The sequence below is a fragment of the Amblyraja radiata genome, chromosome 2 (assembly GCF_010909765.2).
Source record: "Amblyraja radiata isolate CabotCenter1 chromosome 2, sAmbRad1.1.pri, whole genome shotgun sequence".
Classification (NCBI taxonomy): domain Eukaryota; kingdom Metazoa; phylum Chordata; class Chondrichthyes; order Rajiformes; family Rajidae; genus Amblyraja; species Amblyraja radiata.
In genome coordinates this window covers 119,110,560-119,254,738 of record NC_045957.1, presented here as the reverse complement: position 1 = coordinate 119,254,738, position 144,179 = coordinate 119,110,560, and the positions used below count along the sequence as shown (strand labels likewise).

Genomic DNA, 144,179 nt, shown 5'->3' with positions numbered 1-144,179 from the left:
TGGTGAGCATGAATCTTTTCCTCAGGATTTATACCACATGATATATAAGGACTGGGTTAGATCCATTCCTATCAGAAGGCCATAGGCCGCTTAGATTTAAAGGTCTATTAAGGGTTTTGTTAAAATGCTCCTTCCCATCTCTCAACGTGATAATGAGAATGATTTATTGCCCCGCTCGTCCTTCGAAACTCTTGATTGTACTCGATAAAATGTGCAGCAAGAGTGTATATATATATATATATATATATATATATCTATATGTATATATATCACATCCCGAGGAGATGTACAGTCGTTACAGGTAACCGCCCTGCAGCACCTGGGGCTCGGCTGGACCCGGCGCCGCTCCAAGAGGCCGAGCATGTGGACCGGACGCGGCCTACAGTGGTGGAGGACACCACGGCTACGCTTGTCCAGGCCGACCCTGCAACGTCGCCATGACAATGGGCCTTCATGGGCAGGCCAAGAACCCTGCACTCACAACAACTGGGACTTGAAAATGGCTCCAAACTGGCGACTGTATATTTTCTGATACGCTCGTACTGTATCTGAGATGCTTATCTGAGGTGCATCTAAGGCCAAAAGTGATAGGAGCGGAATTGGGCCATTCGGCCCATCAAGTCTACTCCTCCATTCAATCACGGCAAATCTATCTCTCCCTCTCAACCCCATTCTCCTGCCTTCTCCCCATAACCCCTGAAGTGCTCATGTCTAGTGATCCTTGTACTGAACTGCATACAGAAATGAATTTCGCTGTACCTCAGTACACGTGGCAAACAAAGTACCATAGAACGTAAATAATCTACTACCACCAGGGAGGTCTCTTCAGTTACGTACAACGGCAACAGTTACACAGTTCACCACCCCGACCTAATATGAAACAAGGTGCCTCGACTCCTCGCCGCATCACTGCCTCACACTGTAAGCTCGCACTTACTCTGGGATATCCTTTTCCTTTCAGGAAGATATGCAATCCAGAAACTCGTGGCACAAACACTGGCAGAAACCGTAGACCATGAGGATGACGAGGCTGGAGGGGACCAGGCTGACGAAGATGATGCCCAGGGTGACTTTCTGGATCACCAGCAGGTAGACTCCCAGGGGCAGCGAGCTGAAGTACAGGAGGCCCAGCAGCCAGACCAGGATTCTGCCCACCGTCTGGCACAGGAGGGGCGTGCAGTTCCAAACGGCCCACTGCCGAGACACGGAGCCCATGGAGTCGAAGCTGGCGTTGTAGAACTCCACGGCCGGGGCCGAGCCCTGCGACTGCGGGGAATCCCTCTGGACCTCCATGATGGTGATCACGAGGCAGTTGGAGGAGGCGCGGGAGGGGCTCTGGAAGGAAGCCAGCCTCTTCGGGGACAGCAGCAGCTCCGACGGGTTGTCCAAGTTGGGCCTCCGGCTCCTCTCCCTGCAGGCCAGGGCGGCAACCACGTTGCTGTCGTCCGGGAGGCCGCCCACGTCCTCCAGTACGCTGGTCTCGTATCTGCAGAAGGGGCAGCTGATGATGCCCAGCGAGCAGTCGCCGAAGTCGACCATCTTGTGCAGGCATTTGGAGCACACCCTGTGGAAGCACTCCAGCAGCTTGGGCCTCCTGGTCTTCAGGTTGTACGGGTTGTAGCAGATCTTGCATTCCAGCTCCTCGGAGGTAAACAGCTGCCTCTCAGCGGCGGACACCTCCGCAGTCTGCTCACCCATGGCCGGGCAAGGATGCATCTCAGCGTGTGGGAAGGAACTGCAGACGCCGGTTTACACTGAAGATAGACACAAAATGCTGGAGCGACTCAGCGGGACCGGCAGCATCTCTGGTGAGAAGGAATGGGTGACGCTTCGGGTCGAGACCCTTCTTCGGACTGAGAGTCTTGGTTCTTGGTTTCTTGCTCCTCCAAAATATTCCAAATGGAATTTAAACTGGAGGTGGTGGAGGGACTGAGAGTCTTGGTTCTTGGTTTATTGGTCCTCCAAAATATTCCAAATTTAAACTGGTGGTGGTGGTGGTGGAGGGAGGACTTAGGCCAGAAAGGGTTTTTGGGAAGAAAGAGCTACCTTAAACGTAGTTGCATCTGGTTGGGTAACTATGGTAGGGTGAAGATTATTCCATGCTCTAATTGTGCGGGGGAAGAACGAATTGCTGTACACATCTGCCTTGGTAGCTGGAATCTCGAATTCAGGGGAGAGGGAGTCTAGAGACACGTAAGGGAGAGGTGTGAAAAGGGCAGATCAAAGCGGACGGTGATCAAGGGAGATGTAGAAAGGTCCATCGTTAGCTGAGGGGAAGGTGACAATGAGGCGTCCAATCAGTTAAATTAATCAGGTGGACAGTGAAACTAGTCGGAGAACTAGGGTGGGGGAGGGATGGAGAGAGTGGGAAAGCAAGGGTTACTTGGAAGTTGGAGAAGTCAATATTCATACCGCTGGGTTGTAAGCTGCCCAAGCGAAACATGAGATGAATGCCATGTAAACTCTTTGAACCATCCAGATAAAGGGCTGAAATTGGGCAATTCTTCAACTGCCGTCACGATATGCCAGAGATAAAGCAGGGCTGCTTTTCACGCTGAAAGTCCCAAGTGAGTAAATTGTCCGACTATCTGCAGAGAGAAAAAAAGGTTTGCATAATGTTACGTTGTACTGAAATATAACACCTGCTCAGAGTTTAGTACGTTCTAGGAGCTGAATTAGGCCATTCGGCCCACATGTGGCACAGCGGCGCAGCGGTGGAGTTGCTGCCTCGCAGCAAACAGAAACCCGGGTTCGATCCTGACCACGGGCGCTGCCTATACAGTGTTTCGGCGTTCTCCGTGACCCACGTGGGTTTTCTCCGGGTGCTCCGGTTTCCTCCCATAGTCCAAAAACGTACAGGTTTGTAGGCTAATCGGTTAAATTGTACGTTGTCCCTAGAATGTATAGGATAGTGTTATTGTATGGGGTAATTGCTGGTCGGCGTGGACTCGGTGGGCCGAAGGGCCTGTTTCCATTCTGTGTCTCTAAAAGTCTACTATGTCATTCAATCATGGCTGACCCCCCCCCCGCATTTGGCCCTCACCAGCGCTGCACCCTGGTTTTAGTGTGTGTTAAAAGTTTGTGTAAATGTTCTCCGGTTAGTTTTAAGTGGGGGGAGGGGGAGGGGGAAACTTTTTTTCCCTTTTTTTTACATTGTCGGTGATCCGATTAATTTTCGGGTCACATACTCCGGTTGCGCTGCGGCCTACCATTGATGGAGCTAGAGAGGCCTCCTCGGACTGACCTTGGGCCACACCGCGGGGCGTGGACTTACATTCGAGTCGATCCCTTGCCTGGGATCGCTCCAACCGCGGCCTGCGGACTTTACATCGGGAGCTCGCAGTCTCGGGAGAGGCCGTGGATGTCGGGAGCTCCAGCGTCGCGGAAGGTTCGACCAGCCCCGGCGCGGGGTTCGATCGTCCGGCGTGGGGGAGCTGACATCCCCCCGATGCAGGAGCTGTTCGCCTCGACGCGGAGGGCCTGCCTCCGGCTACGGGAGTCAAGATCGTCCCATCAACGGAGGGCTCCAGGCCCCCGACCGCGGGAGAGCAAAGATGAAGAACTTGAACTTTTTTTTCGCCTTTGATCACAGTGAGGAATGTGGAGGAGTCACTGTGGTGCATGTTTATGTTAAAATGTATTTTGTGTGTTCTGTTGCTTTTTATTTGTATGACTGACTTGGCAAATGAAATTCCTCGTATGTTACGAAACATACTTGGCTAATAAAGTATTATTGTGATTATTGTTTTTGTGATTGTGACCTTTCCTATCCATGTACCGGTCCCCATGTATTTTAAATGTTACCTCCTCTGGCAGCTCCATCCATACACCCACCTCCCTCTATGTTAAAATGTTCCTCGTGTGTTTTAGTTTTCGTTTCTTAGTTCGCACTGAGCCATTTTTAACATCAGGAAAGCTACGTGAGGATGTTATTCATTGATTATCGCTCAGTATTCAATACTATCATTCCAGACACTTTAATCAGCAAACTGCTTGACCTAGGCCTCTCCTCCCCCATCTGCACATGGATCAAAGACTTTCTCACAAACCGCCTACAGAGAGAGTTAAAACCGGCCCCCACATCTCCTCCTCCATCACACTAAGCACTGGCGCACCTCAAGGCTGTGTGCTGAGTCCACTCCGTTACTCCTTATACACCTATGACTGTACACCCGCCCTAACACCATTATTAAATTTGCTGACGACGCAACTGTTGTCGGGCTCATCTCAGGGGGGGGGACGAGTCAGCATACAGGGACGAGATGCAGCGACTGTCAGAGTGGTGTTCAGTAAGTAACCTGACACTGAACACAACCAAGACAAAGGAGCTAATACTGGAGGTACACAAAATTGCTGGGGAAACTCAGCGGGTGCAGCAGCATCTATGGTGCGAAGGAAATAGGCGACATTTCGGGCCGAAACCCTTCTTCAGGCTAATACTGGACTTCAGGAGGAAACGGGACGCTGACCTGGCCCCGCTCTGCATAAATGGGGCATGTGTGGAAAGGGGGCAGATTTTCAAATTCCTAGGAGCCCTCATATCCGAGGACCTCTGCTGGTCGGCCAACACCACTGCAACCGGCAAGCGAGCACAACAGAGCCTCCACATCCTGAGAGTGCTCAGGAGGCACTACACCGAGAAGACGTTGCTGGAGGCCTTCTACCGGGCGACCATTGAGAGCCTACTGACATATTGCATGTCAGTGTGGTTTGCAGGCTGCTCTGCTGCAGATAAGAAAGTGCTCCAGAGAGTGGGACAAACAGCAGAGAGAATCACCGGCTGCCCACTGCCATCTCTGGAGGATATTGCCACCTCCTGACTACGGGTGCTGCCTGTATGGAGTCAGTATGTTCTCCCTGTGGCTGTGAGGGTTTTCTCCGAGAACCTCGGTTTCCACCCACATTCTAAAGATATACAGGTTTGTAGGTTAATTGGCTTGGTATGAATGTAAATTGTCCCCAGTGTGTGTAGGATAGTGTTAGTGTGCACTGGTCGGTGCGGACTCGGTGGGCTAGGGACGATTTTTACATTACCGAAGATCTCAGAGAAAACCCACGCGATCATGGGGAGAACGTGCAAACTCCGCACAGACAGCACCCGTAATCGGGATCGAACCCGGGTCTCCAGCGCTGCCAACACTGTAAAGCAGCAAATTTACCACTGCGTCACCGTGCCGCCCTTAATGGGATTGTAAAGGAAGACCTAGAACAAAAACATTCTGCTGCACCTGGGAAACAAACACAGGAAACACATTTAGTGCAGAATTACAGCCACAGTTGGGATATTTTTCCCGGAAGGAACGGTTCACAGTTAGATTACACTTTAGATTTTAGAGACACAGGCCCTTCGGCCCACCGAGACCGTGCCGACCATCGATCCCCAACGACACTAACCCTATTACACAGTCTATATTATTACAACAGCTTTTAAACAAATGGGGAAATAGGTGGATAGGAAATGTTTAGGTGAATATAGGCCAAACGTGGGCAATTGGGCCTAGCTTAGATGGGGCATATTGGTCGGCATGGACAAGTTGGGCCGAAGTGCCTGTTTCCGTTGCTGTATAACTCTACGACTATGATATATGAAATACATGCAAAGACATGTATAATTTACATATATTACTAACAATATTGTAAATGTTACTACATAGTTTAATAAACTGAATATATTTCAGACTTGGTCTCAAGTCATTGTCACCATGTTTTAACCACATATTGGTCTCTTTGGATAAAAACTGCGCTTTGTGTACACCCAATTGTAAGAATGATTAATTGATCAAACGATACGGCATGGAAACAGGCCCTATAGTATCCCACTTTTGCATCCACTCCCTACACACTAGTGGCGATTTATGGAAGGCAATTAACCTACAAACCCGCAAGTCTTTGGGATGTGGGAGGAAATCGGAGCACCTGGAGAAAATGTTTAAGAAGGAACTGCAGATGCGGGAAAATTAAAGGTAGACAAAACATAGAAACATAGAAAATAGGTGCAGGAGGATGCCATTCGGCCCTTCGAGCCAGCACCACCATACATTGTGATCATGGCTGATTTGTGCTGGAGAAACTCAGAGGGGTGCGGCAGCACCTATGGAGCGAACAAAATAGGCAACGTTTCGGGCCAAAACCCTTCTTCAGACTGATGTAGGGTGGGGGGGGGGGGTGGGTGGCAGGGAGAAGAAAGGAGAAAGGAAGAGGAGGAGCCAGAGAGCTGAGGGAGAGCTGGGAAGGGGAGGAGACAGCAAGGGCTACTGGAAATTGGAGAAGTCAATGTTCATGCCGCTAGGGTGCAGGCTGCCCAAGCGGAATATGAGGTGCTGATCCTCCAATTTCCGGTGGTGCTCACTCTGTCCATGGAAGAGGCCCAGGACAGAAAGGTCGGATTCGGAATGGGAGGGGGAGTTGAAGTGCTGATCCACCGGGAGATCAGGTTGGTTATTGCGGACCGAGCAGAGGTGTTCGGCGAAACGATCGCCAAGCCTACGCTTGGTCTCACCGATGTAGATCAGCTGACATCTAGAGCAGCGGATGCAGTAGATGAGGTTGGAGGAGATGCAGGTGAACATCTGTCGCACCTGGAACGACTGTTTGGGTCCTTGAATGGAGTCGAGGGTGGAGGTAAAGCGACAAGTGTAGCATCTCTTGCGGTTGCAAGGGAAAGTGCCCGGGAAGGGGGTGGTACGGTAGGGAAGGAAATAATTGACCAGGGAGTTACGGAGGGAGCGGTCTTTGCGGAAAGCAGATGGGGGGGGGGGGGGGGGAGATGTGGCGAGTGGTGGGGTCACGTTGGAGGTGGCGAAAATGACGGAGGACTATTTGTTGTATGTGACGGCTGGTGAGGTGGAAGGTGAAACCTTCCTGGAGAAAACCCACATAGTCACAGGGGGAGTGTGTAAACCTCGCACAGACAGCATCCAAAGTCAGGATCGACGCTGGAACTTTGGCACTGTGAAACATCAACACTACCATCTGCGCCACTGTGCCGTCCCTAAGTGATACCCTCTTGAAATACTATCAGAATATTAGACTCTTGACCTTTGTCAGTGTCGACTTGGAGCTGAGGCGGCGGCGGCCCGAGTTCGGAGGTTTAGCCGCGGGCCAGTGGACGACATCGTCGGGAGCTCGCAGGTCACAGGTTGGTGACCTGTTTTCCGGAGCTCCCGCAACAACAGCTTCGTCCACTGGACTGGAGGGTGGCAGCTTCAACCACCCCGGGCCACGGAGTTTGAACCGGCCCGTTCGCGGAGCACGGTTGAGCCACGGCACTTACTTACCATCACCCGGTGGGGTCACAACATCGGAGGCCTGGATCGCCTCAGCGCAGAGGGAGAGCAAGGAGGGAAGAGACAAAGACTTTAAGACTTTTGCCTTCCATCACAGTGAGGAGGTGGCTGGTGAACTCACTGCGGTGGATGTTAAATTTGTGTTTATTGTGTGTTTAGTTATTTTATTATGTGTATGACTGCAAGGCAACAAAATTTCGTTCAGATCGAAAGGTCTGAATGACAATAAAGGATACTTTGACTTTGACTTTGACTTTGAGTTGGTCATGTCGGCAATATAGTTTAGTTTAGTTTTAGTTTTGTTTCGATTTACAGCGCGGAAACAGGCCCTTCGGCCCACCGAGTCCGCGCCGGCCAGCGATCATCCCGTACACTAGCACTATCCTCCACACTTGGGACAATTCGCAATATTTACTGAAGCCAATTGATCTACAACCCCACCAGTCTTTGGAGTGTGGGAGGGAACCAGATCACCCGGAGAAAACCCTCGCGGTCACAGGGAGAACGTACAAACTCCGTACAGACAGCACCCGTAGTCAGGATGGAACCATGGTCTCTGGCGCTGAGAGGCAGCAACTCTACTGAAGCACCACCGTGCTGCCCTATCTGTTAGTTCTTGCATACTTATTTTTTAATGCAGTAACAAGGTACAACTTTCCATACATACATACACGTCCCTTTGTGTGAAAATGTTACCCCTCAGATCCTTATTAAATCTTTTCCCCCTTCACCTTAAACCTATGTCCTCTGGTCCTTGATTCCCCTACTCTGAGCAAGAGACTCTGTGCATCTACCCGATCTATTCCTCTCATGATTTTGTACATTCTATAAGATCCTCCTGCACTCCAAGGAATAAGGTCCTGGCCTACTCAACCTCTCCCTATAGCTCACACCCTCTAGTCCTGGCAACATCCTCGTAAATCTTCTCTGAACCCTTTCAAGCTTGACCATATCTTTCCCATAACATGGTGCCCAGAACTGAACGCAATTCTCTAAATGCGGCCTCACCAATTGTGTCTTGTACAACTGCAACATGACCTCCCAACTTCAATACTCTGCCTTCAATTACTTCAATAAGTCTGAAGAAGGGTCTTAGGTACATACGCAGACAATAGGTGGAGGAGTAGGCCATTCGGCCCTTCGAGCCAGCACCGCCATTCACTGTGATCATGGCTGATCATCCACAATCAGTACCCCGTTCCTGCCTTCTCCCCATACCCCTTGATTCCGCTAGCCCTAGGAGCTCTATATAACTCTCTTTTGAATGCATCCAGTGAATCGGCCTCCACTGCCTTCTGAGGCAGAGAATTCCACAAATTCACAACTCTCTGGGTGAAAAGATTTTTCCTCATCTCAGTTCTAAATGGCCTACTCCTTATCCTTAAACTGTGGCCCCTGGCTCTGGAGTCCCCCAACATCGGGAACATGGTTCCTGCCTCTAGCGTGTCCAATCCCTTAATAATTTTATATGTTTCTACAAGATCCCCTCTCATTCTTCTAAATTCCAGTGAGTAGAAGCCCAGTCGCTCCATTGTTTAGTCATAAGACAGTCACGCCATCCCGGGAATTAACCTCGTGAACCTACGCTGCACTCCCTCAATAGCAACATCACCGATTCCTTCTGCTCAGAGATGATGCCTGTCCCGCTGAGTTACTCCAGCTTTTTGTGTCTGCCATACTCTGTCATTCTTCTTATCGAGTCCCCACACAAGATTAGAAGTGTGTTCAGCCGGAGCTGCATACAATGGTGTCTTCTCGACCCGAAACGTCGCCTATTCCTTCGCTCCATAGATCCTTCCTCACCCGCTGAGTTTCTCCAGCATTTTTGTCTACCTTCGATTTTTCCAGCATCTGCAATTGTTTCTCAAACATGGTGTCGCTTCTTGTCGCTTCATTGAGCCCAAATGACTAGCTTACCTGTCTATTTGACGGATGGACATTGGCCAAGATACCATGAGAATTCAATCTCCTTCTTCAGGTAACGCCATGGGATCTTTTACATTTGGCTCAGCAAGCAGATCGCTCCTTGATTCAACAGCTAATCTGAAAGATAACACCTTGCTTTCAAATGATACTGTGAGTCCCTGGTTGGGGCATGTGTTCAGTTCCTGGAGTGTAGCTCGGATGCTCGATCTTTTGACTCGGAGACGAGACGTTGTTGGCTGAACCCAGAAAAATAGTTCATCGTGACTGGGAAATAAACCTATGTCCTCTGGTTCTCGATTCCCCTGCTCTGAGCAAGAGACTCGAGTTTAGTTTATTGTCACGTGTACCGAGGTACAGTGAAAAGCTTTTTGTCACCTGCTAACCAGTCAGCAGAAAGACTATACAGCCATCCACAGTGTTCAGATATATGATAAAGGGAATAACGTTTAGTGCAAGATAAAGTCAAGTAAAGTCAATAGACAATAGACAATAGGTGCCGGAGGAGGCCATTCGGCCCTTCGAGCCAGCACCACCATTCAATGTGATCTTGGTTGATCATCCCCAATCAGTACCCCGTTCCTGCCTTCTACCCATATCCCCTGACTCCACTATCTTTAAGAGCCCTATCTAGCTCTCTCTTGAAAATATCCAGAGAACTGGCCTCCACCGCCCTCTGAGGCAGAGAATTCCACAGACTCACAACTCTCTGTGTGAAAAAGTGTTTCCGCATCTCCGTTCTAAATGGCTTACCCCTTATTCTTAAAGTCCATTTAAAGACAGTCCAAGGTTCTCCAGTAAGGTAGATAGTAGCTCAGCTCAGGACCACACTCTAGTTGTTGATAGGATTGTTGTTGCCCGATAAGAGCTGGTAAGAAACTGTCCCTGAATCTGAAGGTGTGCGTCTTCACACTTGTGTAACTCTTGCCTGATGGGAGAGGGGAGAAGAGGGAGTGAGACTGGTCCTTGATTATGCTGCTGGCCTTGCCGAGGTAGCGTGAGGTGTAGATGGAGTCAATGGAAGGGAGGGTGGTTTGTGTGACGGTCTGGGCTACGTCCACAATTCTCTGCCATTGCTGATGTTGTTGTGTTAGGTGTTGAGGTGTTACTTTCAGGGAGCTGAAGCAGATCCAAAGACAAACCCGTTTGTAGGTTAATTGGCTTGGTATAAGCGTAAATTGTCCCTAGTGTGTGCAGGGTAGCGTTAAGGTGTGGGGATCGTTGGTCGATGCGGACTCGGTGGGCCGAAGGGCCTGTTTCCCACTGTATCTCTAACTAAACTAAACAAGATCCATCTGTACTAAAATGCTGTTAAGAGTCTTGCCATTAACTGTACTGCTTTCCCTTACATTCCACCTCCCAAAGTGTAACACACACTTACGAACTTGCCATAGGTTTAGCAGGAGATTACCTTTCCTTGATGCTCCACATTTAATTTAATTTTAGAGATACAGCATGGAAACAGGCCCTTCGGCCCGTCGCGTTCATGCTGACCAGCAATCACCACTAGTTTTATCCAACACTCTTTGAACAATTCACAGAAGCCAATTAACCTACAAACCTGCACACCATTGGAGTGTGGGAGGAAACGTAAGCACCCGGAGATAACTCACGAGGTCACAGTGAAATCGTACAAACTCCCGTGCAGACGTCAGTGGAGTGTGGGAGGAAACCGAAGATCTCGGAGAAAACACTCGCAGGTCACAGCATCTGTGAGAGCCCTGGGACAATACCATCAAAGATCCTTATGAAAGATTCTGAGGATCATCTAGGAGGACAAACGCACCAACATCAGCGTTTTGGAGGAAGCCAACATGACCCGCAGCACCAACTTCGATGGACTGGCCAACCCACGTCTCCCTAAACAGATCCTGTACTCTTAAGGTCGGGGAGCCCCCGGCGGACAAACGCTTCAAGGACAACGTCAAGAACAGTCTGAAGAAATTCCACATCACATCGAGCAACTGGGAGCACATTGCACGGGACAGGCGCTCCTGGAGCAAATCCGTGCAGGAAGGAGCTGCACGTCACGAAACGGAACTACGCCGTGTGGCAGAGACAAAGCGACAGCACCGTAAGGAGACAGAGAGAGAGAGAGAGAAGGGGGTTCGACGACTGCCAACCACCGCCAGTCTCCACTGCCCACGTTGCACCAGGGTGTGTGGATCGTGGATCGGCCTCGGCAGACATCTATCTGCAGACCCACAAGTAGACAATCTTATGGAGAGGAGAGGACAGTCAGGATCCATCCTGGGTCTCCGGCGCTATGAGGCGGCAACTCTACCGCTGCGCCACCGTGCCGCCAAAAACCTCAGGTTTAGGTTTGTTATTGTCATGTGTCAGGTACAGTGGAGAGATTTGTTTTGCGTGCTGTTCATTCAGATCAGGTAATACTATACATAAATACAATCAAGTCAAACTCAAGCACAAAACATAGAGCAAAGGGGAAGATACAGAGTGCAGAATATTGTACCCACTAATTTTGTGCATCAGTTCCAAAGTCCAATGCCCGCACGGTGGCGCAGCGGTAGAATTCCAGAGAAAACAATGCAAGTTTGTCCATTTTACATGGAACACTTACAGATAATTCGCTCAGTTCGCAATAACCAACCTGATCTCCCGGTGGCTTAGCACTTCAACACCCCCTCCCATTCCAAATCCAACCTTTATGTCCTGGGCCTCCTCCATGGCCAGAGTGAGTCCCACCGTAAATTGGAGGAGCAGCACCTCATATTTCGCTTGGGTAGTTTACACCCCAGCGGTATGAACATTGACTTCTCCAATTTCAGGTGGTCCTTGCTTTCTCCCTCCTTCCCCTCCCCTCCCCAGCTCTCCCACAGCCCACTGTCTCCGCCTCTTCCTTCGACCCGAAACGCCACCCATTCCTTCGCTCCATAGATGCTGCCTCACCCGCTGAGTTCCTCCACCATTTTTGTCTACCTTCGATTGTTCCAGCATCGGCAGTTCCTTCTTAAACTTTCAGATAATTCCTCTCTAAGCCCCAGCACTAATTTGTCCAGGTTAATTATAGTTTCTGAAGCAGCACTCTTCGACTGTAGGCATGGCTTAGCTGTAGAGGGTGTGGGAATAAAAAAATCAGGTGTGATTTACAGCAGGAAGAAACAGAGGTTTGTAATTTCAGGGCTAATGAATCAGATCCATTCCAGTTTCTCCAACAGTGTGTGATGGAGCTATAAATAAATTAGTGTAAATTATCCGGCACGGTGGCGCAGCGGTAGAGCTGCTGCCTCACTGCGCCAGAGACCCAAGTTCAATCGTTGTCCGCATGCCTAATGCGTGGAGGAGGAGCCATCTTGGTGAACGGCTGCTAGCCAGCAGCCGTCCGTCTTAAATTCGTTTTTTTAAATAGTTTTTAGTGAGTCCTGTTTTTTTGTTTGTAGGGGATATGGTCTTTTAATGTGGGGGGGTAGGTGTTACTTTATTTCTAGGTCCCTGCCTGGTCGGTGTGGCAGCCTTTTTTCCGGGCTGCCCGTCGACCCGTCCTCGTGGCCTACCAGCGGGCTTGGAGCGCCGTTTCTTGGCGGGAACCACCCAGCACCTCGGCCTGGGTGGCGGCACAGCATTGGAGCGCTGGAGCGGAGCAGAGCGGAGCGGGCGATGCCTTGCCTGGGTCGCCGCGCTGGAGCTCTGGCGAGCTGGACCGCCGTGAGCAACATCTCCGGGCTGCGGGTTTGCGGAGCGGAGAGGCGGCGTGCGGAGAGACGGCGTGCGTAGAGGCGGGAAGGCGGCAGTGCGGAGAGCGGGCGCCGACTTTTTCATCTGGAGCCTGGGAGCGCCAAACCGGCGCGGCCTTGTCGGCTTCGGCAGCCGCGGGCTCCAACCAAGAAGCGGCCGTTCCAAGTGGCCCAGCCGCCGAAAGGACTCTCCCGACGCCGGGGCAAGACCACCCGGTGAGAACGGCCAGGGACATCGGGCCTCCGTACAGGCAATTGCGGTGGCCTCAATTGGCCTGACTTTGGGGTGATCATGGGGTGGGGACTGGACATTGTGCCTTCCTCCACAGTGCTATCCACTGTGGGGGGATGATTTTTTTGTCTAATTGTAGTCCTGTAGGTCTGTGTCCAAGATGGCTGCCGTGAAGAGAGAGTGGACGCTGGCGCGCTTTGGCTGCCGCTGCTCTCTTTTCACACTGTGTTTTTGATTTTCTGTTTTTGGATTGAATTCTGTTTTTAATTTGTGTCTCTGTGATGTCTTTAATTACTTGTTTTATTCCGATTATATGTTTTTATTCCGATTACTATGTAAGGTGTCCTTGAGATGTATGAAAGGCGCCCATTAAATAAAATTTATTATTATTATTATTATAATCCTGACTACAGGTGCTGTATGTGCAGAGTTTGTACCTTCTAAAGGGCCTGTCCCACTGTACGAGGTAATTCAAGAGTTCTCCCGAGTTTCCCCTGATTCGAACTCGGAGAATTACGGTAATAGCCGTTCGTAGGTACTCGGGGCTCTTGTGGACATTTTCCACAGTGCTGAAAAAACTTCACGAGTTACCGCATTTCCCGAGTACCTGCCGTTAGCATTACGAGCCGCCAGGAGACGTCCACGAGCTCCGACGTAGCCGCTCCGTACATCCTACGTACTTACCACGAGTTTTTTTTAAAACTCGGGAGAGCTCTTGAATTACCTCGTACAGTGGAACAGGGCCCTTTACTGTGACCGCGTGGGTTTTCTCCGGTTGCTCCGGTTTCCTCCCACACTCCAAAGATGTGCCGGATTGTAGACTAATTGGCTATGGTATAAAAAAAAATGTAAATTGTCCCTAGTGTGTGTAGGATGGTGTTAGTGTGCGGAGATCGCTGGTGGGCGTGGACTCAGATTCAGATTCAGATTCAACTTTATTGTCATTGTGCAGTGTACAGTACAGAGACAACGAAATGCAGTTAGCATCTCCCTAGAAGAGCGACATAAATATGAGCAATAAATATATCTATTTACGTGCATACAGTCATAGTATTTTTTTTTCCTGGTGGGAGGAGTGTCCGGGGGGGGGGGATTGGCAATCACCGAGGTACATTGTTGAGTAGTGTAACAGCCGTCGGGAAGAAGCTGTTCCTGGACCTGCTGGTCCGGCAACGGAGAGACCTGTAGCGCCTCCTGGATGGTAGGAGGGTAAACAGTCTGTGGTTGGGGTGAGAGCAGTCCTTGGCGATGCTGAGCACCCTTCGCAGACAACGCTTGCTTTGGACAGACTCAATGGAGGGGAGTGAGGAACCGGTGATGCGTTGGGCAATTTTCAACACCCTCTGCAGTGCTTTCCGGTCGGAGACAGAGCAGTTGCCATACCATACTGTGATACAGTTGGTAAGGATGAGTATAGAAGCTGGGATGTAATGTTAAAATTGTACAAGGCATTGGTGAGACCAAATCTGGAGTATGGTGTACAATTTTGGTCGCCCAATTATAGGAAGGATGTCAACAAAATAGAGAGAGTACAGAGGAGATTTACTAGAATGTTGCCTGGGTTTCAACAACTAAGTTACAGAGATAGGTTGAATAAGTTAGGTCTTTATTCTCTGGAGCGCAGAAGGTTAAGGGGGGACTTGATAGAGGTCTTTAAAATGATGAGAGGGATAGACAGAGTTGATGTGGACAAGCTTTTCCCTTTGAGAATAGGGAAGATTCAAACAAGAGGACATGACTTCAGAATTAAGGGACAGAAGTTTAGGGGTAACATGAGGGGGAACTTCTTTACTCAGAGAGTGGTAGCGGTGTGGAATGAGCTTCCAGTGGAAGTGGTGGAGGCAGGTTCGTTGGTATCATTTAAAAATAAATTGGATAGGCATATGGATGAGAAGGGAATGGAGGGTTATGGTATGAGTGCAGGCAGGTGGGACTAAGGGAAAAAAATTTTTTCGGCACGGACTTGTAGGGCCGAGATGGCCTGTTTCCGTGCTGTAATTGTTATATGGCTATTATATGGATGCTCTCGATGGTGCAACGGTAGAGGTTCACCAGGATCTGAGGAGACAGATGGACCTTCTTCAGTCTCCTCAGGAAGAAGAGACGCTGGTGAGCCTTCTTGACCAGAGTTGAGGTATTGTGGGTCCAAGAGAGGTCATCGGAGATGTTGACCCCCAGGAACCTGAAGCTGGAAACACGTTCCACCTCCGTCCCGTTGATGTGGATGGGGGTGTGCGTGCGGCCCCTAGACTTCCTGAAGTCTACAATGAGCTCCTTGGTCTTCTTGGAGTTAAGGGCCAGGTTGTTGTCAGCGCACCATGCTGCCAGGAGCTGGACCTCCTCCCTATAGGCCGACTCATCGTTGTTGCTGATGAGGCCAATCACCGTTGTATCATCTGCATACTTGATGATGGTGTTAGTACCATGTACAGGTGTGCAGTCATAGGTGAAGAGGGAGTAGAGGAGGGGGCTCAGTACACAGCCCTGTGGAACGCCGGTGTTCAGGGTGTGGGTTGAAGAGGTGTGCTTGTCTAACCTAACAGACTGGGGTCTGTTGGTTAGAAAGTCCAGTATCCAGTTGCAGAGGGAGGGGTCGATGCCCAGGTCACCGAGTTTGGTGATCAGTTTAGAGGGTATAATGGTGTTGAATGCTGAGCACTTGGTGATGATGGGAGTAAGTGCAACTGGGCGGAAGTCGTTGAGGCTTGCCACAGTGGAGTGTTTTGGCACCGGCATGATGGAGGTGGTTTTAAGGCACGTGGGCACAACTGCTTTGGCAAATGACAGGTTGAAGATGTCAGTCCAGACGTCTGTGAGCTGCGCAGCACAGGCCCTGAGCACGCGCCCGGGGATGCCGTCAGGGCCAGCAGCCTTACGTGCATTAGTCCTACTCAGTGCCACGTACACGTCGTAGGGGGTGAGTGTGAGGGGCTGGTGATCAGCAGGGAGCACCGCCTTGATGGCCGTCTCTAGATTGTCCCTGTCAAAGCGGCCATAGAAGTGGTTAAGCTCCTCAAGGAAGGAGGCGTCGCTGGATGTGTGGGTGGTGTTGGTGGGTCTATAGTCCGTGATGGCTTGGATGCCTTGCCACATGCGTCGGGGGTCGGAGTTGTTGTTGAAGTGCTCCTCAATCCTTAGCTTATAGCAGTGCTTGGCCTTCTTGATGCCTCTCTTCAGGTTAGCCCTGAAATGTAGGCTCGGGCATCGCCTGACCTGAAAGCGGTGTCCCGTGCTTTCAGCAATAGCCTGGCCTCGCTGCTCAGTGTTTCCGCCCTTTATCTCTAATGATTTGTCTAAAGTCCTGTCTGCAAGAATGGATCTTTCTCTTCTGTTCCAGGTAGAGTCATAGTTACAGAGTGATACCGTGTGGAAACAGGCCCTTCGGCCCAACTCACCCATACTGGCCAACAATGTCCCAGCTACCTTAGTCCCGCTTGCCTGTGCTTGGTCCATTACCCTCCAAATCCTGTCCTATCCATGTACCTGTCCAACTGTTTCTTAAATGATGGGATAGTCCCAGCCTCAACTACTTCCTCTGGCAGCTTGTTCCATACACCCGCCACCCTTTGTGTGAAAAAGTTACCCCTCGGATTCCTGTTAAATCTTTTCCCCTTCACCTTGAACCCATGTCCACTGGTCCTCGATTCCCCTACTCTGGTTAAAAGTCTCCGTGCATCTACCCAACCTATTAACCATATAACCATATAACAATTACAGCACGGAAACAGGCCATCTCGGCCCTACAAGTCCGTGCCGAACAACTTCTCAAAATTCCACTCATAATTTTGTATACCTCTATAAGATCTCCCCTCATCCTCCTGTGCTCGATGGAATAGAGACCCAGCCTACTCAACCTCTCCCTATAGCTCACACCCTCTAGTCCTGGCAACATCCTTGTAAATCTTCTCTGAACCCTTTCAAGCTTGACAATATCTTTCCCATAACATGGTGCCCAGAACTGAACACAATATTATAAATGCCGTCTCATCAACGTCTTATACAACTGCAACATGACCTCCCAACTTCTATGCTCAATACTCTGACTGATGAAGGCCAATGTGCCAAATGTCTTTTTGACCACCTTATCCACCTGCGATTCGACCTTCATATCCACCTGTATATTTTAGTGGGACTAAGAATAGATGATTTGCTGTGACTGATTGACATCTAATTTCACACTACAGCACAAACCACCTGGATCCTGTTTCAAGGCATGACAGGAGTAATACCCTGCAGACGATAATACTATTTCATTTAATAAACGCAAAGCAATTTGTGTTCACTTTTGCTTCTGAAGATTACTTTTCCGGTCACCTTGAATAACATAACACACATTTTTTTGGAAAGTGCGAGGAACATATTGCCAAGTATATGATCATATTAAGTTTTAATATGGAAGCGAGCGGGCAAGATCATCTCTGACCCCACTCACCCTGGCCACAAACTCTTTGAATCACTTCCCTCTGGAAGGCGACTCCGGACTGTCAAAGCTGCCACAGCCAGACATAAAAACAGCTTTTTTTCCACGAGTAGTTGCTCTACTCTATAACCAAAAATCTGTAGCCTCCTTTTGCTCTGGTATTTTACTTAATTAACATGTTTAATCAATAATCTTTTATTATTAATGTTTTATTATTATTAATGTTTAGTGTTTTCTGAGTCATTCGTAACTGTCACTGTTATGTCATGTTGTCACTTGCGGGCGGAGCACCAAGTCAAATTCCTTGGATGTGAATACTTGGCCAATAAACTTACTTACTTACAATAATTTATTTCTAAAATTATTACTTCAACATTGAAAATTGGAAATCCAGTGTTTATTCAATGAATTTACTCCTAAGATATATTAAAACCAACCAGATCCAAAAGCCAAATTCTGCAGATGCTGGAAATCGGAAACAAAAAACCAGGAAGAGTTAAAGTTATAGATTCATACTGGAGACACTCGTACTATCATTAATTGGACTTTCCTGGACTTCATTAGTTTAGGTAGACAAAAGTGCTGGAGAAAATCAGCGGGTGCGGCAGCATCTATGGAGCAAAGGAAATAGGCAACGTTTTGGCCCGAAATGTTGCCTATTTCCTTCGCTCCAGCACTTTTGTCTACCTAAACTAATGAAGTCCAGGAAAGTCCAATTAATGATAGTACGAGTGTCTCCAGTATGAATCTATAACTTTAACTCTTCCTGGTTTTTTGTTTCCGATTTCCAGCATCTGCAGAATTTTGGGACGACAGATGGCACAATGGGCTAAGTGTTCAGCTGGCGACCGGATGGTAGCCGGTTCGAATCCCGCTTGGAGTGCATACTGTCGTTGTGTCCTTGGGAAAGACACTTCACCCACCTTTGCCTGTGTGTGAATGTGTGTGAGTGATTGGTGGTGGTCGGAGGGGCCGTAGGCGCAGATTGGCAGCCACGCTTCCGTCAGTCTGCCCCAGGGCAGCTGTGGCTACAGAAGTAGCTTACCACCACCGAGTGTGACTGAGGAGTGAATGAATAATGCGATGTAAAGCGCCTTGAGTATTAGAAAGGCGCTATATAAATCCCATCCATTATTATTATTACCTTCGATTTTCCAGCATCTGCAGTTCCTTCTTGAACACCTTATTAGTTTAGTTTAGTTTAGAGATACAGCGCGGAAACAGGCCCTTCAGTCCACCAAGTACGCGCCGGCCAGCGATCCCCGCACACTTACACTATCCTGACCACATTAGCGACAATTAACTTTTATACCAAGCCAATTAACCTACAAAACTCTACGTCTTTGGAGTGTGGGAGGAAACCGGGTTACCCGGAGAAAATCCACGCAGGATACGGGGAGAACGTACAAACTCCGTACAGACAGCACCCGTAGTCAGGATCAAACCCGGGTCTCTGGCGCTGTGAAGCAGCAACTCTACCGCTGCGCCTCCGTGCCGCCATCTTGCACTAAACCCTTTATCCTGTATCTGTGCACTGTGGACGGCTCGATTGTAATCATGTATTGTCTTTCCATTGACTGGTTAGAACGCAACAAAAGCTTTTCACTGTACCTTGGTACATGTGTCAATAAACTAAAGTCAATAAACTTAACTAAACTAAACACTCATACAGCACGGAAACAGGCCCTTCAGCCTACCGTGTCCATGCCAACTAAGATGTCCCATCTAGGCTAGTCTCATTTACCCACGTTTAGCCCTTTTCCCGCGAAACCTTTCCTATCTATATTCATAAGTTCATAAGTGATTAGAACAGAATTACGCAATTTGGCCCATCAAGTCTACCCCGCCACTCAATCATGGCTGATCTATCTCTCCCTCCTAACCCCATTCTCCTGCCTTCTCCCTGTAACCCTTGACACCCGTACTAATTAAGAATCTACCTATCTCGACCTTAAAAATATCCATTGACGGCCTTCACAGCCTTCGGTGGCAATGAATTCCACAGATTCACCACCCTCTGACTAAATTCCTTCTCGTCTCCTTCCTAAAGGAATGTCCTCTTATTCTATGTCCTCTGGTTGTAGACTCTCCCACTGGTGGAAACATCCACCCCACATTCACTCTATGCAGGCCTCTCCTGTCCGAGTGTATTCTAAACGCTATTCTAGCACTGACTCAACTACCCCCACTGGCAGCTAGATCCAGATACCCTCCACAATTTCTTGCGGTCTTGGATGGAGCTGTTCCCAAACCATGCTGTGATGCATGCTGGTAAAATGCTTTCTATGGTACATAGGCTGCAGAAGTTGGTGAGAGTAGTCGGGGCCGTGCCGAACTTCCTAAGTCTTCCAAGGAAGTCGAGGCGTTGGTGTGCTTCATAGACAATAGACAATAGACAATAGGTGCAGGAGTAGGCCATTCGGCCCTTCGAGCCAGCACCGCCATTCAATGTGATCATGGCTGATCATTCTCAATCAGTACCCCATTCCTGCCTTCTCCCCATAGCTCCTGACTCTGCTATCTTTAAGAGCCCTATCAAGCTCTCTCTTGAAAGTATGCAGAGAACCGGCCTCCACCGCCCTCTGAGGCAGAGAATTTCACAGACTCACAACTCTCTGTGAGAAAAAGTGTTTCCTCGTCTCCGTTCTAAATGGCTTACCCCCTATTCTTAAACTGTGACCCCTGGTTCTGGACTCCCCCAACATCGGGAACTTGTTTCCTGCCTCTAGTGTGTCCAAACCTTTAACAATCTTATATGTTTCAATAAGATCCCCTCTCATCCTTTTAAACTCCAGAGTGTACAAGCCCAGGCGCTCCATTCTTTCAGCATATGACTGTCCCGCCATCCCGGGAATTAACCTTGTCAACCTATGCTGCCTCATACTCCCTCGATAGCAAGAATATCCTTCCTCAAATTAGGGGACCAAAACTGCACTCAATACACCATGTGTGGTCTCAGTAGGGCCCTGTACAACTGCAGAAGGACCTCTTTGCTCCAAAACTCGACTCCTCTTGCTACAAAGGCCAACATGCCATTCGCTTTCTTCACTGCCTGCTGTACCTGCATGCTTACTTTCGTAGACTGATGAACAAGGACCCCCAGATCCCGTTGTACTTCTTCTTTTCCCAACTTGACGCCATTTAGATAGCAATCTGCCTTCCTGTTTTTGATACCATAGTGGATAACCTCACATTTATCCACATTAAACTTCATCTGCCATGCATCTGGCCACTCCCCCAACCTGTCCAAGTCACCCTGCATTCTCATAGCATCCTCCTCACAGTTCACACTGCCACCCACCTTCTTGGCCATTGCTTCAATATGGCTAATCCAGGACAAATTGCTGGAGATATTTATTCCTAAGAATTTGAAGCTTTAACCATCTCTACTTCAGCACCGTCAATGTATACCGAGGTATGTGTACCGCTTCACTTCCTAAAAATTGGGTTGTAAGCCAAGCCATCCAAGCGGAATATGAAGTGCTGTTGCACCAGTTTACGTGTGGCCTCATTCTGGAAATGGAGGAGGCCCAGGACAGAAAGGTCAGTGTGGGAATGGGAAGGGGAATTAAAATGGTTGGCAACTGGGAGAACCAGTAGGCCTTGGGCCGAAGGGCCTGTTTCTACGCTGTGTTATTCTATAACTACTCAGCCAGTTAGGCAGTATCCATGGAGATAGAACCAAGAATATTTCGGATCGAAATGGTGTTAAATCATCGCATTGTACAGTACAGAATCAAGCCCTTCCACCCAACCCGTCCATGCCAACCAAGCTGCCCTATCTCAGCTCATCCCATTTGTGAAAATAGGCCCTTCGGCCCAACTTGCCCACACCGACCAACATGCCCCATCTACACTAGTCCCACCTCCCCACGATTTGTCCACAACCCTCTAAACCTTGTCCATTCATTTACCTTTCCAAGTTATTTTAAATACTTTATAGTACCTGCCTCGACTACATCCTCTGGAACGAGCTGCCGGAGGAGGTAGTTGAGGCAGGGACTATCGCAACGTTTAAGAAACATTTGGACAGGTACATGAATAAGGTAGGTATAGAGGGATGTGGGCCAAAGGCAGGCAGATAGAAACATAGAAACATAGAAAATAGGTGCAGGAGTAGGCCATTCGGCCCTTCGAGCCTGCACCGCCATTCAATATGATCATGGCTGATCATCCAACTCAGTATCCTGTACCTGCCTTCTCTCCATACCCCCTGATCCCTTTAGCCACAAGGGCCACATCTAACTCCCTCTTAAATATAGCCAATGAACTGGCCTCAACTACCTTCTGTGGCAGAGAATTCCACAGATTCACCACTCTCTGTGTAAAAAATGATTTTCTCATCTCGGTCCTAAATGACTTCCCTCTTATCCTTAAACTGTGACCCCTAGTTCTGGACTTCCCCAACATCGGGAACAATCTTCCTGCATCTAGCCTGTCCAACCCCTTAAGAATTTTGTAAGTAAGATCGGACTAGTGTAGATGGGGCATGCTGCCGGTGTGGGCAAGTTGGGCCGAAGGACCTGTTTCCACGCTGTATCACTCTGTGACTCATTTGTGAGGGGGTGGGGGGGGGACTGACAGTTCAGTTCAACTGCTAGCTGGATTTTTGAGTATCACAGCAATCTCTGAAAGAGCAAAACATTGTGAATCCAATATCTCAGTGTTTGAATGATAGGCAATTTCTGGGGACTGTTTTGGAACACATCAATCTCCCATTTCAGAAGACAGAAAATAACAAATTTCTATTTTCATGTTGCCTTCACAGCAGCTCTGCAAGGGATAGAAATCTATGAAGGAGACAATGGATAAAAACTAATTTAGGGCGGCACAGTGGCGCAGCGGTAGAGTTGCTCCCTCACAGCGCCAGAGACCTGGTTTCGATCCAGACTACGGGTGCTGTCTGTATGGAGTTTGTACGTTCTCCTTGTGACCGCGTGGGCTTTCTCTGGAAGCTCCGGTTTCCTCCCACACTCCAAAGACGTGCAGGTTTGTAGGTTAATTCGCTTCGGTAAGAATTGTAAATTGCCCCTAATGTGTGTAGGATAGTATTAGTGTACGGAGATCGCTGGTCGGTGTGGAATAAGTGGGCTGAAGGGCTTGTTTCCACGCTGCATCTCTAAAGCCTAAAGGATATGGGCCAAATGGGACAAGCCTCAATGAGGCATCTTGGTCAGCATGAAAGAGTTGGGCCGAAGGGCCTGTGTCCATGCTGTATGACTCTATCACCTAAGCGGCACATGTAGATCAGTGTCACTCATATTATGAGTCATACTTTGTGGCTCCACCCACTAGTTTTACAGAAAGCGCCTCTGCCCTTTCTCCCTCAGTCTTGAGTTACGTATTAAGATGAAGTTACCTATGCTGTAACGCTAATAAAGTCTTTGGATCTTAATCACTGTGAGTGTCCTAAGTTATTCCAGCAGCAGAAGCTCGATAGGACCACAGACAAGAAGAAGCTGGGTAGGCTGGGACTTTATCTCTTTAGGCTTTAGAAATATAATGCGGAACAGGCCCTTCGGCCCACCGAGTCCAGTTCGACCAGCGATCACTCTATACACACTGGTCTAAAGGGCCTGTCCCACTTTCACCACCTAATTCACGACCTTTTTTACTCGTGGACATTTTTCATCAGGCTAGAAAATACGCCTCGACCTACTTGATGCCACGAGTACCTACGACTAGCATCACGACCTACCTACGACCTCGTGACGACCATGCTGCGAGTCAAGGGCAAACTCGGCAGAGGTCGTGAATTAGGTTGTGAAAGTGGGACAAGCCCCTAAGATTGTTTAGTTCGGTTTAGAGATACAGCGCGGAAACAGGCCCTTCGGCCCAACGAGTCCGCGCCAGGTTTACAGGAATGATCCTGAAGAGATGATTGGGTTAACAAATGATGAGCGTTTGACGGCTGTGGGCGTACTGCTCGCTGGCGTTTAGAAGGATGTGCTTTCCAGCCACCCACCCACCCAGCGCCCTCTACACACTAATGTTCTGCATTCAATTCCTAATTTTGCTACCAATCACACGGTTTCATTGACCGTTGATTGCCCTTGCTGAGCACCTACACATTCCCTGATATTATCCCTTCACTCAAAGATGAATGTGCAAACATTTGCTACAGGATAGATGTGATGTGCATGACAACAACGACGGTGATGTGTACGATGAAATGCCAGCAAATCCTCGGACAGCGATATTTTTTGAAAATCATTAAGAGAGATTATTGGAGCAGTTGTAAGATGACGACAGCCATTAAAATAATCCATGGACGTTTACGATTATAAATAATATTAAAAACATTATATAATATTGTGTAATAATATAAAGGGGACAGCACAGTGGTGCAAAGTTAGATTTGCTGCTTTACAGCGTCAGAGGTCCGGGTTCGATCGTGACTGACTTGCTGGGCCGAGGGGAGTGGTTTCCGTGCTGTATCTCTAAACTACTTCCGGAGCATCGGATGCTTTGCGATGCATCACAGCACGGTTTGGGAGCAGCTTCATCCAAGACCTGAAGAAATTGCAGCGAATTGTGGACGCAGCCCAGACCATCACACAAATCAACCTCCCTTCTATTGGCTCCATTTGCACCACACGCTGCCTCGGCAAGGCCAGAGGCATAATCAAGGACCAGTCGCACCCTGGCCACTCCCTCTTCTCCCCGCTCCAATTAGGCAATAGGTATAAAAGTGTGAAAACGCACATCTCCAGATTCAGGGACAGTTTCAATTCAGTTGCTATCAGGCAACTGAACCATCCTACCAAGAACTAGACAATAGACAATAGGTGCAGTAGTAGGCCATTGGGCCCTTCGAGCCAGCACCGCTTTTCTCTGTGATCATGGCTGATCATTCACATTCAGTACCCCGTTCCTGCCTTCTCACCATATCCCTTGACTCCGCTATCTTTAAGAGCTCTATCTAACTCCCTTGAAATCATCCAGAAAATTGGCCTCCATTGCCTTATGAGGCAGAGATTTCCACAGATTCACAACTCTCTGGATGAAAAAGTTTTTCTTCATCTCCGTTCTAAATGGCCTACCCCTTATTCTTGAACTGTGGTCCCTAGTTCTGGACTCTCCCAAAATCAGGAACATGTTTCCTGCCTCTAGCGTGTCTAATCCCTTAATAATCTTATATGTTTCAATAAGATCTCCTCTCATCCTTCTAAATTCCAGAGTATACAAGCCCAGCCATTCCATTGTATCAACATATGACAGTGCCGCCAGAGCAGTCCTGAGCTACTATCTACCTCATTGGAGACCATTGGACTATCCTTGATCGGACTTTACTGGACTTTATCTTGCACTGAACATTATTCCCTTTATCCTGTATCTGTACACTGTGGACGGCTCGATTGTAATCACATATTGTCTGCCTGCTGACTGGTTAGCACACAACAAAAACTTTTCACTGTACCTTGGTACACGTGACAATAAACGAAACTAAACTCATCCTACATTCTAAAGACGTGCAGATTTGTAAGTTAACTGGCTTGTGTAAATTGTCCCTAGTGTGTAGGATAGTGCTAGTGTGCGGGGATCGCTGGTCGGTGTCGGGCTCGGTGGGCTGAAGGGCCTGTTTCCGTGCTGTATCTCCAAACTAAACTAATCTAAACTAAACTACACTAAATAGTTATAGAAACATGGAAACATAGAAATTAGGTGCAGGAGTAGGCCATTCGGCCCTTCGAGCCTGCACCGCCATTCAATATGATCATGGCTGATCATCCAACTCAGTATCCCGTACCTGCCTTCTCTCCATACCCTCTGATCCCTTTAGCCACAAGGGCCACATCTAACTCCCTTTTAAATATAGCCAATGAACTGGGTCAACTACCCTCTGTGGCAGAGAGTTCCAGAGATTCATCACTCTCTGTGTGAAAAAAGTTTTTCTCATCTCGGTTTTAAAGGATTTCCCCCTTATCCTTAAGCTGTGACCCCTTGTCCTGGACCTCCCCAACATCGGGAACAATCTTCCTGCATCTAGCCTGTCCAATCCCTTAAGAATTTTGTAAGTTTCTATAAGATCCCCTCTCAATCTCCTAAATTCTAGAGAGTACAAACCAAGTCTATCCAGTCTTGCTTCATAAGACAGTCCTGACATCCCAGGAATCAGTCTGGTGAACCTTCTCTGCACTCCCTCTATGGCAATAATGTCCTTCCTCAGATTTGGAGACCAAAACTGTATGCAATACTCCAGGTGTGGTCTCACCAAGACCCTGTACAACTGCAGTAGAACCTCCCTGCTCCTATACTCAAATCCTTTTGCTATGAAAGCTAACATACCATTCGCTTTCTTCACTGCCTGCTGCACCTGCATGCCTACTTTCAATGACTGGTGTACCATGACACCCAGGTCTCGCTGCATCTCCCCTTTTCCTAATCGGCCACCATTTATATAATAGTCTGCTTTCCTGTTTTTGCCACCAAAATGGATAACCTCACACTTATCCACATTATACTGCATCTGCCAAACATTTGCCCACTCACCCAGCCTATCCAAGTCACCTTGCAGTCTCCTAGCATCCTCCTCACAGCTAACACTGCTCCCCAGCTTAGTGTCATCCGCAAACTTGGAGATATTGCCTTCAATTCCCTCATCCAGATCATTAATATATATTGTAAATAGCTGGGGTCCCAGCACTGAGCCTTGCGGTACCCCACTAGTCACTGCCCGCCATTGTGAAAAGGAGCCGTTTACTCCTACTCTTTGCTCCCTGTTTGCCAGCCAGTTCTCTATCCACATCAATACTGAACCCCCAATGCCGTGTGCTTTAAGTTTGTATACTAATCTCTTATGTGGGACCTTGTCGAAAGCCTTCTGGAAGTCCAGATACACCACATCCACTGGTTCTCCCCTATCCACGCTACTAGTTACATCCTTGAAAAATTCTATAAGATTCGTCAGACATGATTTACCTTTCGTAAATCCATGCTGACTTTGTCCAATGATTTCACCACTTTCCAAATGTGCTGCTATCTCATCTTTAATAACTGATTCTAGCAGTTTCCCCACTACCGATGTTAGACTAACTGGTCTATAATTCCCCTTCTTAAAAAGTGGGGTTACGTTTGCTACCCGCCAATCCTCAGGAACTACTCCAGAATTTAAAGAGTTTTGAAAGATTATTACTAATGCATCCACTATTTCTGGAGCTACTTCCTTAAGTACTCTGGGATGCAGCCTATCTGGCCCTGGGGATTTATCGGCCTTTAATCCATTCAATTTACCCAACACCACTTCCCGACTAACCTGGATTTCACTCAATTCCTCCAACTCCCCTGCTATTTCCGGCATATTATTTATGTCTTCCTTAGTGAAGACGGAACCAAAGTAGTTATTCAATTGGTCCGCCATATCCTTGTTCCCCATGATCAAATCACCTGTTTCTGACTGCAAGGGACCTACATTTGTTTTAACTAATCTCTTTCTTTTCACATATCTATAAAAACTTTGGCAGTTAGTTTTTATGTTCCCTGCCAGTTTTCTTTCATAATCTATTTTTCCTTTCCTAATTAAGCCCTTTGTCCTCCTCTGCTGGTCTCTGAATTTCTCCCAGTCCTCTGGTATGCTGCTTTTTCTGGCTAATTTGTACGCATCATCCTTCGCTGTGATACTATCCCTGATTTCCCTTGTTATCCACGGAAGCACTACCTTCCCTGATTTATTCTTTTGCCAAACTGGGATGAACAATTTTTGTAGTTCATCCATGCAGTCTTTAAATGTCTTCCATTGCATATCCACCGTCAACCCTTTTAGAATTAATTGCCAGTCAATCTTGGCCCATTCACGTCTCATACCCTCAAAGTTACCTTTTTTTATGTTCAGAACCATTGTTTCTGAATTAACAATGTCACTCTCCATCCTAATGAAGAACTCAACCATATTATGGTCACTCTTGCCCAAGGGGGCACGTACAACAAGACTGCTAACTAACCCTTCCTCATTACACAATACCCAGTCTGAAATAGCCTGCTCTCTCGTTGGTTCCTCTACATGTTGATTTAGATAACTATCACGCATACATTCCGAGAAATCCTCTTCCTCAGCACCCCTGCCAATTTGATTCACCCAATCTATATGTAGATTGAAGTCACCCATTATAACTGTTTTGCCTTTGTCGCACGCATTTCTAATTTCCTGTTTGATACCATCTCCAACTTCACTACTACTGTTAGGTGGCCTGTACACAACACCCACCAGCGTTTTCTGCCCCTTAGTGTTTCGCAGCTCTACCCATACCGATTCCACATCCTCCAAACTAATGTCCTTCCTTTCCATTGCGTTAATCTCCTCTCTGACCAGCAATGCTACCCCACCTCCTTTTCCTTTCTCTCTATCCTTCCTGAATATTGAATATCCCTGGATGTTCAGCTCCCAGCCTTGGTCACCCTGGAGCCATGTCTCCGTGATCCCAACTATATCATAATCATTAATGGCTATCTGCACGTTCAACTCATCCACCTTATTACGAATACTCCTTGCATTGAGACACAAGGCTCTTACCCCTTATACAATTATGTTGAAAAGTGGCCCTTTTTGATTTTTGCCCTGGTTTTGTCTGCCTGCCACTTTTACTTTTCACCTTGCTACCTCTTGTTTCTACCCTCAATTTACACCCCCCTGCCTCTCTGCTCTTGTACCTATCCCCCTGCCACATTAGTTTAAATCCTCCCCGACAGCACTAGCAAACACTCCCCCAAGGACATTGGTTCCATTCCAGCCCAGGTGCAGACCGTCCTGTTTGTACTGGTCCCTTAGTTGGTGCCTTAATTTGAAATAACCTTTCTTATTTTTAATTCCAAAAATAACACTAAATTATGCCAAAGAATTTGTAATCCCAAAACACGACAAAAGAACATAGAGCATAGAAAGGTACAGCACAGGAACGGGCCCTTCAGCCAGCGTTGCATTTTGCTAGTACGAGTAAAGGTGTTGACTATTTTCTAAATGGGGAGAGGATTCAGAAGTGGTGCAAAGGGACTTGGGGATTTCTAACTATTAGAATGTTATCTTGTAATGGAAGTGCAGGATTCCCAAAAGGTTACTTTTGAAAGTTGAATCGGTATTGTTTCGAGAGGGCCAGAATATAAAAGCATGGATTTATTGCTGGGGCTCTATAAGGCGCTGGTCAGACCGCATGTGGAGAATTATGAGCCATTTTGGGCCCACATCTGAGGAAGGATGTGCTGGCGTTGGAGAGGGTCCAGAGGAGATTTACGAGAATGATCCCAGGAATGATTGGGATAAAGTATAATGAGCATTTGACGCCTTTGGGCCTGTACTGGCTGGTTTTTAGAAGGATTATTATCTGAATCGTGTCAGATTAGGAAAAGAGGAGGTGCAACGAGACCTGGGTGACATCAATCATTGAAAGTAAGCATGCAGGTACAGCAGAGTGAAGAAAGCAAATGGCATGTTGGCCTTCATAGAGAGTGGATTTGAGTATAGGAGCAAGGAGGTCCTTCTGCAGTTGTACAGGCCCTGGTGAGATCACACCTGGGAGTATTGTGTGCAGTTTTGGTCAGCCTAATTTGTGGTAGGACATTCTTGCTATTGAGGGAGTGCAATGCAGGTTCACCAGGGTAATTCCCGAGATGGTGGAACTGACATATTATGAAAGAATGGGCCGACTGGGCTTGTATTCACTGGGATTTAGAAGATGGGATCTTATAGAAACATATAATATTCTTAAGGGATTGGACAGGCTAGATACAGGAAAAATGTTCCCAATGTTGGGGGATTCCAGATCCAGGGGTCACAGTTTAAGAATAAAGGGTAGGCCATTTAGGACTGAGGAAAAACGTTTTCACCCAGAAAGTTGTGAATCATGGAATTCTCTGCCACAGAAGGCAGTGGAGGCCATTTCACTGGATGATTTCAAGAGCGAGTTAGATATAGCTCTTAAAGCTAACGGAATCAAGGGATGTGGGGAAAAAGCAGGAACGGGGTACTAATTTTGGATGATCAGCCATGATCATATTGAATAGCTGCGCTGGCTCGAAGGGCAGAATGGCCTACTCCAGGACCTATTTTCTATATTTCTATGATGAGGGGGGACCTCATTGAAACGTACCGAATAGTGAAAAGCCTGGATGTGGAGAGGATGTTTCCACTAGTGGGAGAGTCTAGGACTAGAGGGCCCAGCCTCAGAATAAAAGGACGTACCTTTAGAAAGGAGATGAGGAGGAATTTTTTCAGCCAAAGGGTGGTGAATCTGCGGAATTCATTCCAGAGATGGTTGTGGAGGGTATTTGTATTGTCATTGGGCATTTTTAAAGCGGAGATTGATAGGTTTTTGATTAGTACGGGTGTTGATGAGTTGCTGCCTTACAGCGCCAGAGACCCAGGTTCGATCCTGACCATCGGTGGTTTGTACGTTCTCCCCGTGACCTGCGTGGGTTTTCTCCGGATGCTCTGGTACCCTCCCATACTCCAAAGACATACAGATTTGTAGGCTAATTGGCTTGGTAAAATTGTAAAATTGTAAAATTGTCCCTAGTGTGTGTAGGATAATGTTAGTGTACGGGGTGATCGCTGGTTGGCACTGACTCGGTGGGCCGAAGGGCCTGTTTCCGCGCTGTATCTCTAAACTAAACTAAACTAATTATAGAACGAAGATAGGCACAACATGCTGGAGTAACTCGGAGGGACAGGCAGCATCTCTGAAGAGAAGGAATGGGTGATGTTTCGGGCCGAGACCCTTCTTCAGACTGAGAGTAAGGGGAGAGGGAGACACTGAAATATGGAAGGGCGAGGTGTGAAAAAGAGAGATCAGAGGGCACGGCGACTGAGGGAAATGTGGAATGGATCAATGTTAGCTGAGGGGAAGGTGACAACGAGCCATACATTCTCAAGTTCACGTTCACAAGTTATAGGAGTAGAATTAGGCCATTCGGCCCATCGAGACCACTCCGCCATTCAATCATGGCTGATCTCTGCCTTCTCCTCATAACCCTTGACACCCGTTCTAATCAAGAATTTGTCTATCTCTGCCTTAAAAATATCAACTGACTTGGCCTCCACAGCCTTCTGTGGCAATTAACTACCATCTGACTCAATAAGTTCCTCCTCACCTCCTTTCTAAAAGGGCGCCCTTTAATTCTGAGGGTTTGACCTCTGGTCCTAGACTTTCCCACCATTGGAAACATCCTCTCCACGTCCACCCTATCTTTGCCTTTCATTATTCTGTAAGTTTCAATGAGGTCCCCCCCCCCAACCTTCTAAACTCCAGCGAGTACAGGCCCAGTGCCGTCAAACGCTCATCATATGTTAACCCACTCATTGCTGGGATCATTCTCGTAAACCTCCTCTGGACCCTCTCCAGAGCCGGCACATCCTTCCTCAGACATGAGGCCTTCCATCACAGTGAGGAATGTGGAGGAGTCACTGTGGTGGATGTTTATGTTGAGATGTGTTTTGTGTGTTCCGTTACTTTTTAATTGTATGACTGACTTGGAAAAATGAAATTCCTCGTATATGTTGGAAAACATACTTGGCTAATCAAGTATTATTGTGATTGATTGTGATTGCGAAAACTGCTCACATTACTCCAAATGCGGCCTGACCAGAGCCTCAGCATTACAAAACGACAGCATTACAATTGTTATGACCAGTAAAAATCTAATCAGGAGGACAGTGAAACCTGTCAGAGCACCAGTCGACAGAGTCAGTGAGGGGATTCATTCTATACACTGCGTAGATGTAAGTGTTTTTTGAGTTTCCCATTTGTGTTTGTGCTGGCCTTACTACACTGTGTGCATGATTGATGTTCCCTAGATTAAAGGCGATTCCCCTGGCTTCAATTCCATCTGATAACTTTAGAAGGCCTTCTCACCTTACATCACAGGTTGAAGACTTCTTTTAAAACAGCTAATCACAATGACTAGCTCTTCTCAGCAATATTTACCGTAACTCACACCTGTGCTCTTTCAACGGTGGAAAAACCTTTTTCTATTAAAAAAGTACTTTTTATTGACATCTACAATGGATATTTTACAGAAGCCAGCAAACCTAAAACCTGCACGACAGCTCTGCCAAATGTAACTTTATGTAAGAAATGCACTTTCTAATGACATCTAGAATTCATATTTTCTGTGATATATTGTGTTACAAAATGTAGTTTAGTTAAGAAATACAGAGTGGAAACAGTCCCTTCGGCCCACTGTGTCCATGCCGGCCAGTGATCACCCGTGCACTAGTTCACTAGTGAGGGAGTTAGATGCGGCCCTTGTGGCTAAAGGGATCAGGCGGTATGGAGAGAAGGCAGGTACAGGATACTGAGTTGGATGATCAGCCATGATCATATTGAATGGCGGTGCAGGCTCGAAGGGCCGAATGGCCTACTCCTGCACCTATTTTCTATGTTTCTATGTTTCTGTCCCACACACGAGGGACGGTTTTACAGAAGCCAATTAACCAACTAACCTGCATGTCTTTGGGGTGTGAGAGGTAACCGGAGCACCTGGAGTAAACCCACCCGGTCTTAGGGAGAACGTACAAACTCCGTTCAGACAGCACCTACTCTGTTTTGAATTGAATTGAATTGAATTCCTTTATTGTCATTCAGACCTTACGGTCTGAACGAAATTTCGTGCCTGCAGTCATACATACAATAATACAATAATAAACACAAATTAACACCCACCACAGTGAGTCCTCCAAGCACCTCCTCACTGTGGTGGAGGCAAAAATCTTAGGGCTGCAGTCTCTTCCCTCCTCTTCTCCCTCTGCGCTGAGGCGATTCCCCACCGGGCGATGGCACAAACAGTCCGGCTCACCGAACCCCGCAAACGGGCCGGCTCAAACACCGCGGCCCGAGGTGGTCGAAGCTGCCGCCCTCCAGTCCAGTGGACACAGCCGCCGGCCCGCGGCTGAACCCCGGACTCAGGTCACCGCCGCCAGAACGCCGTCCCAGCCACCGGAGCACCGTTCCAGCCCCGAGCCGGATCGCCTTCACGTCAGCGCCGTTCCTCCCTCCAGCTGGGCCGCTCCGACGGGAGCGCCGTACCTCCCTTGGGATGGGCCGCTTCGATGTTGGCGCCACAGCCCCTCACGGGAGAGTCTCAGCCCCTCGCCAGGCCGCCCTCACGGGAGCGTCACAGCCCCTCACGGGAGCGCCGTTCCAGTCCCGAGCTGGGCCGCCCTCACGGGAGCGAGCCCAGGGTGAGTCCTGACTGGCTGCCTCCGGAGTCTCGAGGTCGCCAGCTCCGCCATTAGGCCTCAGCGCAGACGGAGGCAGAGAAGGGGGATACGACAAAAAAGTCGCATTCCCCCGAAGGGAGAGACAGCAAGCCCCGTTTCAACCCCCCCCTCCCCCACATAAACACAACCTAAAAACCAAAAACTTAACTAGACAAAACGGAAAAAAACAACACAAAAAAGTAAAGACAAACGGACTGCAGGCGAGCCGCAGCCGTTCACCAGCGCCGCCACTTCCGGACTTTTGAGAGGGAAAGATAGATCAGCCATGATTGAATGGCGGAGTAGACTTGATGGGCCGAATGGCCTAATTCTGCTCCTGGAACTTATGAACTTACAACCATCCTATAGCTTGAGGTTTAGGGTGCAGGAAGGAAGGGCAGATGCTGGGAAGATGGACACAAAGTGCTGGAGTTACTCAGCGGGTCAGGCAGCATCTCAAGAGGACACGGACATCTACGTAGAAAAGGAATGGGTGACATTATAAAAGAATAGTTGACGGTGATGAACATGAATCTGAAGAAGGGTTCCGACCCGAAATGTCACCTATCCCTTTTTCTCCAGAGGTGCTGCCTGTCCCGCTGAGTTACTCCAGTATTATGTGTCTATCGTAGGTTTAGGTTCAGGCTTATTATTGTCACCTGTGCCGAGGTACAGTGAAAAGCTGTGTTTGACATACTATCCAATGAAATCAGATAAGGACATACATAAATACAATCGGGTCAAACTCAAGTAAAAAAGATAAAGCAAAGAGGAAGAAACAGAGTGCAGAATATAGTTCTCAGCATTGTGGCGCACCAGTAACATAAACTCTGATTATTTTTCAACAATAATAAATTGATATTCAATACACCTTTGCAATTCTCCATCCCTATTTTCTTTCCATGGCACCCCTTCTCGAATAGGGGGATTTCCAAAATCCACAGTGCCGTTCCATTGGAGGTCCAATCTGTAGTCTATGGATTTAGCTTGGAGCTCTCAGTGGTGCCAGCATTAATCGCCAGCATTTGCTAAATGTGTTGGAAGGAACTGCAGATGCTTAAGGGGTTGGACAGGCTAGATGCAGGAAGATTGTTCTCGATGTTGGGGAAGTCCAGGACAAGGGGTCACAGCTTAAGGATAGAGGGGAAATCCTTTAGGACCGAGATGAGAAAAACATTTTTCACACAGAGAGTGGTGAATCTCTGGAACTCTCTGCCACAGAAGGTAGTTGAGGCCAGTTCATTGGCTATATTTAAGAGGGAGTTGGATGTGGCCCTTGTGGCTAAAGGGATCAGGGGGTATGGAGAGAAGGCAGGTACGGGATACTGAGTTGGATGATCAGCCATGATCATATTGAATGGTGGTGCAGGCTCGAAGGGCCGAATGGCCTACTCCAGCACCTATTTTCTATGTTTCTATGCTGTTTTAAACCGAAGATAGGCACAGAAATGCTGGAGTAACTCATCGGGACAGGCAGCATCTCCGGAGAGAAGGAACGGGTGACATTTCGGGTCGAGACCCTTCTTCAGCCTGAGTCAGGGGAGAGGGAGATATAGAGAGATAAGGGAGTGTACGGTGTGAAAACAAGACAAAGGCTCTGACCTCGTTTACATGTTATCGCTGTTTGCTTTGTTGTTACCTTCTCCCAGCTAACAATGATCTATTCTACATGTTCCTTGATCTCCACCCCCTTTGTCTCGTTCTCACACCTCACGCTTCCTTATCCCTGCCTCTCCCTCTCCCCTGACTCTCAGTCTGAAGAAGGGTCCCGACCCGAAACGTCACCCATTCCTTCTCTCCAGAGATGCTGCCTGTCCCGCTTAGTTACTCCAGCATTTTGTGTCATTACTCATTTTCCTCATTACTCAATACCCAGTCTAAAATAGCCTGCTCTCTCGTTGGTTCCTCTACATGTTGATTTAGATAACTATCACGCATACATTCCGAGAAATCCTCTTCCTCAGCACCCCTGCCAATTTGATTCACCCAATTTATATGTAGATTGAAGTCACCCATTATAACTGTTTTGCCTTTGTCGCACGCATTTCTAATTTCCTGTTTGATACCATCCCCAACTTCACTACTACTGTTAGGTGGCCTGTACACAACACCCACTAGCGTTTTCTGCCCCTTAGTGTTTCGCAGCTCTACCCATACCGATTCCACATCCTCCAAACTAATGTCCTTCCTTTCCATTGCGTTAATCTCCTCTCTGACCAGCAATGCTACCCCACCTCCTTTTCCTTTCTCTCTATCCTTCCTGAATATTGAATATCCCTGGATGTTCAGCTCCCAGCCTTGGTCACCCTGGAGCCATGTCTCCGTGATCCCAACTATATCATAATCATTAATGGCTATCTGCACGTTCAACTCATCCACCTTATTACGAATACTCCTTGCATTGAGACACAAGGCTCTTACCCCTTATACAATTATGTTGAAAAGTGGCCCTTTTTGATTTTTGCCCTGGTTTTGTCTGCCTGCCACTTTTACTTTTCACCTTGCTACCTCTTGTTTCTACCCTCAATTTACACCCCCCTGCCTCTCTGCTCTTGTACCTATCCCCCTGCCACATTAGTTTAAATCCTCCCCGACAGCACTAGCAAACACTCCCCCAAGGACATTGGTTCCATTCCAGCCCTGGTGCAGACCGTCCTGTTTGTACTGGTCCCTTAGTTGGTGCCTTAATTTGAAATAACCTTTCTTATTTTTAATTCCAAAAATAACACTAAATTATAGCAATGTTACAAAATTTTGAGATTTTAAAAATCAAGTCTGTAATTTATCCCATCAGATAAAGCATAAAAATAAGTTTAATTTGACACCTAATTCACTTTCATATCTCAAGTATTTAAAAAGTTATGGCCATTTTCATACTCGGAAATGAGCATCTTGTTCCCTATTGATTTTCTATGGACATAACAAAAAAGTTGTGATCGTGAACAGTCAAAAGCCCATAACTTTCTTAAAAATTAAGAGAACTGAATGAAATTTTCAGTTATCATAGATTGAAGCATTCTGAAACAAATATAAAATAATCTTACTTGGATGACCTGAAATTAAAGCATATAATTAGTTAGTTACCTAATTGTAGCTAATTTCAGACTTCAATTACTAGATCTAAACATCTATCTATTTCTTAATAAATGATTAACATTTTTAAATAGCCTAAATGTCCAAATAATATTCACAAATAATTCACAATAAAACATGATTTTTAAATCTCATTTACATTAATTTATAGGCCAAATGGAAGGAATTCAGTGTTCAATTGCTGTAAATAAATGCCCATTTAAATCAGCTTTCCAGTGGGTCCCTGTGGAACGCGCTGGTTTAGAACGTTCACATTGCGGTAGATTTGTGCCTCAAATGCCCAGAAAAATACTGCGCGATATAATGGGCCCAAATTGAGCTACTCGCAATATTAAATTTTGTATAAAAGGATCTTTAGAAGCCCTTTTGAATGTAAAAATATACAGCATACCTTCTGCTATTTTCTTTATGAGACCCTGCGGTTGATGACGGTCGCGGGTTTAAAGATTGATTTTTAAACTACTATAACTATTATTCAAGGCCTTTAAACCTAATAATAGCTTTTGCGACGGGGTCTTCCAGCGATTTTTCGTTAATAATTAACTAGGCTGAACATTTTCGATTGGAACAGCTTAGAGAAAATCGCGTTTTAAACCCGCCCCCTCTAAACGGCGCCAAAATCGCGCACAGCCTCAGCGGCAGATCTTCAACGACGCTTCAGGTAGGCTTTGCAACATACCTATAAATTATGCCAAAGAATTTGTAATCCCAAAACACGACAAAAGAACATAGAGCATAGAAAGGTACAGCACAGGAACGGGCCCTTCAGCCAGCGTTGCATTTTGCTAGTACGAGTAAAGGTGTTGACTATTTTCTAAATGGGGAGAGGATTCAGAAGTGGTGCAAAGGGACTTGGGGATTTCTAACTATTAGAATGTTATCTTGTAATGGAAGTGCAGGATTCCCAAAAGGTTACTTTTGAAAGTTGAATCGGTATTGTTTCGAGAGGGCCAGAATATAAAAGCATGGATTTATTGCTGGGGCTCTATAAGGCGCTGGTCAGACCGCATGTGGAGTATTATGAGCCATTTTGGGCCCACATCTGAGGAAGGATGTGCTGGCGTTGGAGAGGGTCCAGAGGAGATTTACGAGAATGATCCCAGGAATGATTGGGATAAAGTATAATGAGCATTTGACGCCTTTGGGCCTGTACTGGCTGGTTTTTAGAAGGATTATTATCTGAATCGTGTCAGATTAGGAAAAGAGGAGGTGCAACGAGACCTGGGTGACATCAATCATTGAAAGTAAGCATGCAGGTACAGCAGAGTGAAGAAAGCAAATGGCATGTTGGCCTTCATAGCGAGTGGATTTGAGTATAGGAGCAAGGAGGTTGTACAGGCCCTGGTGAGATCACACCTGGGAGTATTGTGTGCAGTTTTGGTCAGCCTAATTTGTGGTAGGACATTCTTGCTATTGAGGGAGTGCAATGTAGGTTCACCAGGGTAATTCCCGAGATGGTAGAACTGACATATTATGAAAGAATGGGCCGACTGGGCTTGTATTCACTGGGATTTAGAAGATGGGATCTTATAGAAACATATAATATTCTTAAGGGATTGGACAGGCTAGATACAGGAAAAATGTTCCCAATGTTGGGGGATTCCAGATCCAGGGGTCACAGTTTAAGAATAAAGGGTAGGCCATTTAGGACTGAGGAAAAACGTTTTCACCCAGAGAGTTGTGAATCATGGAATTCTCTGCCACAGAAGGCAGTGGAGGCCAATTCACTGGATGATTTCAAGAGCGAGTTAGATATAGCTCTTAAAGCTAACGGAATCAAGGGATGTGGGGAAAAAGCAGGAACGGGGTACTAATTTTGGATGATCAGCCATGATCATATTGAATAGCTGCGCTGGCTCGCAGGGCAGAATGGCCTACTCCAGGACCTATTTTCTATGTTTCTATGATGAGGGGGGACCTCATTGAAACGTACCGAATAGTGAAAAACCTGGATGTGGAGAGGATGTTTCCACTAGTGGGAGAGTCTAGGACTAGAGGGCCCAGCCTCAGAATAAAAGGACGTACCTTTAGAAAGGAGATGAGGAGGAATTTTTTCAGCCAAAGGTTGGTGAATCTGCGGAATTCATTCCAGAGATGGTTGTGGAGGGTATTTGTATTGTCATTGGGCATTTTTAAAGCGGAGATTGATAGGTTTTTGATTAGTACGGGTGTTGATGAGTTGCTGCCTTACAGCGCCATAGACCCAGGTTCGATCCTGACCATGGGTGGTTTGTACGTTCTCCCCGTGACCTGCGTGGGTTTTCTCCGGATGCTCTGGTACCCTCCCATACTCCAAAGACATACAGGTTTGTAGGCTAATTGGCTTGGTAAAATTGTAAAATTGTAAAATTGTCCCTAGTGTGTGTAGGATAGTGTTAGTGTACGGGGTGATCGCTGGTTGGCACTGACTCGGTGGGCCGAAGGGCCTGTTTCCGCGCTGTATCTCTAAACTAAACTAAACTAATTATAGAACGAAGATAGGCACAACATGCTGGAGTAACTCGGAGGGACAGGCAGCATCTCTGAAGAGAAGGAATGGGTGATGTTTCGGGCCGAGACCCTTCTTCAGACTGAGAGTAAGGGGAGAGGGAGACACTGAAATATGGAAGGGTGAGGTGTGAAAAAGAGAGATCAGAGGGCACGGCGACTGAGGGAAATGTGGAATGGATCAATGTTAGCTGAGGGGAAGGTGACAACGAGCCATACATTCTCAAGTTCACGTTCACAAGTTATAGGAGTAGAATTAGGCCATTCGGCCCATCGAGACCACTCCGCCATTCAATCATGGCTGATCTCTGCCTTCTCCTCATAACCCTTGACACCCGTTCTAATCAAGAATTTGTCTATCTCTGCCTTAAAAATATCAACTGACTTGGCCTCCACAGCCCTCTGTGGCAATGAGCTCCACAGATTACCTACCATCTGACTCAATAAGTTCCTCCTCACCTCCTTTCTAAAAGGGCACCCTTTAATTCTGAGGGTTTGACTTCTGGTCCTAGACTTTCCCACCAGTGGAAACATCCTCTCCACATCCACCCTATCTTTGCCTTTCATTATTCTGTAAGTTTCAATGAGGTCCCCCCCCCCAACCTTCTAAACTCCAGCGAGTACAGGCCCAGTGCCGTCAAACGCTCATCATATGTTAACCCACTCATTGCTGGGATCATTCTCGTAAACCTCCTCTGGACCCTCTCCAGAGCCGGCACATCCTTCCTCAGACATGAGGCCTTCCATCACAGTGAGGAATGTGGAGGAGTCACTGTGGTAGATGTTTATGTTGAGATGTGTTTTGTGTGTTCCGTTACTTTTTATTTGTATGACTGACTTGGAAAAATGAAATTCCTCGTATATGTTGGAAAACATACTTGGCTAATCAAGTATTATTGTGATTGATTGTGATTGCGAAAACTGCTCACATTACTCCAAATGCGACCTGACCAGAGCCTCAGCATTACAAAACGACAGCATTACAAATGTTATGATCAGTAAAAATCTAATCAGGAGGACAGTGAAACCTGTCGGAGCACCAGTCGACAGAGTCAGTGAGGGGATTCACTCTATACACTGCGTAGATGTAAGTGTTTTTTGACTTTCCCATTTGTGTTTGTGCTGGCCTTACTACACTGTGTGCATGATTGATGTTCCCTAGATTAAAGGCGATTCCCCTGGCTTCAATTCCATCTGATAACTTTAGAAGGCCTTCTCACCTTACATCACAGGTTGAAGACTTCTTTTAAAACAGCTAATCACAATGACTAGCTCTTCTCAGCAATATTTACCGTAACTCACACCTGTGCTCTTTCAACGGTGGAAAAACCTTTTTCTATTAAAAAAGTACTTTTTATTGACATCTACAATGGATATTTTACAGAAGCCAGCAAACCTAAAACCTGCACGACAGCTCTGCCAAATGTAACTTTATGTAAGAAATGCACTTTCTAATGACATCTAGAATTCATATTTTCTGTGATATATTGTGTTACAAAATGTAGTTTAGTTAAGAGATACAGAGTGGAAACAGTCCCTTCGGCCCACTGTGTCCATGCCGGCCAGTGATCACCCGTGCACTAGTTCACTAGTGAGGGAGTTAGATGCGGCCCTTGTGGCTAAAGGGATCAGGCGGTATGGAGAGAAGGCAGGTACAGGATACTGAGTTGGATGATCAGCCATGATCATATTGAATGGCGGTGCAGGCTCGAACGGCCGAATGGCCTACTCCTGCACCTATTTTCTATGTTTCTATGTTTCTGTCCCACACACGAGGGACGGTTTTACAGAAGCCAATTAACCAACTAACCTGCATGTCTTTGGGGTGTGAGAGGTAACCGGAGCACCTGGAGTAAACCCACCCGGTCTTAGGGAGAACGTACAAACTCCGTTCAGACAGCACCTACTCTGTTTTGAATTGAATTGAATTGAATTCCTTTATTGTCATTCAGACCTTACGGTCTGAACGAAATTTCGTGCCTGCAGTCATACATACAATAATACAATAATAAACAACAATAAACACAAATTAACACCCACCACAGTGAGTCCTCCAAGCACCTCCTCACTGTGGTGGAGGCAAAAATCTTAGGGCTGCAGTCTCTTCCCTCCTCTTCTCCCTCTGCGCTGAGGCGATTCCCCACCGGGCGATGGCACAAACAGTCCGGCTCACCGAACCCCGCAAACGGGCTGGCTCAAACACCGCGGCCCGAGGTGGTCGAAGCTGCCGCCCTCCAGTCCAGTGGACACAGCCGCCGGCCCGCGGCTGAACCCCGGACTCAGGTCACCGCCGCCAGAACGCCGTACCAGCCACCGGAGCACCGTTCCAGCCCCGAGCCGGATCGCCTTCACGTCAGCGCCGTTCCTCCCTCCAGCTGGGCCGCTCCGACGGGAGCGCCGTACCTCCCTTGGGATGGGCCGCTTCGATGGGAGCGCCACAGCCCCTCACGGGAGAGTCTCAGCCCCTCGCCAGGCCGCCCTCACGGGAGCGTCACAGCCCCTCACGGGAGCGCCGTTCCAGCCCCGAGCTGGGCCGCCCTCACGGGAGCGAGCCCAGGGTGAGTCCTGACTGGCTGCCTCCGGAGTCTCGAGGTCGCCAGCTCCGCCATTAGGCCTCAGCGCAGACGGAGGCAGAGAAGGAGGATACGACAAAAAAGTCGCATTCCCCCGAAGGGAGAGACAGCAAGCCCCGTTTCAACCCCCCCCCCCCCCCACATAAACACAACCTAAAAACCAAAAACTTAACTAGACAAAACGGAAAAAAACAACACAAAAAAGTAAAGACAAACGGACTGCAGGCGAGCCGCAGCCGTTCACCAGCGCCGCCACTTCCGGACTTTTGAGAGGGAAAGATAGATCAGCCATGATTGAATGGCGGAGTAGACTTGATGGGCCGAATGGCCTAATTCTGCTCCTGGAACTTATGAACTTACAACCATCCTATAGCTTGAGGTTTAGGGTGCAGGAAGGAAGGGCAGATGCTGGGAAGATGGACACAAAGTGCTGGAGTTACTCAGCGGGTCAGGCAGCATCTCAAGAGGACACGGACATCTACGTAGAAAAGGAATGGGTGACATTATAAAAGAATAGTTGACGGTGATGAACATGAATCTGAAGAAGGGTTCCGACCCGAAATGTCACCTATCCCTTTTTCTCCAGAGGTGCTGCCTGTCCCGCTGAGTTACTCCAGTATTATGTGTCTATCGTAGGTTTAGGTTCAGGCTTATTATTGTCACCTGTGCCGAGGTACAGTGAAAAGCTGTGTTTGACATACTATCCAATGAAATCAGATAAGGACATACATAAATACAATCGGGTCAAACTCAAGTAAAAAAGATAAAGCAAAGAGGAAGAAACAGAGTGCAGAATATAGTTCTCAGCATTGTGGCGCACCAGTAACATAAACTCTGATTATTTTTCAATAATAATAAATTGATATTCAATACACCTTTGCAATTCTCCATCCCTATTTTCTTTCCATGGCACCCCTTCTCGAATAGGGGGATTTCCAAAATTCACAGTGCCGTTCCATTGGAGGTCCAATCTGTAGTCTATGGATTTAGCTTGGAGCTCTCAGTGGTGCCAGCATTAATCGCCAGCATTTGCTAAATGTGTTGGAAGGAACTGCAGATGCTTAAGGGGTTGGACAGGCTAGATGCAGGGAGATTGTTCTCGATGTTGGGGAAGTCCAGGACAAGGGGTCACAGCTTAAGGATAGAGGGGAAATCCTTTAGGACCGAGATGAGAAAAACATTTTTCACACAGAGAGTGGTGAATCTCTGGAACTCTCTGCCACAGAAGGTAGTTGAGGCCAGTTCATTGGCTATATTTAAGAGGGAGTTGGATGTGGCCCTTGTGGCTAAAGGGATCAGGGGGTATGGAGAGAAGGCAGGTACGGGATACTGAGTTGGATGATCAGCCATGATCATATTGAATGGTGGTGCAGGCTCGAAGGGCCGAATGGCCTACTCCAGCACCTATTTTCTATGTTTCTATGTTTCTATGCTGTTTTAAACCGAAGATAGGCACAGAAATGCTGGAGTAACTCATCGGGACAAGCAGCATCTCCGGAGAGAAGGAATGGGTGACATTTCGGGTCTTGACCCTTCTTCAGCCTGAGTCAGGGGAGAGGGAGATATAGAGAGATAAGGGAGTGTACGGTGTGAAAACAAGACAAAGGCTCTGACCTCGTTTACATGTTATCGCTGTTTGCTTTGTTGTTACCTTCTCCCAGCTAACAATGACCTATTCTACATGTTCCTTGATCTCCACCCCCTTTGTCTCGTTCTCACACCTCATGCTTCCTTATCCCTGCCTCTCCCTCTCCCCTGACTCTCAGTCTGAAGAAGGGACCCAACCCGAAACGTCACCCATTCCTTCTCTCCAGAGATGCTGCCTGTCCCGCTTAGTTACTCCAGCATTTTGTGTCTATCTCCAGCATTACTAAGCCTGGGGCAACATTGTTGATTTGCAGGCTCAAGTCAAATGGGAATAATTTTATGAGGTGCATGTATTTTAAAATCCTGATCGCTCTATATATTTTTGAAATGCCCTGAATATCCCACTTGCATCATATCCTGTTGGCCCACAATTCTATTTAAATGCCCGTTCATTTTTGCACAAGATATTTGCAGGTCTGATGTATGAAATAAACTGACTGCCATCTCGTTACAGATTCTTTCAGACCAGCTATGTTTAAGGGCAAGACGGCACTGTTTCTGCTTATTGCCATCACCCTTCCCTGGTTTAAAGTCCGCCCCGAAAACGATTCACATTCTCAGCGTTGGCAGAAAGTCGAGTAAGAATGAAACATTTTTGTTGTTGTTGTTGTTACCTGTTATATCGCGGTTTTAGGGAGCGTTGCCCTCTATCAAGCCCTCCATCATCGCAACTGTGCAGTACACATTTGTAGCTCCATTGTGGCTCTGATCATCCCCGTCGCCCTGGCAACGGCGAGAATCAAAAAAAAAATGAATAAAGCTTGTTACCATTCAGAGACTCGTCCCATGCTGCCGCTGCAGCAGCAGCTCCATAACCTTCAAATAGCGACTGGGCTTTGATCGTAGGGGAGGTTTTTTAGTCAGTGAACCTGCTTCGAGGCTGCAGTCCCTTCACACCCACCCCAGCCTCAGCGGTGGGCGGATGGTGTCTGTTCACAGTGCAATCCACAGACAGTCTGGAGCGTGGCTAAACTCCAGGCCAGCTAGCACTGCGGGGTAATATGACTCCACGTAGCACTCAGGTGGATGAGAACGTATCACCTCACAGGTGCAGTACCTACTGAGACTGCGGCACCAGCCTCCGACTGAACAGGGCTATTTATAATGCACAGCCCAAATTCTCAAACACAAAATGTATTCAAGAGAGATTTAGCTCTCAGGGATAACGAAATCAAGGGATATGGGGAGAAAGCAGGAACGGGGTACTGATTCTGGATGATCAGCCATGATCATATTGAATGGGGGGGTGCTGGCTCGAAGGGTCGAATGGCCTACTCCTGCACCTATTTTTCTATGCTTCTATGAAATGTACCCGGATTTGTTGAATTGGTGAAGGTGGGGGGGGGTAGATTTATAGTCATCGAGTCACAGAGTCTTACAACATGGAAACAACCCCTTCGGCCAAACTTGCCCACAACAATGAATGGTTAGCATGCAAAAAAAGCTTTCCACGGTACCTCGGTACACAATAAGAGACTTTTGGCAGTGACAGTAAACTAATTTACAGATTTTCCGAATTTCGTGACGCTGACAATAAACTAAACAAAAATCTACACTAGTCCCACCTGCCTGCAAATCCCTCTAAACTTGGCCTAAGCATGTACCTGTCTAAATATTTCTTAAATGTTGCGATAGTACCTGCCTCAACTACCTCCTCCGGCAGCCCATTCCATACACCCACCACCCTGAAACAGTGAAACAGTTAGCCCTCAGGTTCCTTTTAAATCTTGCCCCCCTCACTTTAAATCTCGATAGGAACCTGAGCGTAACATAGTCATACAGCGTGGAAACAAGCCCTTCGGCCCAACTTGCCCACGCCGACCAACATGTCCCATCGACACTGCTTGCGTTTGGCCCATATCTCTCTAACTGTATCCTATCCATGTACCTATCCAAATGTTTTTTAAACATTGTGATAGTACCTGCCTCAACTACCTCCTCTGGCAGCTCATTCATATACCTACCACCCTGTGTGCGAAACATTTGCCCCTCATGTTTCCCCCTCACCGTAAACCTATGTCCTCTGGTTCTCGATTCTCCTATCTTGGCTAAAGGACTCTGTGCATTTACCCAATCTAATTACTAACTAGGAGCAATTTACAGAGACCAATTAATCTGCAAAGGTAGATAGTAAATGCTGGAGTAACTCAGCGGGACAGGGAGCATCTCTGGAGATATGTTTCGGGTCGAGTCCCTTTTTCAGAAGGATCTCTACCTTCGATTTAAACCAGCATCTGCAGTTCTTTCCCACATAATTAACCTACAAACCCGCACATGTTCAGGATGTGGGAGGATTGTAGGGTGTAGGTAATATTATAAGAGGCATAGATAGGGTAAACAGTCAGAACTTTTTACACAGTTTCTTACACAGAGTGGTAGGGGCATGGAATGCAACATCAGGTGTGGTGTTGATGGCAGATATGATAGATAGTCTTCTTCTTGCGTATGGCGTGCAGGTCAAGGGTGGACATCCAGGCCAGGACAGCATCAGTTGCTGGGTGGATGGCTTTGATGCCACCAGGGAAAAGCCTCAGTGAGCAGTCATTCACGATGTGTGGGATGGTGTGGTCTGGATGTCCTGTCGCAAGCAGGGCTGTCTGTTACCCCCCACTTATGCAGGCGATGGGCTGTTCTTGCACGGAGGGTGCGGATTCTGTTCAGGGTTAGCCACTGCTTGCGATGGAGGTCAAAGCCCGGTGGTTTCACTGTGGGGTGTGTGATGACCTCTCCGTTGTTGTTGTTGGCATCTTTCCAGACTCAGTCTTGGAGTCAAAGTCTTCCAGGGACTTAACAGAAGACCAGAAGTGTTTGCGGGACTTCAGGCGCATGTTGTTCAAGTCAGCATGGATGGGAAGGTCAGGGTTAGCCTCGATGGTGCACTAATCTTTCAACATCCTCTCCCTTCTGCGTATGCTGGGAGGGGGCGATATGAGAGAAGACACGGAGCCACTTCTAAGGTCCCTGTGATGATCCGCATTGTAGAGTTAGTGTGTTTAAGAGTCTTTTAGATGGGCACATGGAAATGCAGAGAATAGAGGGATATGGAACATGTGCAGACAGATGAGATCAGTTTAACTTTGGCACATGTTCGGCACAAACATTGCGGGCCGACGGGCCCGTTCCTGTGCTGTGCTGTTCAATGTTCTATAAACCGGAGCACCCGAAGGAAACCCACGGTCGCAGGGAGAACGTGCAAACTCCACACAGACAGCACCCGAGGTCTGGATTGAACCCAAGCCCCTTGCGCTGTGATGCAGCAGTTCTACCGGCTGCCACCACTAGACTGCGCCTAAGCGATGTAATCATACAAAACCTTCAGCATGTTAGGCTGTTAACCTTAGTTAGCGGGCTTGACTAGGTCTTGTTGACATTCTATGCGGATGTGGGGCAAATAGGACGGTTCTGTGGACAGATATATTTTAAGAGCGGCAAGGTGGTGCAGTGGTGGAGCTGCTGCCTCACAGCACCAGAGACCCGAGTTCGATCCTGATTTCGGGCCTTGCAGTCATAACATAGAATAAAATAACAAAACTCACAATGAACACAGATTTACCATCCACCACAGTGAGTCTACCAGGCACCTCCTCACTGTGATGGAAGGCAAATGTCTTAAAGTCCTTGTCACTTCCCTCCTTGTTCTCCCTCTGTGTTGAGGCGATCCAGGCTTTCGATGTTATGGGTGCTGTCTGCACGGAGTTTGCTCGTGCTCCCCATGACCCGCGTGGGCTTTCACCGGCATGAGTAAATTGTCCCTGGTGTGTCGGATAGAACTAGTGTATGGGCGACCATTGGTCAGTGAGGACTCGGTGGGCCGAAGGGCCTGTTTCCACACTGTATCTCTAAACTAAACTAAATTTAACTCTTGTACATATGCAAATTAAACACTCTTCGCTCTTGACCTCAACTTCTGGGGAGACCATCAATAAATGTTAGATAATTATTACTCAATACAATAGAGATTTAGGCTTAGCCAAAGAGTGGTGAGAAAGTGACTCACATGTCACAGGAAGAGTACTGCATAAATGCATGTACAGCTCCAACACTCAATTTCCGGCACCTTTGGTTCCAGAGCCTTGCTGGATTATCCATTTCACCGGTCCAACAGAGGCCACTGTCTCTGAGATAAGTCCAACGGTACCGGAACGTTCCGCCTCGGTCACCGACATAAGAAACATTTGGACAGGTACGTGGATAGGACAGGTTGAGAGGGATATGGACCAAGCACAGGCCGGTGGGACTAGTGTAGCTGGGACATGTTGGCTGGTGTGGGCAAGTTGGGCCAAAGGGCCTGTTTCCACGCTGTATCCCTCTATGACTCTAATCTATCTTACCCTCTCAACCTCATACTCCTGCCTTCTCCCCATAACCTCCGACACCCTTACTAATCAGGGATCTATCAAACTCGGTCTTAAAAATATCCACTGACGTGACCTGCACAACCATCTGTGGCAATGAATTCCACAAATTCACCACCCTTTGACTGAAGAAAGATAGCGGAGTCAGGGGATATGGGGAGAAGGCAGGAACGGGGTACTGATTGGGGATGATCAGCCATGATCACTTTGAATGGCGGTGCTGGCTCAAAGGGCCGAATGGTCTACTCCTGCACCTATTGTCTATTGAAATTCCTCCTCATTTTCTTTCATATGGTATGTTCTTTTATTCTGAGTCTATGGTCTCTGGTCCGAGACTATCCCTCTATTCAGTGAGGTTCAATGAGGTTCCCCCCCCCCCCCCCCCCCCTCATCATTCTAAACTCCAGTGAGTACAGGCCCAGTGCCGTCAAACGCTCATCATATGTGAACCCACTCATTCCTGCGATCTTTCTCGTAAACCTTCTCTGGACCCTCTCCAATGCCAGCACATCCTTCCTCAGATATGGGGCTCACAACTGCTCACAATTCTCCACTGAGGTCTGACCAGCGCCTTATAGAGCCTCAGCATTATATCCCTGTTTCTGTATTCTAGTCCTCTTGAAATGCTGAGTGCAGGTGGATGTCAGGTGAACGGGAGGTATTGGGATTGAGGGATAATAATAATACATTATACTTATGGGTGCCTTTCAAGGACTCTCAAGGACACCTTACAAAATTTAGTAAGCAGATTACAAAACATGTAAGCGGAATGAAACAAAACAAAAAAATATATATATATAACAACAAAAAATAAAAAATAAATAGTAAGGACATCAACAATACCCAATTCAGAGAGAGAGCAGCGGCAGCTAATCGCGCCAGCGTTCACTCTCCCTTCCGGCAGCCATCTTGGAAACGGAACAATCAAAACACATTTTAACATTGAACATCCACCATAGTGACTCCTACACACTCCTCACAGTGGTGGAAGGCAAAATAAAGTTCAAGTCCTTCCCCTAGCTCTTCCTCGGTCGTGGGCCTCGAGCCCCTGTTGACGGGACGATCTTGACTCCCGTAGCCGGCGTTCAGGCCCTCCGCGTCGAGGCTCTCCACTCCCGCATCGGGGGAATGTCAGCTCCCCCGCGCCGAGCGATCGTATTTCACGTCGGGGCTGGTTGAGCCCTCCGCGGCATTGGAGCACCCGACTCGGCCTCACCCGAGACTGCGAGCCCTTGATGTTAAAGTCTGCGGTGGTCACGGTGGGAGCGATCCCAGGCAAGCGACCCGCTCCGATGTTAAATCCGTGCCCTGGGGTGGGGCTCACGACAGTCCGAGGAGGCTTCCAGCTCCAGCGATTGTAGGACGCAGCACCCGGAGAATGTGATCCGAAAATTGATCACATCTCCGGGAAGGTAAGAACATGAAAAAAGTTTCCCCCACTCCCCTCCCCCCACATAAAACACACCAAAGAACAATAAAACAAACTTAGAACAAACTAAAAAAAAAAAAATAGCAAAAAGAATGAAAAGACAACAGACTGCCGGTAGGGCTGCCATCTCCCCCTGTGGCCACACCCCCTGATCTGTGATGTGGCTGGAATAAGTTGTTGTGAGCAATGAGGCTCAGAGGTATGCTCTGAAAACCAGCACAGAGTTGATGAGCCAAAATGGCCTTTTTCTATCTGGTAAGGAAGTGGGGAAATAGGAAAAAAAATCCACCCAAAATATGCAGTCTGTTTCATTTATATAAGAACGTATCAAGGAAACAAAATAACCCTTCTGATTTTATTTGCTGCATATCTACAATGCATCTTTGCCTATCGTGGTGCTCCTTTGAAATTTTTTTCCAGAAGCTCCAACATGGGATAGAAGAAGACTTATCCTCAAGAGTGCTGCTTGCAGATTGCCAGGATGGTTGATTCAAGTAAAGCTGTGGCCAAAAGGCCCAGCTTCAGACGTAGCCAGGGTTATGGGAGCTTGTTTGGGAAGGTGCTGCAGATGCTGTTTTACACTGATGGTAGACACAAAATGCTGGAGTAACTCAGCGGGTCAGGCAGCAACTCTGGAGAAAAGGAATAGGTGTCGTTTCGGGTCGAGACCCTTCTCAAGACTGAGAGTCAGGGGAAAGGAAGACTAGAGGTATGAAAAGATACAGAACAAATCAGAGCCGGGCCGATGACCAAGGAAAAGTGGAGCCCACAATGGTCCTTTGTTGGCTGTGGAGGACATATTGTACTGGACAACATTATAATCACTTCATGTCATTCTTTTGATGCCCCCAAACATTTATACCATATGTTGTTTAAAATTGGTCATGGTTATATATATCTGCTACAGGCAATGATATCTGGTTGCATCTCTGGAGAATATGTCTAGTGCCACAGGTAATGTAAAAATATTACTAATTAGCCAATTTAACTGGTCAAACACCTGGACTATCTCTAATCGGACTTTAGACACAAAATGCTGGAGTAACTGAGCAAGACAGCAGCATCTCTGGAGAGAAGGAATGGCTGACGTTTCAGGTCGATACCCTTCTTCAGACTAATTGGACTTTCCTGGACTTAATCTTGCACTAAATATTCCCTTTATCATGTATCTGTACACTGTGAATGGCTCGATTGTAATCATGTATAGTCTTTCCGCTGACTGGTTAGCACGCAACAAAAGCTTTGCAATGTACCTCGGTACACGTGACAATAAACTAAACTGAACTAACTAACTAATTTATTGTAATGTTTTATGGCGGGCGAATAAGCAAGCCAGACGTGGTGAAACAAAGAGATCTTTATTGACAAAGTAAAGAGAACAACACGCGCGAATGGGGGAAGTTTAACTCGGGGTTCATTATATATACCAGGGCACACCCTTAAACCCCATGACGACTCTTTCCCGCCAAACCCAGTCACGTGACCCTGCCCCCGATTGCCGAGAGTTCGCACAGTAAAGGGCCTGTCCCACGAGCATGCGACTCCATGCGGCAAGCGCGACCTAACGTGGTCGCTTGAGCCGTATGGCCTCGCGGGGCTGGTCCCACTTCGATCGCCGGAGCCGTATGGAGTTGTGCGGAGCTAGTCCCGACTAGGCTCCGAAAAATTGACCGTGTTCAAAAATTCCGCGCGGCAACGACCTGCCGGCCCGCAGCCGCCTCAACGCTGTACGCATTGCCTCGACGGGCATGCGCAGCGTCTCGACGCCGTACGCAGCGTCTTGACGCCGTACGCAGCGTCTTGACGCCTTACGTCACGCGCAAACTTCGCTCAAACTTCACGTCACTCACTTGACCTCCGCGCGGCCCCCGCTTCCGGTTTGGTCGCGCTCGCCGCATGCAGGCGCATGCTGGTGGGAACGGCCCTGTACGGGGATCACTCGACCTCCGCGCGGCCCCGGCTTCCGGTTTGGTCGCGCTCGCCGCATGCAGGCGCATGCTGGTGGGAACGGCCCTGTACGGGGATCACTCGACCTCCGCACGGCCCCCGCTTCCGGTTTGGTCGCGCTCGCCGCATGCAGGCGCATGCTGGTGGGAACGGCCCTGTACAGGGATCACTCGACCTCCGCGCGGCCCGCACTTCCGGTTTGGTCGCGCTTGCCGCATGCAGGTCGCATGCTCGTGGGACAGGCCCTTAAGTGGCCTAACCACTGGGTGTTGCCACAGTTTGATGTTTTTATCGGTCTTTGATCATTGTGGGTAGATGAGAATCACTGAAAGCTGAATTGGGATTTTAGTGTGGGGGGTATGAGGAGTCACTTAAAATATATTTCAGCAAAGAACAGATTTAACATAGAAATTTCATTGTGTGTTTGCAGTGAATGAATTTAGAATAGACAATAGACAATAGGTGCAGGAGTAGGCCATTCGGCCCTTTGAGCTAGCACCGCCATTCAATGTGATCATGGCTGATCATCCCCAATCAGTACCCCGTGCCAGCCTTCTCCCCATATCCCCTGACTCCGCTATCTTTAAGAGCCTTATCTAGCTCTCTCTTGAAAGTATCTAGAGAGCCGGTTTCCACCGCCCTATGAGGCAGAGAATTTCACAGACTCACAACTCTCTGTGTGAAAAAGTGTTTCCTCAGAATTAGAACGTTATGCTTTCTGTTGCCTTACAGTTTAGTTTAGTTTAGAGATACAACATAGAAACAGGCCCTTCGGCCCACCGAGTCCGCACCGACCAGCGATCCCTGCACATTAACACTATCCTACACACACTAGGGACAATTTACATTTTATACCAAGCCAATTAACCTACGTACTTGGAGTGTGGGATAAAACCAAACATCTCGGAGAAAACCCACGCAGGTCAAGGGGAGAATGTAAAAACCGGGCTTGAAACCCACACACAGCTGACACAAGAGTGTTTGCCAGTCAGAAGGTGAAACTCTATCCCTTATATCCTCAACATGCAAATAGGAATCATGGAGGAACAGATTCCAAAGTTACATTTGGACCACGATTGGGTCATAGAGTGTTAGAGTGATACAGTGTGGAAACAGGCCCTTCGGCCCAACTTGCCTACACCAGCCAACATGTCCCAGCTACATTAGTCCCACCTCCCCATAATTGGCCCATATCCCTGCAAACCTGTTCTATCCCTGCACCTGTCTAACTGTTTCTTAAAGGTAGACAAAAAGCTGGAGAAACTCAGCGGGTGAGGCAGCATCTATGGACCGAAGGAATAGGTGACGTTTCGGGTCGAGACCCTTATTCAAACTTCTTAAAATGTTTCTAAAATGTCGGGATAGTCCCTGCCTCAACTACCTCCTCTGGCAGCTCGTTCCATTACACCCACCACCCTTTGTGTTAAAAGGTTACCCCTTAGATTGCTAACCTTCTTATAGATCTTATAGAGGTGTACAAAATCATGAGAGGAATAGATTGGGTAAATGCACATGCCGAACTAAACCAGCATCTGCAGTTCCTTCTCATACAGAGTCTTTTGCCCCGAGTAGGGGAATCGAGAACCAGAGGACATAGGTTTAAGGTGCGGGAAGAAAGATTTAGTAGGAACTTGTGGGGTAACTTCTTTACACAAAGGGTGGTGGGTGTTTGGAACAAGCTGCCAGAGGAGGTAGTTAAGGCAGGTACTATTGCAACATTTAGGAAACACATTTCGACAAGTACATGGATAGGACAGGTTTAAAGGGATATGGACCAAATGCAGGCAAATCGGGCTAGTGCAGCTGGGACATATTGACCGGTGTGGGCAAGTTGGGCCGATGGGCCTGTTTCCACACTCTATCACTCTATGATTCTCTGACTCTAAAATGTCGCAACATAGTCTTTAAGAAGGAACTGCAGATGCTGGAAAATCGAAGGTAGACAAAAGTGCTGGAGAAACTCAGCGGGTGCAGCAGCATCTATGAAGCGAAGGAAATATGAAGGAAATTTTGAAGAAGGGTTTCGGCCTGAAACGTTGCCTATTTCCTTCGCTCCATAGATGCTGCTGCACCCGCTGAGTTTCTCCAGCACTTTTGTCTACCTGTTGCAACATAGACAATAAACAATAGACAATAGACAATAGGTGCAGGAGTAGGCCATTTGGCCCTTCGAGTGAGCACCGCCATTCAATGTGATCATCCCCAATCAGTACCCCGTTCCTGCCTTCTCCCCATATCCCCTGACTCCACTATTTTTAAGAGCCCTCTATAGCTCTCTCTTGAAAGCATCCACAGAACCGGCCTCCACCGCCCTCTGAGGCAGAGAATTCCACAGACTCACTACTCTCTGTGAGAAAAAGTGTTTCCTCATCTCCGTTCATTTTGTGACAGTGAAGTGGTGGCTGGGGGCAAGTTGTAGAGACTCATTGCTTCCTGTCAATGTCGGACAGACACTGGTTAACACTGGCACATCAGTTCTCTTCAGAACTGCAGTGCTTATTGCTGAGGATATTTCAAATGTCGTCTCCATTACCAGCGGGCACTTGGTTTCTTGTCCAGCCATTGCAACCGTTATTAAAAGACATGGCAGTGAATACAGATGACTTTTGTAAAGTAGGTGGTACAAGTGTGCAAAATGAGTTTCCGGAGTGAATTTCAATACATTTCCATTTAAGGTTACTGCAGCTAACAAGGGTTTACAAAGTTAAAGGAGATGGCAGTTCTAGGAGCAGAAATAGGCCATTTAACCCAACTAGTCTATTCTGCCATTCAATCATGGCTGATTGAGTTCCCTTATCAAATCCGGTTCATTACACAATACTAAATCCAGAATTGCCTTCTCCGTGGTCGGCTCCAGTAGGTGCTCTAAGAATCCATCTCTCCATGGTCTTCATTTATAGATTATTTGAAGGGGTAGATTGGACCGGCGCGGAGGCCGGACTGAAGCCTGAACCCAGGACTAGATGAATAGTTATGTTCTCTACCTACGGACCTATCTCCTAAGTTGTATTATTGATAGTTTATCCTATTTTTCTAATTTCTTTCTTTCTTTCTTTATTTTTCCTATCTATAAATATAAATAAATAATTAGAGGCAATGTTAATAAAGTAACCGATAAAGGAGGATCCCAGCTACTTTGGTAACTGGGTCCCTGAAATCCTGGATATTTAATGTGTAACCGTTAAACAAAGTCTGTATTGGTTTGGACTATGATATGCAGATGCCTCTAATAAAAATTTATTTTAAAAAAAAGAATCCATCTCGGAGGCACTCCACAAACTCCTTTTCTTGGGGTCCAGTACCAACCTGATTCTACCTGAGTCTACCTGCATGTTGAAATCTCCCATAACCACGGTAGCATTACCTTTGTTACAGGCTAATTTTAACTCCTGATGCAACTTGCACCCTATATCCAGGCTACTGTTTGGGGGCCTGTAGATAACTCCCATTAGGGTATTTTTACCCTTACAATTTCTCAATTCTATCCATACTGACTCTACATCTCCTTATTCTCTGTCACCCGTCACAGGGGACTGAATTTAATTCCTCACCAACAGAGCTACCCCACCCCCTCTGCCCACCTGTCTGACTTTTCGATAGGAGGTATACCCTTGAATATTCAGTTCCCAGCCCTGATCCTCTTGCAGCCATGTCTCCGTAATTCCCACAACATCATACTTACCAATTTCTTACAGAGCCACTTTATTTCTTATACTTCGCACATTTATATATACCACTTTTAATTCAGTATTCACCTTACCTCTCACACCGGTTCCTATTTCACCTGACCTTACTCTCTTATCCCTTCTTGAACTTTCCGTCCCATTAATTTGGGTGTCTCGTAACTTTTCCTGTACTCACTTCCCCTTCAATTCCATCCTTTTACTCCCAATTTGTCAATCCCTCCCCCCCGCTATTTAGTTTAAACCCGCACGTGTAGCACTAGCAAACTTGCCAGCCAGAACGTCGGTCCCCTCCAGTTAAGGTGTAACCCGTCCCTGATGTACAGATCACCCCTACCCCAGAAGGGATCCCAGTGGTCTAATCTAAATCCCTGCTCCTTGCACCAGCTCCTGAGCCACATATTCGGATCCCCTATCTCCCTGTTCCTGTCCTCACCAGCACAAGGTACTGGAAGCAATCCAGAGATAATCACCCTAGAAGTCTTCTTCCCAACTCTCTGAACTCACATTGCAGAACCTCCTTCCTCCTCTTCCCGACATTGTTTGTGCCCGGCTGCTCACCCTCCCTCTCAAGGATGTTCTGAAGTCGGTCCGGGACATCTTGAACCCTGGCACCAGGGAAGCAACAGACCATCCTCGAGTCTCGCCTGCCGCCACTGGAAGCTCCGATTTCCTCCCACATTCCAAAGGTGAACAGTTTTGTATTGGCTTTTTTTAAATTGTAAATTGTCCCTATTATGTAAGACAGTGCAAATATAAGGGGTGATCGCTGGTCGGCGCGGACTTGGTGGGCTGAAGGCCATGTTTCTGCGATGTATCTCTACTGTCTAAAGTCCAAAATTAACATGATGAATTAGGGTCTGAAGAAGGGAACCAACCCGAAATGTCACCTATTCCTTTTCTCCAGAGATGTGGCCTGACCCGCTGAGTTACTCCAGCATTTTGTGTCTATCTTCGGTATAAACCATCACCTGCAGTTCCTTCCCACACATGATGAATTAGGGGATTGGTTAAAGTTCATTTTTGTTAAGTTTAATTTAGAGATACAGTGTGGAAACAAGCCCTTCGGCCCACCAAGTCCTAGCCGACCAGAGATCCCCGTTACACTGGCACACACTACACATTAGGGACAATTTACAATTTTTACCAAAGCCAATTAACCTACAAACTTGCATGTCTTTGGTGTGTGGGAGGAAACCGGAGCACAGACCCAGAGGGTCTGTTTACGCATAGTATCTCTAAAGTCTAAAGGATGTGAAAGGGAATGGAGGGTTTTAATTATAAAGAAAGTCAAGCGTTTAATTTCCATTTGTACCAAAACACAACAATAAAATTCTTAGATAGAAACAAAAACCTGGAGTAACTCAGACCTGAAGAAGGGTCACGACTCGAAACGTCACCCATTCCTCCTCTCCAGAGCTGCCTGGCCTGCTGAGTTACTCCAGCTTTTTGTGTCTATCTTCAGTTTAAACCAGTGTCTGCAGTTCCTTCCCACAAAATGAAATTGTTACTTGCAGCAACACAACAGCCAAGTAAACACATACTCATGTAAACTCATGAGTTATCCATGAGTACTCATAACAGGTGCTCATGGATAGCACTCATAGTAAAATAAAAGCACATTTAAAATGTTCAATAGATAATAAAACATAATATTGGTGCAAAACAAAATAACAGCCCAGAGTCCATAAAGTGGGTAGGCTAGGACAGGTTTTCCCTGCATGGAAGGAGAACTAACAGAGGTTTATAAAATAACTAGACCAAGTGGGACCCGCTGGGCCCCGTTCCCCCAACCCAATATTCCACCACTCACCCGTTCCCCCAACGCAACCCGTTCCCCCAACACAATATTGCACCACTCACCCATAGCCCCCAACTGCACAGGTGCGGCTCATCCCCCAACAGTCCTATCCCCTCCTCTTCACCCTCCCTATAACAGGTTAGGTGGATGATCAGTCTAATTCCCAGGGTGGACAAAAATGCTGGAAAAACTCAGCGGGTGAGGCAGCATCTATGGAGCGAAGGAATAGGTGACGTTTTGGGTCGAGACCCTTCTTCAGACTGTACTACCCCAAGTTTAAGTGAAAACCTCTTGGTCAGAAAACCTCTTGATCCGAAATGTCACCGCTACACATTCACCAAAGTTGCTGTCTGACCCGCTAAGTTACTCCGGCGCTTTGTGTCTTTGGTGCATCACCTCTGTTTCTCTTTCTACTGATGCTGACCAACCGGATCTAATCCAGCTGTAAAGGGACTTGGTGCAGGATTACCAACAGATTAAATTGCAGGAAGAATCGGGAGTGAGGAAGGCAAAAACGGGAATTTAACGGCGAGTCTTTATAAGGTGCTGGTCATAGCGCATTTGTGGTATTGTGAGCTGTTTTAGCCCCCATATCTGAGGAAGGATGTGCTGGCTCTGTAGAAGGTCCAGAGGAGGTTTACGAGAATGATGAGTGGGTAAACATATGATGAGTGTTTGAAGGCACTGGGCCTGTACTCACTGGAGTTTAGGATGAGGGGGGACTCATTTGAAATTTACCAAATAATGAAACGCTTGGATAGAGTGGATGTGGAGAGGATGTTTCCACCAGTGGGAGAGTCTAGCACCAGAGGAGAATAAAAGGAAGCACCTTTAGAATGGAGATGATAAGGAATTTCTTTAGTCAGATGGTGATGAACCTGTGGAAGTCATTGCCACAGACGGCTGTGGAGACCAAGTCATTGGGTATTTTTAAAGTGGAGATTAACATGTTCTTGATAAGTAAGGGTGTCAGGCGGCGAATGGGGTTGAGAGGGAAAGATAGATCAGCCATGATTGAATGGCGGAGTAACACAATAGGCCGAATGGCCTAATTCTGCTCTTGTCATAGTGTAATACGGTATGGAAACAGGCCCTTTGGCCCAAACTGCCCACGCTGAGCAACTTGCCCCATCTACCTCTTGTTTAGCTCTTAGGGCTAAGGGAATCAAGGTATATGGGGAAAAAGCTGGAACGGGGTACTGATTGTGGATGATCAGCCATGATCATATTGGCTGCCTCACCAACAGTCTGTCTGTCCTTTCCTTCTTTGTGTTTAAATAGTATGTGTTTAATGTACGTTTTTAGTGTTCTTTGGCTTGTTTTATGTGGGGGGTCGGGGGGGGGGTTGGGGAAATGTTTTCTAATCTCTTACCTCGACGGAGTTGTGATTTTTTTCCGTATCGTATCTCCGTCTGCACTGCGGCCTGACATCGAGGAGTTGGCGGCCTTTGCTGGAGACCGACTTTTGAGAGCTCCACCGCGGCTGCCTGCGGACTTAACATCACGGAGCCCGCGGTCTCTGGTCAGAGTAGACATCAGGAACTCTAAGCTGTGGGAGATTTGACCGCCCCAACACGGGAGTTTCGATCGCCCGGCGCAGGAGTTTTGATTGCCCCGACGCGGGAGCGTTGACCGCCGGCTGCGGGAGCTTTGATCGCCCCGACGGATGGTTTGACTGCCCCGACCATGGGAGAAATAAAGAGGAAGAAGATTGGACATTTTTTTGCCTTCCATCACAGTGAGGTATGTGGGGTATCCGCTGTGGTGGATGTTTGTGTTAACTTTTATGTATTTGTGTGTCTTGTTGGGTTCTTTTCGTATGGCTGTGTGGTAATCCGCATTTCACTGTCCCTCAATTGGTACATGTGACAATAAAAGACCTTTGAATGGCAGTGCTGGCTCAAAGGGCCAAATTTCCCAGTCCTGCACCTATTCCAATTTTTCTATGTCTGCCCCCGCTTGGCCCATATCCCTAAAAACCTGCTCCATCCATGTTCCTGTCTAAATGTTTCTTAAACGTTGTGGTAATCCCTGCCACTGAAGGCTTTGGAGGCCAAGTCAATAGATATTTTTAAGGCAGAGAAAGGTGAATGGGGTTTTGTGTGAAAATGTTACCCCTCAGGTTCCTATTAAATCTTTCCCCCTCACCTCAAACCTTTATCCTTTGGTTCTCGATTCCATTTCTCTAGGCCAAACACTCTGTGTATTTACCCGATCTATTCCTCTCTTGATTTTGTACACCTCTTTAAGATCACCCCACTTCATCCTGCGCTCCAAGGAATAGAGTCCTAGCCTGCTCAATCTCTCCCTGTAGCTCAGAACCTCGAGGCCTGGCAACATCCTGGTAAAGCTTCTCTTCGCCCTTTCCAACATCTTTCCTATAAAATGGTGCCCAGAACTGAACACAAAACTCTAAATGCAGCCTCACCAACGTCATATACAACTGCAACATGACCTTCCAACTTCTATGTGTAGAAAGGAACTGCAGATGCTGGTTTAAATCGAAGATAGACACACAATACTGGAGTAACTCAGCGGGACATGCAGCATCTCTGGAGAGAAGGAATGGGTGACGTTTCGGGTCGAGACCCTTCTTCAGACTGATGTCAGGGGAGTGGGCCGTACATAGATATGGCTTCCAACTTCTATACTCAATATTCTGACTGATGAAGGCCAATGTGCCAAAATCTTTTTTGACCACCCGATCTACCTGCTATGCATCCAAGAGAGAGTTAGATGTAGCTCTTGGGGTTAACGGAACGGGGTACTGGTTTAGGATGTAGACACAAAATGCTGGAGTTACTCAGCGCAACAGGCAGCATCTCTGGATGGAAGGAATGGTGATGTTTCGGGTCGCGACCCTTCTTCACTGTCTCGAGATGCTGCCTATCCTGTTGAGTTACTCCAGCATTTTGTGTCTACCTTCGATTTAAACCAACATCTGCAGTTCTACTGATTTTGAATGATCAGCCATGACCATATTGACCATATCTCCCAGGAGATCACGAGGTTTTTGGGGTGGAGAGGGGTGATAGCGGTATAAAGGGGAGGGTAGTGTCTTGTGTTCTGTGTCTTGTGTCTACTGTTTGTGGGTAAGTGTGTCTGTTTAGTGTTCAGCCATGAGCGAATGGCGGTGCGGGCTTGACGGACCTGGTGGTCTACTCTCGCACCTACTTTCTATGTTTCTATGTTTTTATATTGAATGGCGGTACCGGCTCGAAGGGCCGAATGGCCTACTCCTGCACCTATTTTCTATGTTTTTATTACTCCACTTTCAAGGAAATGGGTCTTGAATTAGTCAAGTCAAGCCAAGAGAGTTTATTGCCAAATTTATGAGCTATTTCAGAATATAGTGGGTAGATGGAACCACCTGCCAGGGGAGTTGGTAGAAAAGGGTGCAGTTACCTTCGATATACGTGTGGAGCAGAAGATGGATGTGCGCCATTCGGGAATATCTCAGGTGGACCTCTGGGTGGGCATGGACGAGGTGGGCCGAAGGGCCGCCATCCCAGGTGGTTGTCTCCCACAGCGCACGACCCGCCCCTTCACAACGCCCCGCCCACAACAACGTCATCGTCGCCCCCCCACCGACCGAAGCAGCTCCCGCCGCCATTGAATTCCCCGCCCCCTTAGTACGTCATGCCGCCCCTCAGGAACGGCGTCTTCGTTCCGCCCCCTCATTATGGTCGTCTTCTTCCCGCCCTCTCAGCAACGTCTCCCTCACCCCGCCCCCTTGACGGGTGTCATCTTCGTCCCGCCCCCCTCTAAAGAAAGCCCCGCCCCCATGTTCGACGTCAATCCACCTCGGTACCTCAACTGGGTCAGCTCCGCAACTCGCCCCTCTACCTCCCAGCCTCATCCTGATGACGTCACACGCCCCACCGCACGTCACTCCTTCCCTACTCCCAGGACCAAAGATCTTAGAGCAGAGCCCAGGACGTCACACATCCCCACCCCCTGCTGGAACGTCACACATCCCCGCCCCCTCCTGGAACGTCATACATCCCCTCCCCCTCCGGGAACGTCACACATCCCCACCCCCTCCGGGAACGTCATACATCCCCGCCCCCTCTCGGGACGTCACACATCCCCGCCCCCTCCAGGGACGTCACGCCCACGCCAGCCTGCCGGGGCCTCCCGAGTGACGTCGACGAGCCGCGTGCTGCACGGGAGGGAGCGAGCGCGAGCCGCTGTTGTCCGGGGCGACCGACCGACCGACCGACCGCGGCCTGAGGCGGTCAGGACCCCCCGGGAACGGGGGGGGAGAAGACGACACAGGTACACGGAGGCTCCCACTCCACCTGCACCGGGGATTCCCACCGGCCTAGCTGCTGGAGGGGGTTGGGGAGCGGCCTCTGTCCCGGGCTAGTAGCTGCTGGAGGGGGGAGCGACTCTGCCCTGGGCTAGTAGCTGCTGGAGGAGGGAGCGGCCTCTGCCCCGGGCTTGTAGCTGATGGAGGGGGTTGGGGAGCGGCCTCTACCCCGGGCTAATAGCTGCTGGAGGGGGGAGCGACTCTGCCCTGGGCTAGTAGCTGCTGGAGGGGGGAGCGGCCTCTGCCCCGGGCTTGAACCTGCTGGAGGAGTTTGGGGAGCGGCCTCTGCCCCGGGCTAGTAGCTGCTGGAGGGGGAGCGGCCGCTGCCCCGGGCTTGCAGCTGCTGGAGGGGGTTGGGAAACAGCCTCTACCCCGGGCTAGTAGCTACTGGAGGGGGTTGGGGAGCGGCCTCTGCCCCGGGCTAGTAGCTACTGGAGGGGGTTGGGGAGCGGCCTCTATCCCGGGCTAGCAGCTGCTGGAGGAGGGAGCGGCCTCTGCCCCGGGCTTGTAGCTGCTGGAGGGGGTTGGGGAGCGGCCTCTGCCCCGGGCTAGTAGCTACTGGAGGGGGTTGGGGAGCGGCCTCTATCCCGGGCTAGTAGCTGCTGGAGGGGGGAGCGGCCTCTGCCCTGGGCTAGCAGCTGCTGGAGGAGGGAGCGGCCTCTGCCCCGGGCTTGTAGCTGCTGGAGGGGGTTGGGGAGCGGCCTCTGCCCCGGGCTTGCAGCTGCTGGAGGGGGGAGCGACTCTGCCCTGGGCTAGTAGCTGCTGGAGGGGGGAGCGACTCTGCCCTGGGCTAGTAGCTGCTGGAGGGGGTTGGGGAGCAGCCTCTGTCCCGGGCTAGTAGCTGCTGGAGGGGGGAGCGACTCTGCCCTGGGCTAGTAGCTGCTGGAGAGGGGAGAGCGGCCTCTGCCCCGGGCTAGTAGCTGCTGGAGGGGAGAGCGGCCTCTGCCCCGGTCTAGCAGCTGCTGGAGGGGTTTGGGGAGCGGCCTCTGCCCCGGTCTAGCAGCTGCTGGAGGGGTTTGGGGAGCGGCCTCTGCCCCGGGCTAGTAGCTGCTGGAGGAGGGAGCAGCCTCTGCCCCGGGCTTGCAGCTGCTGGAGGGGGTTGGGAAGCAGCCTCTGCTCCGGACTATTAGCTGCTGGAGGGGCGGAGCGGCCTCTGAACCCTAGCAACTTTTAGAGGGAGGGGGAGCGGCTTCCCGGCACGGTGGGAGAGTGCCCAAATTCCGGGGCAGCTCAGGGCTGCTCATAAACCCCCAGATCTAAACAGTGCCAGGGCTGCAACTCCAATAACATTTAACTTTGTTCTTTTATTTGCAAAGGCTGCGGCTGCACTTTTGCATTAATGTTTAAATATTGTTCATGTGAGCCCTATGAGATTTCAGTGCCAAAAGAGAAAATAATTTAGTTAAGTCAGCCATTCATACAGCGTGGAAACGGGCCCTTCGGCCCAACTTGCCCACACCGGCCAACATGTCCCATCTACACTAGTCCCACATGCCTGCGTTTGGCCCATATCCCTCTAAACTTGTCCTATCCATGTACCTGTCCAAATGTTTCTTAAATGTTGGGATAGTCCCAGCCTCAACTACCTCCTCCGGCAGCTCGTTCCATACACCCACCGCCCTTTGTGTGAAAAAGGTTACCCTTCAGGTTCCTATTAAATCTCGCCCCCCCCCCCCCCCCCCCATCTTATATTTCAGTTTAGTTTATTATCACGTGTACTGAGGTACAGCGAAAAGCTTATTTTGAGTGCTTTATTGCTTCGTCAAAGAGTGTAATACTGCTGCAAATTGTGCTACGTGCTATTGTATGTGACAAAATACTGCTACTGCTTGCACTACTACTGAATCCCAAGGCAATACCACTGTTTTTCTGAGGTGTTTGAGAAGCTCAACTAATTTCCAGATGAGTTTCTGCTCATTGTCAGTTATTAAAGTGTCCTGCGGAGGTTTGGTATAATTGTTTTCAAAATGTGGCTGATACTGCACTCTACCGTTCATCCTGACGTGTGGCAAAAGTTGTTTGAAATTTTGAAAGCTACAGGTAGTGGTCTTGTGGGAACTTCCATCTGAAAAGTTACAAAAGTAACAAAAGTACTCGTGTAGTAGACAGACACAAAAAGCTGGAGTAACCAGCAGCTGAAGCTTGGATAGAATCAAAAAAACCAAAACATAATGTATAAACAAACAACTGCAGATGCTGGTTTACTTGAAAAGACGCCAAGTGCTGGAGTAACTCAGCAGGTCAGGCAACATCTCTGGGGGGGGGGGGGGGGGAGGAAAGGACAGGTGACATTTCGGGTCAGGACCCTACTTTTTGGAGTTGGTAGTTAAGTGCACAAATTTTCTTTGCTTCAGAGAGAAAAGTAAAATCAAGAAGCACACATTGGAGGGGGAACCATTGTCAGACTCAACTTCATGATTAGTGAGCAGGGAGGAACTGCATATGCTGGTTTAAAGTCTCAACCCAAAACGTCATCTGTTCCTTTTCTTGATTTTAATCATGTGTAGTCTTTCCGCTGACTGGCTAACAAGCACCAAAAACTTTTCACAGTACCTTGGTACGCGTGACAAAGTAAACTAAATAAAATAGTCCCTAGTATATAGGATAGTGCTAGTGTATAGGGTGATCGCTGGTCAGCGTGGACTCGGTGGGCTGAAGGGCTATTTTCTGCGCTGTATCTCTAAAGTTATTCAGCCTATGAGTATATATATTTTGGTTAATGAGCATCTCGTTATCTAAATAAATGTATAGGAAGGAACTGCAAATGCTGGTTTAAACCGAAGATAGACACAAAATGCTGGAGTAGCTCAGCGGGACAGGCAGCATCTCTAGAGAGAAGAAATGGGTAATGTTTCGGGTTAGGTCTGAAGAAAGGTCTCGACCCGAAACATCATCCACTCCTTCTCTCCAGACAAGTTCACAAGTTATATGAGTAGAATTAGGTCATTCGGCCCATCAGTCCACTCCGCCTTTCAATCATGGTTGGTCTCTGCCTCCAAATCCCATTTTCCTTCCTTCTCCCTATAACCCTTGATACTTGTTCTAATGAAGAATTTGTCCATCTCTGCCTCAAAAACATCCACTTACTTGGCCTCCACAGCCCTTTGTGGCAAAGTTTCACAGATTAACCACCCTCTGACTAAAGAAGTTCCTATTCACCTCCTTTCTAAATAGTGCCGAGTTACTCCAGCATTTTGTGTCTATCTTCGGTATCTAATTAAATTTGGTAATAAATACCTGCTTAACGTACTTCTCAATTTCCAGCTCGCTCTGATAATGGATAATTTAAAAAGGCTGCAATTTCTCAGGAACTCGGCTTTTCATCTGAAGGAAACCTGCCCAGCAGTCGCAAGCTTCCTCTTGTAAGTAAAGCATGATTTAAATCAGCTGCTTTCCCCGCTACTGGGTTTATCTTATGAAATGTGGGGGAAGAAATATGTGCTAAGAAATTGCAGCATCAGAGAGATACATCAATGACTACCCAGCTTACAGATGGATGCGTAAGAAAGAAATGCAGATGCTGGTAAAATCGAAGGTAGACACAAAATGCTGGAGTAACTCAGCAGGACAGGCAGCATCTTTGGAGAGAAGGAACGAGCCACATCTCAGGTCGACACCCTTCTTCATCAGTCTGAAGAAGGGTCTCGATCCGAAACGTCACCCATTCCTTCTCTCCAGAGATGCTGCCTGTCCCGCTGAGTTACTCCAGCATTTTGTGTCTACTTACAAATAAATGCATTGTGTGCATAAATAAGGTGAGAGGGGAAAGGTTTAATACCTGGTATGGTTCAGTTTAAACCTGAGGGGGCAACATATTCACATGGAGACTGGCAAATATAGAGCCATACAGCGTGGAAACTGGCCCTTCGGCCCAACTTGCCCACATCGTCTAACATGTCCCATCTACACTAGTCCCACCTGCCTGCATTTAGCCTACATCCCTCTACCTATAATCCATGCACCTGTCCAAATGTTTTTTAAATGTTGTGACAGTACCTGCCTCAACTACCTCCTCCGGTAGGTACAACTACAATTCCTTATGCACATCAACCTTTGTGTAAAAAAAAAGTTATTCTTCAAGCTCCCACATTTAACTGATCTATTCCACTCATGATTTTATACACCTCTAAGATCATCCCTCATCCTCCTGCGCTCCAAGGAATAGAATCCTATCCAGCCCAATGTGTAGGAAAGAACTGCAGATGCTGGTTTAAATCAAAGGTAGACACAAAATGCTGGAGTAATTCAGCGGGACAGTCTGAGGAAGGGTCTCGACCCGAAACGCCAACGAGCTGTCAGATGAGGTAGTTGAGGCAGGTACTATAACAACATTTGGTAGACATGTGGACTGGTACATGGATTGGAATAGTTTAATAATAATAATGGATGGGATTTATATAGCGCCTTTCTAATACTCAAGGCGCTTTACAGGGATATGGGCCTAAAGCAGGCAGGTGGAACTAGCGTAGATGGGTATCTTGGGCGGCATGAGCAGGCTGGGTTGAAGGGACTGTTGCCGTGCTGTATGACTCTATTACTGTAACTCTAAATGACCAGTAATGATGAACTTTATTCGTAACGTTTTAAACTGCTCCGAAAATTAGAGAACCAATTTGAGAGTAGCACGGTGGCGCAGCGGTAGAGTTGCTGCCTCGCATCGCCAGAGACCTGGGTTCGATCCTGACTACAGGTGCTGTCTGTACGGAGTTTGTACGTTCTCCCTGTGACCACGTAGGCTTTCTCAGGGTGTTCACGTTTCCTCCAACACTCCAAAGACGTATACAGGTTTGTAGGTTAATTGGCTTAACTAAAATTAAGCAGTCACGGTGGCGCAGCGGTACAGTTGCTGCCTTACAGCAAATACAGCGACGGAGACCCAGGTTCAATCCGATTTCGGGTGCTGCTTGTATGGAGTTTGTACGCTCTCCCTGTGACCTGTGTGGGTTCTCTCCGAGATCTTTGGTTTCCTACATTCCAGACGTACAGGTTTGTAGGTTAATTGGCTTGGTAAATGTAAAAAGAATAATTGTCCCGAATGGGTTAATGTGCGGGGATCGCTGGTCAGCGCGGACCCGGTGGGCCGAAGGGCCTGTTTCCGTGCTGTATCACTAAATTAAAATTGTAAATCATCCCTGTTGTGTTGGATAGAACTAGTGTACGGACTGATCGATGGCCAGTGCGGTCTCGGTGGGCCGAAGGGCTTGTTTCCACTCTGAATTCTGAGGTCTGAAGTTTAATAATTAACGTAAAGAATGGGCAAGTTGGGTTGAAGGGCCTGGTTCTGTGCTGTATGTCTCCATGAATATGACATGTAATTAATCAGCTTATATTGTTCCCTTGCCTTCTCCCTGTAACGTTTGGCAACCTTACTAATCAGGAATATGTCAATCTTCTCTTTACCCAATGACTTGGCCTCCACTGCTGTCTGTGGCAATGAATTCCACAGATTCACTATCATCTGACAAAATAAATTCCTCCTCTCCATTCTAAAGGTTCATCCTTTTATTCTGTGGCTGTGCCCTCAGGTCCTAGACTCTTTCATTACTGGAAACATCTTTTCCACATCCACCTTTTATTATCCAGTAGCTTCCTCATGCATTAACCCAATCATCCCCGGGGTCATTCTCATAAACCTTCTCTGGACTCTCTCCAATGCCAGCACATCACTCCTCAGATGTGGGGCCCAAAACAGCTCTCAATATTCCAACTGAGATCCCCTTAATCCTTCTAAACTCCAGGAATACAGTCCCAGAGCCATCAAACGCTCCTCGTAGGTTAACCTGATTGTCCCTGGGATCATTCTCTGAAACCTCTGCATTTTGTAATTTCCACCAAAATGATGATCGTGTATGCATGTGAACTGGGAGGAGAATTTTCCTGATTCATTAAGATATGGGTGTCAGCGGTGATGGGGAGAAGGCAGGAGAATGGGGTTAGGAGGGAGATATGGATCAGCCATCATTGAATAGACAATAGATAATAGGTGCAGGAGTAGGCCATTCGGCCCTTCGAGCCAGCACCGCCATTCAATGTGATCCTGGCTGATCATCTCCAATCAGCACCCAGTTCCTGCCTTCTCCCCATATCCCCTGACCGCTATTTTTAAGAGCCCTATCTAGCTCTCTCTTGAAAGCATCCAGAGAACCTGCCTACACCGCCCTCTGAGGCAGAGAATTCTACAGACTCACCACTCTCTGAGAAAAAGTGTTTCCTCGTCTCCGTTCTAAATGGCTTACTCCTTATTCTTAAACTGTGGCCCCTGGTTCTGGACTCCCCCAACATCGGGAACACGTTTCCTGCCTCTAGCGTGTCCAAACCCTTAATAATCTTATATGTTTCATATAATGGCAGAGTAGACTTGATGGGCCAATACTCCTATCACATATGATCTCATGAGACTGTCTTTCACAGCAGTTTAGTTTAGAGATACAGCGCTGAAGCAGGCCCATCGGTCTGTGCTGACCAGCGATCCCTGCCCACTAACACTACCCTACACGCACGAGGAACAATTTACAATTATACCAAGCCGATTAACCTACTAACCTGCACATCTGTGGGGAATGTGGGAGGAAACCAGAGCATGCGGCCACGGGGAGAATGTACAAACTACGTACAGACAGCACCCTTAGTGAGGATTGAACCCGGGTCTCTGGGGCTGTAAAGCAGCAAATCTACCACTGTGCCACCATGCTGCAAGAGAACACAGTTCTAATGTGTTTCGCCGCAATCCTTTTTAAACATCTGCTTCATTATTCCCTAATGTAAGAGGCTGTGTTGAAAGAGAAAATAGCTTTCTTTTTCATCTGACTTTAAGGCAGGGGTGGAATCGCTATAAAAACATGGGGAGCGACACAATTTGGGCAGGACACACTTTCTTGGTAGCCGCAGTGCATGCGCGCGCACACACGCACGTGCGCGAGGCTTCGGAGGCTTTGGGCATGGGCCCGGTGGATGATAACATCGGGAGCTGACCTGGTTGGTGACCGACTCCGACCTCCAGCAACAGCAGCTTTGTCCACCCCGAATCGTGTGGCTTGAATCGGCCCGTTCACGGGGCCTTTCATCGCCCGGCACACCTTAAAATCGGCCGGCGGGGGCTTCAAACTTGGGAGCCTCGATCGTCTCGATGCAGCAGTTTGATTTTAAGTCACGCCGGACGATGAAAGGCCCTGCGAAAGGGCCGATTCAGCCCTTAGAAAGCGTCTGACACCTGCTTGAATCTTTCAAAAGTTACAATGTGATAAAAAACACTTAAAAAAAAAAACTGAAGCAAATAAAGGCAAACAGAAGAACCAACCTTGGAGGGGGGAAAGACAAAGAGAGGGAGGGAGAGAGAGAGAGAAATGGGAAAAAAACCTAAATAACGTGAGTGACCGTGAATGAGGGATTTACCTGCAAGCCAGCCAGGAAACCCATTCGGAGCCCTTAATGACCTGGCCCATTTAAATCCGATACCCGTTTAAATCTTTCCCATCTACCAATACAAATAATAGAAATTACATTAATTTCAATGTGTAAAAAGAGTTGAGGTACTGTATTATAATTTTGCTGCATGTCATTGTGGTATATATCATGTCTTGATTTAGTTTGTGACTTTATTTGAAGCAGAAATAATATGTGAATGCTTCATTGAGCATAATTCCGACTGGTACCACGCACTTCGTCCGAGCAAATTACCACCTAAACTGTCATTTGGCAACCTATAAAACTGCGTAGGTTGCCCGGCTGGCAACAGGGAAAAAAAGTTGCCCTGTCATGTTTTCAGTAAGTTTTTCTAAAGCAAAGCTTTTTAACATGGAGTCTTGTAAATAGATTGTCTGCAGATTTCTGCATGCATGTGTCCCCCCCAGGGTACAGTAGGGTTTTGTGAGAACTGTTTTACTGAGATCTGTTTGTAAACCGGAGGCGGCACAGTGGCGTAGCGGTAGAGTTGCTGCTTGAGAGTGCCAGAGTCCCGGGTGCTGTCTGTGCGGAGTTTGTACGTTCTCCCCATGACCTCGTGGGTTTTCCACGGGCGCTCTGGTTTCCTGTCACACTCTAGAGACAGGTAGTTTTGTAGGTTAATTGGCTTTGGTAAAGACTGTAAAGGTAGAGTGAAATTCATTTTTATTTACTGTTCAGTACAAGTATCGCTATACATAAGCACTTAGATAAGCAGTTAGTGAGTGGAATAGTGCTAGTGTGGTCACCGCGGACTCGGTTTGCTGATGGGCCTGTTTCTGCGCTGTATTGCTAAACTAAATTAAACCGGAATGGTTCAGTTTGCAAGTCCGTGCATCCCCGGGCATCCCCGGACTTGCAAACTGAACCGTTCCATTTTAATTTAGTTTAGCGATACAGCGCAGAAACAGGCCCATCGGCCAACCGAGTCAGCCATGAACAGTTTCCACACAGCTGTCTGGATTAGAGAGTTTCAGCTACAGGGAGAAGTTGGATAGACTTGGATTATTTTCTCTAGAATGTCAGAGGTTGAGGGGAGACTTGATAGAAGCATATAAAATGATGTGAGGCAGAGATTGGGTCGACAGTCAGGATTTTTTCCTCCATGTCCAACAAGGGCAGAGGGGAAAGGTTTAATGGAGATGTGTGAGGCAAGTCTTTCTTGCACTGAGAGTGGTGGGGATCTGAACCGCATTGCCAGGGGTGGTGGTGGAGACGGATACAATGGTGTTAATTATTGGACAAATCCTTAGAATCCATTGTCGTCTTGTTCAGGTCAAAGTACTTTAAACTGAGGCATAGGTGGTAGTTTTACTGCTGCGATTAGTAGTTTCTCTTCAGGGTTAGAAAATTGGTCTTTTCGTGACTTTTCCTGTCAATGAAGATACCATATTGCCAGAAACACATAATCTTTCTTGGCCATAGAACAGTACAGCACAAGAACAGGCCCTCCGGCCCACAATGTGTATTCCGAACAAAACCAACTCTTATCTACCTGCACATGATCCATGTACCTTCATTCCCTGCATATCCACTTGACTATCCAAAAGGCTCTTAAACGCCACTTTCTCAATCGTTAAAGTGTGGTCCTGACCTCATATCTACCTCTATGGAGACATTTGAGCTATCAGACTTTATTGGACTGTAATGTTATATCTTTGCAGTAAATATTTTGCCCTTTACTGTGCACTGTAGATAGCTTGATTGTAATCATGTATAGTCTTTAACTGGATGGCACGCAAACAAAAGCTTTTTCCTGTACCTCGGTACACGTGACGATAATAAACGAAACTAAACTATCGTATGTGCCTCCACCACCAACCTTGACAGCGTGCTCCAGGCACTCACCGTCCTCTGTTGGTGATTTTGAATTAGATTTTTGAATTTTAGTGATTTGTTCATGATTTAATAGTGTAATTATCATGACACCATTTTCTGTATACCATGGTCTTAAAATGTGCTAGCTTACATAATCTTTGATTGTTTTTAATTTTTTTTTATAGATGGACACACGATTCTATAGCAGGTCAGTATAAAACACTGCACTGCTGCATTGATTAGACTTGAGCACAGTTTTGGACTATTTAGTTTGTTATTCTTTGGCCCATATCCCTCTAAACCCTTTGCTGAGGAATGCTCGAATCTTACCTTTGGCAACGGGTTGGGGACGGGTGCATTGGGGGAGCAGACCCAACGGCCTACTATACCTCTAAACCTGTCCAAATGTTTCTTAAACGTTGCGATAGTACCTGCCTCAACTACCTCCTCCGGCAGCTCGTTCCATACACCCACCACCCTGGTCTTTAGTCAGAGGGTGGTAAATCTGTGGAATTCATTGCCACAGAAGGCTGTGGAGGCCAAGTCAATTAATATTTTTTAAGGCTGTGATAGGTAGACTCTTGATTAATATGGGTACCAGGGGTTATGGGGAGAAGGCAGGAGAATGGGGTTAGGAGGGAGAGATAGATCAGCCATAATTGAATGGCAGAGTAGACTTGATGGGCTGAATGGCCTTACTCTGCCCCTGTCACTTATGAACTTCTGAATTTAACTGGAAACCTATGAAGTTGACATACATGTGGATGTCTCCAAAGGTACAAACCCATGGGGATAGAGGTTGAGGTGAAGATATTATTTCCAAGAATCTTGTTGGGTTGGGTCCCCAGGGACATGATCAGGGGGCCGCCCAATTGTCATCAGGTAGTGGTCCCAACAAGCGGCAGTGGCGGTACAGTGGGGGATCCTTACTTCAAACGTTACCTCCGCTGCAGCTTCCAAGTTATCGCCAACTCCTGTCACTTATTAACCTTGCAGATGGGAAAAATAAATCGAGTGGCGTGTGTAAGCACTGCTTCCAGTACCTTCGTCCCGGAAACCATCGGGTGCGGCTGAAACCCAGGAAAAAGATGACGCCCCAAATAAAAAAGCTACTGCAACATCAGGCAGCCAACTGGAAACTGAACCTCAAACAGCAACGAAAACTGTGGAAATACTGGAAGTGCCCAAATAAATTGGTGAGGTTTGGTCTTTTTCTTCTTGCATATATTATGTTTCAACAATGTAGGTATGTTGCAAAGCCTACCTGAAGCGTCTTTGAAAATCTGCCGCTACGGGTGTGCGCGATTTTGGCGCCGTTTAGAGGGGGCGGGTTTAAACGCGATTTTCTCTAGGCTGTTCAAATCGAAGATGTTCAGCCTAGTTAATTATTAACGAAAAATCGCTGGAAGACCTCGTCGCAAAAGCTATTATTAGGTTTAAAGGCCTTGAATAATAGTTATAGTAGTTTAAAAATCAATCTCTAAACCCGCGACCGCCAGCAACCGCAGGGTCTCATAAAGCAGACAACTGAAGGAAGGTTGTATATTTTTACATTAAAAAGGGCTTCTAAAGATCCCTTTATACAAAGTTTAATATTGCGAGTAGCTCATTTTGGGCCCATTATATCGCGCAGTATTTTTCTGGGCATTTGAGGCACAAATCTACCGCAATGTGAACGTTCTAAACCAGCGCGTTCCACAGGGACCCACTGGAAAGCTGATTTAAATGGGCATTTATTTACAGCAATTGAACACTGAATTCCTTCCATTTGGCCTATAAATTAATGTAAATGAGATTTAAAAATCATGTTTATTGTGAATTATTTGTGAATATTATTTGGACATTAGGCTATTTAAAAATGTTAATCATTTATTAAGAAATGGATAGATGTTTAGATCTAGTAATTGAAGTCTGAAATTAGCTACAATTAGGTAACTAACTAATTATATGCTTTAATTTCAGGTCATCCAAGTAAGATTATTTTATATTTGTTTCAGAATGCTTCAATCTATGATAACTGAAAATTTCATTCAGTTCTCTTAATTTTTAAGAAAGTTATGGGCTTTTGACTGTTCACGATCACAACTTTTTTGTTATGTCCATAGAAAATCAATAGGGAACAAGATGCTCATTTCCGAGTATGAAAATGGCCATAACTTTTTAAATACTTGAGATATGAAAGTGAATTAGGTGTCAAATTAAACTTATTTTTATGCTTTATCTGATGGGATAAATTACAGACTTGATTTTTAAAATCTCAAAATTTTGTAACATTGCTAAACAATGTTTCAACATTGCCGAGCAAGGTATTTTACAGTGCTGGCAACTTAGTTCGTACGTCAAAGTACTGTTCAGTTCAGTGTAGTTTATTGTCACGTGTACCGAGGTACAGTGCAAAGCTCTGTTGCGTGCTATCCAGTCAGCCAAAAGACAATACATGATTACATTACATCCATTTACATTGTATAGATACATGATAAGGGAATAACGTTTAGTCCAAGGTAAAGCCAGTAAAGTCTGATCAAAGATAGCCCGAGGGTCACCAATGAGGTAGATAGTCGTTCAGGACTGCTCTCTAGTTGTTGATAGGATAGTTCAGTTGCCTAATAACAGTTGGAAACACTACAAAATGATAAAACTTTATTCATCCCCTGAGGGTAATTGGTCTGGGAGGTCTGTGGGACGAGTCGGGCCTACCTGGGCGCGTTCCAGTCGTCGTTCTGGTCGTAGCCGCCACGGTTGTTTAGTGGGCGGATGGGCCCGCGCGGCTCCCCGGGAAAGAAGCTGTCCCTGAATCTGGAGGTATGCGTTTTCACACTTCTATACCTCATCCTTGATTATGCGTCGTTTGATCTTATAGAGATGTATAAAATTATGAGAGGAATAAATTGGGTAGATCCACAGAATCTCTTGCCCAGAGTAGGGGAATCGAGGACCAGAGGACATAGGTTCAAGGTGAAGGGGAAAAGAATTAATAGGAATCTGAGGGGCAACTTTTTCGCACAAAGGGTTGTTGGTGTATGGAACTATTGCCAGAGGAGGTAGTTGAGGCTGGGACTATCCCAATGTTTAAGAAACAGTTAGACAGGTACATGGATAGGACAAGTTTGGAGGGATATGGACCAAGCGCAGGCAGGTGGAACTAGTGTAGCTGGGACATGTTGGCCGGTGTGGGCAAGTTGGGCCGAAGGGCCTGTTTCCACACCGTATCATTCTATGCCTCTATGCTGCTGGCCTTGCTGAGGCAGTGTGAGGTATAAATGGAGTCAATGGAAGGTTTGTGTCATGGTTTGTGCTGCATTCACAATCTGTTGCAATTAAAGGTGTATAAAATCATGAGAGGAATAGTTCGGGTAGATGCACAGCATCTCTTGCCCAGAGTAGGTTAATCTAGGACCAGACGACATCGGTTTAAGGTGAAGGTGTAAAGATCTAATAGGAATCTGAGGGGGAACTATTTCATACAAAGAGTGGTGGATGTATGGAACAAGCTGAGGGTTGGGACTATCCCAACATTTAAGAAGCAGTTAGACAGATACATGGATATGACAGGTTTAGAATGATATGGACCGAATGCTGGCAGCTGGGACTAGTGTAGTTGGGACATGTTGGCCGGCATGGGCAAGTTGGGCTAAGGGCTTGTTTCCAAGCTGTAAGACTATGACTCTATGACACCACTCTTTGTGTTTAAAAAAAAAAAAAAGCACTCAAGCTCCTATTCAATCTTTCCCCACTCACTTTAAACCTCTGCCCTTTTCTTGATTTCCCTACTCTGGGAAAGAGACTCTGTGCGTTCTTACGTATTAAGTTCGAACATTGCAGAGCAAGGTATTTCAGTTTGTACGTCAAAATGCACAAATTAGTGCATGTAACAGATTTGATTGATATATTATTGTTCCCAAAAAAAAAGTGTGCGCATTGCTAAATCGATGAGTCAAATAACCTGAAATTGTTTTTTCTGCAGCAGTGATTTTTTTTAGGTTCTCCTGTGGAATTGAGTTTAACTTGAGCCTTATGGAGTTGTGATTTCAGTTTGTGTAGGAAAGAACTGCAGATGCTGGTTTAAATCGAAGGTAGACACAAATTGCTGGAGTAACTCACCAGGACAGACAGCATCCCTGGAGAGAAGGAATGGGTAACTTTTCGGGTCGAGCCCCTTCTTGAGACTGATGTCAGGGGAGTGGGCGGGACAGAGATAGAATGTAGTCGGAGAATGTAAAGGGCCTGTCCCACTGTACGAGGTAATTTAAGAGCTCTCCCGAGTTTAAAAAAAAAAAATTAAACTCGTGGTAAGCACGTAGAATGTACGTAGCGGGTACGTCGGCGCTCGGGACATCTCTTAACGGCTCGTAACGCTAACGGCAGATACTCGGGGAAACGCGGTAAGCTCGTGAAGACTCGTGAAGATTTTTCAACACGTGAGCCCCGAGTACCTACGAGCGGCTATTACCGTAATTCTCCGAGTTCGAATTAGGGGAAACTCGGGAGAACTCTTGAATTAGCTCGTACAGTGGGACAGCCCCATAAGACTGGTGGGAGAACTGGGAAGGGGGAAGGGTTGGAGAGAGAGGGAAAGCAAGGGCTATTTGAAGTTGGAGAAGTCCGTGTTCTCAGAAGTCAGAGGGATATGGATCATAAAGGGGAACCCGGCCATGCCTGGTTCTGACCTGGCGGTGGAAAAGGGTTTGGGGTGCCGAGAACAAAGGGGGACCCGGCGTGAGGACACTGCCGAGAACGAAGAGGGACTTGGCGGGGAGAGGAGGGCACTGAGAACAATGGAGGGACTTGCTGAGAACATCGGGGGACCCGGCAGGGGAAGAGGGGGCCGGCTGCTATTTGCAGCGGCAGGCAGAGGATGGAACTGTTTGGTGAACTTTTGTAACTTTGTTGGTATCAGAAATGTGGCGACTCTTGTGTGGTGGTTAGGTGAGGTCTGCTGTATGATTTTAGCAGGTTGAACGCAAAACAAAACATTTCACTGTACGTGCGTGCACGTGACAATAAAGTATCATTGAATCCCCCTTTTGTTCTTGGCGAACCCCCCCCCACACCGGGTCCCCCTTTGTTTTAAGGTGACCTGCCCCACCCCGCGTCCCCCTGTGTACCAGGCGACCTGCCCCATGCCGGATCCCTCTTTGTTCTCGGTACACCCCCCTCCCCCCCACCACGCTTTGCTCACTGCGACCCCCCCCCCCCTCATGCTGGGTTCCCCTTTGTTCTCAGCCCCCCCATGCCGGGTTCCCCTTTGTTCATGGTGCCTCTCCCACCCTCCCCCCACTTTGGGTTTCCCTTTGCTCTCAGCGACACGGCCTGGACACTTCGGGGAAATACTAAATAGTTGAGGGGAGATGATAGAAGTATATATAATTATGGGACGCAGAGGGAAAGACAGTCAAACTTCAACACTAACAACAAATTCTCCAACACTAGAGGGCAATGCTATAAAATGAGACGAGGAAAGTTTATTGGAGATGTGCAGGGGAAGGTTTATCACACAGAGAGTGGTGGGGGGGGGCTGGAATGCATTGGTAGGAGTGGCGATGGAGGCAGATATAGTGGCATTTAAGAGGCTTTTGAACAGGCACATGGGAGTGCATGGATTAGAGGGATATGGATCATATGCAGGCAGATGAGATCTGCACAGCAAGACATGTTCGGCACAAACTTTGTAGGCCGAAGTGGCCGTTCCTGTGTTACACTGCTCTATGGAAAAGCAGCTAAAGTAGTCAAGGACCTTTCCCACAATGATCACTCCTCCTCTTCCCCGCTCCCATCTGGCAGAAGACGCAGAAGCTTGAAAGTGCGTACTACCAGCCTCTGGAACATTTTGGGCGGCGCAGTAGTGCAGCGTTAGAGTTGCTGCCTTACAGTGCCAGAGACCCGTGTTCGATCCTGACTATGGGTGATGTCTGTACGGAGGTTGTGCATTCTCCCCATGACCTCCGTAGGTTTTCTCCGGGATCTCTGATTTCCCCCCACACTCCGAAGACGTAGAGTTTTGTAGGTTCATTGACTTGGTATAATTGTAAATTGTCCCTAGTGTTTGTGGGATAGTGTCAGTGTGTGGGGTTTGCTGATGGGCGCAGACTCGAAGGGCCTGTTTCCGCGCTGTATCTCTAAACTAAACTATAGTTTCTTCCCCTCTGTTACCATAAGTTAGGGTGCAGTCCTGATTTTCTATCCTACCTCATTGCGGATATTGGACTGTTTCTCTGAAACTATTACGCCACAATGCCAGGATCAAGCCTTTGTGCATGTCCAGAGGTCCTGGAATTAATGGAATTTGTACCCGTAAATGCAAGCCAGGAGTTCGACCCAGAACCAATAAAGACCCAGAAAGACGAATAATGTAAGGCCCGGATAGAGTGGATGCAGAGAAGATGTTTCCACTGGTGGGAGAGTCTAGGAGGGAGGAATGGGGTTAGGAAGGAGAGATAGATCAGCCATGATTGAAAGTTGGAGTAGACCTGATGGGCCGAATGGTCTTATTCTTTCCCTATCACATGAGGGACGAATAGAAGAGTCTATGTCTAGAGGTTATAGCCTCAGAATTAAAGGTAATTCCTTTCGGAAGGAGACAAGGAGCAATTTCTTTGGCCAGGAGGGTGGTGAATCTGTGGAATTCATTGCCACCGAAGGCTGTGGAGGCCGTCAATGGATATTTTTATGGCAGAGACAGATAGATTCTTGATTAGTGTGTTATTCAAAACCATTGATTCTGTTTTAAATGCCCCACAGCCTGTCTGCCTGGAAGCATCGTCCGAATTGTGCAATGACTTCCTGCACTTCTTTATCAATAAGGTTGTTTCTATAAGGGTTCTCATCTCAGCTCCTGCCTCTGACCCCTCTGTTCCGGCCCCATGCCTGGTGGCATTCGATAAGTTTGTGCCTCTGACATTGTCGGGTCCAGAGGATGTGGTTAGCCATATTGAGCCGTCGGGTTCCCCTTGTGATGCTGTCCCTCCTCTTCTTTTTAAAGAGGTTTTCCCGAGTATAGGGCAGTCGTTTCTCGCCATCATAAACAGTAGCTTGTGTTCTGTGGTTGTCCCCGTAAATTTTAAACATGCAGTAGTGCAACCACTACTTAAGAAACCCGGCCTGGATCAAACTGTTCTGGCCAATTTTAGGCCGATCTCCAAGTTGCCATTTATCTCTAAAATCATGGAGAAAGTAGTTTATGCTCAGCTGAAACTCTTCCTGGATGAGCACAATATTCGGGAGGTTTTCCAGTCTGGATTCAAAGCTATGCATAGCACAGAGTCGGCTCTGCTAAGGGTTTTTAACGACATCCTCCTGGCAAACGACTCCGGTAATTATGTGGTTCTTGTCTTGCTGGACCTATCTGCCGCCTTCGATACAGTGGACCATGGAATTTTAATTTCCCGATTACAGCGCCAAGTGGGCATTTGTGGCAGTGCCCTGGGATGGTTCAGGTCCTATCTGGCAGACAGAACCATGCGTGTAAGCCTTGCTGGCTTTGAATCCTCCTCCACTCCCTTGGCATATGGGGTTCCACAGGGCTCAATTTTAGGGCCCCTGCTCTTCTCTCTATACCTACTTCCTCTGGGCTCAATTTTAAGAAGGCATGGCATCCCCTTTCACTTTTACGCAGATGATAGCCAGTTATATATGCCACTCAGGAAAGAAGAAGACTATTCTCTAAAATCACTTCTGCCTTGTCTTGAGGACATTAAGTCCTGGATGGCCTTAAACTTTCTGGGACTTAATGAAAAAAAGACAGAGGTGATTTTGTTTGGCCCCAATGGCTGCCGTGAACCTCCCTTTGTTGACTTGGGTCCACTGGCATTGTCCGTAAAGCCAACAGTTTTAAACCTGGGTTTTAGGATGGACGGTGATTTTAAACTAGATAAACAAATAGGCGCGGTGGTTAAGTCCAGCTTCTTTCACCTAAGGAAGCTGGCAAAGGTGAAGCCCATCCTTGAGCGGCAGCACTTTGAAACAGTAATCCATGCCTTTATTACATCTAGGCTGGATTACTGTAACGCACTCTACTCTGGAGTCGCACAAGCTTCATTGGCTCGTCTCCAGCTGGTTAAAAATGCTGCCGCTCGCCTTTTAACCGGAACTCGAAAGAGGGAGCACATTACGCCAATTTTGGCCTCCCTTCACTGGCTCCCAGTGCACTTTCGAGTTCATTTTTAAATTATTTTATTTGTTTTCAAATCGTTGAATGGGCTCGCCCCGCCTTACCTCTCTGAGCTGCTCCACCTATATGCTCCTGCCCAGTGCCTCAGGTCAGCTGATCAGCTGCTCCTTGAGGTACCAAGGTCTAAGCGGAAGCACAGAGGAGATAGAGCCTTTTCTGTTGCTGCTCCGGCACTCTGGAACACCTTGCCGTTGCACATCAGACAGGCCCCCTCACTGTCCATCTTCAAATCCTCCCTAAAAACTCATTTTTATTCTCTGGCTTTCGACACTGGCTGAGACATTGCTCCTGATCTTAGTGCTTTTAATGTCTTTTAATTTTTACTGTTTTTTAGTCCTTCGTTTTATGGTTTTTAATGGTTTGTAATAACTTTTTGTCCATGAGTTCTCATGTACAGCACTTTGTGGCAACTGCGGTTGTTTAAAGTGCTTTATAAATAAAGTTATTATTATTATTATTATAGTATGGGTGTCAGGGGTTATGGGGAGAAAGCAGGAGAATGGGGTTAGGAGGGAAAGATAGATCAGCCATGATTGAATGGTGGAGTAGACATGATGGGCCAAATGGACTAATTCTGCTCCATTATGAAGATGAACCATTGTCATTTAACAGCGGATCCTGTCATTCCGCATTGTGTTTTCATTCTCGCTGCATAATCCTCGAATGAATTGGTACTTACAAAAATTGTGTGTTTGTCAATTGCCACAAGCATGTACTTATGAGCAGGTTGTCAGTGCTGCTCCATTAATAACCCTTGGCAATCCATCACATAATGACTCAGTTCTATTATCCTCCTGTATTAATTATTCACTCCATTGTCTTGTTATTATTCTGAATGTTGCAGCACAAATTATGTAGGTTGGAATCGGCAATTTGAAATATTTGCATTTAAATTGGTTTATGTTTGGATTTGAAGGTTATCCAGCAAATTTTACTTTTTAATTCAGTTTAATGTCACGTGTACAGGGAAAAGCATTTTCCAGTCAGCGGAAGGACTATACGCTAACAATCAAGCCGTGCACACTGTGCAGATACAGGATAACGGAATTAAGCTGGGGCGGCACAGTGGTGCAGCGGTAGAGTTGTTGCCTTGCACACCAAACTTATAAAATATGGAACAAAAATATGGAAGATCTCTGCATGGCAGACTGCACGCACCAGTGCGATGGGAAACAGAGTCAGTACTTGGGTGGCACAGTGGCGCAGCGGTAGAGCTGCTGCCTCCATAGAAACATAGAAACATAGAAATTAGGTGCAGGAGTAGGCCATTCGGCCCTTCGAGCCTGCACCGCCATTCAATATGATCATGGCAGATCATCCAACTCAGTATCCCGTACCTGCCTTCTCTCCATACCCTCTGATCCCCTTAGCCACAAGGGCCACATCTAACTCCCTCTTAAGTATAGCCAATGAACTGGCCTCGACTACCCTCTGTGGCATGGAGTTCCAGAGATTCACCACTCTCTGTGTGAAAAAAGTTCTTCTCATCTCGGTTTTAAAGGATTTCCCCCTTATCCTTAAGCTGTGACCCCTTGTCCTGGACTTCCCCAACATCGGGAGCAATCTTCCTGCATCTAGCCTGTCCAACCCCTTAAGAATTTTGTAAGTTTCTACAAGATCCCCTCTCAATCTCCTAAATTCTAGAGAGTATAAACCAAGTCTGTCCAGTCTTTCTTCATAAGACAGTCCTGACATCCCAGGAATCAGTCTGGTGAACCTTCTCTGCACTCCCTCTATGGCAATAATGTCCTTCCTCAGATTTGGAGACCAAAACTGTACGCAATACTCCAGGTGTGGTCTCACCAAGACCCTGTACAACTGCAGTAGAACCTCCCTGCTCCTGTACTCAAATCCTTTTGCTATGAAAAAGCAAAATCCTTTTGCTTCTCCAAGTGCCAGCGACATGGGTTCGATCCTGACTATGGGTGCTGTCTGTATGGAGTTTGTATGGAGTCTGTGTGACCGTGTAGGTTTTCTCCAGGTGCTTCAGTTTCCTTCGTCACTCCAAAGACGTACAGCTTTGTATGCTAATTGATTTTGTTAAAATATTGTGTGTGGGATAGTGCTATCCGAAGGGCCTGTTTCTGTGCTGTATCTCTAAACGAAAGCACAATTAAAGATAGTCCGAGTGTCTCCTATGAGTAGATGGTAGCTGAGGACCACTCTCTAGTTGGTGGTGGGACGGTTCAGTTGCCTGATAACAGTTGGGAAGAAACTGTCCCTGAATCTGGAGGTGTGCGTTCACACTTCTGTACCTCTTGCCTGATCTTTGTGGATGATCAGCCATTATCACATTGAATGCCGGTGCTGGCTCGAAGGGCCGAATGGCCTGCTCCTGCACCTATTGTCTGTTGTCTATTGATAGAGGGGTGAAGAGGGAGTGACCGAGGTGAAACTGGTCCTTGATTGTGCTGATGGCCTTGCTGAGGCAGTGTGAGGTGAAGATGGAGTCAATGGAAGGGAGGTTGGTTTGCGCGATGGACTGGGCTAGGTCCACAAATGGTGTTATGGGCTAATGAGCTTGGAAATCCATATCGCCGGTAACCTGAAACAAAAAAGCGAGAATGCTGGAGATACTCAGCAGCTCAAGCCATTCAATTAGAAATTCAGTTTGGTCCGGATATATAGGATGGCCCACCAAGTCCGCACCGATTATCGATCAAGAAAGTCAAGACAGTGATTCATTGTCATATGTCCCAGACAGAACAATGAAATTCTTACCATAGAAAACGGCTGTTTACGTCAGTTCTATGTTATACCACTTTTTCATCCACTCCCTACACACGGGGTAAATTACGGAGGTCAATTAACCTACAAAAACCCGCACGTCTTTGGGATGTGGGAGGAAACCGGAGCAGCCAGAGGAAATCTATACGGTCACAGAGAGAACGTGCAAACTCTACGCAGACAGCACCCGGGGTCAGGAGCGAACCCGTGTCGCTCCTCGCCAGTGGGGATGATGGTTGCAGAATCTAGGTCTCTGCATTTCATTTTGTCGATGCAGCCACATGTGCCATTGTGGGCATCAAGTGGCATACTTGGTCAAATTGATTTTTAACATCACAAATAATCCAAGAACTATGAACAACAAAACTATTTTTGTTCATGTGAATGCCCTGGTTTTCTCTGTAATCAGGGGAAATCAGGGTCTCCATATGAACAAAAATAGTTGTGTTCATTTGGATGCCCTGATTTCTTCTGTAGTTTTTAATCCTGCAATCTAAACGTCAAAGAATTAAAAAAAGATTTTTTTGACTAAAGTCTTCAGAGGACTTGAATTTAGCTGGGTGACCTGCTTTAGATTAGGGTTATTTTTTCCCAAGATGGCATCGGGAAAAGATGACATTTTGTCGGCAACATGCTGGAGAACACTATATTAAAGATAGACACAAAATGCTGGAGTAACTCAATGGGACAGACAAAATCTCTGGAGAGAAGGAATGGTTGACATTTCGGGTCGAGACCCTTCTTCAGACACAGTCAGGGGACAGGGAGACTAGAGATATGGAAGAGTAAGGGGTGAAAACAACAGATCAAAGCAGGCGATGATCATGAGAATGAGAAGAAGGTGACATTGAAGCATTCAATCAGGAAAATAATGGACCATTCTCCATTTCCTTGATCAACGTCTGCTTTGATCTGTCATTTTCAAACCTTACCCTCCCCCCTGACTAATTCTGAAGAAGGGTCTCGACCCGAAACTTCACCCATTTCTTCTCTCCAGAGATGCTGCCTGGGCCGCTGAGATATTCCAACATTTTGTGTCTAATTTAGGTGTAAACCAGCGCCTGCAGTTCCTTCCTAAAAACTTGTATGTTCACGGTTTGATATTTTAAAGCAAGAATCTGCAGGCAGAACAACAGCTGGAGGACACAAAGTGGCGGAGTAACTCAGCGGGCCAGGCAGCATCTCTGGGGAACATAGATGGGTGACGTTTCAGGATGGGATCCTTCATCAACGACTCAAAACGTCATCTATCCATGTTCTCCGGAGGTTTAATTTAGAGATAGCGTGGAAACAGGCCCTTCAGCCCACTGAGTCTGCGCCGACCAACGATTACCCCATACACCAATATTATCCTACACACTGGGGACAATTTACAATTTTTACCAAAGCCAATTAACATAGAAACATAGAAAAATAGGTGCAGGAGTAGGCCATTCGGCCCTTCGAGCCTGCACCGCCATTCAATATGATCATGGCTAATCATCCAACTCAGTATCCTGTACCTGCCTTCTCTCCATACCCCCTGATCCCTTTAGCCACAAGGGCCACATCTAACTCTCTCTTAAATATAGCCAATGAACTGGCCTCAACTACCTTCTGTGGCAGAGAGTTCCAAAGATTCACCACTCTTTGTGTGAAAAATGTTTTTTTCATCTCGGTCCTAAAGGATTTCCCCTTTATCCTTAAACTGTGACCCCTTGTCCTGGACTTCCCCAACATTGGGAACAATCTTCCTGCATCTAGCCTGTCCAACCCCTTAAGAATTTTGTAAGTTTCCATACGATCCCCCCTCAATCTTCTAAATTCCAGCGAGTACAAGCCGAGTCTATCCAGTCTTTCTTCATATGAAAGTCCTGACGTCCCAGGAATCAGTCTGGTGAACCTTATCTGTACTCCCTCTATGGCAAGAATGTCTTTCCTCAGATTTGGAGACCAAAATTGTACGCAATACTCCAGGTGTGGTCTCACCAAGACCCTGTACAACTGCAGTAGAACCTCCCTGCTACTATACTCAAATCCTTTTGCTATGAATGCTAACATACCATTCGCTACAATTAACCTACAACCTGAATGACTTTGGAGTGTGGGGGGAAAGTGGAGCACCCAAAGAAAACCCACAGGGAGAACGTACAAACTCCGTACAGTCAGAACCCATAGACAGTACAAACCCGGGTGTCTGGCGCAGTAAGGCAGGAACTCTACCGTAGTGCCACCATCCCATGCGCCACTGAGGCGGCCTGATGTGCTAAGTTACTCCTGCACTTTGTATCCCTTTATATAAACCAGCATCTGCAGTTCCTTGTTTCCGCAACAACAGTAGGAATTGGACTTTTCAGCAATTTAAATGCATTTGTAATGTTATGATCGTTTGTTGGACTGACCTCCCCACAATGCATGCTAGTATAGAGAGGCTTCCATTGTGCAAGAAAACGTGGTCGCCAGGAAGGTCTTCAGGTAAGACTGAAACCTTCGGACTCAACTCTCCAAACACACCACTACAGCCCGGGGATTTCCCCATTCACTTTGTGAACCAAATGGTGTTGATACAGTGCTGAAACAGGCCCTTCGGCCCACCGAGTTCATTGCCGACCAGCGATCACCCGCACACTTGCACTATCCTGCACACACTAGGGACAATTTACAATTATACCAAACCTGTGTTTCTTTGGGGTGTGGGAGCTAGCACAGTCATAAAGCACAGAAATAGGCCCTTGCCCACATCCAAGCAAAATACCCCATCTATATGTCCCACATGCCTATGTTTGGCCCATTTCCCTCTAAACCTTTCCTTTCCTTGTGCATGTCCAAATGTCTTGTACATGTTATAGTACCTGCCTCAAGTATCTCCACTGGCAGCTCGTTCCATAAACCCACTGAGAGTTGGCCCTCAGATTACTATTGCATCTTTTCTCTCTCACCTTAAGTCCTCTGGTTCTTGATTCCCCTCTGCTGAAAGACTCTGTGTATTCACCTTATCTATTGAGGAATTGAGCGTTGATGGGGTACACCATCAGCAATGGTGCACCCCAATACGTACCCTGTCATCACTGGAGACTTCAACTGGGCTAGCTGGAAGAAGCTATCTACCTCCCAATATAATATCAGCACTTCGCCTTAAACACCAGAGGACTCGACCATTACTATACTACCATTGGGATTGAGAGGGAAAGATAGATCAGCCATGAATGAATGGCAGAGTAGACTCAATGGGCCGAATGGCCTAATTCTGCTTGTATAATTTATGAAGTCATGACAACGGACTTTTATAGTCAGTTCAAGAAACCTGCACCTAAAGCCAGTGGGCCTTAAAAATGGTGCCGAAACTAGCGCGTCTGTATACTGTTGCTGTGTACTACTGCTATACACTTGCACTGTATCCGAGATGCTTATCTAATATGTGTCTAAGTATTCATGTGTAGTGATACGTGCTGAACCGTATACAAAAATGAATTTCACTGCACCTCGGCACGTGTGATAAATAAAGTACCATTGAACCATTGATAATCGGTATAAATGTAAAATTGTCCTTAGGGTAGTGTTAATGTGCGGGAATCACTGGTCGGTGGGCCGAAGGATCTAAACAGCTGTATCCAAACTAATCTATGATTAAGATTTTTAAAGCCCTTCGTGTAGGATTATAAAGCTGTTTCCAGCGCCATTTAATAAATCCTGTATATTTAGAGTGATAACCTAGATACGTGATTTACTGACTAGAGGTTTAGCGGACTATTTCAGCGACAGGGTTTAGTGGCTGATCCTTACCGCAATTTATAATTCTTTCATGAAACATCTGTACATGGATTTATTTATATTTAGTATGAATGATAGCTGATTATCTATATTTTTCCCAGCTTCAAGATGTCTGATTCCTTTAGTCAAATATCTCCTGATGTTCCTGATTCAGTTTTACAAGCGTTGTCGGCGTGGCTCATTGAATCGTAATCAATAGTAGGACACTAGAACAACACGTCACGTATTGCTGTCACTGAAATAGTCCATCTGTTCTGAGAATTTCTGGCACACTAGACGTGTTTGTTGTAAGAATAGGGTGTCATTTTGCCAGTTGTTCCCTCCATCCACTTAATATAATAATAATAATATATCTTTTATTGTCATTGCACGTCAGTGCAACGAGATTTAGTATGCAGCTCCACTGATGTACAAGAAAGGTAAATAAATACAATACATAAATAAACAAGCTGAATTGATTGACGTGACCATCTGAGGGAGACTGTCCAAAGGGGATGGGTGGGGGGCACTCATTAGGGCCGGTTCAGAACCGCTATAGCTCTTGGGATAAAACTGTTTCTGAGTCTAGAGGTTCGGGCGTAGAAGGCCTTGTAACGTCTGCCGGAGGGAAGTAGTTGAAACAGACCGTGCAGGGGTGTGATGAGTCCTTATGGATGCTGAGGGCCTTCCTGAGGCACCGCGTGTGGTAGATGCCCTCCAAGGCTGGTAGCTCTTCATCACCAGATTCACGGACAGTTTCTTCTTGGCTGTTATCAGACAACTGAATCGTCCTACCACAAACAGAGAGCAGTGCTGAACTACTATCTACCTCTTTGGTGACCCTCGGGCTATCCTTGATCGGCCTTTGCTGGCTTTACCTTGCACCAAACGTTACGGAGTGGCCAGGGTGCGACTCATCCTTGATTATGCTGTTGGCCTTGACAAGGCAGCGTGATGTATAAATGGAGTCAATAGAAGGGAGGTTGGTTTGTGTGATGGTCCGGGCTGCGTCCACAATTTGCTGCAATTTCTTGTTCAGTTCCCAAACCGTGCTGTGATGCATCCTGATAAAATGCTCTCCATGGTGCATCTGTAGAAGTTGGTGAGAGTTGTAGGGGATATGCCAAATTTCCTATGCCTTCTAAGTAGCAATAGGCTTGAGGTTTGGAAGCGTAGAACATGGAAAGTGAACTGGTAATAAACGTAGAAAACTGTCAGAGCTTTCATAGATACTCAAAAGAGAAAAGATTACCAAGGGCCCCGTACTGGGGAATTGATCATTTGTTTTACGTTAGTATTAGTTTAGAGATACAGTCCTTTGGCCACACCAAATCCGTGCCGATCAGCTATTACCCGTACACCAACACTATCATACACACTTGAGACAATTTACTCTTCTTACCGAAGCCAATTAACCCACAAACCTCCATGTCTTTGGAATGTTGGAGGAAACTAGAGCACCTGGAGAAAACCTACGCAATCATAGGGAGAACGTACAAACACTGTACAGACAGCACCCGTAGTCAGGATCAAACTTGAGTCTTTGGTGCCGTAATGCAGCAAATCTACCGCTGCGCCTCTGTGCCACCCTCTTCTCTGCCATTCAATTATGGCTGATCTATCTTTCCCTCTTAACCCCATTCTCCCATAACCCCTGACACCCGTACTAATTAAGAACCTGTCAATCTCTGCCGTAAAAATACCCAATGACTTGGGCCTCTACAGCTGTCTGTGGCGATGAATTCCACAGATTCATTACCCTCTGACCAAGGACATTCTTTCTCATCTCTTTTCTAAAGGTACGTCCTTTTATTCTCAGGCAATGCCCTCTGGTTTTAGACTCTCCCACCAGTGGAAGATCCATATCCACTCTCCACATCCACTCTATCTAGACCTATCACTATTGGGCATGTTTCAATGAGGTCCCCTCATCCTTCTAAATGTTTGGAAGTTTACAACATGAAAATGAATTGGCAATAAACGTAGAAAGGTGTCAGAGCTTTCATAGGTACTCAAAGAGAAAAGATTAACAAAGGCCCTGTACAGACGACTTGATGGGGATGAAAGAACTGGCAGAGGGATTAAACAAGTGCTTTGAGTCTGTCTTCATGAAGATATGTAAAACTTGCTGGATATATTAGATATTCAAGTGGGCAGCCAAGAACTACAGTAGAAAAGGAACAAAAGAAGTTGATAAATCTTAAGGACCTGATGTTCTGTGCCGTAGTGTTTTGAAGCAGGCGTCTAATGAGGTAATGGATGTTCCAGTTGTCTGAAGAAGGGTCTCCACCTGACACGTCACCTTTTTCTTTTCTCCAGAGATCCTGACTGACCCGCTGAGTTACTCCAGCTTTTTATGTCTATCTTCAGTACAAACCAGCATCTGCAATTCCTTCCTGCGCATGTCATTTTCCAGCATTCAATGAGTTCTGGAATTGTTCCTCTAGATTGCATGGTAGAAAGCGTAACCTGCTATTTAAAAAGGAGTTTAATTTATTATTGTCACGTGTACCAAGGTACAGTGAAAAGCTTTGTGTTGCTTGCTATCCAGGTACAAGATAAAGGGAATAAAGTTTTGCTTAGTTTATTGTCACATGTAGTGAGGTCCAGTGGAAAGCTTTTTGTTGCTTGCTATCCAGGTACAAGATAAAGGCAGTTTGCACCCCAGCGGTATGAATATTGACTTCTCTAATTTCAGGTAGTCCTTACTTTCTCCTCCCCTTCTCAGCTCTCCCTCAGCTCTCTGGCTCCACTTCTTCCTTCTGCCCCTCCCACCCTCACATCAGTCTGAAGAAGGGTTTTGACCCGAAACGTTGCCTATTTCCTTCGCTCTATAGATGCCTCACCCACTGAGTTTCTCCAGCATTTTTGTCTACCCACAAGATAAAGGGAATACAATTGAGCTTACTTTATTGACACATGTAGAGAGGTATAGTGACATGCTTTTTGTTGCTTGCTATCCAGGTACAAGATAAAGGGAATAAGGCTTAGCTTAGTTTATTGTCACATGTACTGATGTACAGTGAAATGCTTTTTAATGCATGCCATCCAGTCATCAAAATGACTATACACAGTTACAATCAAGCCGTCCGCAGTGTATAGACACAGGATAAAGGGAATAATGTTTAATGCAAGATAAAGTCTGATTAAATATAGTCTGAAGGTCTCCAGTGAGGTAGTTGGAATAGGAAATGATTGATCTGTTAGCTTGATGACAATGGCAGGGAATTGTTGAATCTGTAATCAAGGATATTTGAACAAGACCATGAAAAGAATAATAGAAGTGAGCAGAGTTGGTATGGATTTCTGAAAATAAATAATGTTTGACTAATCTGCGGGAGCTCTGAGGATGTAACTTGAGAGGGAACCTGTGGTTGCAATGTATTGGATATCACATGCTGGAGACAGACACAAAGTGCTGGAGTAACTCAGCAGGTCAGGCAGCATGTAGTGCGCATGTGCAAGGCGGACGGCCGTGCTGGCGGATGAGGAGCGGCTGGAGAGCAGCGACCCGGCGGCCCGGATACGGATGGCGGGCGGAGACGGAGAGTGACAGATAGAGAAGGGGGCCACGCCGGGCAAAATGACACTGCTTTTAGGTTGCCCGGCGGGACTTTAGGTGGCCACCGGGCAACTGTTAATTTCGATCCCTGTTCAGGCATTGTACAGGTAGGCGGCGCGGCTCTCGTCAGCAGCGGCCTCTGCAGTCCGTCTGCGTTTTTATTATTTTATGTCTATGTTTTTATGTAGTTTTTGTTATTTTTGTTGGGGTATGTGTGTGGGGGGGTGGGGGTGGTGTGGGGGGGTTGGGGGTAACTTTTAAATCTCTCCCTGCACGGGAGACCCGACCTTTTCTTTGTCGGGTCTCCGTTGTCGTTGGGGCTGCAACGAGGAGCGGCCTCCAACAGGAAGACCGGGGACTCCAGTGCCGACACTCACCTCACCGTCGCGGAGCTGGCCGAGTCCAGAGCGGGTGGAGCTGTGGTGGACGCTGCTGCGACCCAACCCCCGGAGATTCGGTGGCTGCAACTGCGGGTTTGGCGGACGGCACCGGGAGCCCGCGGGTCCCTGGAGGGAGACCGCTTTTCGGGGCTTCCGCAACGGCGACTTCTCCCGCCCGAGTTGCGGGGTTGAAGAGCTCCTGGAGCGGGGCCTTACAGCACCGCCCCGCGCGGCTTGGAATGGCTGCGGGACTGCGAGCGCACGCCGGGGGCTCTAACATCTAGAACCCGGTGTGCGACCTTGCATCACCCGGCGTGGCAATAATGGCCACGGGACAATTCGCCATCGCCCGCCGGGGGCTTTGACTTTGACTCTGACATCGGGGGGGAAAGTGCAGTGGAGAGAGAAGTTTTTTTGGCCTTCCATCACAGCAATGTGATGGATGTTTATGTAAATTATGTTGTGTCTTGGGTCTATTTGTTTGTAATGTATGGCTGCAGAAACGGCATTTCGTTTGGACCTCAAGGGGTCCAAATGACAATAAATTGAATTGTATTGTATTGTATTGTATTGTAGAGGGGTGGAGGAAGAAAGCTGGAAGTGAGGCCAGGGCAAAGCCTTGGTGGATCGAGATGAGGAGGTCTTTTGGTAGGCGCAAGGTTGCACAAAGGCCAGAGATGAAAAGACAGAAGGGTTGTGACAAAGGGATTGTTGTAAAAAGTGAAGCCAGAGGTAGGAATGTAGGTGGAATATAGCTTCTGTCTGTTCATCTCTGACAATTGTTCAACTACGTGCCTATCAAAAGCCCTGATAGACACAGCAAGCTGGAATATCTCAGTGGGTCAGACAGCATTTCTGGAGAAAAGCAATAGGTGACGTTTCGGGTCGAGACCCATCTGCATCACCGGTATTAAGATATTTATCACTGGCCAGGCTTTATCCTGCTTTTCCTTTCTTCCTCCCCCCCCCCCACCCCCCCAACTTCTCTCACACACACACACACACACACACACACACACGCACACGCACACACACACACACATAGGCACTCAGACACACTTTTCCAGAGAGGCTGGTTCTTCAACATTCCAGAGGAAAAAGTCCAATGTCTACATTGAGGTAGTTTGATAAAATTAAAGACAATAGGTGCAGGAGTAGGCCATTCGCGCCAGCACCGCCATTCAATGTGATCATGGCTGATCATCCACAATCAGTACCCCGTTCCTGCCTTCTCCCCATATCCCCTGACTCCGCTATCTTTAAGAACCCTATCTAGCTCTCTCTTGAAAATATCCAGAGAACCGGCCTCCACCGCCCTCTGAGGCAGAGAATTCCATAGACTCACAACTCTCTGTGTGAAAAAGTGTTTCCTCATCTCCGTTCTAAATGGTTTACCCCATATTAGTGGAGTCAGGGGAAATGGGGAGAAGGCAGGGACGGAGTACTGATTGTGGATGATCAGCCATGGTCACATTGAATGGCGGTGCTGGCTCGAAGGCTGAATGGCCTACTCCTGCACCTATTGTCTATTCTTAAACTGTGGCCCCTGGTTCTGGGCCCCCCCAACATCGGGAACATGTTTCCTGCCTCTAGAGTGTCCAAATACCTTAATAACCTTATATGTTTCAATAAGATCCCTTCTCATCCTTCTAAATTCCAGAGTGTACAAGCCCAGCCGCTCCATTCTCTCAGCATATGACAGTCCCACCATCCCGGGAATTAACCTTGTGAACCTATGCTGCACTCCCTCATTAGAAAGAATGTCCTTCCTCAAATTTGGAGACCAAAACTGCACACAATACTCCATGTGTGGTTTCAACAGGGCCCTGCCCAACTGCAGAAGGACCTCTTTGCTCCTATACTCAACTCCTCTTGTTATGAAGGCCAACATGCCATTCGCTTTCTTCACTGCCTGCTGTACCTGAATGCTTACTTTCATTGACAAGGACCCTCAGATCCCGTTGTACTTCCCATTTTCCCAACTTGACACCATTTAGATAATCTGTCTTCCTGTTTTTGCTACCAAAGTGGATAACCTCACATTTATCCGCATTAAACTGCATCTGCCCACTCACCCAACCTGTCCAGGTCACCCTGCATTCTCACAGCATCCTCCTCACAGTTCACATTGCCACCCAGCTTTGTGTCATCTGCAAATTTGCTAATGTTACTTTGAATGCCTTCATCTAAATCATTGATGTATATTGTAAATGGCTGCAGTCCCTGCACCGAGCCTTGCGGTACCCCACTAGTCACTGCCTGTCATTCTGAAAGGGACCCGTTAATCCCTGCACTTTGTTTCCTGTCTGCCAATCACTTCTCTATCCGTCAGCACTCTACCCCCAATACCATGTGCCCTAATTTTACCCACTAATCTCCTATGTGGGACCTTATCAAATGCTTTCTGAAAGTCCAGATACACTACATCCACTGGCTCTCCCTTGTCCATTTTCTTAGTTACATCCTCAAAAAATTCCAGATTAGTCAAGCATGATTTCCTCTTCGTAAATCCATGCTGACTCGGACCGATCCTGTTACTGGTATCCAAATGTGCCGCTATTTCATCTTTTATGTTTGACTCCAGCCACTTCCCCACCACCGATGTCAGGCTAACTGGTCAATAATACCCTGTTTTCTCTCTCCCACCTTTCCTAAAAAGTGGGATACATTAGCTACCCTCCAATCCGCACGAACTGATCCTGAATCTATTGAACATTGGAAAATTATCTCCAATGTGTCCACGATTTCTAGAGCAACTTCCTTAAGTACTCTGGGATGCAGACCATCAGGCCCTGGGGATTTATTGTCTGTGTGGAATTTGTACATTCTCCCCGTGACTGTGTGGACTTTCTCCGGGTGTTCTGTTTCCTCCAACATTCCAAAGACGTGCAGGTTTTTTGGTTGATTGGCCTTTGTAAATTGCCCCTAGTGTGTAGGATAGAAATGGAAGGGCCTGCTTCCACACTGTATCTCTAAACTGTACGAAAAGTCGATAGATTTCTAGACATTGTGGGGATAAGAAGGTGGCATTGAGGTGGAAGATTTGGAGTATTGTGAGCAGTTTTGGGGCCCCATATCTGAGGAAGGATATGCTGTCGTTGGAGAGGGTCCAGAGGAAGTTTTTGGGAATGACCCCAGGCATGGTTGGGTTAACATATGATGAGCGTTTGAAGGACACTGGGCCTGTACTAGCTGGAGTTTAGACGGATGAGGAGGGACCTCATTGAAACTGACGGAATAGTGAAAGGCCTGGATGTGGAGAGGTTATTTCCATTCGTGGGACAGTCCAGTATCAGAGGCCATAGCCTCAGAATAAAAGTTTGTACCTTTACCAAGGAGATGAGGAGAAATTTCCTTAGTCAGAGGGTGGTGAATCTGTGGAATTCATTGCCACAGAAGGATGTGGAGGCCAAGTCAATGGGTAATTTTAAGGTGGAGATTGTCAGAATTAGTACGGGTGTCAGGCATTATGGAGAGAAGACAGAAGAATGGGGTTAAGAGGACAAGACAGATCAGCCATGATTGAATGGCGGAGTAGACTTGATGGGCCGAATGGCCTAATTTTGCTGCTAGAAGTTATGAAGATCAGCCATGATAGTTGAATGGCAGATCAGGCTCAAGAGGTCATACGGACACTACTGCTGTTCCCGCTTCTTATTCCGTAGGGTTTGTATTTAGCAGTGACACTAGGCTGCTGTTATCAGTTTGCAATTAATTAATCCATTCAATCTTGGGGAAAGTAACAGCGATGTAAATTTAGATTAGCACAGTCAGTTCCCAGTGAAATGCATACTAAACAGAAAAATCACTGTAAATGCTCTCAAAAGTAAAATTACACGAGAGCAGCATCTCACCGACAATGTAAACAGATCATTAAATCCACGTCCTACTTTCAGCAGCAGATTATCATAGAATTCACTGTCCCTTGGGTAGCGATTGTCGTGTTGCCATAACATTAGTTGCTGTGAGTCTATTCACCTGAAATTTGTTCTTGTGATCCCTCCCACCCACTACCCTGCTGAAGCAACTCGCACTCCCCCCCCCCCCACCCCATCTCCAAATGACTTCCATTTGATGTCACAAAAATTGCCCTTTTGTCAAACAACACTTTGTATTATGAACCATACCCCTGGCATGAATGACTGTGTTTAGCGTAGTATGGTAATATTGCAAATGTCACATCGGGTGAACCTGCTGCTCTGCTGCGTTGGTTCTGTGCCTCTGCCTGGTCGTCAGGAGACAGACCATCATGAATGTGCCATCGACCCTCCCTCGTAGCAGGGTATTGGTTCAAGATTCTGTGTAAAATGTGACAGTGGCTTCAAAGAACCCCACCCAAATCAGTAAACCAGTCTCCTCTCGAAGCTGGTGCGTTCATCTGCTCTCGTCGGAACAAATGTTCATTACAACTCGGCTCTGCAGCTTCAACCGTAAATATTAATCACCTTTTGTTATGGCTGCATTTGTGTCGGTGAGTATTCAGTCTTTTTTTTTTTTTAATTGGACTGCTTAGTTCTTTGCCATTACCTGTAGACGGATATTTTAAAGGGGAAAATCTCGGCTGCGATTGCAATTAAGATATCGAATGGAGATTTTTGTAGCCAATCTTCTCGATGCTGTGTGACAGTGTGCGAATAGAATCCTTTTCAAGTTATTATAAATGGAAATGTGCCACTCTGCGCTGCAAAATAAAATCCCACTGACCTTCAGATTTAAGCATGCAGTGCACGTCTGCTCAGCTCGAGAAGCCCAGTGGGTTTAGGTAACTAGAAGTGTGCATCAAAGAGTTTGACAGGCTGTTGCAAGCATGCTGTGCTCAATAAATTCCTCGCCACAAATAAATATCTCCCAACAGGAATATTTTGTAGGATTTGCAGATGGCCAAACTTGGTTGTTGCTAGTGGATTTAAATGTGTTTTAAATTAAATTTCTGGATTAGCCTTACACCGCTTTCAAGGCCGCTTAATGAATTCTGTGAAATTATAGTGGTAACCTAGATTCGCTGCATCCGTTTGACAATAGGTTTTATGCCTGATTGTGCTTTAGAACAATGTAATAGAAAAACATCACATGTGGTTAAAGTGCACATTGTCAGATTTTATTAAAGACCATTTTTATACATTTTGGTTTCACCATGTACAAATTACAGCTGTGTTTATACATAGTCCCCCCCCCCCCATTTCAGGGCACCATAATGTTTGGGACACAGCAATGTCATGTAAATGAAAGTAGTCATGTTTAGTATTTTGTTGCATATCCTTTGCGTGCAATGACTGCTTGAAGTCTGTGATTCATGGACATCACCAGTTGCTGGGTGTCTTTGATGATGCTCTGCCAGACCTGTATTGTAGCCATCTTTAGCTTATGCTTGTTTTGGGGGCTAGTCCCCTTCAGTTTTCTCTTCAGCATATAAAAGGCATGCTTAATTGGGTTCAGATCGGGTGATTGACTTGGCCACTCAGGAATTGACCATTTTTTAGCTGTGAAAAACTCCTTTGTTGCTTTTGCAGTTTGTTTGGGAACCGCTGGTCAATGAATTTTAAGGCATTTTTTTTAACTTGAGCAGTTAGGATGTGTCCATACACTTCAGAATTCATTATGCTACTACCATCAGCAGTTGTTGTGCTGAGAGCTCTCTTATACCTGCATTAAGGAGGCAATTAAACCCACCTGAGCAATTCCAAACACCTATGAAGCCATGTGTCCTAAACATGATGGTGCCCTGAAATGACGGGACTATGTATAAACACTGCTCTAATTTCTACATGGTGAAACCAAAATGTATAAAAATACCCTTTAATAAAATCTGACAATGTGCACTTTAACCACATGTGATTTTGTTTTTTCTATTACAAATCTCAAATTGTGAAGTACAGAGGCAAATATATAAATGATGGATCTTTGTCCCAAACATTATGGAGGGCATTGTATAAGAATGAACTGCAGATGCTGGTTTAAACTGAAGATAGACACAAAAAGCTGGAGTAACTCAGCGGGACAGGCAGTATTATTATGTATTAATAATTGTTCCTCGGTATCATGGTGTGTCTAAATTGCTCGACTCCACGTGAGGAGATGATTGATGTTACTAGTCGTCAAAATAAAATTGTAGAATTGTTTTTGTGCGAGCAAGCTATTAGATTGTCAACATTACCCAGGTATCCCTCATTGTAAAGCACCATAATACTGCAATATCTCCATATCCTTTAATTTTCCCCTTTTGTCATGTCCATAAGTCGCAGGAACAGAATTAAGCCATTCGGCCCATCGAATCGACTCTGCCATTTAATCATGGCTGATTTCAACCAGCTCTGGTTTAAACGTACAGCATATTAATAATTATTCCTTAGCATCATGGTGTCTAATTGACTCGACTCCAATCATAAAATAAAATCCTAGAATTGCTTTAGTGCAAGCTAGCCATTACTTGGTGAACATTACCTGGGTATCTCTCATTGTGTAAAGTCCCATAGTACTGCATTATAAGGTCATAAGTGGTAGGAGCAGAATTAGGACATTCAGCCCATCAAGTTTACTCCACCATTCAATCATGGTTGATCTAGCTTTCCCACTCAACCCCATTCTCCTGGTGAATGGTGGTCAAGAATAATGAACAGCTATCTCTCCTTCATTCTTCTGCTTTCTACCTCTTCTTCTTTTCTCTCTATTTTCTTTCTCTTCTCCTTTAATGTTCCTCGCTTTTCAGTATCACACACCTCTCTATTTCTTTTCTATTCTCTTTCTGTCTCCTTTTTACTGTTAAAATAAATAAATAAATAAATAAATAAGAAGCTGTACATGAAATGTAACATGTCAATATATACTAGGTATCTATGGTACCATACTATTGTACTTCTAATAAAATAAAATTTAAAATAAAAAATAAAAAAAACATTCTCCTGCCTTCTCCCCATAACCCCTGAAACCCGTGCTAATCAAGAATCTCGTCTATCTCTGCCTTAAAGAATATCCATTGACTTGGCCACCACAGCCTTCTTTGGCAATGAATTCCACAAATTCACCACGCTCTGACTAAAGAAATTCCTCATCTCCTTCTTAAAGGAACGTCCTTTAAATGTGAAGCTGTCCATATACCATAACTGTGAAGTGCTAAAGCAAAGCAAGAATTTCATTGTCCTATCAGGGACACATGACAATAAACTCTCTTGAATCTTGAACTTGAACCTCTGGTCATAAACTGAACTGAACTGCAACTAGACCTTCTCACTAGTGGAAACATCCTCTCCACCCACTCTATCCAGGATATATTCATATCCTTTAAATGTTTCCCTTCTTCCCGTTCATGAGTTATAGGAGCAGAATTTGGCCCATCGAGTCTACTCTGCCATTTAATCATGGCTTATTTCAACCATCTCCGGTTTAAAGGTATAGCATATTAATAATTGTTTCTTCGCATCATGGTGTCTCTGATTCACTCGACTCCAGGTGAAGAGAGAAAGGATGATTAATGCTACCAGTCATAAAATACAATCCTAGAATTATTTTAATGCAGGCAAGCCATTACTTTGTCATTGTAAAGTCTCATAATACTGCAATATCTCTATATCTATTACTTTCCCCATTTTTTCATGTGACAGGAGCAGAATTAGGTCATTTGGCCCATCAAGCCTACTTCGCCATTCAATCATAGCTGAGTTCAAACATTTCTCTTTTAGATTCCCAGCTGCCAAACATTTTAACTCCCATTCCCATACCGACCTTTCTGTCCTGGGCCTCCTCCACTGTCAGTGAGGCCACACGCAAATTGGTGGAACAGCACCTCATATTTTGCTGGTATGAATATTGATTTCTCTAATTTCAAGTTGCCTTTACATTCCCTCTCTCTCCGCCCCTCCTACACCCTAGTTGTCCTGCACGTTCCACTGTTCGTATCCATATATCCCTTTATTATCACCTCTTCCATAGCCAACAATGAACCATTGTGGGCTCCACCTTTTCCTTGGTCATTGGTGATTTGGTCACCGGCTCTGATTTGTTCGGAAGCTTTTCATACCCCTAGTTTCGCTCCCCCCTGACTCTCGGTCCAAAGCAGGGTCTCAACCCGAAATGTCACCCATTACTTTTCTCCAGAGATGCTGCCTGACCCACTGAGTTACTCCAGCATTTTGTGTCTATCTTCGGTGTAAACCAGCATCTGCAGTTCCTTCCTACACATCCCCTGGTTTAGAAATGGTCTTTGCTTCAACAACAGTTTATGACGAAAGAATTTCTGCAAGGCCTTTGTGTTGTCAAAATCTGATATGACAATTACCTGCCCACATTTTTATTCTATGCCATTTTGTTCTGGCCCACTAAGCAAAACCTACTTCACCGTGTTATGAGTAACTGTATTTAGTTATGCAACTAACCTTTTGATTAGGCGTATGACTACATTGGGCTTTTAACAATTGAATAGGGTAAGAAGTCCATCTCATACCGGTAGTACCAAAATACATCGTTCAAGTTTTGAATCACTCTGAAGAAGGGTCCCAACCGGAAGCAATCACCCCTCCATAATCTTCAGAGATGCTGCCTGACTGCTGACTTACTCCAGCACTTTGTGTCTTTTTAAAAAATAAACTAGCATCTGCAGTTCTTTGTTTCCACATTGTATCCATGTTGATTTCCACTGACATTTTTATTTCCCCTGGCAAAGACATGTTCTGGTCAACCGATGATATAAGTTCAAACGTTATTAGACCACTCGGCCCATCGAGTCTACTCCGCCAGTCAATCATGGCTGATCTATCTTTCCCTCTCAACCCCATTCTTCTGCCTTGTCCCCATCATAGTAATCCCAATGTAATCAAGAATCTTATCAATCTCCACCTTAACAATATACATCGACTTGGCCCCCACAGCCTTCCGTGGCAATGAATTCCACCCTTGTATGACAACTCATCTTTGTCTGAAGAAGGGTCTCGACCCGAAAAGTCACCCATTCCTTCTCTCCAGAGATGCTGCCTGTCCCGCTGAGTTACTCCAGCTTTTTGTGTTTATCTTTGTATGCATATTGAAAGCATTTTAACAACAGCTTTTCATTGTACCTCAGTATATGTGACAATAAACTAAACTAAAATAAACTACTTAGATGTAACTACTTAGACGACAGATGGCACAATGGGCTAAGTGTTCGGCTGGCGACCGGAAGGTAGCCGGTTCGAATCCCGCTTGGAGTGCACACTGTCGTTGTGTCCTTGGGCAAGACACTTCACCCACCTTTGCCTGTGTGTGAATGTGTGTGAGTGATTGGTGGTGGTCGGAGGGGCCGTAGGCGCAGAATGGCAGCCACGCTTCCGTCAGTCTGCCCCAGGGCAGCTGTGGCTACAGAAGTAGCTTACCACCACCGAGTGTGACTGAGGAGTGAATGAATAATGCGATGTAAAGCGCCTTGAGTATTAGAAAGGCGCTATATAAATCCCATCCATTATTATTATTATTAAGTGACTTGATTTTAATCACGGGTATTGCCAACTGCATTTCCGTTGACTGGTTAACACGTAACAGAAGCTTTTCACTGTACACGTGACAATAAACTGAACTGAACAACAGTTTTAATTGGGTAATAAATATTGACCAGTCCAGGGAGCCTGAGGACAATTTAGAATGTTCTGACTTCCATCTCATGACTCTATGACTATCTCTCTGCACATCTTCTTTCCTGACAATCTCACTAAAATGGCGGATTTGCCATAGAATTGTAAACCTGGGACTTCTGTGATTTCTCTATTTCATCTATGCTTTGATTAAATTTGACCAAAGCTTTTCACTGTACACTTGACAATCGACTAAATTAAATTGAGTTGGGCCATTCTCTTTGTGCCAGGTTGGAGTTTATGGAAATTTACTTCCGCACACCACCTCCATTGTCAGATGCTGTATTTGAATAAGACAACAAAGCACCAGAGGATGCGGGTGGCACACCGTGGCGCAGCTGGTAGACCTGCCGCCCCACTGTGCCCAGAGACCCAGATTCGATCCTGCTCTCGGGCGCTGTCGGTGTGGAGTTTGCACGGTCTCTTTGTGACCGCGCGGGTTTCTTCTGGGTGCTCCGGTTTCCACAAGCATCCCAAAGGCGCGCGGGATTGTAGGTTAACAGGTCTCTGAAAATTGCCTCGAGTGTATGAGAAAGTGGGACAACATTGAACTAGTGTGAACGGGTCATCGATAGCTGGCTAGGACTCGGTGGACATGAGAGCCAGTTTCCATGCTGCTGCCTCCATCCTGCTCTTCCCAACAGCCTTGCATCTTCAGTAGTCTACATTTATTTAACTTTTCCTTAATAAAAAGGTCTCTTTCTTAACTACATTCCATGAAGAAGTATTCCATGCTTGTGGAACGCTTTGTTAAATGACATTTCTTCACGTTTTTCTCCTTTAAAGACATACTGAAACATCACAGGGAATTCTTGTTCTTTGTTATCTTATTCTCTCACAACATGTTGCGGTTGAATAAGACGTTGGGAGAGGCTGTATTTAAAGTATTGTGTTCTGTTTTAGGCACCATGTTATAGCAAAGATGTTGGAAAGCTGGAAAGGGTGCAGAGAAGATTTACGAGGATATTGCCATGTCGAAGGCCTGAGCTACAGGAAGAGGTTGAGCAGGCTAGGACTTTATTCCCTGGAGCGCAGGAGGATGGGGGGTGATCTTCTAGAGTTGTACAAAATCATGAGAGGAATAGATCGGGTAAATGGACAGAGTCTCTTGCCCAGAGTAGGGGAATCGGGAACCAGAGGACATAGGTTTAAGATGATTTAAAAGTAACCTAAGGAGCATCTTATTCACACAAAAGGTGGTAGGAGTATGGAACATGCTGCCGGGGGAGGTAGTTGAGGCAGATGCTATCGCAACGCTTAAGAAACATTTAGACAGATGCGTGGATACAACACGTTTGGAAGGATATGGGCTAAATGCAGGCAGGTGAGACTTGTGTTGATGGGACATGTTGGTCGATGTGGGCTAGTTGAGCCGAAGGGCCTGTTTCCATGCTGTATCACTCTATGACTTTATGACCATTACCAACAGCAGGTTAACTGGTCATTCAGTCATCAATGGGTGTGGGGCCATCTTGTATGCATTTTGCAGAACTTGCCTGCGTATCAACAATTCCCGGGATGGCGGGACTGTCATATGCTGAGAGAATGCAATGCCTTGGCTTGTATACTCTGGCATTTAGAAGGATGAGAGGGCATCTTATTGAAATATGTAAGATTATTAAGGGTTTGGGCACGCTAGAGGCAGGAAACATGTTCCCGATGTTGGGGGAGTCCAGAACCAGGGGCCACAGTTTAAGAATATGGGGTAAGCCATTTAGAACGGAGATGAGGAAACACTTTTTCACACAGAGAGTTGTGAGTCTGTGGAATTCTCTGCCTCAGAGGGCAGTGGAGGCCGGTTCTCTGGATACTTTCAAGAGAGCTAGATAGGGCTATTAAAGATAGCGGAGTCAGGGGATATGGGGAGAAAGCAGGAATGGGGTACTGATTGTGGATGATTAGCCATGATCACATTGAATGGCAGTGCTGGCTCGAAGTGCCGAATGGCCTACTCCTGCACCTATTGTCTATTGTCTATAATAATTCACAACCAGAAACACAAGGTTGACTAGGATTTGGTTTGCAAGATGATAAAATTGCAGTATTAATAAAAGAATACATCGTCTTAGTCTGACATGGGGTCAGATTTAGTCTTCAGCACTTCCAGCACAGAGCCCTATGAATTGGAAACATATATAGAGTTGGGGATCTTTAATTCCTAGCTCTGCAAAAACACTAATATGCTCAATTATTTCATGGCAATTAATTTATTTTTTTTGCAGGAATTTTGCAGAAGGTAAATCATAATGAGGAAAATTCCAATTTCATACGGATTGTTGCGGAGAGAAATCTAATGGTTATTTAACATAATTTGGTTATTTGGGGAGCACATTCAATTTTGCTGATGCTAGCAGCTATTAAGTGCAATCCAGGTTTAGCTCTTGTATATTCTAGGCAAGGGATGTTCATCAGTGATAGGAGCAGAATTAGGCCGTTTGGCCCATCTACTCCGCCATTCAATCATGGCTGATCTATCTCTCCTTCCTAACCCCATTCTCTTGCCTTCACTCCATAACTCCTGACACCCGTACTCATGCAAAAATACCCATTGACTTGGTCTCCACAGCCTATTCTGGCAATGACTTCCACAGATTCACCACAGATGTGGGTGTTTATCAGGAAGGCCTGAACAGTCTGAAGAAGGGTCTCGACCAGAAATGTCACCCATTCCTTCTCTCCAGAGATGCTGCCTATCCCGCTGAGTTACTCCAAGCATTTTGTGTCTTGGCTAGTACTTTTAGTCTGTTGTAGAAACAAGGAACTGCAGCTTTACAAAAAAGGCACTAACTCAGCGGGTCAGGCAGTATCTCTGAAGAACATGGATAGGGGACTTTTCGTGTTGGGACCCACCTTCAGACTGAAGAAGCATCCGGACTCGAAACGTCACCTATCTATTTTCTCCAGAGATGCTGCCTGACCCGCTGAGTTACTCCAGCACTCTGAGGTCACGTATCCATGTTTTCCAGAGATGCTGCCTGACCCGCTGAGTTACTCCAGCACTCTGAGACGTCACGTATCCATGTTCTCCAGAGATGCTGCCTGACCCGCTGAGCTACTCCAGCACTCTGAAACGTCACCTGTCCATGTTCTCCACAGATGCTGCCTGACCCGCTGAGTTACTCCAGCACTCTGTGAAACGTCACCTATCCATGTTCTCCACAGATGCTGCCTGACCCGCTGAGTTACTCCAGCACTCTGTGTCCTGCCTATTTAAGTGAGATAATCTCATTTGTCCAGAACATATATGCATTATTCTGCCTCATGTCTTCATAGGAGAGCACATCTCACCCTGAAATTAGTCAACCTTTGTTGCATCTAAGGTGATGGGTGTGAAGACTCATGGTGTGCAGAGTACTTCAAATGCGATCATACATGAACTCGACATAATGCAGTAGAAAATGCTGCAGCAAAGAAGTAAAGGACAGCGTTAAGGTTGTAATAAAAAGGAATCGCAGATGCTGGTTTATACCAAAGATAGACACAAAAGGCTGCAGTAACTCAGCAGGTCAGGTAGCATCTCTGGAGAAAATGGATCGGTGACGTTTCTTGCTTAGGACCTTTCTTCAGTCTCCTTAACAATGTTAAGGTTTCAGGTTTATGAACAATCATCAGAATGGGAAAATATTAGAAATCAAACCTGTTTTTACAATTAATCTGAAGAAGGGTCCTGACCTGACACGTCACCTATCCATATTCTCCAGGGATGCTGCTTGACCGGCTGAGTCACTCCAGTAATTTGTGTCTGTTTTTAAATTTATTTGATTTACAACATGTCCTTGTTCAAGGGCCATTTGAACTGTTAACTGTTTGTCTCCACGTTTGTTATTTGATTTGTGGAGTATTTCCAGTTTTCTTTTTATAATTTCAGCTTTTCAATGCCTGAAGATGTTTGATTTATAGTTTGGTTTATGTATTGTTGTCACGTGTACCGAAGTATAGTGAAAAGCTGTTTTGTTGCATGCTAATCAGTCAGAGGAAAGACTATACATGATCAAGCTGTCCACGGTGTAAAGATGCAAGATAAAGGGGACAATATTTAGTGCAAGATAAAATCAAGGCAAGTCATATAACCATATAACCATATAACAATTACAGCACGGAAACAGGCCATCTCGACCCTTCTAGTCCGTGCCGAACACGTATTCTCCCCTAGTCCCATATACCTGCGCTCAGACCATAACCCTCCATTCCTTTCCCGTCCATATAACTATCCAATTTATTTTTAAATGATAAAAAATGAACCTGCCTCCAACACCTTCCCTGGAAGCTCATTCCACACAGCCACCACTCTCTGAGTAAAGAAGTTCCCCCTCATGTTACCCCTAAACTTCTGTCCCTTAATTCTCAAGCCATGTCCCCTTGTTTGAATCTTCACTACTCTCAGTGGGAAAAGCTTATCCACGTCAACTCTGTCTATCCCTCTCATCATTTTAAAGACCTCTATCAAGTCCCCCCTTAACCTCCTGCGCTCCAAAGAATAAAGCCCTAACTTGTTCAACCTTTCTTTGTAACTTAGTTGCTGAAACCCAGGCAACATTCTAGTAAATCTCCTCTGTACTCTCTCTATTTTGTTGACATCCTTCCTATAATTAGGCGACCAAAATTGTACCCCATACTCCAGAATTGGCCGCACCAATGCCTTGTACAAATTTAACATTACATCCCAACTTCTATACTCAATGCTCTGATTTATAAAGGCCAGCACACCAAAAGCTTTATTTACCACCCTATCTACATGAGATTCCACTTTCAGGGAACTGTGCACAGTTATTCCCAGATCCCTCTGTTCACCTGCATTCTTCAATTCCCTACCATTTACCATGTACGTCCTATTTTGATTTGTCCTGCCAAGATGTATCACCTCACACTTATCAGCATTAAACTCCATCTGCCATCTTTCAGTCCACCCTTCCAACTGGCATAAATCTCTCTGTAGACTTTGAAAATCTACTTCATTATCCACAACCCCACCTATCTTAGTATCATCTGCATACTTACTAATCCAATTTACCACACCATCATCCAGATCATTGATGTACATGACAAACAACAGTGGACCCAACACAGATCCCTGTGGCACCCCACTAGTCACTGGCGTCCAACCTGACAAACAACCATCCACCATTACTCTCTGGCATCTCCCATTCAGCCACTGTTGAATCCATCTTGCTACTCCACCATTAATACCCAACCATTGAACCTTCTTAACCAACCTTCCATGAGGAACCTTGTCAAAGGCCTTACTGAAGTCCATATATACAACATCCACTGCTTTACCCTCATCAATTTCCCGAGTAACCTCTTCAAAAAATTCAAGAAGATTAGTCAAACATGACCTTCCAGGCACAAATCCATGTTGACTGTTCCTAATCAGACCCTGTTTATCCAGATGTTTATATATATTATCTCTAAGTATCGTTTCCATTAATTTGCCCACCACTGACGTCAAACTAACAGGTCTATAATTGCTAGGTTTACTCTTAGACCCCTTTTTAAACAATGGAACAACATGCGCAGTACGCCAATCCTCCGGTACTATTCCCGTTTCTAATGACATTTGAAATATTTCTGTCATAGCCCCTGCTATTTCTACACTAACTTCCCTCAATGTCCTAGGGAATATCCTGTCCGGACCTGGAGACTTATCCACTTTTATATTTCTCAAAAGTGTCAGTACTTCCTCTTCTTTGAATCTCATAGTTTCCATAGCTACTCTATTTGTTTCCCTTACCTCACATAATTCAATATCCTTCTCCTTGGTGAATACCGAAGAAAAGAAATTGTTCAATATCTCCCCCATCTCTTTTGGCTCTGCAGATAGCTGTCCACTTTGACTCTCTAATGGACCAATTTTATCCCTCGTTATCCTTTTGCTATTAATATAGCTGTAGAAACCCTTTGGATTTACTTTCACCTTACTTGCCAAAGCAACCTCATATCTTCTTTTAGCTTTTCTAATTTCTTTCTTAAGATTCTTTTTACATTCTTTATACTCCTCAAGCACTTCATTTACTCCATGCTGCCTATAATTATTGTAGATCTCCCTCTTTTTCCGAACCAAGTGTCCAATTTCCCTTGAAAACCATGGCTCTTTCCAATTTTTACTATTTCCTTTCAACCGAACAGGGACATAAAGATTCTGTACTCTTAAAATTTCCCCTTTAAATGTACTCCATTTCTCCTCCACATCTTTCCCATAAAACAAAATGTCCCAATTTACTCCTTTTAAATCCTTTCGCATCTCCTCAAAGTTAGCCTTTCTCCAATCAAAAATCACAACCCTAGGTCCGGTTCTGACCCTCTCCATAATTATATTGAAACTAATGGTATTGTGATCACTGGTCCCGAACTGTTCCCCAACGCATACCTCTGCCACCTGACCCGTCTCATTTCCTAACAGGAGGTCCAGCACCGCCCCTTCTCTAGTAGGTACTTCTATGTATTGCTGCAAAAAATTATCCTGCACACATGTTACAAACTCCAACCCATCCAGCCCATTTACAGAATGTGTTTCCCAGTCTATGTGTGGAAAATTGAAATCTCCCACAATCACTACCTTGTGCTTACTACTAATATCTGCAATCTCCTTACATATATGCTCTTCCAATTCTCGCTCCCCATTTGGCGGTCTATAATACACCCCTATAAGTGTTGCTACCCCTTTCCCATTTCTCAGTTCCACCCAAATAGCCTCCCTAGACGAGCCCTCTAATCTATCCTGCCAAAGCACTGCTGTAATATCTTCCCTGATAAGCAATGCAACACCTCCACCTCTTGCCCCTCCAATTCTATCACACCTGAAGCAACGAAATCCTGGAATATTTAGTTTCCAATCACAGCCCTCCTGCAACCATGTTTCACTGATCGCCACAACATCATACTTCCAGGTGTCTATCCAGACTCTAAGCTCATCCACCTTTCTTACAATGCTCCTAGCATTAAAATATACACATTTAAGAAACCCACCCTCTCTTATTCTCTGTTTATTGTCTTTTTCTTCTCTCTCCCCTACATTTTGGGTCAGAGTGCTACCAGTCTCTGCCTCCTGCCTCACACACTGACTGCTAGCTTTCCCAATTTGAGTCCCTCCCCCCAACCATACTAGTTTAAAGTCTCCCCAGTAGCCTTTGCAAATCTCCCCGCCAGGATATTGGTCCCCCTCGAGTTCAAGTGCAACCCGTCCTTTCTGTACAGGTCGCACCTTCCCCAAAAGAGGTCCCAATGATCCAGAAACTTGAATCCATACCCACTGCACCAGTCCCTCATCCACTCATTTATCCTCCACCTCGCTCCATTCCTACTCTCACTGTCGCGTGGCACAGGCAGTAATCCTGAGATTGTTACCTTTGCAGTCCTTCTCCTTAACTCTCTACCTAACTCCCTAAATTCTTCTTTCAGGACCTCTTCTCTTTTTTTACCTATGTCGTTGGTACCTATATGTACCACAACCTCAGGCTCCTCTCCCTCCCATTTCAGGATTTCTTGGATACGTTCAGACACATCCCTGACCCTGGCACCAGGGAGGCAAACTACCATCCGGGTCTCCTGTCTGCGACCACCGAATCGCCTATCCGACCCCCTGACTATAGAGTGCCCTATTACAATTGCCCTCCTCTTCTTTTCCTTACCCTTCTGAGCAACAAGACCGGTCTTTATGCCAGAGGCCCGGCCGCTGTCGCTGCCCCCAGGTAGGCTGTCTCCCCCACCTTTACTCAAACATGAGTACTTATTTTCAAGGTGTACAGCCACCGGGGTACTCACCAGTCCCTGCCTCTGCCCGTTGCCCTTCCTAACTGTGACCCAGTTTTCTGTCTCCCGTGGTCTTGGAGTGACCACCTCCCTGTAACTCCTATCTATGACCTCCTCGCTCTCCCTGAGCAGACAGAGGTCATCAAGTTGCTGTTCCAGGTTCCTAACACGGTCCCTTAGGAGCCCCATCTCGACGCACCTGGCGCAGATGTGGACGTCTGGAGGGCACTCAGACTCCATGACCTCCCACATCTGACATCCAGAACAGTAAACTGCCCTGGCCCTCATTCTCCCCCCTTATCCCAATACAATAAAGCCTTACCCGGGATACAAGCCAATCAGCTGCTTCCTCTAGTCCTGTAACGGCTGCTTCTTCTAGTCCGTTTGACCAATCAGAGGCTTCCACCAGACTCCTTCTCTGGAAGTGAGATCTGCGAATGGAACGTTGCAGATTTTGATTCCTCCCTCTGTCACGGCTCCCGGGCCTCTGTTGAGACAAGCCCCGCGATGGGTTTTTAACTCACCACACGAAGGTCGCTCCTCCCTCTGTAACGGCTCCCGGGCCTCTGTTGAGACAAGCCCCGCGATGGGTTTTTAACTCACCACACGAAGGTCGCTCCTCCCTCTGTCACGGCTCCCGGGCCTCTGTTGAGACAAGCCCCGCGATGGGTTTTTAACTCACCACACGAAGGTCGCTCCTCCCTCTGTCACGGCTCCCGGGCCTCTCTAAGTCCGATAATAGATAGCTCAAAGATCTTCAATAAGTTTGATGGGAGGTCAGGACCGCACTCTAGTTGGTGAGAGGACGGTTCAGTTGCTTGATAACAACCGGGAAGAAACTGTCCCTGAAATTGTAGGTATGTGTTTTCAAACCTGATAGGAGAGGGGAGAAGAGGGAGTGACCAGGGGAAGACTGGTCCTTGATTATGCTCAAGGCAGCGTGAAGTATAGATGGTGTCAATGGAAGGGAGGTTGGTTTGTGTGATGGTCTGGGCTGTGTCCACATCGTGGATGGGAGTTTTTACCCAAACCATGCTGTGATGCATGCATCCAGATAAAATGCTTTCAACAACGCATCTGTACAAGCTGGTGTTCAGTGTAGGTTAATACTAACTGAGCGGAGGTGTTCAGTGAAACGAACACTTCACTGAACACCTCAGCTCAGTCCGTCTTAACCTACCTGATCTCCACTTCAACTCCCCCTCCCATTCCCAATCTGACCTTTCTGTCCTGGGCCTCCTCCATTGTCAGAGTGAGGCCCAGCGCTAATTGGAGCAACAGCACCTCATATTTCGCTTGGGTAGTTTACACCCCAGCGGTATGAACATTGACTTCTCTAACTTCAGATAGCTCTTGCTTTCTCTCTCCATCCCCTTCCCCTTCCCAGTTCTTCCAAGAGTCTTACTGTCTCCAACTACATTCTATCATCAATCTGAAGAAGGGTCTTGACCCGAAACGTCGCCCCATTCCTTCTCTCCAGAGATGCTGCCTCACCCTCTGAGTTACTCTAGCATTTTGTGTCTACCTTCGATTTAAACCAGCATCTGCCGTTCTTTCTTACACATGCATATTAAAGTGTTACATTGGTAGTTTGAAATGATGATGAAGCGGTAATTTATTTCTATGACTGAATGATGTGTAATTTGCAGCAAGAGGTGGTGCTGGTGCTTGCAAGTGTGAGTTTGGGAGAGTGTAATGAAAAAACCGTAGTAAGTGGCAGCAGTACATCTTGTATCTGATGCACATTGCAGTTACACTAGTGGAGGTAGTATGTTTTAGAGCAGGGGTCGGCATCTTTGTTCTGCATTGGGGCCAGGACCCATGTCTGTGAGCTGATGGTGGGCCACAGCTAAAAAAATCAAATATTGTTATTACTATAACAGTACAACTAATGTTAGAATCATCATAAATCTATTAGCATTTTACCAGTTTTTGCTAAAGGTAAGTAGTCGCCTCATAATATTTCTGGACTCGATCTATCATCTTTTCATGCCCTTCCTAGCGCTTCGTTCACTGCCCCATATCTCGACTGTAAACCGGGCTGTGATTAGCCGTTGAGCGGAAGGGAGGGAGGGTATTGAGAGAGAGTCGCTTTCCGCCACAGCTAACCGTAGTTTTGCCGCGCTCACTGTCTGCGCTCGTTCTAGGATTCTAGATGACGGAAGTCTTCAGGAGAAAAAAAAATGCCTGCATGCCGGATGATTTCGGGTTTCGGGCCCGTGGGCCGTAGGTTGCCAACCCCTGTTTTAGAGTGATGAACACAATGACTGAATAAATTAGGTACAATAACAGCATTTAAAAGACACTTGGATTGATACACGCATAGTTCATGTTTAGGGTGGCACGGTAGGCGCAGTGGTAGAGTTGCTGCCTTACAGAGCCAGAGACCTGGGTTCAATCCTAACTATGGGTGCTGTCTGTACGGAGTTTGTGCGTTCTCTAGGAACTCCGGTTTCCTCCCACACGCCAAAGATGTACAGGTATTAATGTGCAGGAATTGCTGGTTGGCGAGGAATCGGTGGCCCGAAGGGCCTTAGTCCGCGCTGGGTCTCTAAACTAAAGTTGTAAAAGCAGAATTAGGCCATTCGACCCATCAAGTCTACTCTGCCATTCAAACATGGCTGATCTATCTTTTCCTCAACCCCATTCTCCTGCCTTTGCCCCATAACCTCTGACACCCGTTCTAACCCGTATCTAGGTACATGGGATAATAAAGTACCATTGAGTGCTCCCACCCATGTCTTAGAAAATGGTGGGGGAAGTTATTACCACTGAATTTCCTGATCTGTTATTGTCGGCAGAATATTTACATGCCTGGTCCAATTCAGTTTATGGATGCATTCTCCAAGGTATTGATGATGAGGTATTTGCTGTTAATGTTACTGAGTGTCAGTAGGAGGTGTTTAGAGTCCTGTTTATGTCGATCGCCTGACACTTGTAAAGCGTAAGTGTTACTTGCCATTTGGACAACATCCAAGCAGGATCTGATTAAGTTTTGTTGCGCCATTCACAGACCACTTTATAATCAAATGTAAAATGAACGTAGTGATCTTTGGGGCCACATGATACTGAAGCAGCTCTTGATACTGAAGCAGCGTTTAATGTTTGCATCTACCCCCCCCCCCCCCCCCCCCCCCCCCCACAAATAAATCTCCATGACATGCAGTCGTGGACCACTTCATAATCTGATGAAATGTAAAATGAACACAGTGAACTTTGAGCCCACATTCAGCCCCTGATACGGGTCTAGAAGTGTGAAAACACACACCTTCAAATTCAGGGCTGGAGTAACTCAGCAGGTCAGGCAGCATCTGCTATGTTTAGTTTACTGTCACGTGTACCAGTGAAAAGCTTTTTTGTTGTGTACGAACCAGTCAGCGGAAAGACAATACATGATTACAATCGAGCTGTTCACAGTGTACAGACACATGATAAAGGGAATAACGTTTAGTGCCAGGTAAAGCCAGTAAAGTCTGATCAAAGGTAGAGCAAGGGTCTCCAATGAAGTAAGATAGTCGTTCTCTAGTTGGTGGTAGGATGGTTCACTTGCCTTAGAACAGCTGGGAAGAAACTGTGCCTGAATCTAGAGGTGTGCGTTTTCACACTTCTATACCTTTCGCCCGATGGGAGAGGGGAGAAGAGGCAGTGGCCAGGGTGCGACTGGTCCTTGATTATGCTGCTGGCCTTGCCGAGGCAGCGTGAGGTGTAGATGGAGTCAATGGAAGGGAGGTTGGTTTGTGTGATGATCGGGGCTGCGTCCACAATTCTCTTTCCCAAAAGATGTCAATGTTGTAGCGGTACTGGAACAGCTTGACTAAAGATACACCTGGCTCAGGAGCAAAACTCGTCGGCATCCTGCCAGACCCATAACCTTCACAGTATCTGATGCACATCAGGAGTTTGATTGAGCAAGGTATGAACCAAATCACCGGAGGACACAATGCGTAATTTTGCGGACCCCAGAAGAGTGCCAATGTCATCATGTGTAGGAAAGAACTGCAGATGCTGGTTTAAATCGAAGGTAGACACAAAATGCTGGAGTAACTCAGAGGGACAGGCAGCATCTCTGGAGAGAAGGAATGGGTGACGTTTCGACTCAAGACCTTTCTTCAAGATCATCATCGTCTTATCACTTTTGGGAAAAGATGTTTGTTTTCCATTGCCTCATGGAGACATTGAGACAGACAGACACACAGACACAGACACAGACACAGACACAGACACAGACACAGACACAGACACAGACACAGACACAGAGACAGACAGACAGACAGACCGATCCTTTATTATCATTCAGACCTTTCGGTCTGAACGAAATTATGTTGCCTGCAGTCATACACAGAATCAATAATAACAAAACATACAATAAACACAAATTAAACATCCACCACAGTGAGTTCACCAAGCACATCCTCACTGTGATGGAGGCAAAGTCTTAGTCTCCGTCTCTTCCCTCCTTGTTCTCCCTCTGCGCTGAGGCGATCGATCCAGGCCGAAGATGCCGCTCTCCAGTCCAGCGGACCTCCGTGGTGATGTCGCCGCCGCCGAAAGCCGGAACTCTGTCTCCACTCCGAGACGGCCCGCCACAGCATCAGCTCCGGGCCGCCGCCCCAGCTCCAGGTCCTGCAGTCTCCGCTCCGGGCAGCCGCCTCAGCTCCGGGTCCCGCAGTCTCCGCTCCGGGCCGCCGCCCCAGCTCCGGGTCCCGCAGTGCCAGCTCCGAGACCCGCAGTCTCCGCTCCGGGCCGCCGCCCCAGCTCCAGGTCCCGCAGTCTCAGCTCTGAGCCCCGCAGTCTCCGCTCCGTGCCGCCGCCCCAGCTCCAGGTCCCGTAGTCTCAGCTCCGAGCCCCACAGTCTCCGCTCCGGGCCGCTGCCCCAGCTCCAGACTGCTGCCCAGCTCCGGGTCCCGCAGTCTCAGCTCCGAGCTCCGCTGCATCAGCTCCAGGCCGCCGCCGAAAGCCAGAACGCCGCACCAGCAAGTCGGGCCACCGCTGTCTTAGCCCCAAAGACGGCCAGCCTCTCGTTGGTGAGTCCTGGCTGGCTCTGCCTCTGGGTCAGTCGCAGGTTGGAGGCCGCCAGCTCCGCCATTAGGCCTCAGCGCAGACGGAGGCAGAGAAGGGGGATACGACACGAAAAAGTCGCATTCCCCCGAAGGAAGAGACAGAGAACATGTTTCACCCCCTCTAACACAACCCAACAAACTAAAACTTAACCAAAACAAGACCAAAAAAACAACAGAAAAAATTAAAGACAGACGGACTGCAGGCGAGCCGCAGCTGTTAACAGCGCCGCCACTTCCATCAGCATGGCATAATCAAGGGTTATGGGGCGATGGGACGAGAATAGGGTTAGGAGGACGAGGTAGATCAGCTATGATTGAATTGCGGAGAAGACTTGATGGGCTGAATGGCCTAATTCTGCTCCTATTACTTTACTGCTATTACTGCTCATGAGACCTTATGATAATCAAGGACGAGTCTCACCCTGGCCACTCCCTCTTCTCCCCTGCCCCATCAGGCACGATATACGGAATTTGAAAATACACACTTCCAGATTCGGGTACAGTTTCTTCCCAGCCGTTATCAAGCAACTGAACTGACCTATTAACAACTGGAGCTGTCCTGAGCTGCTATCATTCTCATTGGAGACCCTTGATTGATCCTCGGGCAAATGAACCACCCTAAGATAGACATAAAAAACTAGAGTAACTCAGCGTGTCTCGCAGCATGTCTGGAGAAATGGAATAGGTGACATTTTGGGTCGAAAACCTTCTCCAGACTGAGTTTGGCCCATCTCCCGTCGAACCTTTCCTATCCATGTACCTATCTAATTGTCTTTTAAATGTTATAGAGTTATAAGGTCATACAGCACAGAACCTGGCCCGTTGACCCAACTTGTCCATGCCTATCAAGATGCCCCATTTACACTAATGCCCACTTTTGGCCCATCTCCGTCTAAACCTGTACTATCTATGTGCCTGTCCAAATGTGGTAATAATAATAATAATGGATGGGATTTATATAGCGCCTTTCTAATACTCAAGGCGCTTTACATCGCATTATTCATTCACTCCTCAGTCACACTCGGTGGTGGTAAGCTACTTCTGTAGCCACAGCTGCCCTGGGGCAGACTGACGGAAGCGTGGCTGCCAATCTGCGCCTACGGCCCCTCCGACCACCACCAATCACTCACACACATTCACACACAGGCAAAGGTGGGTGAAGTGTCTTGCCCAAGGACACAACGACAGTATGCACTCCAAGCGGGATTCGAACCGGCTACCTTCCGGTTGCCAGCCGAACACTTAGCCCATTGTGCCATCTACCGTAGACCAGACATTTGGTGGGAAAGGAGATGTTTCTTTTCCTCTGTTTAGTATATTTGTGCATTATCGTTAATAACTTGGTGGTGGCAGAATTGTAAAGTTTTCATTTGATCTGTTGGTGGTGGAAATGTCTATTTGACCTCTATTGTCTATTGTATATGGCCCGACTGTAGCACGATTGGGTTGCTATGCCGCATACAGTTTGTTGTTTGTTTTCCAGCACTCATTGAATCAGGGTAGGTTAGTAAAGGTGCAGAGACGATTTACAAGGATGTTACCAGGGCTTGAGGGTCTGAGCTTTTGGGAGAGGTTGAGCAGGCTGGGACTTTATTCCCTGGAGCGCAGGAGGATGAGGGTTGATCTTATAAAGGTGTACAAAATCATGAGAGGAATATATCGGGTAGACGCACAGAGTCTCTTGCCCAAAGTTGGGGAATTGGGAACCAGAGGGCATAGGCTGAAGGTGAAAGGGGAAAGATTTTGTAGGAATCTGAGAGGTACCTTTTTCACATAAAGGGTGGTGGGTGTATGGAACGAGCTGTCGGACGAGGTAGTTGAGGCAGGGACTATTGCAACGTTTGTTAAGCCTATTGGCATTCACAGCCTTCACCCTGCTGCCCCAGCACACGGCAGCGAAAAAGATGGCACTCGCACCAGTCGGTACTGGTAGAACATGTGCAGCATCTTACTGCAGACGTTGAAAGAGCGGAGCCTCCTCAGAACGTACAGCCGGCTCTGTCCCTTCTTGTTCAGGGCCTCAGCGTTCCTGGACCAGTCCAGTTTACTGTCCAGATAAACTGCAAGGTACTTGTACACCCTGGTAAACTGCACATCCACACCATTGATGGAGACAGGGGACAGGGGTGTTCCTCTCCTCCTAAAGTCTACCACTAACTCCTTAGTCTTGTCGGTGTTGAGCTGCAGGTGATTCAGCCCACACCATTCAACAAAGTCGTTGACTACACCTCTGTATTCAGCCTCCCTCTCCTCACTGATGCAGCCCACATTTGCAGAGTCTGCATGTGGTTGGAGTCCGAGTTATATCTGGGGTCCGAGGTGTAGATGTTAAACAGGAAGGGAGAGAGGACCGTCCCCTGTGGTGCTCACCACCATGTCCGAGACACAGTTATGTAGGCTGACACATTGTGGTCGTCCAGTCAGGTAGTTTGGTGATCCAGGACACCAATGGAGCATCCACCCGCATCTTCGTCAGATTGTTAAGGGCTTGGACACACTAGAGGCAGGAAACATGTTCCCGATGTTGGGGGGGAGGGTCCAGACCCAGGGGCCACAGTTTAAGAATAAGGAGTAAGCCATTTAGAACGGAGACGAGGAAACACTTTTACTCACAGAGAGTGGTGAGCCTGTGGAATTCTCTGCCTCAGAGGGCAGTGGAGGCATGTTTTCTGGATGCTTTCAAGAGAGAGCTAGATAGGGCTCTTAAAAATAGCAGGGTCAGGGGATATGGGGAGAAGGCAGTAACGGGGTACTGATTGTGGATGATCAACCATGATCATATTGAATGGCGGTGCTGGCTCGAAGGGCCAAATGGCCTACTCCTGCACCTATTGTCTATTGTCTTTCTCCCTAGCAGTGCAGGCCGGATGGTGTTAAAGGCCCAGGAGAAGTACAAAAACATGACTTTTACAGTGCCTCCAGGCTTATCCAGGTGAGCATAGGAATGATGGAGCAGGTGGATGATGGTGTCCTCCACCCCCATCTTTATCTGGTAAGCGAACTGCAGGGGGTCCAGGTAGGGTTTAACCTGCCAGCCTCTCTCCAAGGACTTCATGATGTGTGAAGTCAGCAGACTACAGGACTATGCTGCCTTTCAACAATCTGCTCTTGTGCCTTACTAATGCTGAGAGCAAGGTTGTTGCTCTGGCACCATTCAAAAAGGTTATCAATCACCCTCCTGTTCTGTGACTCATCGTTTTCCAGTATTCTTCCAACATTAGGTGGTATCGCCAGCAAGGTTAAAGCTGGCATTAGAACTGTCTGGCTACACAATCAAGGGTATCGCGAGAGGTAGAGTAGGGGACCGAGCACACAGCTTTCAGGTGCTCCTCTCTATGCTGATAGTTATCGAGGAGGAAGTGTTGGTGCTAATTTGTTTGGAATTTTAATTATATGTTTTACTATCATGCAGCTTGACAAAACAACAGTTGTTGTTGTCGTTTTCGAGGCACCGTGATGATCAACCAAATTTCTGAAATTATATATGGGTCAGACTGCATAAAGGGCCTGTCCCATTTACGCAATTTTTTTCCCGGCGACTTACCGGCGCCCGTCATAGTCGCAGCAGGTCGCCAAAAATTTTCAAAATGTTGAAAATCCATTGGCGACCAGAAAAAGGTACGACTCTTTTGGGCGACTACTCACAACCATACAGATGTCACCCCGCGACTTTCCACACACTCAGGACAGTTTACAGTTTTACCAAAGCCAACTAACCTAGAAACCTAGAAAGTCTTTGGAGTGCGGCAGGAAACCGGAGCACCCGGAGAAAACCCACGTGGTCACTGGGAGAACATACAAACTCCACACACCCAGACAGCACCCGTAGTCAGTATCGAACCTGGGTCTCTGGTGCTGTAAGGCAGCGACTCTACCGCTGCGTCACCGTGCTGCCCCCAACAGACAATTCCTTGGAAAACATTTGAGAATAAGTCCTGGATTCACTGCCGGAAAACTGCATTCAGAAGACGTCCTTGTATGGACATGTTGACCCTATTACCTCTATAGGGCGACTCGAACAAAAGACTCTAAACCAAGGTTTAATTTAGTTCAGTACAACTTAATCTTTATTAACACTCGAGTAACTTTAAACATACATGCAAACAATTGACTTCTAATAACTTCTCATTTACTATTTCAACATCACTTCTTAAACTAAATCACAAAACTCATGACTTAGTGTCAGATATTACCCGTATGAATGAATTGACCAGATTCACTCTGTTGGTAGGGGTAGTCTTCTCTGAGCTTCGAACTCGGGTCCCTCCTTCCTGTGGTGGTTGTTCCCGGGTTGTCGCCACCGATGCTCCTGTTAGGGCCACCCATGGCGGTAAGGTCGAGGGGGAGGTCTCTGACAAAGAGCAATCCACCCAAGACCTCAACGGTGGAACAGGCGGAGGACGATGCCTACCTTAGTGGAGCATCACAACGGCTGGGAAGGCAGATGAAGGCTGCAGCAGAAAAGGGTCTCCGGTCGTCTTGGACTCCATGCCACTGGATCCTGACCCAGATCTGTCAAGGGCCGTGGGGTGGCTGTCTGTGCACCAGTCTCCCAACATTGAACAAGGTCACGCACAGGGGTCCTCCATGAGAGGACAGTCATACTCGTTTCGAGTGACCGCCGATGATGATGATTTTGCAATATGTGCTTTCCAGGCTTATCTTCTCAAGGCCGTACTGTCTTAGCCGTGAAGCTACCTACAGTTCTGCTCGCACCAGATGTCAATGACGTGCCCATTTTCACTGCGCTCCTTTGTTACACTGGCTCCCACATTTTGCTCTGTTTGTCTCTAGCTAGTAGCATCCTCCCAAAGCATGTTGGGATACTTGACATCCAGTCCCAGGCTATAGACAACTAGAAGTACAGAATTCAACCTATAGAGGGCGCAAGCAACAATAATATATTTGTTTGTCTTCAAGTCAAGAGTCAAGTGAGTTTATTGTCATGTGTCCCAGATAGGACAATGAAATTCTTGCTTTGCTTCAGCACAACACAATATAGTAGGCATTGGTAAGAAAGTAAATATCTCTGTGACAGCACAATAATGCTGCTTCACAGTGCCAGAGACCCCGGTTTGATCCTGACCTTGGGTGCTGTCTGTGTGGAGTTTGCACATTCTCCCTGTGACATCATGGGTTACCTCCGGGTGCTCCGGTTTCCTCCCACATCCCAAAAATGTTCAGGTTTGTAGGATGATTGGTCGCTGTAAATCGCCCCCCCCCCCCCCGTGTAGGGCGTGGATGTAGAAATGGGTTAACGTTCAACTAGTGTGAACGGGTCGGTGTGAGCCTGCTTCCATGATGTATCTCTAACTAGCCAAAGTTGTCTAGATCAGCCTGAAGAAAGGTCCTGACCCAAACTGTCATCTGTCCATCAGCGGTTTGTTTCATTTTACTTACAATTCCAGCATCGGCGGCCTCTTGTCTCATTTAGCTTTAATGTAATTCTGATACGGTAGCATAACACAAAACCTTGCAGATGTAAATAAAGAAGGGACAAGATACATAGGCACAATCATACTTGAGTACTGCTATGTAATCTATTATACTATGTAAGTATAGTAGATTTACACGGGGGGGGGGGGGGGGGGGCGGCACAGTGGTGCATCGGTAGAGTTGCTGTCTCACAGCGCCAGAGACCCAAGTTTGATCCTGACTAAGGGTGCTGTCTGTATGGAGTTTGTGTGGGTTTTCTCCGGGTGCTCTGGTTTCCCCCCACATTCTAAAGACGTGCAGGGTTGTAGGTTGACTGGCTTCTGTAAATTGTTCCTGGTCTATTTGAGAGAACCGGTGTACGGGTGACAATTGGTCGGCGCGGATTCATTGGGTCGAAGGATCTGTTTCCACTCTGTAACTCTAAAACTAAAACACTGAGACAGTACATAAGAGTCGCCACATTTCCGGCACGATCTGGTACCATTTTCAAGTCCAATGTTAATTTAGAGATACAGCGCGGAAATAGTCCATTCGGCCCACCGAGTGCGTGCCGACCGGCGTTCACCCCGTACACTAGCACTATCCCACACACATTAGGGACAATTTACAATCTTTACCGAAACCAATTAACCTACAAACCTGCACGTCTTTGGAGTGTGGGAGGAAACTGGAAAAAACCCAGGTGGTCACGGGGAGAACGCACAAACTCCGTACAGACAGCACCCTTAGTCGGGATCGAACTCTGGCACTGTAAGGCAGCTACTCTACCACTGTGACACCCCTTTAAAAGCATCGTCTAGTCTTGGCCATAAAGGCCCGTTGTCCTGGCAGCGGCACTGGGATGCAGTTATAGGGGTCGGCCTGGACAGGCGATGTTATTGATGAGAACTAATGTAGAACGATCTGCCACAGGCAATGATGGTCCAATTCTACACATCATAGAGTCTGTTCATCATGGTCTGGTTTGGCTCAGCCACCAAGCACGACACCTGGAGGCTGCAGCGAATCGTCCGACCAGCAGAGAAGGTTATTGGCTGCAACCTTCACCTCCATTGATGAACTGTACACTGCAAGGGCCAGGAAGCGAGCGGGCAAGATCACCTCTGACCCCTCTCACCTTGGCCACAAACTCTTTGAATCACTTCCCTCTGGAAGGCGACTCCGGACTGTCAAAGCTGCCACAGCCAGACATAAAAACAGCTTTTATCCACGAGTAGTTGCTCTACTCAACAGCCAAAAATCTGTAGCCTCCCTTTGATCTGGTAATTTGTTGGTTCATATGCTTGATCAATGATGTTCTATCATTAATGTTTTATTATTATTAATGTGTAGTGTTTTCTGAGTCATTCGTAACTGTCACTGTATGTCATGTTGTTACTTGTGGGCGGAGCACCAAGGCAAATTCCTTGTATGTGAATACTTGGCCAATAAACTTACTTACTTTACGATGCTAATGATGTTGCGAGATTTCCAGAATTCCTTGAATTAATTTACTTGTTCAAAAACGATGTACGTTTATATTTAAACAAAAATTGGATTCCAGCTTTGATTTTGAGCGGACATGCGCTAACTAAGCTTCCTTCACTCCCTGCAGTTGGTTACATGCTATACCTGTAAGGAAACTTCAAGATTCAATGGAGCGAGAAGGAGATCTCTTGCTGTGAGGCCTCACATCCCAAGAAGCTTAGCCAAGACAAAAACGGACTTAAAGACACTCGAAGCAAGGAGGATGCCCCAGTCTACAGAGAAAGCAACCAAATACTCTCCAAATGTGAATAAATCGAGTTCAGAAAGCAAGAGCCAAGCTACAACTCCACGGTAATTATATATTTTTACTGTTTCTTGATCTTTTATATAAGACTCTTTACAAGGATGTTGCCAGGACTCAAGGGTCTGAGCTACAGGGAGAGATTGTGCAGGCGAGAACTCTATTCGCAGGGATGATATTATAGATGTGTACAAGTCCATGACAGGAATAGATCGGGTAAACGCAGAGAATTGTCTTGCCCAGAGAGTAGTGGAATCGAGAACCAGAGGACATAGGTTTAAGATGAGGGGAGAAAGATTTAACGAGAACCTGAGGGAGGGGAGTTCACCCCCCCCCCCGCCACGGGTACCATGGAGTCCCGTGCTACCCGCTCCATGGTCAGATTGTCGGCGACTAAACTGTCTCCCCCACCCTGGTTTGCCCGGTGAGGAGGGGGCTGTGGACCCCCAGCAGGAACAAAAACAAGACCTGTCAAAGGGCAGATGAGCTCCTAGCGAGCCAACGGCCATCCACACTTCAGTAGTTGCGTTTACGATCCCGTTCAACGATGATGATGATGTTAAGGGAGAACCTACCTTCTTTACCCACAGGGTGGTGGGTACATGGAACGAGCTGATGGACGAGGTAGATGAGGTATATGTTATAACATTGGGGCAGGTAGGTACATGGACAGGACAGGTTTATAGGGATATGGGCCAAACACAGATAGGTGGGACTAGTATAGATGGGACATGTTGGTTGACATGGGCAGGTGGGACCGAAGGGCCTGTTTCCACCCTGTGTGACTCTATGACAATAACAGCAGGGATTTCGCTTAATGAACCAGAGGAGATAGGTTTATGGTGAGGAGGGAATTATTTAATAGGACTCTAGGAGGTAACGTTTTACACACAGGGCGGTTGTTGTCGGGAACAAGCTCCCAGAGGAGGCTGTTGAGGCAGGTTTGATCGTAATGTTTATGAGGAATATGGACAGATACATGAGGTTTACAGGGATGTGGGCAGGTGGGACTAGTGTAGATAGGACATGTTGGCCGGTGTTGGCAAGTTGGGCTTAAGGTCCAGTTTCCACTCTACGACCACTTGAAGTCTCTAATGTAGACAGTCAGCAGCCACAAGCTGGGGAACGTGGAACGACAAAGTCCATTTTTGGCCAGTGTGCCCACAATCAGCAGATTGTGGTAAGCAAGGAACGCATGGCGGAAAATGTAAACATCAACTCGAATCATGATCAGTGGAGTGGGTTGGGAGATTGCAGCCTTCACGAGGTCCAACCTGTTTCAACGAATGCAATCGATCCGACGTGCACAAACAAGATCAATTAGAACAAGTCTACTTCCAACTTTAGGCTGTGCATGCCATACGAAAGAAGAAGATAATCAGTGAGCAAATGGGTCTCGACCTGAAACATCCTCTGTACAGGAAGGAACATGCGGATGCTGGTTTACACCGAAGATAGATAGACACAAAATGCTGGAGTAACTCAGCGGCTCAGGCAGCATCTCTGGAGAAAATGAATCAGTGATGTCTGGGGTAGAAAGCCTTCTTCAGACTGAGACTCTGTCCGCTGTCTGTTCATTTCCCTCTACTAACGCTGTCTGACCCGCTGAGTTCCTCCAGCACTTTCTGGTGTGCTCAGCGTTCCAGCATCTGCAGTCTTGTGTGTATTTATAATCATTGTGTGACAGAAATCGAATGTCCTGCAACGTTTGTTGAAGCACAGTGTTTGATGTAACAATAAATGATAGTCAATTGTCGGCTGGGTGGTGCAGCGGTAGAGAAGCTGACTCACAGCGCCAGAGACCCGGGTTCCATCCTGTCTACGGGTGCGGTGGGTACAGACTTTGCCCTGTCTCCTGTGACCGAGTGGATTTTCCCGGTTTCCTCCCACATTACAAAGACGTGCGTGTTTGAGGATTAATTGACTTCGGTAAAAATTGTAAATTGTCCCTGGTGTGGGATAGTGCTAGTGAGCAGGGATCGCTGGTCGGCGTGGACCGAAGGGCCTTTTTCCGCGCTGTATCTCAAAACTAAACTAAGCTTTAGTTTTTCTAGATTTGAAGGCTTTAGTATGTCTAATTGAAATAGTCATACAGCATGGAAATAGGCCCTTTGGCCCAACTTGCCCATGCCGACCAACACTAGTCCCACCTGCCTGTGTTTGGCTCGTATCCCTCTCAACCTGTCCCATCCGTGTACCTATCTGAATATCTTTTCAATGTCCTTATAGTAACTACCTCCTTTGGCAGCTCGTTCCATACACCCACCACCCTCTGGGTGAAAATGTTGCCACTCAGGTTCCTATTAAATCGTTCCCCCCTCACCTTAAACCTATATATCCTCTGGTTCTTGGTTCCCCTACTCTGGGTAAAAGACTCTGCATCTACCTTATCTATCCCTCTCATTGTACAAGGTCACCCCTCATCCTCCTGCATTCCAAGGAATACAAAAACAGCGATGTGATGCTGCGGCTCTATAAGGCACTGGTCCGACCGCATTTGGAATATTGTGAGCAGTTGTGGGCCCCGTATCTGAGGAAGGATGTGCTGGCACTGGTGAGGGTCCTGAGGAGGTTTACAAGAATGATCCCAGGAATGTGTGGGTTAGCGTATGATGAGCATTTGAAGGTACAGGTGCACAACCTTTTATCCGAAAGCCTTGGGACCAGACACTTTTCGTAATTCAGAATTTGTCGGTCTTCGGAATGGAATTTTTTGTAGCGTAGATTTTAATGGCTGGCTCAGTGGTAGAGTGCTCGGCTCATATCCGCAAGGTCGCGAGTTTGCGCCTTGATCCTGGCAGTTACTCGGTCGCGAGTTTGAGTCTTCAATGTCGTTTTTTCTTGCAGAATAAATGTCTGTATGAAATGCAGCGTGTTGAATGAATTCCTGAATTTGTAAATGTGCCCGCAGCATTGAATCACCTCTCGCACTCATGTCACCCTAGCGGGGCTACATGCCCTTAGGCGGCCTAGTTTGCGCCTCGATCCTGGCAGTTACTCGGTCGCGAGTTTGTGTCTTCAATGTAGTTTTTTCTTGCAGAATAAATGTTTGTATGAAATGCAGTGTAGGAGAAGTGTACTGACTGTGTGGGCAGAACTTTGGAAGTGATTGCCCACCAGTCTAAAAAGCCGTTGTGTCTCCCTGTCCCTGGGATAGCAGGGGGCGATCAAACAGCACAATACCCCCCTCCCCCTCCAACTCCAGAGGAATCCGCTCCCCGATGGGCCGCTACGGCGACAAGTGGCAGTTTGCCCACAGCCCGAGCTGCGCCCCCTCATCCGCCACCCCAAGAACAAGACGTACCTTGCACACCATCAGCTTCTGCCCCTACGTGTTCCTCTGGAGTTGGAGCGGGGCTGGGCTGGAGTTGCTGCTGGCTGTGGGTCTCTGGGATCTCCGTGCTTGCAGTGGGCCTGGGGGTCGGTGTCCCGTTGGTCCTGACGTCTCCGGCCACCCCCCTGGACTGGAGCTGAGACTGGGAGTTGTACCGCCCTTGCCCCCTCCCTCTGCAACTGCAAACAACCCCACTCTCCTGCAAGGGTGGTACAGTTCCCGGAGGATGGCAGGTGGCCGGCGACGTCAGGACCAACAGGAACCCGCTCCCCGATGGGCCCCTACGACGCCCAGAGCTGCGCCCCGTCATCCGCAACCCAGGTTCCTCTGTAGTTGGAACCAAAGATCTTTGGTTGGAACGGGGCTGGGCTGCTGCTGGCTGTGGGTCTCTGGGATCTCCGTGCTTGCAGTGGGCCTGGGGGTCGGTGTCCCGATGAGGGGGCGCAGCTCGGGGAACGGCTTCTGGTGGTCCTGACGTCTCCGGCCAGTTTGCAGTTTTCCTCTGGAGTTGGAGCGGGGCTGGGCTGGGCTGCTGTTGGCTGTGGGTGTCTGGGATCTCCGTGCTTGCGCTTGAAAACGTTCACCGAGGGCGGCCCGCAGAGGTGACAGCGGAACCTCCGGTCGGTCCTCGAAGAAAGGGGAACTAAATCCCCATTCATAAAAGAGAAGGTGAGGGTATATTGCGCGGGAAGGTTAATAATTGACAATCTGCTGCTGCCTGCCCGCTGAGGTAAAAAGTTCCCATGGTAGACTCAGTGTATCGTGAGTCTACCGTGGGAACTTTTTAACTCAGCGGGCAGGCAGCAGCATATTGTCAATTATTAACCTTCCCGCGCAATATACCCTCACCTTCTCTTTTATGAATGGGGATTTAGTTCCCCTTTCTTCGAGGACCGACCGGAGGTTCCGCTGTCACCTCTGCGGGCCGCCCTCGGTGAACATTTTCAAGGACCTTTCTTCAAGGACCGAAAAAATGGCCGCTATTCGGAGGTTTTCGTTATTTGGATCTACGGATAAAAGGTTGTGCACCTGTACTGGGCCTGCACTCACTAGTGTTTAGAAGGATGAGGGGGTCCTCATTGAAACTTACCAAATAGTGAAAGGCCTGGATAAAGTGCATGTGTAGAGGATGTTTCCACTAGTGGGAGAGTCTAGGAGCAGAGGTCATAGCCTTAAGGGCCTGTCCCACTTGGCCGTCCTTTACGCGACAGGCCGGTAGTGACTGACACGCGGCAGTCGAGCGACGGCCGTGCGCGTCATCACCCGTCATCATGCGCCTTCAAATATTTTATCTGCTCTGCAAGTAGAATTAGTCAGCGTATTGACATCATTTGTTAAGTGAAACATTGATAAAATTATTGTTTGCTGGAAAAATTCAATTACTTTTAAACTTTCTGAAATACTCCCAACAAACACAAACTTGTATTCCATGATAGCAGTTTGAGGGTTTGAACACAGCTAAAGAATTAGTTTGTGTTTTTTTTTTTTTTAAATGATGTTGGTAAAATTGTTGGTGGTTATTTAAAAAAAACTAATTTGGTTACTAGTGTTCTCTTAGGATTTAAAATCTGCGATCCTTACCTGGATGTTAACTTTTGAAACATCCTTAACTAAGGATGTTTCAAAAGTGATACTTATTAAGGTGTTACGCTGAAGATATTACTCTGAAAGCATTGATGCTTACACCGTAATTATTTTCTCATTGTGGCCGACTGCGTATGGGCGGGGCGCACGGTGATGTAACCATGCGTCGCCACCTGAGACATCGGGACGCAGCGTGCGACGCCAATGCGTCCGTGCGTACGCGATACATCACGCAGGTGGCGTGCGAGGATTTCATGCAGCACGAAATCCTGGAGCACCATGCGATACCGCACGCAACTCCACACTCCTCCATGCCTCTCCGTGCGCCCGTCCCGCGCTACCCACACGCTACCCGTGCGTCACAACGCGTCAACCTATTTTACATATGACTCGTAAATGAGGTGCAAATGACAGCCAAGTGGGACAGGCCCTTTAGAATAAAAGGACGTACCTTTAGTAAAGAGATGAGAAGGAATTTCTTTAGTCAGTGGTGAATCCGTGGAATTCATTGCAATGGATGGCTGTGGAGGCCAAGTCAGTGGATATTTAGCATGCTGGCTGGCTGGATAGCACGCAACAACAGCTTTTCACTGTACCTCTGTACACGTGACAATAAACTAAACTAACAAGCAACATTGGTTTTAAGGTGGATTCTTGATTTGTATGGGTGTCCGAAGTTATGGGAAGAATGGGGTTGAGTGGGAACGATAGATCAGCCATGATTGAATGGTGGAGTAGACTTGATGGGCTGAATGGCCTAATTTTGCCCCAAGAACGTCCTAGCCCACCCAATGTCTCCCAAAAGCACGGGCCCTGGATTCCTGGCAATGCTGCCTCAACTATAAATGTTTTGAGCATTGCTGTTTTAATAAACTTTGCATTTACCATTCCAGGACGTCTGTGGTGACACCCTCCACTTCTTCGCCCTCTTTGAAGTCAGTGAAAGGGAAGAACCTGCAATGCTCTCGCCTCAAGGTGCTGTTGAATTCTGAGCAGAAGCAGCCGAGCACAAAGGCCACGCTTAAAGATTTCCTGTCTTCGGTGTAAACCACGATCTGTGTGTGTGTGTCATTTTTTAAATGTGCTGTTTGTCCGGCCGAAGAAAATGTAATTGGGGGTGGGGGGGAGACGAATCATCCTCAAGTCGGCTTGTCTGAACAGTCAGTCAGACGGCCTGGGGGTTGGGCAAATTGATTTTTTGTAATCTTGTCACAAAATAGATTTTTGCTGCTGTTTATATCTGAATCGATGGGAATATTACAAGAACAAGCATGTTGGAGCTCGGGCGTGCAACTGTGCAAATGTGATAGAGCAGATTAACCTGCAGCATGCGGGTAACTGATAAGCTGATTTGCCATCTGGCTTTCTCGAGAAGCACAAATATACTCCTCGATGTTGATGTTAAAGTGGCGGCAGCTGTCGGGACATGAGTTCTAGTAACTAATTATATTTAACCATATACTGCTTTCAGTTTTGTTTTTCGCTTAAAGTCGCCAAGGATGAATGTTGCTACCTTAACTATTTTAACTATTTTAGTGTGCATGATTCGGTGAAGGGGATTTTTTTTTCTCCTCCCCGCAACCTCTCCCTGAACACAGTCCCGAACAGAGGCTGAAGACAGACACAGAGTGCTGGAATAATACCCCTGTACCACGGTACGAGTTCATTCCAAGCGCTCCCCCGATTTAAAAAAAAAATCAAACTCGTGGTAAGCACGGAGAATGAACGTAGCGGGTACGTCGGAGCTCGGGAACGTCTCTTAGCGGCTCGTAACGCTAACGGCAGGTACTCGGGAACACTTGCTAATGGCAGGTAAGCACGGGAAGACTCGTGAAGATTTTTCAACATGTTGAAAAATGTCCACGAGAGCCCCGAGTACCGACGAGTGGCCATTACCGTAAATCTCCGAGTTCGAATCGGGGCAAACTCGGGAGAGCTCTTGGAATGAACTCGTACCGTGGGACAGGGCTATACATGAGGTCAGGTCAGGCAGCATATCTGAGGAAAAAGACATAGGTGACGTTTCGGGTCGAGACCCTTCTTCAGACTGAAAGACGGAGAAGACCAGATCAAAAACAGGCCCTGCAACAGAGATGCATTCTTCACCCCTCCCTCCCCACCTACCCCCATCTCACACCCTAGTCCCACTGTTCCCATCCTTGTATCCCTGTCATTAGCACAACTTCCCCAGCCAACAATGGGTCACTATGGACTCCACCCTTCCTGAGGTCATCTGTTGCCAACCCTGATCTGTTCCGGCCTCGATATGAGGAAGGGTTCTGACCTGTAACGTCACCTATTCCTTTTTTCTCCAGAGATGCTGCCTGACCCGCTGAGTTACTCCAGCATTTTGTGTCCATCTTCGGTGTAAACCAGCACCTTCAGTTCCTTCCTACACAACCAGAAACTTGCAGGATTAGGAGAGATCACGGGCGGCGCGGTGGAGTTGCTGCCTCACAGCGCCAGAGACCCGGGTTCCATCCCGTATACGGGTGCTTGTCTGTACGTTCTCCCCGTGACCTGCGTGGGTTTCCTCCGTGATCTTCGGTTTCCTCCCACAAATCCAAAGACGTGCAGGTTTGGTATAAGTGTAAATAGTTCCTAGTATGTGTAGGATAGTGTTAATGTGCGGGGATCACTGGTCATGGGCAGACTGGGTGGGCCAAAGGGCCTGTATCCGCGCTGTATCTCTAAACTAAACTTCGGTTCAGACAGAAGGCGTGTGTGTCTGCTCGGCTGAAGTGGGAAATATTAGTGATCTCTGGGACTACTGGAGTAAGAGGATCAGAAGAGATAGAGCAGCATTAAAATTGTTCAGAAAGAGGAAATATTCAAACATACACAAGTAGTTTACTTAATGAGAAAAAATAGTGCTGTACGTACATGTTGAATGTATGCACTAATGAAATATTTTCAGTTTCTTATCTTAAAAACTGATTTTAAAATGCCGCCTTTAAACACACAAGATATTAAGAGAAGTAACCGGCCTTCAGACTCCTCAAGCCTGCAGTTCCCTTCAAATGAAGGCTTTCATAAGTCATAGAAGCAGAATTAGGCCGTTCAGCCCATGGCGTCTACCCCGCTATATACGATCTATATTTCCATCTCAACCCCATTCTCCTGCTTTCTCCCCATAACCCCTGACACCTGTACTAATCAATAATCTGTCAATCTCTGCCTTAAAATATCCATTGGCGACCTCCACAGGTGTCTGGCAATGAACTCAACAGATTCATCACCTCCTGACTAAAGAAATTCCTCCTTGACTTTCTAAAGGTGCTTCCTTATAGTGGCAAAAGATCGTCACACTGGAAACAAAACCATTTAGTTTGGTTTCCTGAGTGTCTCATTTCCTGTCAGTCCAATCTACTAGTGAGATTGCCTCTTCCCACGCCTGTGTAAACCCCCCCCCCCCCCCCCCCCCCCCCCCCCGAATAGTAATTAGTAATTAGTGTTACACGTTTTTCCCCCGATTAATTTAGCAGAGGAGACCCTGTCATTGCCGGCAGCAAGAGACCTGTATCCCATTCCTTCTGGATTGAATCCCAGATGCATGGTGGCACTGCGGTAGAGTAGCTGCCTCACAACGCCAGAGACTACGGGTGCTGTCTGTACGGAGTTTGTACGTTCTCCCCATGACGTACATGGGTTTTTTCCGGGTACTCCGGTTTCCTCCCACACTCCAAGGACGTACAGATTTGTAGGTTACTTGGCTCCGGTAATATTGTAAATTGTCCCTAATGTGTGAAGGATAGCCGGCACGGACTTGGTGGGCCGAAGGGCCTGTTTCCACCATTTATCTTTAAATTAAACTAAACTAAAATCACAGTTGGAAAGACAATTTATAATGTAACGGGCACCCGGAAAACAATCAACTTCACTAGTAAATTTTATTTAATCTCAAAAGTTTCTGATTTTCACTGCAATACTGAGTGATGGTGGGAAAGCTAAATTGGTGACATTGATTTTTGAAAATGTATCCCAGGCAGAGAGGTTTGAAGTCCTGATAAACAAATGCAAGCCTCTCTCTCTCTCCCTCTCCCTCTCTCTCTCTCTCTCTCTCTCTCTCTCTCTCTCTCTCTCCCTCTCTCTCTCTCTCTCTCTGCCTCTCTCTCTCTCTCTCTCTGCCCCCCTCTCTCTCTCTCTGCCCACCCCCCTCACTCTCTGCCCCCCTCTCTCTCTCTGTGTTTTCACACTTCTGTACCTCTTGCCTAATGGGAGAGGGAAATAGGGAGTGGTCAGGGTGCGACTAGTCCTTGATGATGCTGCTGACCTTGCCAAGGCAGCGTGAGGTGTAAATGGAGTCAATGGAAAGGGGTCTGTTCTTAAAAATGACCTGGATTAAAGGAATAAGTGAAGGAGTGAAGTAGAACCAAAAGTGAAAACAAACGGAGGCTGTAATGTGAAACAGAGTCCATCTTGCAAGAATCTGTGAAGCAATCTGATTTAGTTTCCTATAAATTTCTATTTAATTTGGCAATGCTGTCACCAGGGCAGTAGGTTTTCTCTGGGTGCTCCAGTTTCTCCCCCACACTCCAAAGACGTGCAGGTCTGTAGGTTAATTGGCTTCGGTAAAAATTATAAATTGCTCCCTAGTGTGTGTGGGAATAATGCTAGTGTGCGGGGTCGGCGTGGACTCAGTGGGCGCAGCATCTCTAAACTTTAATTCTACATGCTGTTTATACACTCTATCTCTAAAGTCCAAAAGTCTACAGTGTAAAGAATTATACATACAGAGAGATCATTTGCAAAATTTATCTTTCTTGGTTTCTTGGTCCTCCAAAATATTCCAAATGGAATTTAAACTGGAGGTGGCAATGAACTCCGAACTAGCCGAAGCCAGGAATCTTATTGTGGAAACAAGGAAACAACAGTATGTAAACTCATAACATTATGTAAACTGTGAACGGTTGCTGATTCTACTGGACAGACCAGTCTTTCCAGCTAGTCTGTTTATCGGTAGCAGAGATGGAAAAAACCCTTTCCACTTGATTAGATGGGACCGCGGGTGAACATGAGGAAGAGGACTGAATTTTGATGCCTTCCCTCACAGTGGGAAACGTTGATTCTGCTGTGGGGGGATGTGTTTTATGTTTAATGTTAAATTCTAAAGTGTTGCGCTTATCTTATTTGTGTGCTGCATGGTAACTCAAAGTTCACTGCACCAATTGGTGTATGTGACAATAAATTTCCTTTGTCCTTTTGTCCTTGATTAGCAATGCAGGAACAAGGAACTGCCGATTGTTAAAAAAACATTTGGACAGGTTTAGAGGGATATGGGCCAAAAGCAGGTAGGTGGGACTAGTATAGATGGGACATGTTGGCCGGTGTGGGCAAGTTGGGCCGAAGGGCCTGTTTCCACGCTGTATCACTCTATGACTCTATCCTGGTTTACACAAAAAGACACAAAGTAATGGAGTGACACAGCGGGTCAGGCAGCGACTCTGGAGAACATGGAGTCTGAAGAAGGGTCTCGACACGAAACGTCACCCATTCCTTCTCTCCAGAGATGCTGCCTGACCCGCTGAGTTACTCCAGGAATTTGTGTCTAGCATAAAGATTCATAAGTTCTTGCAGCAGAATTAGGTCATTCGGCTCATCGAGTCTACTCTGCCATTCAATCATGGCTGATCTAACTTTCTCTCTCAACCCCATTCTCCTGCCTTCACCCCATCACCCCTGACACCCGTACTAATCAAGAACCTGCGCCAGATAAAATCTTTCAATCCCTTGATGTTTTCAAATATTGTACCATGGGTTTCTTCCTGTGAATTTCTGCATCTATGTAATTATTTTCTTGTAAATAAATTGAGCTGTGAAGTTTATCTGCGTTAATGTTATTTATTACCTGTTAAAGCAAATGTGAGCACACCATATATTTCACAAGAGTAAGCATTTTGTTCATTTATTGGCTTGTTTTTTTAGATTAGTTCATCGTGAAAAGCGGAAAGACAATACATGATTACAATCAAGGTGCCCACTAGTCCAAGGTTCTCCAGTGAGATAGATAGTAGCTCAGAATGTTCAAGAAGGAACTGCAGATGCTGGAAAATCGAAGGTAGACAAAAGGGGGGGTGGGGGGGGGGGGGGGGGGGGGGCGGTAAGAGGAAAGGAGAAAGGAAGAGGAGGAGCCAGGGGGTTGAGGGAGAGCTGAGAAGGGGAGGAGATAGCAAGGGCTACCGGAAATTGGAGAAGTCAATGTTCAAGCCACCGGGGTGCAGACTGCCCATATGAGGTGCTGCTCCTCCAATTTCCGGTGGACCTCACTCTGGCCATGGAGGAGGCCCAGGACAGAAAGGTCGGATTCGGAATGGGAGGAGGAGTTGAAGTGCTGAGCCACAGGGAGATCAGGTTGGTTATTGCGGACTGAGCGGAGGGGTTCGGCGAAACGATCGCCAAGCCCACGCTTGGTCTCACTGATGTAGATCAGCTGACATCTAGAGCAGCGGATGCAATAGATGAGGTTGGAGGAGATGCAGGTGGACCTCTGTCGCACCTGGAACTCAGGGCTGCGTTCCACTTGTTTAAATACTTTGTGCTGCCTCGGCAAGGCCTGACGTTCAAGTCCCTGAATCTGGAGGTGTGCGTTTTCACACTTCTGTATCTTTTGCCCGATGGGAGTGGGGAGAAGAGGTGGGTCCGAGGTGCGACTGGTCCTTGATTATGATGCTGGCATTATGTTCCCGGGACACAAAGATGGCCAGGAGAGGGGAGGGACGTGGGTTCGCCGGAACTGCTCCAGTACATCGAGAGAGAGAAAAAATGCTGGTGTAACTCAGTGGGACAGGCAGCATCTCTGCCGAGAAGGAATGAATGACGTTTCGGGTCGACACCCTTCTTCAGAAGAAGGAATGGGGGTCGTTTCGGGCCGAGGCCCTTCTTCAGAAGTTGGGTGCCGACCCGAAACATCTCCCCCGTTCCTTCTTTCCAGAGATGCTACCTGTCCCGCTGAGTTTCTCCAACATTTTGTATCTATCTTCGGCATCTGCAGTTCCTCCCTACACCAGTACATCGAGCGTGGGGGCCGACCAAACTTTGGAGTTTGAATAATGTCGCGAAAACTGGCAGCGCCCCCGTGTGTAATATATGCAAAAAGAATTTCACTGTGCGGTTACATATGTGACCAATATGAGACTAAAAGACTCGTCTATTGAGTTTCAATCTCGATCAGAGGTTCTGTCTTCAACCACTTACTATTCCCATTTACAGGCAACTAATTTCACTCACATATTTTGCATTTATTTTTTATGTTTTGTAATGTTACAGCTCAGATACCCACCCTCCATCCCCAATCGACCATTTACACCAGTCCTACACTAATCTAATTTTAATCAATAGGTAGATAAAAGTGCTGGAGAAACTCAGCGGGTGAGGCAGCATCTAGGGAGCGAAAGAAATAGGCGACTTTTCGGGTTGAGACCCGTCTTCCAGCATCTGCTGTTCCTTCTTAGTCATTTTAATCAATGGTTCTTTTATTATCACGTGTACCAAGGTACGGTGAAATTATTTTTTTTTGCATGTGGTTCAATTAGATTATTGAGGGCACAGCTCAGACCATCACACGCCAACCTCCCTTCCATTGACTCCATTTACACTTCATGCTGCCTCGGTCAGGCCAGCGGGGTCAAGGAAAGAGCGTTCACGTCGCGGCCCTGTTTCCACCAATCTTTCCATCACCACGCACAAGAAGCGACAAGACAGACACCATTGTATGCAGATGCCGAGAAGTGTGTTCAGCTGTGGCTGAGCAACTTCTAATCTTGTATGTGGACTCGATAAGAAGAAGAAGGCCAGGCTTGAAGCATAATCAAGGACCAGTCTTACCCCAGTCACTCCCTCTTCTCCCCTCTCCCATCGGGCAAGAGGTACAGAAGTGTGGAAACGCACACCTCCAGATTCAGGGACAGTTTCATCCCGGCTGTTATCTGGCAACTAAACCATCCTACCAACAAGTAGAGAGCCGTCCTGAACTACTAACTACCTCGTTGGAGACCCACGGACTATCCTTGATCGAGCTTCACCAGACTTTATCTTGCACTAAACGTTATTCACATTATTCCCTTTATCATGTATCTGTACATTGTGGACGGCTCGATTGTAATCATGTATTGTCTTTCCACTGACTGGTTTGCTTGCAACAAAGGTTCTTCACTGTACCTCGGCACACATGACAATAAACTAAACTCACGTCAACTCGTACGTAAACACAATCCCAGATTAAGTACAGAATGTATGGAAACAGCCACAGAGTCCATGTACAAGAGTCGCCAGGTTTGGTGCCATTTCCCAGTCCCAGCTACCGTTGGCCATAAAGGCCCGTTGCCGCTGTTGCCTCCGTCCCACGAACAGGTTGTCCCTCTCTTCGCCCGCCCACCTCAGCCTTCGTGCCCTGGGGGTGCCTACCCCAGCCAACCCCGAGGGTGCAGAAGGTAAAGGGCCTGTCCCACTTGGCAATTTTGCAGGCATCATATCAGTGTTGCCAAAAGATTTTGAACATTTGTGGAATTCTCTGCCTCAGGGGGCGGTGGAGGCCGGTTCTCTGGATACTTTCAAGAGAGAGCTGGATAGGGCTCTTAAATATAGCGGAGTCAGGGGATATGGGGAGAAGGCAGGAACGGGGTACTGATTGGGAATGATCAGCCATGATTACATTGAATGGCGGTGCTGGCTTGAAGGGCCGAATGGCCTACTCCTGCACCTATTGTCTATTGTCTATAACATTTCAAAATCCAGCGACGACAAAAAAGTGGTTGCGACTCTTGAAAAAAAAAACGCGCGTCCATACGTCACCACGCCGCGTATTTTTCGGTGACATGATACGTCAGTCAATGATGCCGCAGTCGCCGAAAAAATCCCCAAGTAGGACAGGCCCTTAAGACCCCAGTTCCTCTTTCCGGCCCTTTCATTCTCCCCTCATTCCTATCAACCCCTCTCGATCCTATGACTCGCATATACACGAGGGAAAATTTGTAGTGGGATTCCTTGAAGGTGGCGTCACAGGTAGACGGGGTGGTCCATAGGTCTTCTGGCACATTGGCCTTCATCAGTCAGAGTATTGGGTATAGAAGTTGGGAGGTCATGTTGCAGTTGTATAAGGCGTTGGTGAGGCCACATCTAGAGTATTGTGTTCAGTTCTGGGCACCATGTTATAGGAAAGATCAAGGTGTCAAGGCCAAGGTCAGTTTATTGTCACGTGTGCCAATTAAGGTAAGTGAAATACGAATTACCATACAGCCACACTAAAAAAAAAGCAACAAGACACATAACCACATAAAAGTGAACATAAACATCCACCACAGCTGATTCCCCACGTATGATGTTGTCATGCTGGAAAGGGTACAGAGAAGACTTATGAGGAGGTAGACAAAAATGCTGGAGAAACTCAGCGGGTGCAGCAGCATCTATGGAGCGAAGGAACTAGGCAACGTTTCGGGCCGAAACCCTTCTTCAGATTTATGAGGATGTTGCTGGGACTTGAGAGTCTGAGCAACAGGGAGAGGTTGAGCGAAATGGGACTCCATTCCATGGAGCCGAGGAGGAGAGGAGTGATCGTATAGCGGTGTATACGATCATGAGACGAATAGATCGGGTAGATGCACAGAGTAAGAGAGTCAAGAGTCAAGAGAGTATTATTGTCATGTGTCCCAGATAGGACAATGAAACTCTTGTTTGCTTTAGCACAACAGAATATGTAAACATAATACAGAACAGGAGATAGAGGTTCAGTGTGTCTATGTACCATAGACCATATATATACATAATAAATAAACAGATAAAGTACAATATTAATAATACTGTTATTGTTCAGAGCTTGTTTGAAGTTGTGTTTAATAGCCTGATGGCTGTGGGGAAGTAGCTGTTCCTGAACCTGGATGTTCCAGATTTCAAGCCGGACATATGAGTTTTTGTTGTCCAAGTGGTCCAGAGCGGAGTGGAGAGCCAGCAAGATCGCATCCTCCGTTGAGCTGATGTGGCGGTAAGCAAACTGCAGAGGGTCCAGGTTTTTGTCGAGGTAGGAGTTGATTTGCGCCAGAATCAACCTCTCAAAGCACTTCATCACCACCGGCGTTAGTGCCACTGGTCGATAGTCATTGAAGCACGTCACCTTACTCTTCTTGGGCACTGGTATAATTGATGCTCTTTTAAAGCAGGTGGGAACCTCAGGCCTCAGAAGTGAGAGGTTGAAAATGTCCGTAAAAACTCCAGCCAGTTGGTCTGCACAGGTTTTGAGAACACGACCGGGTATACCATCAGGTCCAGGTGTTTTCCGAGGGTTCACCCCTCTGAAGGATCTTCTGATGTCGGCCTCTATGACTGTAGGGACTATCCCAACGTTTAAGAGACATGTAGACAATAGACAATAGGTGCAGGAGTAGGCCATTTGGCCCTTCGAGCCAGCACCGCCATTCAATGTGATCATGGCTGATCATCCCCAATCAGTACCCCGTTCCTGCCTTCTCCCCATATCCCTTGACTCCGCTATTTTTAAGAGCCCTATCTAGCTCTCTCTTGAAAGCATCCAGAGAACCTGCCTCCACCACCCTCTGAGGCAGAGAATTCCACAGACTCACCACTCTCTGTGAGAAAAAGTGTTTCCTCATCTCCGTTCTAAATGGCTTACCCATTATTCTTAAACTGTGGCCCCTGGTTCTGGATTCCCCCAACATCGGGAACATGTTTCCTGCCTCTAGTGTGTCCAAGCCCTTAACAATCTTATATGTTTCAATTAGATATCCTCTCATCCTTCTAAACTCCAGAGTGTACAAGCCCAGCTGCTCCATTCTCTCAGCATATGACAGTCCCGCCATCCCGGGACAGGTCACATGGATATGAGAGGTCTAGAGGGATATGGGCCAAATGCAGGCATGTGGGACTAGTGTAGATGGGACATGTTGGCCGGTGTGGGCAAGTTGGGCCAAGGGGCATGTTTCCACACTGCATGACTCAATGATTCTAATTAACCTACCGAGCCACACATCTTTGGGATGTGGGAGGAAACCAGAGCATTCAGGGGACACAGTCACAAGTAGAATGAACAAACCACGCACAGACAGCACCAGAGATCAGGGTGAAACCAAGATCAATGGACCCGTGAGACCACAACGCTCTCCCCTTTACTCATACGCCTACTTTCCAAATGCAACACCTGTTGCTCATAGTTTCTGACCCCAGAATACACCTCTCACATTCCCCACCATCTCACACCACAGCGAACATCAAACTCCAAGTTTTAGTTCGTTTTTTTGTTTCACAGATACAGCGTGGAAACAGGCCCTTCGCCCCATCGATTATCCGGTCACACTAGTTCTGTGTTATCCCAGTTTCCCCATCCACTCCCGACACGCTCGGGACAATTTACAGAGGGCCGATGAACCTGCAGACCCGCCCGCTTTTGGGAATGTGGGAGGAAACTGGAGCAGAGGTTTAAGATGAGAGGGCAAAGATTTAATGGGAAACTGAGGGTCAACTTTTTCACTCAGTGGGTGTATGGAACCAGCTGCCAGAGGAGGTAGTTGAGGCAGGGACTAGAACAACATTTGGGCAGGTACATGGATAGAAAAGGGATGTGGGCCAAATGCAGGCAGGTGGGAAACATAGAAACATAGAAAATAGGCGCAGGAGGAGGCCATTCGGCCCTCCTTGACAATCATCTTGAAGGTCGCAGAGGAGCAGCAGCCAGACCAGCGAGTGAGTGGGTTGGCTGAGACATCCTAATTAGTTGTGTGGATGGTTGACTTGATGAGATAAAATTAAGTTCAGGTCTAGAGGGGTAACGGCCTTGTTGAGGGGAAGTGCCTTGGTGAGGTTAAGCGGGAGTCTTTGGCTCAAGAGTCTTCGGCGAGGAGGATTGGGGCAAGGAGGCTACACTTGCATCGGTTGAGTGTATAATTTCAGAATCAGAATCAGATTTTATTCGCCAAGTACGTTTTGCAACATACGAGGAATTTCATTGTCCAGGCCAGTCAAATAATTAAAAGCAACAGACTCAAAACCACATTTTAACATGAACATCCACCACAGTGACTCCTACACATTCCTCACTGTGATGGAAGGCGAAATAAAGGTCAAGGCCTTCCTTCTGTTCTTCCTTGGTCGTGGGCCTCGAGCCTCCATTGATGGGACGGTATTGACTCCCGTAACCGGCGGCGTTCGGGCCCTTCACGTCGAGGCGTTCAGCTCCTGCATCGGGGGATGTCAGCTCCCCCACACCGGGCGATCGAACCTTTCGTCGGGGCTGACGAACCTTCAGCGGCGTTGGAGCTCCCGACTAGCCTCACCCGAGACTATGAGCCCTTGATGGTATGTCCGCAGGCCGCGGCAAGGGATCTGCTCCGATGTTAAGTCCGCGCCCCTCGTGGGGCTCACGACAGTCCGAGGAGGCTTCCAGCAGCCGCGATGGTAGGCCGCAGAGCCCGGAGAATGTGATCCGAAAATTGATCACATCTCCGCGAAGGTAAGAACTTGAAAAAAAGTTTCCCCTGATCCCCCCCCCTCCCCCCCCTCCCCCCACATAAAACAAACAGAAGTACATTAAAACAAACTCTTAACAGATGCTAAAAAAAAAACAAAAAGATGAAAAAACGAAGGAACTGCCAGCAGGGCTGGACATCTCCCCGGCCCCCCTGGTGGTCTAATTTAAATATTTAAACTTGTGGCGGCAGGAATGTTATAGCAGTGCACATTTGTTGCAAGATGTGGGAAGTCAGGGTCACCGCTGGTGTCACAGACCACTGCATGAGAACATACAGGGCAAGATTAGCAAGTTTGCTGATGTTGTAAAAGTGAGTGGTTTTGCAGATAGTGAAGATGGTTGTGAACGATTGCAGCAGGATCTGGATCGATTGGCCAGGTGGGCGGAGGAATGGTTGATGACCGACGTAGCGGTGGGGGACTCCATTGTTTGAGGTGCGGACAGGAGATTCTGTGGCGGCAGGCGAGACTTGAGGATGGTCTGTTGCCTCCCTGGCGCCAGGGTCCAAAACGTCTCAGACCGACTTAAGAACATCCTCGAGAGGGAAGATGCACAGCCGGAAGTAGTTGTGTATGTGGGCACAAACGAGGTGCGTAAGAAAAGGAAGGGGATCCTGCCAACGTGAATATAGAGATCTAGGCAGGAGGCTGAAAAGCAGGACTTCCAGGGTGGTTATCTCTGAGTTGCTTCCAGTACCTTGTGCTAGTGGGGGGTAGACACAGGGAGAAAGGGGATCTGAATGTGTGGCTGAGGAGTTGGTGGAGGGGGCAGGGATTTAGATTTCTAGACCACTGGGATCTCTTCTGGGGCAGGGGTGAGCCAACAATGTGGACGTGTAATTCCCAGGATGGCGGGACTGGTACATATGATGAAAGAATGGGTCGACTGGGCTTTTCAAGAGAGAGTTAGATTTAGCTCTTAGGGCTATCGGAATCAAGGGATATGGGGGAGAAAGCTGGAATGGGGTACTGATTTTGGATGTAGACAAAAATGCTGGAGAAACTCAGTGGGTGAGGCAGCATCTATGGAGCGAAGGAAATAGGCAAAGTTTTGTGTCGAAATCCTTCTTCCGAAGAAGAAACGTTGCCTATTTCTTTTGCTCCATAGATGCTGCCTCACCCGCTGAGTTTCACCAGCATTTTTGTCTACCTTCGATTTTCCAGCATCTGCAGTTCCTTCTTATTTTTTTAATTAATTTTTTTAATTAGAAGTAAGCACAATAATATGGTATCTTAGATACCTAGTATATATTGACATGTTACATTTCATGTAGTTTCTTTTTTTTTTTTTTTTTTTTTTTTTAAACAGTAAAAAGGAGACAGAAAGAGAATAGAGAAGTAGTAGAGAGGTGTGTGGTATCGGAAAGTGAAAAAAAGAAAAGGAGAAAAGGAAGAAAATAAAGAGAATAGAAGAAGATGTAGGAGGCAGAAGAATAAAGGGGAGATAGCTATTTATTATTCTTGACCACCATCCACCCAATCCTGAAACAGATCATTTCTACGTTTGTGTTGCACCATCTGCAGTTCCTTCTTAAACATACTGATTTTGGATGCCCATCCATGATCATATTGAATGGCAATGATGGCTCGAAGGGCCGAATGGTCTAATCCTCCACCTATGTTTCGATGTTTCTGTTTCTATCTGCAGTTCCTTCCAGCACACTGAATGAAGACAGATGTTTCTGCAGTATATTTGTCTGTCGAGTACGGTGCCAAACCTTGGTTGCCAGAGTTACAATTTTCTACGCATTGCATGTAAAGACTTGTTGACAACGTACTGGGAAAAGTCTTGAATCTCAGCAGTATGACGGGGTGGGAGGGAATGAACTGATCAAAGCTGTAAACATACGGCTCGTTGAACTTGGTGCTACAAAGCACAAAGCGACCAGCAGCATGGAAAGGTGAAAACTGGAACAGGAGTGTGTTGAAGGTGTGAAAATGGTGTCCGCTGGTGCAAGTGAGTGCTTAGAAAACAGACACACCAATGTTCCAACGAATCTGAGGACTGAGATGAGGAAAAAACGTTTTCACCCAGAGAGATTTCGTGGTTACATCCTCAAAAAATTCCAGAAGATTAGTCAAGCATGATTTCCCCTTCGTTAACCCATGCTGACTCAGACCGATCGTAACTCAGCGGGTCAGGCAGCATCTGTGGAGAACATGGACGTTTCTGGTCGGGACCTTTCTTCAGACTGATTATTTTGAGGGTGGGGGGGAGAGAGGGAAGGAAATATTTTGTAAACCAGCATCCACAGTTCCTTGTTTCTTCTCTAAGATGTAAGAATAATTGTCTGACACTCTTGTGTTCTTCTCAAATTTATCTTGAGATCACGACAGTGGTGATCTTATGGTGTACAAAATCATGAGAGGAATAGATCGGTTATATAGGACGTTGGTGAGGCTGCATTTAGAGTATTGTGTTCAGTTCTGGGCACCGTGCTGTAGGAAAGATGTTGTCAAGCTGGAAAAGGTCCAGAGATTTATGAGAATGTTGCCAGGACTCGAGGACCTGAGCTATAGGGAGAGGTTGCTTAGGCTGGGTCTCTTGGAGCGTAGGAGGATGAGGGGTGATCTTATCGAGGTGTACAAAATCATGAGAGGAATAGATCGGGTAGACGCACAGAGTCTCTTGCCCAGAGTAGGAGAATCGAGGACCAGAGGACATAGGTTTAAGGTGAAGGGGGAAAGATTTAATAGGAATCAGAGGGATAACTTACACTCATAAAGGGCAGGGGATGTATGGAACAAGCAGCCAGATGAGGAATTCTCTTCCTGAGGGCTAATGGAATCAAGGGATATGGGGAGAAGGCAGGAACGGGATGCTGATTTTAGATGATCAGCCATGATCACATTGAATGGTGGTGCTGGCTCGAAGGGCTGAATGGCCTACTCCTGCACCTATCTTCTATGTTTCTAAGTAGTTGAGGCAGGAACTATTTTAAGAAACATTTAAGAAGTGTTTAAGGAACATTTGCACAGGTACATGGATAGGACAGGCTTGGAGGGATTATGGGCCAAATGCTGCCAAGTGGGACTAGTGTAGCTGGGACATGTTGGTCGGCGTGGGCAAGTTGGGCCGAAGGGCCTGTTTCCGCACTGTCTCTCTATGACTCTTTAGTTTGTTGTCACGTGTACCGAAGTACGGTGAAATGCTTTTTGTTGCGTGCTATCCACTTAAGGAAAGACTCTACTTGACTTGAATGAATACATGTGACGTGTAATGAATCAGCGAAGAAACTCTTGGCTTCCATATCCAAGATAGGCAAACAGTCACTACATAGAGGACGCTTGCAGAGTATCCCCCCGCCAGGTCCCCCTGAGTCCCCCCCCCCCCCCCACGATGGTCCGCCCACGCCACCAGGTGCGCCTCGCCAACCGTTTCTCCGTCTTTTCATCTTTCTTTTGTTATTGAATTGAATTTCCTTTATTGTCATTCAGACCTTTCGGTCTGAACGAAATTTCGTGCCTGCAGTCATACATACAATAATACAATAATAAACAACAGTAAACACAAATTAACATCCACCACAGTGAGTCCTCCAAGCACCTCCTCACTGTGATGGAGGCAAAAATCTTAGGGCTGCAGTCTCTTCCCTCCTCTTCTTCCTCTGCGCTGAGGCGATTCCCCACCAGGCAATGGCACAAACAGTCCCGCGGCTCACCGAACCCCGCAAACGGGCCGGCTCAAACACCGCGGCCCGGGGTGGTCGAAGCTGCCGCCCTCCAGTCCAGCGGACGCAGCCGCTGACGACGTCGTCCACTGGCCCGCGGCCGAACCCCGGACTCTGGTCACCGCCGCCAGAACGCCGTCTCGGCCACCGCCTTTCCAGCCCCGAGCCGGACCGCCCTCACGGGAGCGAGCCCAGGGTAAGTCCTGACTGGCTCTGCCTCCGGAGTCTTGAGGTCGCCAGCTCCGCCATTAGGCCTCAGCACAGACGGAGGCAGAGAAGGGGGATACGAATGGAGAGACAGCAAGCCCTGTTTCAACCACCCCCCCCCCCCCCACATAAACACAACCCAAAAACCAAAAACTAACTAGACAAAACGAAAAAAACAACACAAAAAAGTAAAAACAAACGGAAAGCTGCAGGTGAGCTGCAGCCGTTCACCAGCGCCACCACTTCCCTTTTTTTGTGTGTTTTTAAAGTTTGTGTTAATGTTCTCTGGTTTGTTCTATGTGGGGGGTGGGGGAGGGGGAAACTTTTTTCAATCTCTCACCTTGCTGGAGATGCGATTGTTTTCCGGGTCATATCTCCAGTCGCTCTGCGGCCTAACGTCGTGGAGCTGGAAACCTTGACCTCAGGACTGACTTTGAACCCCACCGTGAGGACGTGGACTTACCATGGGAGCCTGCGATCGCTTGCCTGGGATCGACGCTCCAACTGCGGCCTGCAGATTCCACCATCGAGGAGCTCGCAGTCTCGGGTGTCAGGAAGCTCCAAACAACACAGAAGGTTTCAACATGGCCCGACCCGGGGTAGATCGCCTGGTGTGGGGGAGCTGACACCCCCTCCATGCTGGAGCTTGATCGCCCCGACGCGGAGGGCCCGACCCGGGGTAGATCGCCTGGTGCGGGGGAGCTGATACCCCCTCCATGCTGGAGCTTGATCGCCCCGACGCGGAGGGCCCGAACGCCGGCTATGGGAGCCAAGATAACCCCGACAACAGGAGGCTCGAGGCCCCTGACTACAGCAGAACAAAGAAGGGAAGAGAGTGAACTTTTTCTCGCCTTCCATCACAGTGAGGAATGTGGAGGAGTCACCATATAACCATATAATAACCATATAACAATTACAGCACGGAAACAGGCCATCTCGACCCCTCTAGTCCGTGCCGAACACATAATCTCCCCTAGTCCCATATACCTGCGCTCAGACCATAACCCTCCATTCCTTTCCCATCCATATAACTATCCAATTTATTTTTAAATGATAAAAACGAACCTGCCTCCACCACCTTCACTGGAAGCTCATTCCACACAGCTACCACTCTCTGAGTAAAGAAGTTCCCCCTCATGTTACCCCTAAACTTCAGTCCCTTAATTCTCAAGTCATGTCCCCTTGTTTGAATCTTCCCTACTCTCAGTGGGAAAAGCTTTTCCACGTCAACTCTGTCTATCCCTCTCATCATTTTAAAAACCTCTATCAAGTCCCCCCTTAACCTTCTGCGCTCCAAAGAATAAAGCCCTAACTTGTTCAACCTTGGTGGATGTTCATGTTAAAATGTGTTTTGTGTGTTCTGTTGCTTTTTATTGGTATGACTATATGGCAAATGAAATTCCTCGTACGTTGCAACACATACGTGGCCAATAAAATATGATTGTGATTATGAATATGACTGTTCTTCCCCCTCCATTTGGCATGGTTTCGCGCTTCCACCCTGGAGCGGAGACTGATTAAGCCGGTGTAGTCTTGCCAACGTGTGTTGTCGGTAGTGCTTGATCGGACCTGCCTATGGGTGACTGGGTTGCGGTGTTCTCGTTCAACCAGGCAAAACCAGACCGGTTAAGGTTGTGTAAGAAGGAACTGTCTGAAGAAGGGTCGCAACCCGAAACGTCACCCATTCCTTCTCTCCAGAGATGCTGCCCGTCCCGCTGAGTTAAGGGCCGGTCCCACTTGGGCGTCATTTACACGTCATTGACGCGACAGGCCGATAGTGACTGGCGCGCGACAGTCGCGCGAAAATCGTCTAGCGACAGTCGCGCGCCAAGTGCTCTTGAGGGCCCTGCTTCTTTTGGGAGCCATTTGCGATGTCGTTCGTACTTAGTCCGATCTCCGTGGCAAGGATTTTCCCAGTGAAAAGTTTTCAAAACTCATGCAACTATTAAAGATGTTATAGCAGCGCATTTAGAAAGCAGGATGTAACAAGTAGAATGGATAAGGGGGAGCCAGAGGATGTGGTGGATCCAGACTTTCAAATAGCCTTTGACAAGGTCCCACACAAGAGATTAGTGTACAAAATTAGAGCACATGGGTAGGGTATTGACATGGATAGAGAACTGGTTGGCAGACAGGAAGCAAAGAGTAGGAATTAACTGGTCCTTTTCAGAATGGCAGGCAGTGACCAGTGGGGTGCCGCAAGGCTCGGTGCTGGGACCCCAGTTGTTTACTATATATATATATTAATGATATAGACGAGGGAATTAAATGTAACATTAGCAAATTTGCGGATGATATAAGCTGGGTGGCAGTGTGAGCTGTGAGAAGGATGCTATGAGGATGCAGGGTGACTTGGACAGGTTGGGTGAGTGGGCAGATGCATGGCAGATGCAGTATAATGTGGGTAAATTTGAGGTTATCCACTTTGGTGGAAAGAACAGGAAGGCAGATTATTATTTGAATGGTGTCAGCAGGGCCGGCCTTTAGGGGGGTGCAGGGCCCAATTGGAAACAAATTGGTGAGCCCCAGGTTCCCAGCCAAGGTCTGTCAGTCCAGTTATTTAGTATATTTGATGAAATTATACACTGTGTGAATCTCTCCTGCTCCTGTTTGACCGTCAGTAGCTCCGCTGGCTTCCAACCTTTACTGTAGCAGCTAATTACCATTAAACTGCATTATAGCAAAAGGATTTGAGTATAAGAGCAGGGAGGTTCTACTGCAGTTGTACATGGTCTTGGTGAGACCACACCTGGAGTATTGCGTACAGTGTTGGTCTCCAAATCTGAGGAAAGACATTCTTGCCATAGTGGGAGTACAGAGAAGGTTCACCAGACTGATTCCTGGGATGGCAGGACTTTCATATGAAGAAAGACTGGATAGACTCGGCTTGTACTCACTAGAATTTAGAAGATTGAGGGGGAATCTTCTAGAAACTTACAAAATTCTTAAGGGGTTGGACAGGCTAGATGCAGGAAGATTGTTCCCGATGTTGGGGAAGTCCAGAACAAGGGGTCACAGTTTAAGGATAAAGGGGAAATCCTTTAGGACCGAGATGAGAAAAACATTTTTTACACAGAGAGTGGTGAATCTCTGGAACTCTCTGCCACCGAAGGTAGTTGAGGCCAGTTCATTGGCTATATTTAAGAGGGAGTTAGATGTGGCCCTTGTGGATAAAGGGATCAGGGGGTATGGAGAGAAGGCAGGTACGGGATACTGAGTTGGATGGTCAGCCATGATCATATTGAATGGCGATGCAGGCTCGAAGGGCCGAATGGCCTACTCCTGCACCTATTTTCTATGTTTCAATGTTTCTATTATGTGATTGGACACAATGCCCTTGGAGACAGCGGCTGATTGGACGGGAAGAAACCTATTTGTTGATTGGACGGGAATTTTAAGGCAAGCTGGTTGGTGATTGGACGCAACCCCCTTAGAGACAGCGATTGATTGGCCGCCAAATAATCAGGCACAAAATAATTGACAAATAAATAGGAAAACAAAAATCGCTGGTCAGTGCGAACTCAGTGGACTATCTGGCTGTATCTCCAAACTAAACAGTATAACATGCAGGTACATTCATTTAAAAATAAAATTCAGTGATTATTTCACATGATTTTTCACTGTGTAAATTCAATATCTGACCAATTTTTGTTTAACATGTTTGGTCTGCCGTGAGCATTTTTCTCTCCCAAAACAGTTCATATCTAGCAAACCGATCAACGAACCAGACAGCAGTTGGGCGCAGTCATGCGATTAGCAAGCAATTGATAAGGTTTGATGGGGCACCCTGAGCTATTTTGCACTAGTATTAGGGTTAAGTTATTGAATGTATTTGTTTCTCATTTGTTCTCATACAATCTCTGAGTATTGTGTTTACACGCCTGTTATGCTGCTGCAAATAAGAATTTCATTGTTCTGTTGTGGGTACACATGACAATTATACATTCTTGACTCGACTCTTCACTCATGCATTTGTGCAACAGAAAACGGGTAACCATTGCACTCTTTGCGCCAAGTTAAAAAGAGTCTGCAGTTAGTCAGGAAGTGACTATTCGCCTATAAGCCCCCCGTGAGAAATTTGATATCTCTGAAATTGAAGATAGACATAAAACTGGAATAACTCAGCAGGTCAGGCAGCGCAGCGACTCTGGAGAGGAGACCCTTCTTCAGACTGAACTGAATTCTCGTCGGTGAGAGTACTTGTGATTGTCTGAAGAAGGGTCTCGACCAGAAACACAATCCTCTCCCCAGAGCCCATGCCCATCCCGCTGAGCCACCTTCAACTTCAGAGCCAAACAAAAAACACAGAGTACTGGAGGAACTCAGTGGGTAAGGCGACTGCCTCACCCGCTGGGTTTCTCCAGCATTTTTGTCTACCGCAAAACGTCAATGATTCCGGGAATGCCGAGGCGACAGGGTGAGAGAGAGGGAGCGAGAGAGCTAGAGAGAGACGAGATGGGGAGCGGGAGAGAGAGAGCGCGAGAGAGAGAGAGAGGGAGGGAGAGAGCAAAAGACAGAGAGACACAACATGGGTCGGTAGGTAAATGACTAACCTGCACACCAAGAAGAAGCCCCTTCTCGCAGTCCGGGGCCCTCACTCATGATGGTGAGTTTTAAGAAATTCTTAATGTGTCATCAATGCATCGATTTACATTCCTCAGTAAATGCAATTGTGCTTTGAACAAGTGTTAATGACGCCGCGTCAATTTTATTCAAAGGAATGTGGCGTCATTAATACTTGTTCATAACACATTTACATTTACTGAGGAATGTGGATCGATGCATTGATGACACATTGTATAACTACTTGTTAACTACTGGCTGTTAACAAGTGCTAACAGTAGTAGTTAACAAATTGTTTGTGTCTGATAGCCGTGCAGCGGCTGTTATCCATGTTCGTTTTAAAAAAAAATCTGGATGGCGAATGTTTTTTTAAAAATCTTTATAAAACGAATTCGTATTTCCGTACGAAATATGGAACATTAGTGCGGGGCCCCCCTTAGGCGAGGTACCCAATTGGGAGCAATCGGTCCAATTGGCTTAAGGCCGGCCCTGGGTGTCAGATTAGGTAAAGGGGAGGTACAACGAGACCTGGGTGTGCTTGTACATCAGTCGCTGAAAGTAAGCATGCAGGTACAGCAGGCAGTGAAGAAAGCTAATGGCATGTTGGCCTTCATTGCGAGAGGATTTGAGTTTAGGAGCAAGGAGGTCCCACTGCAGTTGTACAGGGCCCTGGTGAGACCGCATCTGGAGTATTGTGTGCAGTTTTGGTCTCCTAATTTGAGGAAGGACATTCTTGCTACTGAAGGAGTTCAGTGTAGGTTCACCAGGTTAATTCCTGGGATGGCGGGACTGACGTATGATGAAAGAATGGGTCGACGGCTTGTATTCGCTGGAATTTAGAAGGATG

The 144,179-nt window shown here is 47.0% G+C and overlaps 2 protein-coding genes and 2 long non-coding RNA genes across 4 annotated transcripts in view; 1 reads left to right on the top strand and 3 right to left on the bottom strand.

Moving 5' to 3' along the window:
- Positions 1-1,817, bottom strand: part of rnf182 (ring finger protein 182) — a 1,942-nt gene extending 125 nt beyond the window's left edge. The window contains exon 1 of the mRNA XM_033014378.1: positions 1-1,817. This exon is cut by the window's left edge and continues 125 nt beyond it. Coding sequence (XP_032870269.1) covers positions 958-1,716 — 759 coding nt within the window. The 5' untranslated portion in view covers positions 1,717-1,817 and the 3' untranslated portion in view covers positions 1-957.
- A 274-nt stretch (positions 1,818-2,091) lies between these two features.
- On the bottom strand, positions 2,092-43,513 carry LOC116967763. Its single transcript, XR_004410314.1, has 3 exons — positions 43,158-43,513; positions 9,204-9,476; positions 2,092-2,588 (listed from the first exon to the last, which is right to left on the bottom strand). It is a non-coding gene; the product is annotated as an uncharacterized LOC116967763 (long non-coding RNA).
- A 16,384-nt stretch (positions 43,514-59,897) lies between these two features.
- c2h18orf21 (chromosome 2 C18orf21 homolog) lies at positions 59,898-124,117 on the top strand. The gene is made up of 6 exons (XM_033014342.1): positions 59,898-60,036; positions 63,335-63,432; positions 69,514-69,536; positions 70,325-70,524; positions 117,329-117,552; positions 123,314-124,117. Exons 2-6 carry the CDS (start codon positions 63,347-63,349, stop codon positions 123,465-123,467), a joined length of 687 nt encoding a protein of 228 aa, XP_032870233.1. The 5' UTR covers positions 59,898-60,036; positions 63,335-63,346; the 3' UTR covers positions 123,468-124,117.
- On the bottom strand, positions 76,653-93,508 carry LOC116967756. The gene is made up of 3 exons (XR_004410311.1): positions 93,417-93,508; positions 82,275-82,281; positions 76,653-76,666 (listed from the first exon to the last, which is right to left on the bottom strand). It is a non-coding gene; the product is annotated as an uncharacterized LOC116967756 (long non-coding RNA).
- Positions 124,118-144,179: the final 20,062 nt, after the last annotated feature.

Excerpts from the sequence above, each read along its gene's own strand:
- c2h18orf21 (XM_033014342.1), top strand. The coding sequence starts at position 63,347 with ATGGATAATTTAAAAAGGCTGCAATTTCTCAGGAACTCGGCTTTTCAT. Across the intron at positions 63,433-69,513 it reads GCAGTCGCAAGCTTCCTCTT|ATGGACACACGATTCTATAG; the intron begins GTAAGTAAAGCA and ends TTTTTTTTATAG. Across the intron at positions 69,537-70,324 it reads GACACACGATTCTATAGCAG|ATGGGAAAAATAAATCGAGT; the intron begins GTCAGTATAAAA and ends TTAACCTTGCAG.